Source organism: Drosophila kikkawai, chromosome 2R (genome assembly GCF_030179895.1).
Source record: "Drosophila kikkawai strain 14028-0561.14 chromosome 2R, DkikHiC1v2, whole genome shotgun sequence".
Lineage (NCBI taxonomy): Eukaryota > Metazoa > Arthropoda > Insecta > Diptera > Drosophilidae > Drosophila > Drosophila kikkawai.
The window spans coordinates 23,278,890-23,410,821 of record NC_091729.1 but is presented as its reverse complement, the minus strand read 5'-3'; the positions used below and the strand labels follow the sequence as shown (position 1 = coordinate 23,410,821).

The 131,932-nt window shown below is 43.0% G+C and overlaps 21 protein-coding genes across 34 annotated transcripts in view; 9 read left to right on the top strand and 12 right to left on the bottom strand.

Moving 5' to 3' along the window:
• The window catches only part of LOC108076505 (uncharacterized), a 1,325-nt gene extending 953 nt beyond the window's left edge, over positions 1-372 (top strand). Inside the window, exon 3 of the mRNA XM_017169404.3 lies at positions 1-372. This exon is cut by the window's left edge and continues 267 nt beyond it. The gene's annotated coding sequence lies outside the window, so the exon portion shown is untranslated.
• The window catches only part of LOC108076504 (endoribonuclease rege-1), a 3,606-nt gene extending 1,328 nt beyond the window's left edge, over positions 1-2,278 (top strand). Inside the window, exons 2-6 of the mRNA XM_017169402.3 lie at positions 385-483; positions 538-729; positions 797-1,482; positions 1,556-1,777; positions 1,837-2,278. Of these exons, the coding sequence (XP_017024891.1) occupies positions 385-483; positions 538-729; positions 797-1,482; positions 1,556-1,777; positions 1,837-2,041 (1,404 nt within the window). The 3' untranslated portion in view covers positions 2,042-2,278. The remainder of the gene's footprint in view (positions 1-384; positions 484-537; positions 730-796; positions 1,483-1,555; positions 1,778-1,836) is intronic.
• A 1,179-nt stretch (positions 2,279-3,457) lies between these two features.
• On the top strand, positions 3,458-5,634 carry LOC108076155 (uncharacterized). 2 transcript variants are annotated; one of them, XM_041776830.2, is made up of 7 exons: positions 3,458-3,527; positions 3,580-3,723; positions 3,779-4,525; positions 4,584-4,830; positions 4,927-5,014; positions 5,076-5,297; positions 5,365-5,634. In XM_041776830.2, the coding sequence occupies exons 1-7, from the start codon at positions 3,492-3,494 to the stop codon at positions 5,417-5,419; spliced, it is 1,539 nt and encodes a 512-aa protein (XP_041632764.1). In that variant the 5' UTR covers positions 3,458-3,491; the 3' UTR covers positions 5,420-5,634. The 2 variants fall into 2 exon arrangements, with proteins under 2 accessions (XP_041632764.1, XP_070139972.1); XM_070283871.1 differs by having other exon boundaries at positions 4,584-5,014.
• Positions 5,625-9,873, bottom strand: LOC108076508 (uncharacterized). Of its 4 annotated transcripts, none has more exons than XM_017169411.3 (3): positions 9,551-9,873; positions 9,427-9,493; positions 5,625-6,156 (listed from the first exon to the last, which is right to left on the bottom strand). In XM_017169411.3, exons 1-3 carry the CDS (start codon positions 9,614-9,616, stop codon positions 5,825-5,827), a joined length of 465 nt encoding a protein of 154 aa, XP_017024900.1. In that variant the 5' UTR covers positions 9,617-9,873; the 3' UTR covers positions 5,625-5,824. The 4 variants fall into 4 exon arrangements, with proteins under 4 accessions (XP_017024900.1, XP_017024901.1, XP_017024897.1 ...); XM_017169412.3 differs by having other exon boundaries at positions 9,436-9,493; XM_017169408.3 differs by lacking the exons at positions 9,427-9,493; positions 9,551-9,873 and adding exons at positions 8,571-8,628; positions 8,701-9,041.
• Positions 6,325-8,566, top strand: Adck1 (aarF domain containing kinase 1). Its single transcript, XM_017169407.3, has 4 exons — positions 6,325-6,459; positions 6,818-7,930; positions 7,992-8,087; positions 8,151-8,566. Exons 2-4 carry the CDS (start codon positions 6,821-6,823, stop codon positions 8,496-8,498), a joined length of 1,554 nt encoding a protein of 517 aa, XP_017024896.1. The 5' UTR covers positions 6,325-6,459; positions 6,818-6,820; the 3' UTR covers positions 8,499-8,566.
• A 235-nt stretch (positions 9,874-10,108) lies between the features above and the next one.
• Positions 10,109-37,129, bottom strand: LOC108076450 (autotransporter adhesin BpaC). Of its 3 annotated transcripts, none has more exons than XM_017169325.3 (8): positions 37,019-37,129; positions 35,087-35,280; positions 21,164-21,517; positions 20,582-20,664; positions 19,755-20,446; positions 17,027-17,339; positions 16,308-16,685; positions 10,109-10,861 (listed from the first exon to the last, which is right to left on the bottom strand). In XM_017169325.3, the coding sequence occupies exons 3-7, from the start codon at positions 21,165-21,167 to the stop codon at positions 16,314-16,316; spliced, it is 1,464 nt and encodes a 487-aa protein (XP_017024814.1). In that variant the 5' UTR covers positions 21,168-21,517; positions 35,087-35,280; positions 37,019-37,129; the 3' UTR covers positions 10,109-10,861; positions 16,308-16,313. The 3 variants fall into 3 exon arrangements, with proteins under 3 accessions (XP_017024814.1, XP_017024816.1, XP_041632895.1); XM_041776961.2 differs by lacking the exon at positions 10,109-10,861 and adding an exon at positions 15,908-16,078; XM_017169327.3 differs by lacking the exons at positions 35,087-35,280; positions 37,019-37,129 and having other exon boundaries at positions 21,164-21,639.
• Cyp9c1 (Cytochrome P450 9c1) lies at positions 28,150-30,061 on the top strand. The gene is made up of 3 exons (XM_017169324.2): positions 28,150-28,454; positions 28,518-29,052; positions 29,115-30,061. Exons 1-3 carry the CDS (start codon positions 28,276-28,278, stop codon positions 29,976-29,978), a joined length of 1,578 nt encoding a protein of 525 aa, XP_017024813.1. The 5' UTR covers positions 28,150-28,275; the 3' UTR covers positions 29,979-30,061.
• A 1,100-nt stretch (positions 37,130-38,229) lies between the features above and the next one.
• On the top strand, positions 38,230-39,393 carry LOC108076528 (antigen 5 like allergen Cul n 1). Its single transcript, XM_017169440.2, has 3 exons — positions 38,230-38,395; positions 38,525-38,910; positions 38,986-39,393. The coding sequence occupies exons 1-3, from the start codon at positions 38,261-38,263 to the stop codon at positions 39,314-39,316; spliced, it is 852 nt and encodes a 283-aa protein (XP_017024929.1). The 5' UTR covers positions 38,230-38,260; the 3' UTR covers positions 39,317-39,393.
• LOC108076527 (TLR4 interactor with leucine rich repeats) lies at positions 39,379-41,065 on the bottom strand. The gene has a single exon (XM_017169439.3). It carries the CDS (start codon positions 40,964-40,966, stop codon positions 39,473-39,475), a length of 1,494 nt encoding a protein of 497 aa, XP_017024928.2. The 5' UTR covers positions 40,967-41,065; the 3' UTR covers positions 39,379-39,472.
• Positions 41,066-57,137: 16,072 nt separating this feature from the next.
• On the top strand, positions 57,138-58,299 carry LOC108076224 (isochorismatase domain-containing protein 1). The gene is made up of 3 exons (XM_017168967.3): positions 57,138-57,341; positions 57,404-57,613; positions 57,926-58,299. The coding sequence occupies exons 1-3, from the start codon at positions 57,219-57,221 to the stop codon at positions 58,217-58,219; spliced, it is 627 nt and encodes a 208-aa protein (XP_017024456.1). The 5' UTR covers positions 57,138-57,218; the 3' UTR covers positions 58,220-58,299.
• A 296-nt stretch (positions 58,300-58,595) lies between these two features.
• LOC108076154 (larval cuticle protein 4-like) lies at positions 58,596-59,378 on the bottom strand. The gene is made up of 2 exons (XM_017168879.3): positions 59,220-59,378; positions 58,596-59,168 (listed from the first exon to the last, which is right to left on the bottom strand). Exons 1-2 carry the CDS (start codon positions 59,376-59,378, stop codon positions 58,698-58,700), a joined length of 630 nt encoding a protein of 209 aa, XP_017024368.1. The 3' UTR covers positions 58,596-58,697.
• A 75-nt stretch (positions 59,379-59,453) lies between these two features.
• Cpr60D (Cuticular protein 60D) lies at positions 59,454-60,040 on the bottom strand. The gene is made up of 2 exons (XM_017169005.3): positions 59,844-60,040; positions 59,454-59,784 (listed from the first exon to the last, which is right to left on the bottom strand). Exons 1-2 carry the CDS (start codon positions 59,853-59,855, stop codon positions 59,515-59,517), a joined length of 282 nt encoding a protein of 93 aa, XP_017024494.1. The 5' UTR covers positions 59,856-60,040; the 3' UTR covers positions 59,454-59,514.
• Positions 60,041-60,071: 31 nt separating this feature from the next.
• Positions 60,072-60,847, bottom strand: LOC108076312 (uncharacterized). The gene has a single exon (XM_017169091.3). The coding sequence runs from the start codon at positions 60,845-60,847 to the stop codon at positions 60,122-60,124; it is 726 nt and encodes a 241-aa protein (XP_017024580.1). The 3' UTR covers positions 60,072-60,121.
• A 37-nt stretch (positions 60,848-60,884) lies between these two features.
• On the top strand, positions 60,885-61,987 carry ND-19 (NADH dehydrogenase [ubiquinone] 1 alpha subcomplex subunit 8). The gene is made up of 5 exons (XM_017169092.2): positions 60,885-60,991; positions 61,053-61,217; positions 61,394-61,569; positions 61,634-61,724; positions 61,781-61,987. Exons 2-5 carry the CDS (start codon positions 61,089-61,091, stop codon positions 61,910-61,912), a joined length of 528 nt encoding a protein of 175 aa, XP_017024581.1. The 5' UTR covers positions 60,885-60,991; positions 61,053-61,088; the 3' UTR covers positions 61,913-61,987.
• A 16-nt stretch (positions 61,988-62,003) lies between these two features.
• Positions 62,004-62,544, bottom strand: LOC108076314 (uncharacterized). The gene is made up of 2 exons (XM_017169093.3): positions 62,455-62,544; positions 62,004-62,391 (listed from the first exon to the last, which is right to left on the bottom strand). The coding sequence occupies exons 1-2, from the start codon at positions 62,511-62,513 to the stop codon at positions 62,004-62,006; spliced, it is 447 nt and encodes a 148-aa protein (XP_017024582.1). The 5' UTR covers positions 62,514-62,544.
• A 157-nt stretch (positions 62,545-62,701) lies between these two features.
• LOC108076309 (RNA-binding protein 28) lies at positions 62,702-64,895 on the bottom strand. The gene is made up of 3 exons (XM_017169085.3): positions 63,742-64,895; positions 63,434-63,689; positions 62,702-63,372 (listed from the first exon to the last, which is right to left on the bottom strand). Exons 1-3 carry the CDS (start codon positions 64,854-64,856, stop codon positions 62,761-62,763), a joined length of 1,983 nt encoding a protein of 660 aa, XP_017024574.1. The 5' UTR covers positions 64,857-64,895; the 3' UTR covers positions 62,702-62,760.
• Positions 64,896-64,974: 79 nt separating this feature from the next.
• Positions 64,975-65,885, bottom strand: LOC108076311 (uncharacterized). The gene is made up of 3 exons (XM_017169090.3): positions 65,701-65,885; positions 65,290-65,649; positions 64,975-65,232 (listed from the first exon to the last, which is right to left on the bottom strand). The coding sequence occupies exons 1-3, from the start codon at positions 65,883-65,885 to the stop codon at positions 65,034-65,036; spliced, it is 744 nt and encodes a 247-aa protein (XP_017024579.2). The 3' UTR covers positions 64,975-65,033.
• A 167-nt stretch (positions 65,886-66,052) lies between these two features.
• On the top strand, positions 66,053-67,854 carry Pof (Painting of fourth). 3 transcript variants are annotated; one of them, XM_017169087.3, is made up of 4 exons: positions 66,053-66,323; positions 66,377-67,264; positions 67,324-67,554; positions 67,614-67,854. In XM_017169087.3, exons 1-4 carry the CDS (start codon positions 66,053-66,055, stop codon positions 67,769-67,771), a joined length of 1,548 nt encoding a protein of 515 aa, XP_017024576.1. In that variant the 3' UTR covers positions 67,772-67,854. The 3 variants fall into 3 exon arrangements, with proteins under 3 accessions (XP_017024576.1, XP_017024577.1, XP_017024575.1); XM_017169088.3 differs by having other exon boundaries at positions 66,374-67,264; positions 67,644-67,854; XM_017169086.3 differs by having other exon boundaries at positions 66,374-67,264.
• Positions 67,839-86,767, bottom strand: Mmp1 (Matrix metalloproteinase 1). Of its 6 annotated transcripts, XR_005991138.2 has the most exons (7): positions 85,801-86,246; positions 80,332-80,548; positions 73,070-73,473; positions 72,088-73,006; positions 71,946-72,024; positions 69,111-69,457; positions 68,741-68,881 (listed from the first exon to the last, which is right to left on the bottom strand). XR_005991138.2 is itself a non-coding variant. In XM_017169082.3 (6 exons), exons 2-6 carry the CDS (start codon positions 80,506-80,508, stop codon positions 68,718-68,720), a joined length of 1,830 nt encoding a protein of 609 aa, XP_017024571.1. In that variant the 5' UTR covers positions 80,509-80,548; positions 86,548-86,767; the 3' UTR covers positions 67,839-68,717. The 6 variants fall into 6 exon arrangements, 5 of the variants coding, with proteins under 5 accessions (XP_017024571.1, XP_017024567.1, XP_017024572.1 ...); XM_017169082.3 differs by lacking the exons at positions 69,111-69,457; positions 85,801-86,246 and adding an exon at positions 86,548-86,767 and having other exon boundaries at positions 67,839-68,881; positions 71,859-72,024; XM_017169078.3 differs by lacking the exon at positions 69,111-69,457 and having other exon boundaries at positions 67,839-68,881; positions 71,859-72,024.
• Positions 86,768-91,333: 4,566 nt separating this feature from the next.
• On the bottom strand, positions 91,334-94,576 carry SiaT (beta-galactoside-a-2,6-sialyltransferase). The gene is made up of 7 exons (XM_017168936.3): positions 94,430-94,576; positions 93,242-93,418; positions 92,622-93,173; positions 92,162-92,259; positions 91,821-92,100; positions 91,658-91,755; positions 91,334-91,596 (listed from the first exon to the last, which is right to left on the bottom strand). The coding sequence occupies exons 2-7, from the start codon at positions 93,399-93,401 to the stop codon at positions 91,426-91,428; spliced, it is 1,359 nt and encodes a 452-aa protein (XP_017024425.1). The 5' UTR covers positions 93,402-93,418; positions 94,430-94,576; the 3' UTR covers positions 91,334-91,425.
• Positions 94,577-95,663: 1,087 nt separating this feature from the next.
• Mid1 lies at positions 95,664-131,602 on the bottom strand. Its single transcript, XM_017169350.3, has 5 exons — positions 129,893-131,602; positions 117,301-118,080; positions 101,734-102,350; positions 101,420-101,577; positions 95,664-101,353 (listed from the first exon to the last, which is right to left on the bottom strand). Exons 1-5 carry the CDS (start codon positions 131,144-131,146, stop codon positions 100,347-100,349), a joined length of 3,816 nt encoding a protein of 1,271 aa, XP_017024839.1. The 5' UTR covers positions 131,147-131,602; the 3' UTR covers positions 95,664-100,346.
• Positions 131,603-131,932: the final 330 nt, after the last annotated feature.

Sequence of the window (131,932 nt, the reverse complement as noted above, 5' to 3'; positions counted from 1 at the left end):
CTTTGTTTACTGCAATTGAGTTGTGTACTTACGGGCCGTTTTACCTCGTTTGGCTGCATGGCTGCATGACCTGTCTTCTCTGGGCCATGCATCTATTTAGTTTAACTCTTAAGTTAGGTCAGAATCAAAAACGATTTCCTAGTTAGTGTGTACGCTTAGACATATATACGTAAGCCCTGTAGAGACTCTCCAGCTCACAATAAAGTTGATGTAAATGAATGTAACAAAAAAGAACCCTGTAGTTTTATTCAAACCGCACTATATAGCACTATAAAAACCCCAAAACTAGATGAAACTCTAGGCCGCAGTAAGTAGAAAAGGAAAATGCCTTTCACTGCCGACTGACTAACCGAAAATTCCATCTTATTTTCCCAAAACATGTAGGCAGGGGCACAACAAAATACGAAAACCTCAAAAAATAGCGATGAAGCAGCTGGACCATCCAAAACTGAGTTCAAGAAGTTCAAAGACCACCTACCGAAGGTATGTAATTGCAACTCAAGGATCAATCTAATCCTGCGTTTCCTGACCACTTAGAACTTACCAAAGAGATTGCAGAACACCAACAAGAAACTCAATCGCAAGAGCATGACAAAGCTTATGAGTTCAATTAAAAAGAAGTACAAAGTTCAAAAGAATCCTCAGGTTCAGCGTAAGTTGGAATTTCTTAGGAATTCCCCCACCAAGAACCTTAAGCTGCCTAGATCCAAAATCTTCAAACCGCGAAAGGTGAACCAGCCAGAAAATATAAAATATTGTTATTAATTAATAATAAATTCAAAAATTTTAAATTTAGAAAATTACAAGGAACATTGAGGATATTGAAGAGGGCGAAATAATCGAAACCAGTGACGACGATGACTGCGTGCTGCTGGAGCCTCCGAACGTCCCTATAAGCATTGATGGGGACGAAAGCAATACAGATACTGAACCATTTTCCAGTGAGAAATTCTTTGAGGCCTGCCAGCGCCGTGCCGAAATAATGACCAAGCCGAAGATAGTCACAGATTCCCGCCGCGAGGTGGCACTGCTTGTAACACCAAAGTCGGATAATAAGTTGTTGTACTCCCCCCTAACCAAGACGACTTCACCGGCGGACATCTCCTGCATCGACTTGCTTGGAAGTCCCGAATCAATGCCAGCTGCCGTAATGCCAATGCCCATCGAAAACCACGATGATTCGGTGATCCTATTGGAGGACTCTATTGGGGGAGAGGATTACATTCCCTTGCTGAATCCGTTGCCGAAAAACGTAACGAAAAAGCAGCAGAAAACCCCCAAAAAGTCGGCAAAGCCTAAGAAAAAGCAAAGTGGACGTATGAACATTAGCCAGTTTACCTCGGCAGAAAAGAAAAAAGTTGGAGACTACAACAGCAACACGTTCAATCCTACTGAGGAGACGGACGAGCCCGGGCAGGCAGGCGACAAGCCCAAGTCCACTAAGCGTTCCATTATCATCGACGGCAGCAATGTTGCCTTTGCGTAAGTGTCTTTTATTATTCCTCCAACTTGATTTTTAATTAAAACTAAAATTAATTAATGAAATATTCCGCAGTCATGGCAATTCAAACGTGTTCTCCTCGGAGGGCATCAAGTACTGCCTGCAGTATTTCGACAAAATGGGACACAATGCCAAGGCTGTGATGCCATCGTTTCGTCGCAACGCCTTCAAGTCCTCGAATCCCGAGCTCCTCGATCAGCTGCAAAAGGAGGGAAAGATAGTTTTTACTCCTTGCAAAAACATTCCCGGCCAGAAATCCATCAGCTATGATGATCGGTGAGATATTTTAGGTTTTATTCATTCGGAAAAGTACTCATGATGCATTCCTTTTCCAGGTTCATTTTGCAGCTTGCCTACGAGTGGAATGCTGCCGTCGTGTCCAACGACAACTACCGAGACCTGATTGACGAGAGTCCTGCCTTCAAGAAGATTGTGGAGACTCGAGTCCTGGGCTACACATGGTGCGACAACATATTCATTCTGCCCAAGGATCCCTACGGTCGCTGGGGACCCACTCTGGATGAAATTCTGCGATGCTAGCTCACTTAGCAGTAACTTTCTTATTTATGTAAAAATGTCTTAGTGTTGCCATGAAGTAGGGCAAATTTAAGCACACAGCTCATAAGTTGATTTCTGGTCATCACATATTTACTTAAGCACCACAAAGTGTACATAGCGAGTTTTCATGGAAAAATATACTTAAGATTCGTACAAACTTTGGTTAAATAGTCTTAATGTTAAATATGTTAGTAAATAAAAAAAAAACCTAATGCATAAACACTTTGTTTGAATTTTTCGTGTTTTATTTAGATCTCTGAAATTATACGTTTTATTTTAAAAATATGCTTTTTATCATTAATAATTATTAAAAATGCGTAATATTATAAAACATCAAATATAATTATTATTTTTAGATTAAAAAATTATTAAAATCATCACATAGTCATTATATTTGTATACCCTTGCAGGTAGCAATTAAAATATATCATAACTAAGCCAAAAATGCATTAATTTCGATTCGGAAAGCAGTTTTGTGTTAGTTTTTATTAATTTAAAAAAACTGCATACCAAATTTAAAATTTTAAGAAATCAAAATTTTTGGGCATTTCTGCAAATTTTAATGATGTAACCCCTTATCAAATTTCGCAAAAATGGCCAAAAAATAGATTTCTTCCTGACATATCTAGAAAGATTCCCGTTGATGCTGATCAAGAATATATATGGTTTATGGGGTCGGAAATGATTCCTTCACTTAGAAAAATATTATTTTGTATTATAAAATCTGATTTTTTATATTGAAAAACTTCTTGATTTTTTCTAAAATTAAAAATATCATAACTCGGCCAAAAGAGCATTAAATTTAAATCGGTAAACTGTTCTGTGCAAGATTTTCTACAGTTAATAATTTTGCATACTTCATTTAAAAATTTTGAAAATTCAATTTTTTATCAAAATCAAAAATTTTAATGATGTAACCCCTTATTCAATTTCTCAAAAATGGCCAAAAAATCGATTTCTTCCGGACATGTCTAGAAAGATTCCCCTGTTGGTGCTGATCAAGAATATATATTATTTATGGGGTCGGAAACGTCTCCTTCACTGCGTTGCAAACTTCTGACTGAAATTATAATACCCTGCAAGGGTATAAAAATCTGAAATAATGATTATTTTTTAGTTCTATTTTTCACTCAAAATAACACTCATCTCTTAATTAAAAGAGCTTCATGCTCTTTTTTGCCAAGTTTTATTATTACTGATGAATATCATAAAATTTCGATTTATAAAAATCATGCCGGATAGATTATCCAACAAGGATTCCCAGGCTATTAGTTTATTCTAAGTAGTTGATTATTTTATATACAAATTATTAAAAAAATTATTTAAAAGCCATAATACAGAGTCAGAGCAGTTTTTTCCCTATTTAGTAGGTAAAATACTTTAGTTAAATGTGTATTTTCAGAACGCCCCGAACTCAAAGCACAACAGGACAATGGCCGGACCTTCATTGATCCAGCGTAAACCGAAGGTAAGGACACCAACGTTTAAATATATAATTTTTTACACAAGTTTTTCCTTAGAAATTACGCAAAAGACTGGGCAAGCCACTGCGTAATTTTAAACTGGATCTTGATGGTTTGATAAACATGCTCAACACTCTTAAGAATAAGTTAAAATGCCAGAAAAATCTCAGATTGTGTTTTGGGGATGACTCGCCCGTAAAGGTAATACTATTCTCGAGGTTCGTTTATATTTTATTCATTTGTATTTCTACTTTAGAAAACCAAACAAGTCGATGATGCGATACTCTTTGAGAAATTCCATCGCATGGCAGATGAACTCGTCAGCGATGACGAAGATCTTCTGGAGAATTGCCATCGCCTTGCCGAGAAATTTGCAAGGCTGAAAGTCAAGAAGTCTGACGATGTTGCGGGACTTTGTGAGAAAGAACTCGTGAGGGTTACCGAAACATTTGAAACGCCGAAACTGAACAAGGGTTCCCAGCCGGATTCCAAGACTGAGGAAGATGTCAACCTTATGGATATCTCGTTCGTCTCCCTAAACCTGGGTGGGGATGAAAATGAGGAATTTTTTAAGGCTTGCCAGCGAAGTGCCAAGAAAATTGAAGTGACAAACGGATTCAAGGAATCCCAGGAGGATTCGGAAAATAAGGAAAATGAGAACAAAATAGATAAACTAGAGTTACCTTTTAAGCCAATGGAAAAAAACCAGATAGTGAAGAAAACCCCTCAAAAAATTGAGGGAAAAACTGAAAAACTCCAAACCACAGAAAAGATTGAGATAGTTCCAAAGCCACTACAGATTGATATAGTTCCAAAGCAACTGGAGATAAATACAGAGGATGCCGAAATAGTTCCAAAGCCACTGGAAAACCAAGAACTGAAACAGTACAAAGTTCAAAAGAATCCTCAGGTTCAGCGTAAGTTGGAATTCCTTAGGAATTCCCCCACCAAGAACCTTGAGCTGCCGCCCAAAATCTTCACACCGCAAACCGCAACCAACCAGGTGAACCATCCAATTATTATTTATTAATTATTTATAACATAATACACTTTAAATTTAGGAAATGACAGGGAACAATGAGGATATTGAAGAGGGGGAAATAATCAACGATGACTGCGTGCTGCTAGAGCCTCCGAACGTCCCTATAAACAATGATGGGGACAAAAGCCAGCCAGATACTAAACCAATTTCAACAGAGAAAGGCTTTGAGGCTTCGCTAACCATCGAAAACAACTGTGATTCGGTGATTCCTCTGAAGGACTCTATTGGGGGAGAGATAGTTACCATGCAAAAAGACAAAGGAAATCGTAAGACCGACACAGCGGGAATGAAAGACTTCCGTTTCTCCACGGCGGAAAAGAAACAAGTGAGGAAATACAACAGCAACATATTCAATCCCACAGGAAAATCGGACAAACCTGTGGAGACAATCGGCCATCCAAACTGGAACAAGCGTAATATTATAATTGATGGCAGCAATGTGGCCTTTGCGTAAGTGTTCTCGATTGTCTAAAGATTTTTGTAAATTAAACTAAAAATCTTCCCCCTGCAGTCATGGCAGAAGCACTTGTTTCTCCTCGGAGGGCCTCCAGTATTGTCTGCAATATTTTAGCAGAATGGGACACGATGTCAGGGCAGTGGTGCCATTGTTTCGTCGCAACGCCTTCCAATCGAGCAATCCCCAGCTCCTTGACCAGCTGTACAAGGGGGGAAAGATATGGTTTACGCCATGCAAGAACTTTTATGGTCATAAATCAGTCAGCTATGATGATCGGTGAGTAATGATTACTATAACTAAAGCACACTGCTAAATAATCCCCGATTTCACTTTTATTTTGCAGCTTGCCTACGAGAGAAATGCGGCCGTGGTCTCCAATGACAACTACCGAGACCTGATTAACGAGAGTCCTGCCTTCAGGATGATCGTGGAGACTCGTGTAATTGGATACACTTGGTGCGATGATGTATTCATGCTGCCCAAAGATCCCTATGGACGCAGGGGACCATCTCTCGATCAAATCCTCCACTTCTGAGTCGATTTTCATTATCACAATGCTTATAATATCTACTTAATCATAGTCCTTTTGTATACGAAAAATCGTTATCGTTGCTTCCAGAACCTCAGAATGGTTCGGTTAACCTTTTATTTAATGTTTTGAAGAAGTTTTTATGTTGGTCCTGAGCTCCTCAATCGGTTCTCTTAAGCGCAAAGTTTAAATACATACATAAACTGAACTGTACACTTTTTCTTAATGAATAAACTAATTATTTTTGTTGTATTCCTCGACTCGCTATACTGAGTTACATCACCGGTGGATGGCCATTGACCAAGAACGTGGTGGTGGTGGTGGTCGTGGTTGTGCTAGTGGCCATGTTTGCCTCATAGACTGGCGGCGGCTCGTTGATCCCGACCGCCAGATTTGGGTTGCTGGCCTCCAAGGTGGTGGCTATGGTCAGGGTGCTGCCCTGCTTTTGTTCGCTGAAAGCTGCCTCATCGTAGCTGGGTGGAAGATCCAAGGTCTTGGGCAGCACACTGATCTCGTCCTGGGTATTTAGGCACACGTTGCTGACTCCGCCGGAGGAGCCACCACCGGTGCAGTTGCTTGTCACATTGATCTCCATTTGGCGACGAGCTGTGGGAAAGGATTTTCAGTTGTAATTTAGAAAAGAAATATAGGGAATTTTTGATTGGAGAGAGTTTTGAATAGCGATAATAATAATAACAAGCCCGCGAACTTTGCTCTGTTGAGCGATAACATTGTTATCGTTAATCGCCAACATCGCTTTTAAGGCCAGCTGACGGGGTCTCTGTGACGTCAGCCGAACAGCTGTCTGCAGAAAGCTAAAGTGCGCTTGAATTTAATCACAGACTTTGTTTATTACCGCACCTTCGCGCCGTCCAACACGCGGCGCCAACGTTCAGCGCACGGAATCGAGTAAGTGAAACTATGGGCAGGTACTGCAGGTGAGCCAGCGCCTCACCTTCATTCAGTGTTTACATAATGGCGGCGCGGGCCCAAAGTCGAGGTGAAAGTTGAGCTGCATGAGGCGCTTGTCGATGGGGAAAATCTGAATGAAAACGATTGGGAATGTGCAACACGTTTAGTTGCTTCGATTTGGCTAAAAACAAAGCCAACTCAGTTGCCAAGGCAAAGTTCAAAGATCAAAAGTTAGGGGGAACTTTGGCGCAATAATCAAAAGTGAAAGCTTCAAAAGGTTAATTGACATTGACACCTGTTGATTTTGCCCGCTTGAATGAGTGACTAATCGGTGGAACGCTCTGTGTTTTTCCAGGAGATGCTGCGACGCCTGCTGGGCTACGGCGTCTTGGGCGCCGGTGTCGCCTCCGCTGGCTGGAGCCTCCACACAAATGACTATGATCCCAACTCCCTGGGCATTGTGCGGCTCTCGCGGTCCGCCGCTGCCGTCGTGGACGTGGCACTCACCTACAAGCGGGAACTCTACTACAGAGAATGGGACAAGACAACGCCGGAGTACAAGGCGGAGAAGAGTCGGGTTCACAAGATCGCGGCGGAAAAGCTGCTCGAGCTGATCTGCACCAACAAGGGTGTCTACATCAAGGTGGGCCAGCACATCGGTGCCTTGGAGTACCTGCTCCCCAAGGAGTTTGTGCAGACAATGAAGATCCTGCACTCTGATGCGCCGCAGAACCCCATCGAGGACCTTTACAAGGTGATACGTCAGGATTTGCGCTGCAACCCCGAGGACATCTTTGAAAGCTTTGAGCGGGAGCCCCTGGGCACCGCCTCACTAGCCCAGGTGCACAAGGCGCGGCTCAAGAGCGGCGAGGTGGTGGCCGTCAAAGTCCAACATCCCTACGTCAAGGGCAACTCTCGGGTGGACATGAAGACCATGGAACTGGCTGTCAATGTGCTGGCGCGGATATTTCCCGACTTCAAGATCCACTGGCTGGTGGAGGAGTCCAAGAAGAACCTGCCCATCGAACTGGACTTTCTCAACGAGGGACGCAACGCGGAGAAGGTGGCCAAGCAGTTCGAGAAGTACACGTGGCTGCGGGTGCCCAAGATCTATTGGAAATTCAGCTCCTCACGTGTTCTAGTCATGGAGTATCTGGAGGGTGGTCATGTCACGGACCTGGACTACATCCGGGCGAACAAAATCGACACCTTTGCGGTGGCCAATCGCATTGGTCAGCTGTACTCCGAGATGATCTTCCGCACCGGCTTTGTGCACAGCGATCCGCATCCGGGCAACATTCTGGTGCGACGCACGCCGAAGGACAGCTTGGAGATTGTCCTACTGGATCACGGACTCTATGCCAATCTGACGGACAAGTTCCGTTACGATTACTCCAATCTCTGGCTGAGTATCCTGAACGTGGATCGTAAGGCCATGCGGCTGCACAGCGAGCAGCTGGGCATTAAGGTATGTTTAGGAATATATAAACTTAAAAAAAATATTTTACAAGTTCTTTTGATATTTCCAGGGTGACCTTTATGGCCTGTTTGCATGCATGGTGACGGGTCGGCCGTGGGAGACGGTGATGCAGGGCCTCACCAAAGTCAAATATTCCAAAGAAGAGGTGCGTCACATACTTTTTCCTTTTGAGCAAAGCTTTTCTCAATTATAAACTTCAATTTTGCAGAAAAACACACTGCAGAACAACACTTCACTGGTGCTGCCGCACATTTCGGATGTCCTCGAGCAGGTGGACCGCCAAATGCTGCTCATTCTGAAGACAAACGACTTGATTCGCGGCATTGAGTCAACGTTGCGGACCCAAAACCGGATGACGGCCTTCTGGGTCATGTCCAAGTGCTGTGTGCAATCCTCTTACGCCGAGCAGCGAGTCCAACAGGCCGCCACCGGTTCTTCTCGAATCCTGTGGCTGCGGTTGCGCGAGCGCTGGGAACTGTTCAAGCTCAACTGCTACTACCTCTACTTGGGACTGATTAACTTCGGTTTCCTCGAAGCCCTCAAGCAGGTTATTTAGTCTAGATGCGGTCTGGTCCCTCAATTAAAAGTACAAAACTCTTGACGAGTCTTAGCAAAAAGGGGAAATTACCTCGTTGTCTCTGCAGGGCGAGACTCCTGGCAGCTGCCTCCCGCTTGCGTTTGGCGGCCTTTGTGGTTGAGAACGAATGGTGAAATCATTAGCGAACGAAGGACGTTTCCGGTTTCCGGTATGGGCTTACCATGACAGCAGCCAATGGCAGGGCAACGATAAACATGAGGATCAACAGAACATAGAGAACATAGCCCGAGTACCAGGACCAATAGTAGACTCCCCCTTCATCTGGAAGGAAGACGGGGTAGGGAGTGGTGGTCGTGAAATTCCATGCTGCATAAGTCGTGTTATTCCATGGAGCAGTGGTCGTTGTATTCCAAGCCTCACTGCCCGTCGTTGCGTTTGTGGCAGGTGCCATGTTAAGGGACTTTAGTTAGGGGATTTTTCCACTCTAAATTATGATTCAGAGTTTCGGTCTGAAGAAAAACAAAAAGGTGAAACTTGCTTCGACTTTGGCGAACCGTCGAACCCAACTAACCCGAGCTACTGGCCACCGCATTGATGGCCCTCATCGGGGCGTGGGTCAGACACCAATAACGACACATATTTGCTTTGTAATCATTAGCTGATAAGGTGACAAAACCAGTGCCGAGCCAGGGCTTTGCTTTTTTGTTAGCGTTCGCATTCGCAATTTATCTAATGAGGCGGCGGCGATATGATAAATGTTCGCAAATAGATATATATCAGAGCACATACACATAAATACATATTAATGTCGTCCATGATTTATGGCGACCAAAGAACGGCTCTCGTTCTCTTTTGCGTCCCAAGAACGAGTTCAGTGGCCCAACTAGGGCAAATATTTATGTTTGCTCTCATCGGGATGAGAGGCCCTCCCGCTACCCTCGCTCACCTGACTCACCTGGCTCCTCCTTGAGGCGCTGCGACGTCGCGTAGGAGCGGCAGGTAATCAGCAGCACCTGTAAGGCAAGGCCTGATAGTTGGGTTTGGAGCAAGCTGGGTCTGGGAACACTCACTCGCAGCAGGAAGAGCAGGAAGCTGAGGACGCAGAGAACCAGGAGTACGGTCCCGAGATTATCCATTCCTTGGGTGGATGCGTTGTTTTCTCCAAAATCGGGCACTGTGATTCACTCTAAAGCCTCGGGCACATGTCAATCCGATAAGATACGAGGTCTGTGGCCCAAACTTTGATTACATTTTAAGCTGGCAATGTGCTGATGGCCTTTTCGTTGGCGCCTTTGTCTCTCCGGCCGTAGCGATATCCCTTGCAATTCGTAATTTTTCGGTGGCGACGCAATGCGAACTGGGCCAACTGGGAGCCACTTACCAAATGGGCCAAATTACAGATTGTGCAGACCCAGTTATCTCGCCGAGATTGCACTTTATATCTGTAGCGTCGGCGGGTAGGCTGGCTGTTATCTCCGGATTCTGGCCGTCACTCAGTTGTTAGCTGCTAATTGAAGCTAATGGCCCCGTTGGCTTGTGTGGCTTGCACACACACACGACCCGTCAAAACGGCGACCCCTGACCCAGAAAGACATTGCCCCCGAGTTGATTTTCCAACACAAATCCATATATGTATATATTTCCAATGTTTCTTTTTGATTTGAAATCAATCGAACGAATGAAAAGCATCACACGAAAATTCTTAAATACTTAAGCGCTACCAACACCGAACCTTTACATAGAGATAAATATTTTATGGAATTTGCAAATAGTTTTCGGCTCCATTTTGTTTTATTTTGTTTCGTTTGTCAGATTACGGGCTAAATAATCCCCCTTTGCTTTTCGTTTTCCCTTTTTTGTTATTTGGTTTGCAATTCATTCCAATATGAATATGAAATTGGCACAATTGTTTTACATTGTTTCTGCATGTGTGTGGCATCATATTTACTGATAATAATCACTGAAAATGTTTCAGATTTTCCAGCCAGCAATTGAATTTCCGCCGCCTCGATTGGAAAATTACAATTCGCAATTAATTTATTTATTTCGTCACGTGCCCCACTTGAGTTTGCATAACGTCCAAGGGAGTGTCTGTGTGTTCAGAGGAGTGTAGATTGCATATTTGTATATAGGATATATGGCAGCGAAAGCATGTCCTTCGATTTATACTATTTGTATCGGAACTTAATTGAAATCAAATCAGAAAGATAAATGAAAAGCAAATACACCCCGGGGCGAGAGCGGTGTGGCAGCCGCTGTCCGAAGGTGTCACTTGCAATTAATGGGCTTCGCCGGAATGTTAAACTTTAATTAGCCGCAGTGTCCGATGGCTGATTGGGCCTCCTGTTCCTCCTCCTCCTTTCGTTGCCTTCTCTCGTTATCTGTTTAAATAGAAAATAAGACAGGAAAAAAAGTAAATACAAGATGGAAATATGCATATTTATGCTAGGTTTCGCATACAAAATCCGGCACAGCATTTATTTTAATTTTTATGTCTTCCCTCCTGGGCTCATAAAAAATTCATAGATCCCGCCCTTCGCTTTGGACTTAAATTATGCCTGCTTGGCGCCTTTAAGACATCCCTCGTCCTTTGGGAAAATGAAACTTTTGTCAACTTGTGCGAAAGATAAATTCACGTTGACATTTTAATTAATTTATCCCCGACGATGTCTCGTTAATAGTTCTGTGTTGGCTCCGAGTTTACAATGTAAACTCCAAATGCCAGCCGTACAGGACCTTAATCAAATAAATACATATGACTAGCAAGGACACAGCGCCCACACGCACAAGGTGGCGGCGGCGGGAATTGGAGATTGTAGCAGAAACACACGACACAAATCAATTTGCATAGGGATAGAAGTTTTCAACTTTCCCAGCATCGAGAGAAAACTTTGCTTTGCAACATACTGTGTAATTAAAGTGGGAAAGGAGGGTATGCTCGGTCTGTACAGCTGCTGAGAGTTATTATTACAAATATTGAGAAAGTAAACTTTAAGCTTTAAACTAGATTTGAAAGGATTAGTTTCCTCATAGAGAATTTAACTGCAGAGACTCTTGGTGTGCTTTGGACTTTGTTCCATTTGAAAGCCTCTTGACTTGTCTTTAAATTAATAATATTTTCTCACAATTAGACACTTTGTACTAGCATCAAAAGTTCTTAAATAAATCTTGAATCTCACCTAACCATACCCTTAGCTATTTTGATATAATTTTCTTAAGATATATATCTTTCCTTCGAACCTATTCCCACACTCAGTTTTCATTTACCTTGATTGTCAGCAACAGGCTGCCTGAGATATCATTCCAGCTGTCAGGCTGTCAGGCGGAATATCTGGGATTCATGGAACCTGAAGGTATACCCCCAAAACCACATTTGTTTTTTAAATTCTAATTTAAGGTATCTGGGAGTCGTATCTGAGGCCATTTTCCGCCTCAGATCCATGCGTGTGTGTATTAAATTTGAAATTCAAATTTATGAAACTGCAGTAGGAGAGGGGCCCGTGTCTGATTTTCATCGGGGAAAGCGAGGAGCAGAAGCACAGCTCATTCAAATTTGTGGCATTTGCTTGATGCTTTAACAATTAGATAGCATACATTTTGGGGCATCACACACACACACACACTCGAAACTGAACTTTTTTTGCCATGCAAAACAAGGCGAGAAGGAGACTTTTATGTGGTGTAGACCATTTTTGAGGGCGACTCCCGCTCGTCGTCGAGTGGGGAAAGTTGCTCAGCTGGAATCAAGTTGTTAGCACAATTAGTGGGGGGCGTGCCAGAGGGACCCCTTAGGAGGGGGCGTGGCCGTTTGCGGCTTTCATTATCGAAACGTGCCTCCGTTTGTCCATGAATGTTGAGCGAAATTAATTGCCGGCGGGGCGGGAAAGTGAGACCCAAGCCCGAACCCCAAAGCCAGTCCCAGCGATTGCACAAAAGTTTTGTTTGAATAATTTCATTAAGATTAATTTTCGGCAACAAAGGATCTGGAAAATTATAATTTATAATTAGCAAGCAGAGCGAATGGGGTTCTGTTTGCTCACGGAGATTTTATTGAAAATTTTAATTATGATTTTGGCGGCGTTCCGTTCGTTCGCGCTGGTTCGTTTGTTTTTGTTTTATTTTTATTTCGTATATTTTACATTTTTTTTTTTTGCAAAAAGTTTTGTGTGTACATGGGCCATAAATGAGGTTTTCCTGCCGCCAAAAAACAAATTAAACTGAAGTCGAACTCAAAGCGAGGTCAGCGAAAGAGAGCGAGTGGAAAACGTTGGACAATAAAGTTTAATGAATTACATTTTACGCGGCTTGGGACGAAGGACGAAGGGCGAGCCGAAGGAGCGGAAGGAGTGCCAATGCCAGCTGCTGGTAATCCTTGGACAAACAGCCAGCGAAGCCTGCCCAGCAAAAAGTCGAAAGGAAATGAAAATATGTCGACGGAAATGAGCATTGACGCCGTCCGATTGCCCAGACAGAGTCAGAGAGTGAGTGTCCTTCTGGTCACTTTTCTCTTAGCCCTGATTTCCCCGACTGGGCGGGTCTTCCTCCGGATCCCTTAGCCATCCTCCATCTGGTGACCAAGTTGCCATTTCATCATTGTCAACGGCCGCAGAACATCGAACAAACAATAAATATTGTAAACAATTTGTTTGGCCAGGCTGGGGAAATAGAAAGCCATGGCAAATATTTGCCCACGCCCGGGGGGCCAGCCCGAAAACGGAAATCGTTTCCTCCAAGGAGCTTCCCCCCACATACATATATGGAGGGAGAGGAGTCAGAGGAACGGAGCGGAGCGGGACCTGGTAAGCCCTTCGGGGCAATAAATTATCATCATCAGCAAATGGCAATGTGGTTCATCCTGCCACTCCGACTCCTCCTTCGCGGCAGCCGTTCACAATATCCAATTGCCATCCGGCCATTGCGATTTCCAATCCCAGTCCCAGTCACCAAGGGTACCCGGGAGGAGGCCCCAAAGGGGACTTGGCCACGTAAGGTAATGCCGCATTAATTAAATCAAGCATCATTAAGCGGGGGCGTGGCTGTGGGCGTGGTGCGGTGCGGTTAGGGGCGCCCTAATGGCAATTGCATTCGGATTCGGATCCGCAATTGCACCGTGGTTGGGAGCACTTAAGCAGCGAAAACTGTCAATAGCAGACCACATCGAACTTGAAAGTTTTGGTACTGATGGAGGGTCCATTAATTTAGTAGGTTACTTAGGCGGCTACACAGGAAAAAATACTGTTAAGATTAATGTCAGCAAATATATATAAAGTTTATGTTCAGAAACAGTTCTGCGTTTCAACTTATGATAAGGCTTTTTTGGAGAACTGAAAAAAGAAATTTAACTTACAATTCTCAAGTACGAATTCGGCGACTCTTGTAACTTATAAGACATTCTATTATCAATTTCTTTCAAAATAATTAATATTGAATTGATATTTTTTTAAACAATTTTATTTAGTCTCTAAATCTCATATATCTTTTTTTCCCTGTGCAGTCATTGAGCCATGTTCTCAGTAACTTTTTCTAGTTCCTTTTTTTCTGCCACGAAATTGAGACCACTGTCCAACTGGTAAATTGAAAATAAAAACCCTCGCAAAACACACAAAATGTTTCCACTTCTGTGGCCGTTGCGTAAAATTTAATTTGCTGAAGCTCGGTTTTATGGCTGGCGCTTCTGTCTAACTGCGGGTATCCCCTGCATGTGTGTGTGTGTGTGTGTGTGGAGTGTGTGCACCCAATTGGCCATGTCGGGAAATCTAAGGTAAAATGATTTTTCAATAAAGCACTCACCATACTTGCCGTGGGCAGAAATTGCATAAGTAGCTGTCAGGCGGAAAGGAATGGGTTCGGGATGGGTGGGCTTTGTGAGACCATGTTTTTTTGGGGAGAACACACGAGCTCCCATACAATTTAGTGCATTGTCTTTTGGCCAAGCGGAATCCGCTGGGCGCCTGGCAAATGGCCAACAGCTGGCTGCCTGGCGGTGCTTGGGTGTTGCTCCTTCATCTGGGAGAAGGTTAAACAAGAGTAAATGCAGTTGGCCAACACCCACATGGTTCGAGCACAAAACACACACTTACTAAGAGGGAAACCACGCAGCTTTTTTAGACACAGAGAGAAATATTTAGAGGGGTTTGGGAATTAATTACATATTTTTTTAAGTATCAGAATATTTGTCTTTTTTTTTAGATATCATGATTGAAATTTGACTTTAAAAGAGATTAAAATTAATAATTAATAAAGAAAATCGATAAATTTAACAGTAAAAATTAATATTAAAATCTTTTTAATAAAAATATTCAGTTTAAGGTTATATATTTTCTTTCTCTGCATCATTGTAGACATTAAGCCTCGGGGGCTTAGACGGTAGGCTTTGGATGCCAGCAATGGAAGCAGTAGAGCATGGCTATTGTGGCAGGAAAAAGGGGCACGGAACAGGAACCAGAGCAGCGGATGGAGGATGTCGGCTGGCGAACGAGGAGCATCCTATTTATTGCCACCGCTTGTAGCAGTCATTACTCACTTGGCTAGCAGGATCTTTAAATTTCATTTGGCAAATGTAATTCGATTTAAGTTCTTTGCTTCCCATTCGCCACTTTTGCCGTTTGCCATTTTGATGGCACTGAATTTTTCATAGTTTTCGCCTTTTTCGGCTTTTGTGCTCTTTGTGCCGCCGCGGCGTGCATTTCAATTGAATAAGAGAGCAAAAAAATAAATAAATAATACAGCTAAAAAAAGAGAGAGCTGCCCTGAAAAAGTTTAATTCCACAAAAAAAAAAAAAAGTGAGGGGGAAAAACAAACGGAAATGCATGTTTTGCATATTGCTTTGAGCCCTCACCAAATATGGAAAAATTTCCCCACTTTTCCTGTTTCTGTGTGTGTGTAGAGGAAAATCAAATTTGCCAGCGTTGAGCTTCTGTTTCCGCCCTCGAAATTTCATTTGTTGGCAACAATCGTCCATGCAAACAACGAAAACTTGACTAAATGCAATAAACTGACCAAGTGCCAGGCCATTTGGCCACTGTTGCGGTTCCAAAACCACCAAAGCAACGCCAATCCGCCAACCAAAACCCTCGCTGGCTAAGCTTTTTGCCAACTCAGCGTTATTTTTATACCTGGTATTTGAAGGGTATAATAAAATAAGGAACAAATAATATTATTCAGAGTTTAAAATAAAAATACAAAAAGTACTCAGTTAGGTTTTCGCCCCCTGACTCACTGGTCCTATTGGAACTCAGGATCTATAAGAGCTAAAGCCCTAGAATTTGGGATACAGCCTCCTATTAACCCTAAGCTTATAAATTTCTTAAAAAATAAGTATACTATTGTTTTCAATCCTCGAAATCTTTATATAAAACTTTTATTTATTCTTTAAAATCCTATGGTACTCTCATAAAGTTCATTAGACATTTCTTTTATAACTAAATTTCGCACAAAAAAGTTAAATCTAGTTTCCCACCCGGTAACTTATAGTCCACTGCAGCTCTCCATCGTTCCTCTTTTTAGTTCTTTCTGGCTCTGCATCCTTTCGCATAGAATAAAATGCAATTTGCTCATTTTTGCATAAACCCCAATTTGAGTTTCACTCTCTCGCTGGCTGGAAACGAATGAGAAACTGTTATTGCATTCGAGTCCGCACTGGATTTCGGACAGGATCTATATGGTTTAAGGGGGGGTAGCTCTCCGCAGCGCTTTGACCGGCGACAGGTGAAAGCAAATCCCCCTGCCAAAAGGATATGCTTGTCATGCATGCAGCAGCAACACCCCAACAAAATTCCCGAAATTCCCCAAAAACGGACTACACATGCATACCACCGGACACCTACCTGGATTTACGTGTACGGACGCTCGGCTCCGGCGGCGGCGGCGGCATCTAGCAGACTCAATTCATTGAATGTTTCACAGTTTTGCAGAACTTGGCTGCAAGTGGCGTTAATTAAATCAAAATCGATGGCCAACCGATGTCCGACAGATTCCGGCTGCGTGTGTGACGTGTCCGGGTCCGGGGAAGCCCCATTGTGGCGCAAATGGGAACCGGGTCTGGCCCCCAGGGGCTGACAGCAAGGCTCCAGCTCCCTATCTCGGCCTGTTAGCACCGCTTGCAGCTCCTCGGCGGTGCAGTCAAACTCGAACTCGTACTCATCGTCCATCAGCGAGTGCTCCGAGTAGCTCTCATCATCGTCGTCGCAGTCAAAGTAACCGCTCTGTGGATGAGCCAGAAAATGGATGGTTGTGTGAGCTCCAGGATTGAACAGCACTTGATTGGCTACAGGTTATTCCCTGTTGGGATGCAAACCGAACAGAAACCAAGGGAAATCCCCTAAAAGTACACGGAAAACCTCACAGAAAGTGGCTTTGCGTTTACTTTGACTTGCTGTTTGCATAAAATTAATTTAATTTAAATCTTTAAGTCTTATACAGGAAATCTTTTAAGTAATTACTTGGTAATGTCTCTGAGAAAATCTTCTACTAAATAAGACAAATATTAAGACGTTTCCTTGGCTTGCTTCCCAATTCTATTTATTTATCTTTTCTTCACACTCACCTGGCAGTCCAGGCATCGGCAATTATCACAGAGGCTGCAACTCAGGCCCAATATGTCGGCTGCCTCCTGGTAGAGCTCGAAGCTGGATTTCGCCTGCTGCTGGTGCTGCTGCTGGCTGGTCAGCAGTGCTGCCGGTGCTGTGCTGGTGCTGTTGTCCTCATTATGCATGCTCCAGTTGCTCAATTTATTCAGCTGGCGCTGCTCGCTGCCACTGCCACTCCCATATCCACTTCCACCTCGATACGCAGCCTCCCGACTGTTGCTCTGATTTTTCAAGTTGCCGCCGTTGTTGTTGGGTGGCTCCGCCTCATTGCTGTCGAGCATGTTAAATGAAAGTTTATTTAGCTTTTGGTTGACTAAACTAAACGCGTATCAAATGGCTGCAAGTGGTGCGTAAGGACGTCGGGCCGAAGGACGATGCAAATTGATATAAAGTGTGTTCAGGAGGCGGTAACCCAGGGCAACCCTGACACGAAAATGGCTAGTCATGTGTATAGTACACGGAAATTAACGCTCTAATTACCCCAGAGACCTATCAAGGCCATAATAGGTGCTAAAAACACGCCATCCATTTGTTTTTGTCACCTAATAAAAGCTAAAAGTTTTTATAGACTCTACATGCCGAGTTCTATGATTTTTCAGAATTAAATGCTTTTCTTCTGGTTTAGATTTAATTTAGGGCCCTAAACCTTTTTATATTTCCATAAAAAATAGAAAGCAGAACATAATAAAAATGGAATAATAATCATGAATAAAAGAAACCCCCAAAGGAATACAAAAACTCAACGAAAAATATAATTTTCAAGACAATTTAAATATTTTGCAAAAGTAATTCAATTTTTTTATCGAAAGTTCCCACAAGCCAAAGCGATAACAATGAGCTTATCGATCGATGAAACCGATAAATCATCCTGCATGCAGCCTTGGGAACTTTTCGCAATCAACGAGCTTGCAAAAAAATGCAGAATTAAAACAAAAAAGACCAATTTAATTTTGCGGCGGCAATCAGGCATTGTGGCAAGCAGCCTTTCCAGCTAGTGGCCACGATAAATTAAGCCACCTTGGTGGCCTTAAATGCGAACTGTGTGACATTCCTGACGTCGCTGGTGGCCAACGAGGACCATTTAAATCGCATCAGCGAAGGCCAGACGGTGTGGCGCCATTAAAAGGGCTAACAACAAGAAATAAAAATGGGAAAAAAGTGAGCAAGAAATGTGCGAAAAACTGCAAGAGTGAGTAACTTTGCACAACAAATTTCCGTAGTTATTCTGCAACACACAAGTTTACGAAGTCATTCTTGTCAGTTGCGCTGGTGTCGCCATCCAGAAAGTTGATGAATGTGCGCCAAAGAATTTCCACGGTGCCGCCGGAAAATGAAAATGCCTAAGAAGGTGCCGAAGGGAAGCAGGAGCACAGGAGTCCTTTTGCATTTTTACCCCTGCTGACGTTTACTAATTAAATGCGCACCGGGTACTAATAAATCAAAGCAAAAATGTCCTCCCCTTTCTGCCCTTTCTCATTTTTTTTTTTCCTCTGATGCAATTAATGAAATTTTCCCAGCCGCCTTTGCTGGCGAAAATTTTCAGTGAACGAACTTTTGACATCATTATTGCAAAAGGGATTGGGGTATAAGGGGATAACTTTGCGTATGAGTGATGTCTGGGGTGCTGTAAGTTGCAACTTTTGCATTAAGTTCTCCTTTCAGGGGCCGCGAAATATGATTATTGCACTTCAATATGTACATTTATGGCCATCATGCATTTTAATCAACTTTCCGCTAAGCCCCCTTTAAGCTCCACTGCCTACCATCGCACTTTATGTTTATGTCGACGAGCGCGTTAATTTTTCAATTTCGCAAATGACTGGAAAGAGCGGAAAATGCGGAAAAGCGACCGGGTTGGGCAGGGTGAACTTTGCTAAGCGCTGATGATGATCAAAACTTATGACTTCATGAACAATGCAGCAAAGTTTCGCAGTTGCAACAAAGTGTCCGCCCGTCAGATAATTGAATGCGCTTAAAAGCCGCAACAAAAATGAACTGAAAATACCATTTTCCCCAGCGCAAGATGACCATAAAGAAGCCATAAAATAAGGAAGACTTTTTTTTGTTGAAAAATGATCCATGACGGTGAGAGGGCAAATCGATAAGGTACTGATAAGTTTCCATGATTTACTCGGAAAATAAGCGGTAACTAACTACGATTGCTGCTGCACTTCAATAATTAATTAAGCAATAATCGAAAGGAATTTGCCAGGTCCTTCGTCAACTTATTGAGAAACCACTTCGGCGGGTGAACTATACATATAGAACACAGGAGCAAGGCGCCATGGTTGTCCCGTCCTGTCGTGTGCCCCAAGATTGCCATCATAAAAAGTTGCCACAGTTTGCAGCGCGCTGCAAGATGCCTTATAACATTTATGGGAATTTATAAGTTTTTGCGGCGGCGAGAAGATTGCTCCGCTGACACAAGCCCATACATACTCCACCAGAATATACACTGGAATTCTAAGGGATTTCAGTGGATTTGATAACTTTAAATAATATCTAAGTAACTTAAAATGTCATTAAAGAGCTCTGTTTTATTTTAAAAAGAAACCTCCCTTACTATTAAAAAGACTCTTAAAAATGCTTTCCAAAAATGTTTTCTCATGTAAAAAACCCTCTTAATATTCTGGAATATTTTTAATTTCAGTAGCTAATTTCTTCGAGTGCCTCAGTCTTACATACCTGATGGCGCCCGCATCTTCCGCTGCTGCTACTGCGTTGCTGCGCCATTTTTCTTCTTCGAGATATTTCAGAAACTTTGTCTTCTTGGCAATAAGCGCTGATTTGACATTGGTGCATTTCTTCTTCGGCATCAGTGGGAGGCCACCGGCGGCGCCTGCTCCTACTCCAGCTCCTGCTGTCGTCACACCCGCTGGGCCATCCAGGGACTCGCCGCCACTTCGGCTCCGATTCCGGCCGTTTTGGGTTACTCCGCCTGCCGCTGACAGGCAGCTATTGTTGTGGCTGCTGGCAGGGGCATTGTTATTGCTGCTGCTGATGCTGTGGTGGCTGGTGATGTGGCTGTGGTCCTGGATTTGGCCCAGGGTTTGGGGATGGGTTTGGGTGACATTGTGGCAGGCGCCGCCAACGCTGCAATTGAACAATTTTTGCAGGGCCGCTGTTGCCGGTGAACACATTGCGGTTGACATTGATGTAGCGACAGGATTTACGTAGTTTGATGCGCTTCCCGCTGCCACATCTACTCCTCCTTCCGCTGCTGTTGTTGTTGCTGTTGCTGTTGTGGCAGTGCCAAAAGTTTTGAATTTATGCTGCAGGACGACTCCCCCACTGGAGCAAGTTGCCTCAATTGGATTTGCCGCTCTGCTCTGGCTGCCATTTATTTCACGCTTTGTTGCCGCATATGTGCCATAGTCCTGCCAAGATTCCAGATAGTTTGGAGTTGAAGTTGCAGTTGAAGTGAGACAGACAGAGGAGAACAATAAAAAGAAAATAACCAAACAAGCTCAGATAGTTGGGCCAGTCTCGAGTGGAACACTCAAAGGACTCACCCCATATGCACCATAGCTGGCATTAAGCACATAAATCGAATTTTGATTGTTGCATTGAAAGACCATGTCGTCCATCGTTTGGGCTGTACACGGAAAAGAAGCGATGGAGATAAGAGATATTATTATAGCAATAAATTAAATAAATTCAATAATGATTAATTCTAACCTAAAATGTTAGATCAGAAACAAATTCATCACGCTTCTCAATTTAAAATGTATATAGTAAAATCTTTAACACACAACTAAAACTTAAATCGATGGATTTCTAGAAAAAGTTCTTTTCGCAGTGTGAGTGGCTTGGGTTACTGGCTTTTCGGGCCGAGTCGGAAAATGTTGCTTAACAAAATTATGCAAATTTAACATCGAAATCAAACAGCAGACGGCGTCTCTGTTTCAACTTTTCGCCTTCGGAAGGGGCAAATCCGAGGCAGAGCACACAAGGGGCGTATACAAAAAAAGGCGAAAATTTAATTTAAATTCTTATTGCTGCCTGCTGATTGTGATTGTTTCGGTTTCTGGTTCTGTTTCTGTTTCGGTATCGGTGCTGGAATGGAATAGAATGAATTGGGGTCTGTTGCTTACCCATTGAACTTTCAATGAATTTGGTTTCGTCACAGCTCTGGCCCAGCTGGCGTCTCTGTCGCTGGGACCAGGATAGGGACGACGCGGCAGGGATCCTGTCCAGCTCCTGTTGCTCCCGCTGCTGCTGCTGCTTTTGGTGGCAATCAAAGCTGCAATTACCACCGCCGCACACGTCCAATTGAAGCGGAAATTTATGCGGCTGCTGGAGCGTGTAAACGTTGACGGAGCGCTTCTCTTGGCCAGCGATTCCGGTTCCGATTCCGATTCCTACTCCGCCGCCTGCAAGGCTCTTCGTACGCTTGGTCCTCCCGCTTCCAGAGCTGAGCCAGCTCGTTAGCCACAGGGATTGGATGTCTTCAATGGCAAAAGAAAAAGGAGAAAGGCACAAACATAAGCAAATTTCGTAGCAGATTTGCTTCGGTTTATTGTTGTTTCGGCTGTGGATCGGGGGAAATGCTGGGAAATGGGTAACTCGGCCTGGCCAAGCATGATAAAATTTCGTTTGAAAAGCAAGTTCATTGAAATGAACAGCTTTCCACCTCCATTTCGCCCATCCACTTTCACTGGCAAACACGCAAAATAATCAAAATAATCCTTTTTTTGTTAGCCCCGACTACGGCTACGGCTCCGGGCTTAGTTACGCAGTCCGGGAGCCTGTCCTGCCTGTCCGCAAGACCCTTCTATTGTTGGATTAGAGAGATTGCTCGGCTCCGGCCGGCAACAATTCCGACAATTACGCATCGCAGACGCAATATAATCGCCGTTGCCAGGACAATTGACACAAGTGGTACTGAGTCATGTGAATCGTGGAGATCCTAAGCCCCGGAAGATGAGTGTGAACAAAGACTGCAAGGGAAATATGATTTCCGTGAGATTTAGAGTCCATTTATTGTTGAATAAACTGACCCGGAAGCTTTGAATAGCTGCACAGGAATTACTATTGTTTATTATCCTATTAAGTTTGTTTTTATTTATTTGTTCTAGCATAAAATGAAATGAATTTAAACATTTTCTTTCAAAAATATATCTTTAGTGATTGATTTTACTACCACAAACAAGACAAAGCTTTGCATTCCATCAATTTGTATTTAAATACTCGAAAGCCAGCAACAATTAACCCACATTTTGGTGTCATCATTCGGGATTTAATCATTATTAATTCGGATCAACATATACATTGAAAATGCATACCAAACAGGGGAAATTGTGCTGGAAATGAAGCATATTTAAAGCCAAATATGGTCCTTACCACAGAAATCAATTTAAAATGTGTCTGAAAGTATGAAGTGGTTTATTTAATATTAAATTGAATATCTTGAGGTTAAAGCTTTAATACAATAAGTCATTTTTAACATAGACCGATTTTTAAAGTTTATCATATATAAAAACTGAGACCCTTGACTTATCAATATACTATTGTTTTTGACGAAAATAAGAAATATAAAAGGAGTATAATCCAAATCAATGACCAATTCCGCTGGCTTTGTTTCCATGTGTGCATGTGAGCAGATGAACTTGAATCGCCGGAGCGTTTAACATTTGTATCCCAGTGTCGCACTCTCGTAAATCCCGGCAGCCACAACTTGGTGACCCCATTCATCAAAGTGTCGGAGCAGCTGGCGAGCAGGAATCTTTTGTCATTTGCTTTCAAATCGCCGGGACTGAGGATATGGGATAAACTAAGCAGAGTGGAGGCGGAGCTCCTCCTGGGTGACTGAGGAAAAACTAATACGTGCTGGAAGTCAACAGAGCAACATGTAAAACATCGGCCAGGGACGATAATGGTGGGTGGCGGTGGAGTGGCGGAAGGGTTCAGTCGAGCATCCCTAATGAGCGGCAATAAAGCAAATGTGGCAGGTGACACTGGCTCACACACACACACACACACACACACAAAGACTCACGTATCAAGCAATTTGCACATTATAATTGTTGACACACCCCCCGCATGCGTGGAGCTTATATATAAATATAGATTTTTGTATATATGTATATCCTTGCGTGCGTGTCATTAGTGGGCCTTTGAATGGAACCTGAAATTTCGCTTTTATTTTGTCCCCCAAACTCCTGCGAGCTAATAATAAAACTTTTATTTATTTTGGGATTTTCGTCAACTGACCGAAAGCAAACAAAATGCTGGCAAACAAAACAGGACCACAGAAATAATAATAAGCCGGCATGGAAACAAGCAGGCGGAGGAGGAGGAGTAGCATCAGGGCTGGGGAGGATGTCCTGCAGGCTGGGTGGCAGCTACATGCCAGTCCAGTGGAGCGTGGCATATTTGTCATAATCAGCGTTTAGGCATAAGCATAAATTTGAATGAGTGCGCACAGAGGCGAAGTCGGGGGTCAAGGCCCATATTGTATAGACATCCTTATCATATATTAGGCAGGGCCACTCTCTACCCACTCCATACCTCCTACTAGAGATGAGCAGGAGAGGATTCACTGTGACAGTAAAACGAAAAATACCTCTGGTTAACTTTAAGTTGGTTTAATTAAAGGCTTTAAGATCTTAATTTATCATTAAAATCACTGCTTACTTCAAGACATCATTTAAATAATATTAAAAAATATATACAGCCTACTTAGAGGCACCTTTCTGATGTAAAAACCACTAGAGATTTCTGCGGCACCTCGTAAATTCCGCTCCATTAACTTTATGGACCTCTGTTAAATTCAGCTTTTAAAATCCTGAATTGGGCATGGACTGGAGCCTCTAATCCTCTCAATGAACAGGGGATGCGTAGTACTCCTTCGGAAGGGTATTACTAGTATGCGAGAACAAAGCAGAGCTCATCTATGCGATGACATGACTGACCCGCACCCCGGGAGCTGGAATTTGCGATTGACAGGAGTCGCGTACCCGACAGAACCCGGCGGGGCTGGGCAAATATTTGACTGGGAAATTCCGGGGACCGCAGGAGGTCGCGGAACTTGAAATTGGGTATTGGAACGAGGCTATCTGGCCATGTCCATATTTTCGGGGAAGGCCATAAATTTGATGCGTGCATAAAAAATGCTTTTCGATTTCCTTCGACACACATAAATTCTTGGCCTCGGTCACGTACGAGCAGGTGTTGGCCACCGCCAGTTCGTCGGGCCTTGTCTTTTGGCCATTTGCCCAAGATCCTGTCGACAGCGAGACCGAGTCCGATTCGTAGGGAATCAATGAGATGGCTAGAGCTTTGTTCACTGCGCTCTACTCTAGCTCGGTTTTATTTTTCAAATATTTATTGCATTTTGTTGATTTTGCAGAGCGACCAAAAAAGCCGAAAAATCTACCCAAAACGTTTTCCGTTTGTCATAAATTTATGTGGGCCACACACACAACACGGCCATAGAAATACATTTCAACTGAAATTTCGGCCGATTGGTATGGCTCCGCTCACTGGTATTTTTCCGGGGTTTGTTTTGCCAGCGATTGCATAATAACATCGTTTGTGGAATGGCCCACAATGGCAATAAATTAACATTTTATATGGAATTCTGTTTTGGCGTGTGTGAGTGTGTATATTTCCACACTATGCAGTTGGCTAAGCCTTTTATAGCGCGATTATCGTGCAGAAACATTTTTGGCATTCCAATAAGCAGTTATTCAAAGCGGATTTGACCGGGCTCCAAGTCAAGAATAGTCGGAATAGGATTCCGGATTCCGAATGATGTGCTTTACGGTCCTTTTCTCGAAGGACTCCTTCTCGGAGATGCCTCAATTTGAGTTGCACACTTTCCGGAAGCATTCAATCCAACAGTCGAACCGAAACGAGCAAATATTTATGAGGTTTTGCATTCAATGCTTCTCCTCTTATTTATTTATTTTAATTATAAACTCGTACAGAGCAAAGAGAGCTGGCTAAATTGAAATTCTGCATGGCAGGATAACAAGGATATGGTATAAAACCGAGCTGAAAAGCAAACAGCAACAGTGGACAAGTGTTTGGCTTGAGGCGTTCTGAGAGCATTTCGTGCATATTTTGTATACTCTTACGGAGGATATTCAGACTTTGGACAGGGATTCAGAAAAGAAGTAGGGTAAAAAATTAAAAAAAAATTTACTTTTAAAATAATTCTTACTAAAGAAAGTATTCTGAAAATAGTAATAACCAAGCTATCCTTTCTAGTCAAGAGGCCACGAGATTTAGTTTACTCTTTTATCTTAAGTATCTGAAATATCAATATTATTAATCCTCTTATGGTTTAAATTCACTTTCTTCCGAAGGATAATTCTTCATTCTTCAAGGGCATTTCCAGTTTCGATCCTTGAAGCTCGACTGCTCTTCTGCCTTCCATCTTCATCATATTCCTTTTTCTTTTGCGGCCAGCTCTGCCCACTTGAGTGGGAGAGAAAGGCGGAGGCGGAGAGTGTGTGTAGAAAAGTTTTGTGGAATGCAAGAAATATGCCAAGTGCGAGCTGTCTCCCTCTTGCTCGCACCCACACAACACACACATGGACACCGCTCTGGGCACTCTAAATCACACACACTTACGTCTTGGGTAAATGTTTGCGCCTGTGTGCACGGCCGCGAGAGCTTGCTTCCGTTATTATCCGTTTGATTAGAGAAAACACAACATTTTGGCCTAATTAGAGTCAGAATGTCAAAACATTGACTTTGCCTATTTGGCCGGACATCAAAGCACACGAGAAGGAGACAGGAAGGCGGAGGAGGCGGAAGCCTGAGGAGCTAAGTTAGCGGCACTTGAAATGTAATGGCAATGGCAGAGCAAAGAATGGAAATGGAAGCGAAAACAGACTCGAGAACAGCGAAAGCAAAAGCAACAAAGCCAAGGACGCGGACGCGGATGCGGATGCGGATGAAAACGAGGACATCCAATTCAAATGGCCCCAAACCCATGAGTTGCCAATGAAGTGCACAAAAAACGACTTCAAGTACTTGGCCATTTTGGTTTTTTCCACTCCTCCCACCCACTGTCTCTTCGTTTCGTTCGCCCTTGGGCAATGTAAACACATTTGATATCCAGCAAAAAAACAAAAAAGAAAGCTCAGAAAAGTGTCGTCCAAGGGTGCCATTTTAAGGGGGTGGTGATTAATATAAAGATTATTTTAGGAGTTAGTGAAATTGCTTAGGATCTAAGTCCACTTGAAAATGTTTCTAGAGGGATTATTACTAAATTAAATAAGTTAACTTAAGTTCCTTTAAAAGCTTCTTTCTTTTGAAGAAGTACTAGTCATTTAAGGTCTAAACATAATTGTATTTCATCAGAAACACTTTAATTGGAAGTTAATCCCCCTTTTCAGCATCCTGTTGACGCCACTGGAACAGGCCAGAAGTCAAAAGGAAAGCAAGATTTACTTCCGAGCATCAACAAAGCGGGTGAACCACTCGAGCTGAAGAGAGCGAGTGAGAGATTGATTTTGCTCTCTTCCTTGATATTATTCCATGCTGGTCGCTGAATCAAACGGGATTTTGGCCTGCTGGCCGATTTGTTAGCTTTTCCCTTTCCCTCCCTTTCCTTTCCTTGTCTGGATATCTTCCTCTTGGCATCTCCCTATCCCGCTAGCAGTGCAATAATTTCTCGTTAGCCGCTCACTAAATGCAAGCAAATTTTGTCATTTGGCCGGGACGTGAGCTGGTTGCCCAAGGAGTTCGGGCCAGGGACTGGCTTCGTCCTCTCACATTAGTGCGGCACACTAAACTTTTCCAACCTGCAAACTCCCAGCAATTTCATTATGCTTACACCATCACTCCAACGCACACAATTATATAAGTGTGCACACACCCAAGACGGTTTCCAGGACACTTGGGAAAAAACCTTAAAGACCTTTTTGGAATACATTTAAATTAGGAAAATATTCAGTTGATGTTTCTACACACTTGAAGGTAAGGTTAAAATATTGTCAGATCAAACTTAAAATCGATCATAACTAAGCTCAAAATTTTAATTAGGAAGGCTTTTTTGTGATGTCTTTTATGGGGTTAACAAATCAGCACACGGACTTTAAAATATATAAATATATTTGTTTAATTGTTGATGTAACCCTTTGTAAAATTTTGAAAAAATTAGTAATGATTTGGCTTTTGATGCTGATCATGTATATATTATAATATACAAGCTGTCTAGCTTCTTTAGTTTAAATTTAAATCTCTATAAATCCACTCTATTTTTTCCCTGTGTAAGATGCAGTAAGTGACAGAAGTTTCATTTCTATTTCAGTTTGAGTTTGAGTTTGAGGTCGCCGATGGTGTAAGGTCCCAGGCACGTAGCTATCTCCTTCGTCCTCGCTCCTCCATACTCCTCCAAGGAAACTCTCGCTCTCTCTATACCACGCTGTCGTCGCTAAGTCCTTTATAATAAATAGTTGAGTCACTTAAGGGGATTAATGCTGAAATTAGTTTATGCCGATGAGATTAGGCATGACATGCCGAATGCCAAATCGCAGACGAGCATTGAATCTACTCGCAGATGTCCGTTCGGAAGCACTCACTGAATAATGGATTTGGCGGGTTAATCCACCGCAAACAAACAAAGTAATTTGAATAGCTCTATTTCCCCACCTTATTAACCAGTTGCCATAGATTTTTGGTTATCTATTTGGGTTTAATCGGGTTTCAGAGTGCAAAGGTATCACATAATGTGAATGTACTATCTGATGTGTATATGTTCAAATATTTCGTTCCGATTGCTATCTATAAATAGTATCTGATGTCATTTACTGTATACATTTCATAAAAATGTGAAACTCCTTATATATGCAAAGCTGATTTTTTGTTTGTTTTGGAAAATATAAGATAGTTTAATATATTTCTTTAATACTCAGAATACATAAGCATGTGACTGCCAACGCTAATTGATAAGTAAACACGCTCTCTTAACTTTTAGATTCTTTCTCTCTTTTGTAGCTCACACACACACAATTCTATACAATTTGCCGGTTCTTGTTCTTCCTGTTATTTACCTCTCTCAGCTAGAATTGCGTATACGTATATAAGCAAAGAGAGCATATTGTTTATTTCAGTGGCGCTTCAGCGTTCGACTGAAAAAGACGCTCTCTCTAAACTTTTTCGAAGCACCCCCACGCTGCGCAGTTCGATTAGAACCTCTCCGCCCCAACTCTCTTCCCCAAAACCCCGTCAAATCCCCCGGATTTCCGAAATGGTATTTGTGGAGTTGTTGTTATGTGTGGCCGTGGTCGGTTTGTTGCTATACAAATGGTCCGTCCATACTTTTGGCTACTTTTCGAAACGGGGCGTGGTCCATGAGGCGCCCATTCCGCTCTTTGGTAATATTCCTTGGTCGGTGATGATGGGCAAGGATTCGTATATAAAGCACAGGTGAGTTATGCACTTTTTGTTGAAAAAACTACGTTGCTTAACCCTTCTTTAAATCTCCCCCAGCATTGATATTCACATGCGCCTTAAGAACCACAAGGTTTATGGAGTTTTCAACCTTCGCGATGCCCTATTCTACCTCTCTGATCCGGAACTTATCCGCCAGGTGGGCATCAAGAGCTTTGATAACTTTTCCAACCACCGCAAGGGTATTACTGATGGACCCGATGACTTAAGCTTGGTAGGCAAGAGCTTGCTCAGTCTGCGGGATCGGCGCTGGAAGCAAATGCGCAACACCCTGACGCCTACGTTCACCAGCTTGAAGATCCGCCAAATGTACGAGCTGATCTATGCCTGCAATGAGGAGGCGGTGGGCTATGTGCGACGTCAGTTGGAGGCGGGTAACTCGGAACTGGAGCTTAAGGACTTTTTTACGCGTTATACGAACGATGTAATAGCAACGGCTGCCTTTGGTATTCAGGTGAACTCCTTCAAGGATCCCAACAACGAGTTCTTCTCCATCGGGCAGCGTATCTCAGAGTTCAGTTTCTGGGGCGGACTTAAAGTGTTTCTCTATATTATAATGCCCAAGTTGATGAAGGTAAGAAGCAATATTACCTGAATATTAAGATGCTTTCCTTAAATACCCTTCTTAATCTACAGGCCCTTAAAGTTCCCGTTATGGACATGAACAATGTGGACTACTTCAAGAAGCTGGTCTATGGCACCATGAAGTATCGAAAGGAGCAAAGTATCGTCCGACCCGATATGATCCACCTGCTGATGGAGGCTCAACGACAGTTCCAAAAGGATCAGGAAGCTGCCAAGGGTGACGCTACTGGATTGAAGGAACAGCATGCCTCGTTCAACGATGAAGATCTGCTGGCCCAGTGCCTGCTATTCTTCGCGGCCGGCTTTGAAACGGTGGCCACCTGCCTGAGCTTCACCTGCCATGAGCTGCTTGCTAATCCCGAGGCTCAGCAGAAGCTGTACGAAGAGATCGTGGCCGTGGAGGAGGAACTGGGCGGCAAGCAACTCGACTATGACACCTTAATGTCCATGAAATACTTGGATTGTGTGGTCTCCGAATCGTTGAGAATGTGGCCGCCGGCATTTGTCCTGGATCGAATGTGCGCCGCAGACTTCGAGCTCAAGGATGAAGAGGGTGAGGTAGTGGTGAAACTAAAAAAGGATGAACTCGTGCATATACCCGTGGCGGCCATACAGCGTGATCCTGACAACTTTCCAGAGCCGGAGGTTTTCCGACCAGAGCGTTTTGACGAGGAGCACAAGGATGAAATCAAGCAGTTTACTTATCTGCCCTTCGGCGTGGGTCCACGCAGCTGCATTGGCAACCGAATGGCCCTCATGGAGGTGAAGTCTCTGCTCTATCAATTGCTTCGGCAGTACAGGCTTAAGCCCACGGATCGCACCTCGAAGGACATGATGAGCAGCATCTCAGGCTTCCGGATGGTGCCACGGGAACTGTTCTGGTGCAAGTTTGAGTTGCGTGAAGAAGCCAAGTGAAGAACTAAAATACTTACTATATTTATAAACATATAACCGATATATACCATAAACCTCAATAAATAAAATAATTACGTATATTATTAAGTTGTTTTTCTGCTAAATCGTCACATAACGCAACTCAAAAAATAATTAATAACAAGCTTGCAGCATAAATAAATAATAATGAAAATTGCTCAAGAAAAAAGAGAAAAAGCGGAGAGACGTGGCCGTTTATTTATTTGTTGTGGACACCCTTGCCTTGACAAAGTTGACAAATTTGTCGCGGCAATGTTTCACTTTTATGCTGCGCTCCTTCGTTTGCTTTTTTGCCCGGGGTTTTCCCAGGATTTTTCCGGTTTTACAGTCGAATGTCACGGGCAGGGATTCCAAGTTAGGAGCAGGCGACATGCCACGTCATAAGGCTGTCAGGACATGATGGCCGCCGCATCCTAGGTGGTTGTATGTTGTACGTTCTGCTGCGGTTACACCGCATAAAACAACAAGGACAAACAGTGATGCCAGGGCCACGCCCCAGCCTCTTGTTTATGATGGGCCAACATAAGCCAAAACATACGCCCACTCACACACGCTGGGGAATCCACCCACTCTGTACACACACACACGCACACCCAAAGGACATTAAGGATTATTTATTGGGAGTTATTTTTCAGGCGGCATTAAAATTTTTTCGGTACAATATGAATTATATTACACTCGTGTCATAAACTCTGTGCCGCAGAGAGGAGGGAAAACGAGTGCGGGAGTGGGACAGGTGGAAAACTGTCGTCCTTCCCCACCCACCCCGCCGATTGACAGCCCGAAGTGAGCGACGGTGTGAAGGCAGATAATTAACATCAATCTGTGTCTCAATGGTTGCAACGAATCGAATCGAAACTGATGGACAAACAGGACAAACTGGGCTGAAAAAAGCTGTAAAATGAATGAAAATATGGCCAGGGGAATGGTTGAATCTGTGGAGTATCTTCTGTTTTGATTGTTCAATTCTGCTTTATGTTTTCTTTCTCTAGAAAAGTTTCCAGGGAGCTTGGAACAAAGGTAAAAAAGAGATAATAAAGGATTCATGTTTGTGGGACAACAATTTTAACAAGGAAATGCTTGAAGCAAGGAATGGATTCCTATAGATTCCTATCCAATAGCATGTGGATAGAACATCTATAATTTTTTATATGTGGCTTAGAAGTCTTTTAAGTTCCAGCTAATTTCCTAGAGGTTTTTTATTAAGTATATTCCCACCTCCCATCCTTGACATACAGAAAGTACTTAAAATCAAATGCAGCCAACTTTTAGGACCAAATTCCCCTTTTAATATCTTGCCACAAAGATACAACAAATTTGATGATACTTTTAGGCGCCCAGCTTAGCTCTATCTCTGGTTGGGCCCACAATTTGCATAGTTTTAATTCCTAACTCGGCTGTTAACTTACAAAACATGCCAAATCACATGCCACATAAACCAGAATTGTTTGAAGAACTTGGGCCCTAACTTTCTGCATCATTTGATGGCCACTCTGGCTGACAGGGCGGTCAAGTTCGGAGCACGCCTATGGCCATTAAGCTGGCACCCGAAGTAATAAAAAAATAGCAAAGGCAATTACCAGATATGGCCACCACGCAGCACATTATTCACACAAAGTAACGCACGTAATTAGTTGCATATAACTTGGGGGGGGGGGCCTCGAGCTGCTCCGTAAAACTTTCAACGCGGCTTCAAATTAGTTGAATGTTGAATGCTTTTTTATTGGCAGCCATAGCTGCAGCAATGGCTGGCCCATGCAAACGAGTGAGTCACATGTGGAGGAGCAAAACAGCCCGAAGGCGGCAGGGCCACATGGTTGGGTGTGTGCAAGTCTGCCACAATATTTGCTTAAAAATGAGGCAATGGCAAAGGCACTGCCAAAGTGGAATTAAAGCGAAAAGTTTGCGAGATGCTGGCGGGGATAACTAAGCAAACGCTTTGCGGTTCCCGCCCGTCCCTGTTCGCTCTCTCTCTCTGTTTTATGGCCGAAGTTTTCGAGTTTGCCGCCGGCTTCTTCAAGTTTTTGGGGTTTTGCAGCTTGGCTGGCTGGGCTTTCCTGTCTTCTGTCTTGTCAACGCTGCGTATGCGTAATGCCTGGCATGCCAACGCTACGTATGCGTAATCTAGCAAACGTCATAAAGCGGAGAAACACCAGCACACCATTTCTATTCCTATTTCTATTTCTATTTTTGTGTCTTCTCAACTCTTGTTTTGTTTCGTTCATAGCAGCAGCCTTATCAATCAATTCACCCACACAAATACACCCTTGCGTGTTTGTTTGTGTGGTGTGGATATCCTTTACATATATGTATATAGAGTATAGTATCTGGAGCTTAGGGCAGAGGTCATAAAGAAACTTTGGCGCCGCGACCGCCAGACGCCACCAGAAGCATTAAATTTTCTCTCTCGGCAGACGCAAAGAGCTACGAAAAAAAAAAAAAACAGAAAGAAAATAACAACGAAAAAGCGAATAAAATAAAAATGTAGGATGTGCGGGATGTTTGGGGATTTTTTGGGGTCTTGGGTCTTAAGGGGGAAAAGTAGGCGAATAGGAGAATAACAGCGATGACGACGATACAATGATAATGCGAAGAACAATAAGACGAAAGGAGCAGGCAAGCAGACATCAGCCAACCGCCGAGAGAATGCTGAGCATTAACAATTTGGCACAATGGCAAACTGTCGCACACGAGTTTTCCTTCATGTCTTTCCCCTTCTGTGTTTTCCCGCCTGCGAGATGCGTTTTGCGATAAGCACGAAGCGATAACATTTGGAGCCTGACTGTGTGTGTGTTTGGGGGGTGACAAGTGTTTTCCCTGGTGGGATGTGCTGTGTTTCTAGTGAAAATGTGGAAATTCCAAGCCTCGGCGTTCAATCATCAGTCCTACATGAGGCCGTGTGACAAATGAATAACTGTGAACTTGGCTTAGGTTACAATTTTCCAAATAATGATTTATTTGAATTCTTCAGAGATTAGGTGAAGTCTAAAAATATCTTTTTTAATCTTGATTTAAGATTGTTAGGTAATTTTGGAATACTTAAAACCTTTTTTTAACCATACAATTTACAAAAACTAAGCTTTCTTTTTAATCATGAAGTAGAAACCATTTTTTAAATGTTTATACAAATATTAACTCAGTTTACAATTAAAAACATTGCGGCTTGGTAGATAACCTACCTCTTTTCAATTTTATATATGAATACGAATGTCTTTTTAGTTATTTCAAAAAATAAACTATTTATATAGAGAGGCCAAAATGAAAGCTTCCCTTAAACCATAAACAAATGGGGCTGGTGCATTTCAATTAGTTTTTAAAGGACTCTATGCTTCAGATTTAGATAAATCATATTAATTTGTGTGTGTTTTTGCCCTCCCATGAGGATGTTCAAGTTGCAAGATGCTTTTTGAGGGACATTCAAGCCGCCCATTTGGGCGCAGACAATAGACAAGGACAATAACGATGCTAAAAATGCTCATATTCTGAAACTATGTAATTGAATCGGCCAACATTGTTTGCCTTGGTCCTTGTAGTCAAATATCTTTGTCCCATCTGACTCTGTTCTCTTTTGCTTATCGTTGCCTGTATATAAATAAGAACAACCAGTTTTTCCTACAGCTTTTCCCCTCCCCCTCCGCCACCGCCGCCGCCGCTTGTCTTGAAAAAGCGTTGTTAACGTCTCTTGAATTCGGTGTAAGCAAGTTTGCCCCATAAGGAAAACAAGAAGGAAAAGCATAATTTGGAGAGTGCTTCAAGGGAAAGTTTCTTGTGTCGTTGGCAAGTTTTTGAAGACCTCCTCTCCAGAAGCCACACACACACATACACACGTACCCGCTGAAATGGGTTGGTGGGGGGAAAATAAACATAATTTTATTTTCGGTTTTTATTTAATGCTCCTCCGCATTACAGCAATTGCTGCAACATTTTCCTCCATGAGCTTGGGAAATTATGCGATGGCAAATCGAGTTCCAGTCCGTGATCGTCCTTGGTGGGTCTTTTGGTTGCTCGTGCAGCATTTCTGCAGCCGGATATCATTGTCTAATGCACACTGGGCCTGGCCAAGCGTGAATTTGCATTGCTGGCGTTGTCATAAATCGCTTTGGTCCATGCAGCAGCAGCAGCAGCAGCTGCTGGCACACACATTTGTGTGACATTTTTCGGTTTTGGTACCCATCCTGCGAAAGGGATGTGGCGGCGGCATGCGGCATGTGGCATGTGGCAGTTGGCAGGAAGCCGTAGGTAAAAACTTTTAATATTTCTTTGCCGCCAGCTGTTGCCATTCCGCCTGCCGCCTGCCTGCCAGTTGCATCCGGATGCCGGGATTCCCGGGCTCCGCATCCGCCCGCAGATGCAACACACCGAACAACACAAACAAATAAGGGGAAGCCCCGAGTAGGCCACCAGCCAGGAATCAAAAAGGAATCGCCTGCTCTTATTTATGCCCACGCTGTGAAATTTAATTAGACCCCGCACGACAATTGTAAATATCTAGTGCAGGGCAACGGCTTGGAATGCGGGAGAGCCGAGAGCTCGGAGCTCGGAAAGGAATGCCAAGTCCTTTTCCGGGGGAGGAACTGCTGACTTCGGTGCTACATCCGCCGTTGAGTTGAAACAATGCCAACTGGCCGAAAAAGGACGCGCCGTCCTTGACTTCCTTCTCGCCTTTGCCACTTATTTTGCAGGCAGAAAAATATATATGGCTCTGCCTTCAAAATAAACTCCAATCTATGGGCTAAGAATATGATACTTTTCGGGCCTACACCGAGCTAATAATGTATTATTTTTTGAAATTTAAATAGTTAAAATTAAGAATTAATTAATAATCTATTTTAATCAATAAATTATAAATTCTGGTTTATTCTTTCGTATTTTTTGTTTATCAATTTCCTTGTAAACCCTTTTTCCTTTCAGAAGATATTATTTTTATTTTCGGTGCACCGCCTTTGTTCCCTTTCCGCTGGCTTTAATGAGCATCACCAGCAGGTGAAGGAATGCCGTAAGCGGACGCAGGAGTGGAGGCCGACGCCTTGGGGGATATGACAGGTGATGGTGGGGGGTTTTGGGGGAGGGATGGCAGGGGCTTAACTTACTTTTTAGCAAATCCGCCAGTGTCGTGAAGTCGTTTATTTCAACTGCGTTTCAAACGTAAATGAAGTTGGCTTTTCGGACCGCCCGCTGGCGGTGTCTGTTACTCGCTCTTCAACTTTGGCTTAATTCTTAGGTCCTGATTCGTCGCCTTGCTCACCTGTCGCTACTGGTGTTGTTGCTGGTGTTGTTGCTGTTGCTGCAGCCGAAGGATACGCATTAAAATTAAAAAAGGGAAACGAAAGACAGAGGAATCTGGCCAAGGCAAGGCGGGAGAATTTGCTTTGGAATTCTTTTGTTGTTTTTCCGTTTTTTTTTTTGGGAGAATTCACAGTGGAAGGGGTAATGGTCTAAAGATAGGACATTCAAGATAACATAATGCGGATTTTCGAGTAAATTCGTGGGACATTTCTGTCGGTTTGCCCCCGAGGGACAGTCAAATCTCAATTTCGTTAGCTAATTCGCCCTCAAGTTCGCCGCACATTTCCACCTTTTACCTCGCTGCTTGCAGGTGTGATAATAAGTACCTAAAAGCCATTTTACATTCAGCTGACAACAGCTGAGTGTGAGTGCTTTTAGCGCTTTAATTTCTCGGCCTAGAAAGTGCAGGCGGGACTGAAAATGCAAATGGGAGATAATGTGGCTAACTGACATGGCCGTATCAAATCTAATATCCGCTGGGCCGTTGCCCGCTGCCATGATAGCACACTGCCAGATAACAGTAAATAAGGAGTCGTCCTTGGCAGCACGGGGAGCACTTAATAGTTGCCTGGCGTATCCATTAAGTAAACATGACTCGCTAAGCCCGACGGCCGGATGGGTGGTAAATGGCTCTGCTCCCGGAGCCTCGGCCACCGCACTGTCAATGTACATTAGGATTGTTTTCCTTCCCAGCTTGAGATACTCCTTCCAAAAAAAAAAGAAAGGAGAAAACAGAAAATATAAGAAATGAGGGAGTTCTCTGAGCCAAAAAGGAAAAGAAAGGGGGAAAACAAGAGCAACGACTCTCTGTGTTGTTGCGTATAAACGCTGAATATTTAATAAATGCAAACGGGGATACAATACATGCACACACTGAGAAAGATAGTCTTGATTTTAGTTTTGATTTATATATTAAACATATCATTTTATAATAGATAACAAATTTAGAAAGGAAATCTTGGCTTGTAAATGAATTTAAGGTGATTATTATAAACTAAATATGAGTTTTGGCATATTTTTAGAAATAAATACAAAGTGATTTTAATATTTTTGATATATTAAATACTTTCTCCGGTATTAATGGTAATATTCATTTTCTATTTAAATGGTCTTAAAAGAAGCTGTTAAATTTAAACTAATTAAATTCATTAAAAACAACCAAAAACCCTGTCAGATTATAACCAAAAAAAAAAACCCTGTCAGATTATAAACAAAATAAAATATATTTTAAAATACTCAGAAAGACACATCTTTTCCAGACAATTGCTAGAGATTATTGTGGCATATACATATATATCTTGTTCACCGTGCACCAGAGAGTGTGTTTTACACACACTAACACCCCACACCCGATCTCCTTAAAAAAAAAATACAGAAACAGTGAAATGCTTTGTTGGAAATCAACTTAAGCATCGCCACACCAGAGAATTGCCTTTGCTCATTCGCTGATGATAACGCGAACTGAGAGACCTGCAGCTTTGAGGGCCCAAAATGCTTTTGATATTTTATTCATGCCGCCGCTCCCAGGGCTGTCAATTGGTATTAGGACATTATAATTTATTGATGAACGACACAGAGAGCGGCAGCAGCAAGACAACAGGAGCAACAACAACAACAGTAGCCGCCGGCCTTTGTAAGCGGTTTATAATTCGCACTCGTGCAGTGAAAGCCAGAACGTCAAGCGCACAATTAACGGGCGTCTCTCGAGTTAGCCACAAGCAGCTGAAGCAACTTACACACACACACACACGCACACTCTGACTCCTGCACGCACGAACTTTTGAGCCGCTCACACGACGTATACGCAATATTCGCATCAATCATCCGCCAGCGCGTCCACTCGCCTCGACGCACCAATTTCAACTGGCACAACTAGCGATTCTGGATGCTGTCTAAGCCTCGGTTTCGGATTCGGTTGCTCGGTTTCGGAATAGGTTTCGGAGTGGCATGCAACTCGTGGCACTGGGCCACTGGCACACGCCACCAGGACGCAGGCGCCGAGAGAGAATCGCATCCTGATGGCACGGCTTGGAAAAAGGCCCAGAATTAATATGCATAAGCGGTGCCGATGACGGACCAGCCGTTCATTGATGGATTGTCGTAATGAAATGCAAATTACTTGTCAATAATTGCCGGACAACTAGCTTGCAAGGCGGCGATAGAGAGTTAAAGTTTATTGCGATTAATTAAACTTGAAAGGTTTCTCCTGATAACAATAAATTCTTGAAAATAAATAAATTGGAAAATCGGAAAATCAGACTCTTACGTTACATAGAGTTCTAGTTTTCATGATCTTAATATTAGTAGGTCTGCCACCACTTTTCATTGTTCAGAGAGATTTCTTTTTTGAAGTTCCCTGAAATATTCAGTTATTTTTTAATTAATTCATAAGGTGCAAATATATATAGTATTTCTGCTCTCGTCAGTTGGTCTGCAATTATTGCCAGTCAGATATCGGAATTAATAATTTGAACCTTGCTGGTTGCTGTCCAAGCGGCGCGGAAACGCAATAAAGAAAAATATTTATTTATGCGAATTCCATTCGGAGGGCTCGTAAATCTCTTGACACCATCGCCAGCGAAACTGTATAACCGAGAATTTATGACTCCGACTATTACATACTTTATTATTGTTAATATTGAGTGGAGTTGGTTTGTTAGCAATATAAATTCGACTTGCTTTCTATATAAAGTGTTTCGGATGAAGGCTTTTCAAGAGACCTTAATTATGGAGAGAAAAATTAAAGAATCCCTAAACTTTCCCCACTTTAAGGATATATTTTTTTGTATTTAATTAAATATATTGCTTTTTAAAATATATTTACCAAAATAGGTTACCCAAAAATCGGGCTTTTTTTTCTAGTTTGTAAATTTGTTCTGGGTCTTCTTATTTCTCCATGAAAATTGTAATTTTTCGGGCTCGTCATGACCGCTTAACATGTGGGGATTGCAGCACTTGTAGCCTGTCATATTGTCAACATGTTCCTGTTCCGTGTGTGGTACATCTGTGTCGTGGTTTTTGCTCTGCTTGGAATTCCCGCCAGAGCCTGGGATTACTGCCAGGAGAACTGGTGTCCTCGTCCCAACGACCATGTGGCTTGTAACAACAATGGGGTAAGAAGAGAGCTCTAAAAATATATTTTCTTTGAAATGATTTGCCCAGAAAAACATTGTTCTTCTTGGAGAACAGGATATTTATACACATTTTGTCTAAAAAAATGAATAAACTTTATGTCCTTGCAGACCCTTGGTACTAAATGCTTTCCGGAGGCCAGGCTGTTACCCCTCAGTGATAGTTTGCGTTACTTTATTCTCCACAAAATTAATTTCTATCGGAATGAAGTGGCTTCTGGAAAATTCCCTGGCTTCGGAGCGGCCCTTCGCATGGCTAGCGTCTCCTGGGATCCTGAACTGGCCACCCTGGCCGAACTGACCGTCAAGCAATGCTCCTTATCCACCGATTCCTGTCGCAACACTAGGCGCTTTAAGCATGTGGGTCAGCTTATTGGCCATGTGATCTTCAGTGCCCGCAAGCATAGCAACCTCCAGCTCTTGGATCACAAAATCGACAACTGGTTTAATGAGTACAAAAGGAGCACTAACAAGTTAGGCAATGAGAAGCCAAACAGGTGAGTAATTGGTAGAAGCATTCAAATATATATTTATTTATAAATATAAAATATATATCTATATATTTTAATCAGCTTCCGCCAACTGATCCAAGAGCGGGCCACCCACATGGGCTGCGGCGTGCTCCGCCAGCGACGCCACCAAAAGTGGCACCAGCAGTTTATCGTCTGCAACTTTGCCCGCGAGGACATGGCCCAGGAGCCAGCCTACGAGGAGGGTCTTCAACCAGCCTCAGGCTGCCGATCTGGACCGAATCCCAGCTATCCGTATCTATGCGCCCTAGAAGAGCACTACGACGTGAATGCTCTCGATCGTTATTACACCACAAAGTCCTCGCTAAGGATCAAGATACTGTACAGCGAACCTAAGCGTGTTCCGGTGAAAGCTAGGGAAGAGTATCTTTAAGTTTATGGGGCTTTTCCTTTGACTTTATCTCAACTTTCTTACTTATCAATATATATATTTTATATAGTCTTCACTTTACACTTAAATAAGGATTCTTTTATTGTTCACATACACATACAACAACTTAGGAGGTAGTTTAGCGGGTTCCGAGGTGACCTAATGCGGATTCTCCTGGCGATTTGGCTCGATGGTGACGCGGGCATAGGGACTGCCGGCGCCCACCTTCCGGCGCATGGTGACGCCTCGGTGCGGACGCAAACCCATCACGATTAGGTAAATGCCAGCGGCGCTCAGGGCAATCAGCGTAAGCACCACCAGGCTATAGGCCCAGCGCGGCCAGGAATCACAGCTGAAGGCATCGGCGCGGGCGGAGGTCACTAGCATGCCGCGGATGCGGGCCGGCTTGTAGCAACGCCCGTTGGTCTGCACCGGCAGCTGCTTTAGCCAGAGCAGCTCGCAGTCACACTGCAGCGGCAGACCGTTGAGATCCAGTTCGGCAAGTTGTCCAAAAAGCGGCGCCAGCGTGGAATTAAAGGTGCGCAGCATAGTGCCACGAAAGCTCAGCGACCGCAGTGCCCATTTCTTCCCAGCAGCTGTCCTGGGGACATGGCCAAAAGCCTCAGCATCAAGATGAGTTAGCCGGCGGCTATTCTGGAAGCTCAGCGTCTCGAGGAGCTCTAGAGGAGCCAGGGAATTGGCTGCTATGCTTTGCAGCAGCGACATATCCTCCATGTAAAGTTGACGAACTTGGGTTAGGTTGGAAGTATCTTCATGAAGGAGATGTTCCAGCAGATTGTCGCTGATGTCCAGGCGCACGAGCGTCTGGGGCAGCTGCTTGGGCATTTGCTGCAGCAGGTTCCGGCGCAGTGAGAGCTCCTTCAGGGGAACATCCTGGGGTAAATGAACCTCGGTCAGGCTGCAGGCATCTAGTCGGAGAACATTCAGTTTCAAGTTAATTCCCAGCCCCGAGTAAAGATCCAGACTTGTCTCATTGAAGCGACGGTTCCAGGACACGTCCAGCGTTCCTAGCACCAGCATAGGAGCGAATAGCTTGCCCGGCAGGGAGTGCAGGTTGTTGTGGGCCAGGTCGAGCACCTGCAGATGGGGCAATCCCTCGAAGGTTGTGGCCTCCAGCTGGCCAATGCTGTTCCAGCCCAGGTAAAGCTCTCTCAGGCTGGTTAGCTGCTTGAAGTTGCCGGCCACCAAGCGCGAGATGTTGTTGTGCATCAGGTTCAGGTGATGCAGGCTGTCGCTGGTGAAGATCGGCGCCTCATCCAGGGCGTTCCAGGACAGATCCAGCGTGTCAATGTAGAGGGGCAGCAGCTGGGAGAGCTCACTAGCCCGATAATCCTTGTAGCTGCAATCGATGCGCAGGGCACGCATGCCCCAGGGCGAAGCACTGACGTTGCTGCATTCGCAGGAGCGGCGCGAGTTTCGAGCGGATTCCGGGTAACAAAAGCGGTCTATTTCTTCCACAGCGTCGATATTCTCCGTCCGACTGAATCCAGTTAGCTGCAGCAGCAGCAGCAGCTGCAGGGCAAAGGTCGCTCTTCGTCTCGTCATTTCTAAACTCGCCATGGTGAAGCTTCTCGGTGCACTGAATAACTTGACGAGGATGAGTGGCTCTTGGTTTGTGGCTTCCACTTCCATATCTTATCGCATGGCGGAAAAGCTCGCGGGCACTGTGACTCGATTTTTCCAATAAATTTATCAGCAGAATACTTTGGTCTTGCCCTGATAGGGTTAGTCATTGGAGAACATTTGGTTACGGCCGTGGTAAACAGAGACTGGCGTTGGGCAAAAGCCCGAGGCATTTGGAATTCCATATCTTATCGGGCGATGAAGCTTTGCCCCTTATCTCGCTCTCCCTATAAATAAGAGTATCTCCTGCTCCCAAGGTAAAGCTTTTCTGCTATCTGCCGATATCTATTTCATTAATCATTTCCCACACTCCCCGAGGCGGCGGGTTAAGTCGGTGACATGGATTCACAATATTGATGGATCTATAAAGCCTCCAATTTCACACTCCGAAAAATGGAGGCGGCCGCGTTCTCCAAATCACATTCGTTTCAAAAGTCACGACTAATCCCGCCTGGGATGGGGGATTTATCTAGCTCATTGCATCGCAAAGTCAAGCCTGGGGTTCAAATTGTAATTACGCTTAATGCGTTTGACTGGGGATTTTCTTTTGAATCCAGGATATGTTTTGGAGGCAACACACTCCGGCTCCAAGGTTTCCTCTTCTGGTTCTTATGCCGCTTAATTGCTGGAGCCTTTAAAGGTGTTTTGGGTTAGAAATGGAGAGGGGGAAAGACGATCAGAAATATCTAACCTTTTCAGGGTGGGAACTGCGTTGCAAAATTCTGAATAAAATCTTAGACATTAGGTCTTAAGGTATATAAATTGTAATACCCTGCAAGGGTTCTTATACCCTCTTTTTTCGATATATTCGATTACAATGCTTTTATTGAGGTGCCGATATTAATGCAAGTTCCACTATTTTTTTTACAAGAGCTTTTTATCTTAGTTTCCTATGAAATCCAGCTAGTAAAGATATGAAAAACCCTATAGACATATGTATGTGGAGCTGCCAGTCTCTAATAAGTATCCTCTAGTCGAATATTTTATCTTTCTGTTGCGCTACAGCGAACTTTATGGTGGTCTCTTTACGTTTGCAATTGCTTTTACTACTCGCACAATTCTCAGTGCCTTCGGGGCGATAGAACTCTTCTTTGTGTCAATGGAAAATTGATGAGGCTTACATAAGTGCACAGCGCCACCCCCCGTCACTGCCGAACCAACACATACATACATACATGTGCCCGTTCTGGCATAGGCATTTGCATAAATTAAGGACTTTCAAAAAGTCGGAGGCCCCCCCACGAGTTTTCCTTCTTGACTTTTCCACAATCGAGTGGGAAAAGCCAACACATGTAAAGCATTTAATGAGCTGTGTGTGTGTGTGCAAGTGAGTATATGTGTGTGTGCTTAAATTTATTGAAAATGCCAGGCACATGCTGGTGTTTGTTGTATGTTCAGAGCTCGGTTTCCGCCCCTCAAGTCATTATTACAAGCAAAAATGTATTTTTAACTAAAAACTCATTAATTACACTGAAAATTAGGTGTGTGTGTGTGTGTGTGTGTGTGTGTGTGTGTGTGTGTGTGTGGAATAATTATAGGCATTACAAGCAATTTAATTAAAGCCCAATTTTCGCACATCTGCAAAAATGGAATTGTTAATTAATAGGCCGAATCAAAAGCGGCCAAAGCCATCAATTGAGCCAGACAGCCGTCGAGTGGGGATATTCCAAAGGGTTTATACCATATATGTATATGAATCATGTTACACAGGCCTCCTCCTGTTTTGGTCAGGAATTGAAAAATAAAATCCTCTCTAAACGTGCCAAACATGGCGAGCGCCAGGCCCTGCAGCATTCGCCCAGGCAGAATATTTATGAAAGTTTTAATATTAAATGGTTTTCAGATGCCATTCGCGGAACCCACAGGCTTCCAGAGAGACAGAGAGAGAGAGAGAAAGAGACGGGCTTAAACGAGACGAAAGAGACAGCTAGCAAGTGCTGGCAATCAATGGCAGAAATGCAATTTCCCGCACAGGATATGCAATCATTAAAAGCGCTTGATTATCCGCAGGCCAGCGAACGAGCGGCATTGTCCTGCGCCCTCTCGCATGACATAATGATGCCCCAACTGTCACAGTTTGTTCTAGTTGTATATATAGGTCCCAGTGCGACAGTTTATGGCGTCCTAATTGAATCGCTTGTCATGCATTTGTCTAATAATGGCGCATTAATTTGCAGTAATGTGGGGCCAGCTTCCGTTTCCCGGAAATCATCAGCATCAGTGCAGCGCGTCCTGCACGTGACTGGTGTGAAGGCCAGAGGACTCCTGTCCCGTCCTGTCCTCCTGCCGTATGCTAAATATCTCTGTCATGCCCTTTTAACTCGTCGTCCAAACACATACTCACAGCACTTTCACATTTCTAATTGCCTTTGAAAGCGCTTCTGTCACGCAATTTAAAACTCGTAATTCCGCCAGACGGGGGCCTAAATTCATTAGGCGGGCTTTAAGAGCTCACATTAACCCAAAATTACACACACACACACACACACGCACACATTGCTCACTTGCGGTTGCCATTGGGATATCATTCTCTTTCGCTGCGCTCAATTTAATCGACAAATTTAAAGAAAATTATTGTCTCTAATGGGCAGACGTGCCCACAGAATGCGACCTTTAACCGCAGGCTATATAGAGCAGGAGGGAGACGGCGGGGGCTATTGGCTTTCCCTTTTTTGGCTTAGATCCCAGCAGCTGATAACAGTTGAATAATGAACAAATAATGGCTGGCACAACCTTCTTGTCTGCTCAAATATTAAGTATACGCCGGGGAGTCCGTCGAGCGAACGAGCCGAGAAATGTGTTGTAAGAACCCCATTGGAATAATAGATGAAGAATGGTTGTAATGCTAAAATGTACAAGCCCAATAATCCGTAACATAACTCAAAACGGCAGCGTCTCCCTTAGCTGGTCACAGAAGATAATGTTAATTAGGGCAAAAATGTGCAGAATTTGGGATTTGCTTGACTGCATTGGCTTAATATCATTTTCTGCTGGTTAATGCTATTAATTAGCAAATGATATGGCAGATTTGCAGACTCAAAATCAACATACATGAGAGAGAATTTGTGTATTAAATAATCAAGTTTCTGTTTAATAAAGGTAATTGGTTGAAGAGTTTACTAGGATTTGTGGTTACAGCATGAAGTTTGTTTGCTTTTGTATCAAATTAATTAATTGAAGATGTTAATGGAGTTGGAATAATTATTTTCTGCCCATTATTGTTAATAATTTATACATTTCCCACATTCTACAGTGGTTTTCTTGGCTCAGGCATATGCTTTAGAATAATCACAGAATAAATCCCTAAATTCACCCTCCTGCCTTCCCTTCCTTAGAAAATTGAAATTTCTGTTTTGAATAATCATTTTGCACTTGTTATCCTTTGGTCTGTGGTTCCTGCCATCATAATTCCGCCTTACGAAAACCCTTTTAAGAGAATGTACAGCTTTAAAGCCAAACTGCAATTTGGTTCCTCAGAAAAAAAGGCAATTTGCAGGCAGCACAACATTTGTTGCTCCAATGCCAACATGCGAAGGCTGGAGTTTCATTTTTGAGAGTGTTGCGGCTGCTGCTGGTCGGCCTTTGTTGGCCCTCGGGAGGCATGGGCAGGATCCTCTGTCAACAGTAGTGCTGCTGCTGCTGCTACTGCTGCTCTGCTCCTCGTTGTAATTTGATTTGTTTTGCCCGATTGCTACTGCGGCTACATTGTTTCACAGCCGGATGATACTTTTGGGCTGCACTAATTAATTTTGACTCGCCAAACAAAAGGAGCAGGCGATGCCCGGGATGCCCCGAACTGCATTGTCTTCGGCCTGGCCATAAATGTCAGCTGGGGGCTGCATTTCCCAATTCAATCCAGCTGTCAATTTGAGTTACTCCTCGGCAGATACTATATAGAAACTCGTTCGGGGAAAGCCAAAACCGAAGCCGAAGATTTATTGCCTGTTGCCAAAAGCCCACAAAATTAATGTACTTCACAGTTGAGTTTAGCAGCTGCCCGGGGTTCTTCTCGGGGTCCTGTGAGTCCTGTATGTGTGTGTGTGTGTATGTTTGTGCTTAGGCATGTGTGCCTGTGTCTGTGCGGCCTCTCTGTGTGTGCTTTGGCCCTAATGAAGTTGTTAATGCGAGTGCTGTCCTGCCAATTCCTACGTCGCGATGCTACTTGCCCCCTGCACTTGTATGTCCTGTGTCCTGAGTACACACGAAAATCTAATAAGACGCTTACGTCTGTTGCTGTTTGGGTTTTCGGTTGTGTGCTTGGCTTGGCCAGGAGGCTTTCACACCCTTTCGAGGTCAAGTGGGGTCCCTGGCCCCCTCAGGCTCTTACATAAGCCATTAGCCAGCGCAAAATGGCAGCCCGTGACAGTCATCTTGGCCTGTCCGTTCCTCTGTTCTTTCAAATTTTATTGCTTTGCTTTTTACGGTCAGCGTCTCCAATTTATATATGACTCGAGTCGAACTCCCGGCGCTAGTTCTTCATCTTTTGCTTGGCCAGCATTTATTTTTATGCCCCTTGTCCTTGATTGGATCGTAAACTTAAGTTTCAGTGTGCCAAGAGTCCTTGGCAATAATCAGCCGGGGGTAAAAGAGTTGCGCCATCAGCGTTTCAGGGAAGTCCACTAAGAAAATCTCATAAAATAATATATTTAATTTTGATTTAAGAGCTGTCAACATGCTTAAGAGATAATGAAAATAAAAAGGGGTTTATTGTAATATAAATATTTCTTATTCTTAGGGAAAATTTGAAGATTGAAAGGGAGGACCCCATGCTTAAGACCCTTATACCTTAATTTTTTTTTAATATCCATTTAATAGCTTATTTTGTTCTCTGCATTTTCAGTTTCTTCTCTTAACTCTCGCTTTTTTCGTGTTTGCCCAGAAGGACACAAACTGAAAGCCAGACAAACTGCAGCGAACTGCAGTTCGGGGCAAATAAATTAATCTTTCATTTGAAGCAGAGTCTGGGGACCGGGGACTGCGACTACGCATTGAGCGCTCGCTTAATTAGATGAAGTGAAAGTGGGCGATGCCAGGCGAGACAATTGCAACTGTCAGCCCGGGAGAGAACTGGGTCAATTGCCCACTGGCTGGCTGAATCCGATGCTAGTGGATAATGGCCCCGTGCCTTGGCATATTTTAAGGCGAGACAATGCACGGAGGAGAAGAGGGAAATCTGGCAGCTGACTATAAGTGCAGGCTAATTTAATTACGGGCTCAAAGTCTAAAGTCCTCGAGATAACAAAAGAGATGCAGCCCAAAGTTGGGGGCAATCAAGTACCTGAACCTGTCCCAGGACACCACCTCCGCACACACGCACTCGTGAGCCGAAGGATGTGTGTAATTGACAGCGCCAAAGCACACTTGACAGGCTCTCCTCTCGCACGCACACACACACACACCCAGACACCGAGACACCTATAAAGCGCGCACACATGGCCCCGGGAAGTAGGCAACACTCTTGTTTGAAGCCGGGGCCAAATGAATATTAAGCGGGGCTCGTATGAAATGATTTTCGTAATTTAATTGAAACGTCAACATTCAGTGCACTCCTCCGGCCTTAATTATATTATGAGTGGCGCTACGCCACGTTGGCCCGGGTTATCCCCAAGGCAATTTTCGATAATTGAAATTTTATGGCCCCCCGTCCCAGAGATTTTTGCTTTTCGCTTTGTCATGGCACGCCAGGGTACATATGAAATTGCGCAGAAACCAACGAAAAACTGTCAATAAAAGTGACATCAAGGACTAAGAGCATTCGCCTGATAATTTATGTGTGGCGCCCACAGATTTCGCCTGTGTCTCTCTCTCGGTATAATGCCCCCTCGAATAATGTTTAATGCACAAGCAGCCGAGATAGAGAGTCACTTAAGAAACACGCACCCAGGAGAGAGTGTGTCTTGTATCTTGTACCTGTACACCCCACATCGCACACAGGCACACATATCACATACATCAAGTTCAAGAGCCAAGGACACGCCACGCCTCATTGAATGACTGGCGGATTTGGGGGGCAGGGGATATGGCCAGGTAAATTTATGCAGCACTTGTTATTGCCTTTGTTGCTCTCCTCCGCCTGATATTGAAACTCCGGCGTCATAAATATTTTTATGTTCTCCCGTAGCCGCCACAGCCCCAGTCGCTGCTTTTACTGCATTTGACAGATCTCCTCCACCTGTCGCCTCTAGATTTGTCATAAACAGACAGAAGCCTCCTGCTGCTGTTGCAGGAACAAAAAATAAAATAAAACACATAAATCGCCACATACGTCACCAGCAAGTTTTCAAATTGACCAAAAAGCTAAAAAAAAAAGAAAAGTTCGTGTTTTTCCCTCTCTCCCTCTCTTCGTTTTTTATGATGCATTTAAAACTTTTGATTATGCCGCAAAGAGCGGTAGATGTCGGCGTATGTAACTTATTTAATTTCCTCCCTCAGCCCGCTCCTGGGAGCCGAAAAGTTCATTTAAAGTTTTGTTGCAACCATAAATTCCTAGGCCGAAACCTAAAATATAAACAGCCCAGCCAAGTGGAGCGAGTGTATATGTGCGAGTGTATCCGGCAGAAAAAAGTTAGATGCGGTCGTAAATCTGGCATTTGTCAGTTTCTGGATGCTGTGCCGCCTACCAAAAGATACTGAGAGAAAAGGGAGGATGATGGAGACGGTGTATTTCGAGTGCAGTGTAAGAAAATGGTAACTAAATTTGATGAAAGACAACTATTCTTAAAGAATTTTATATAAAAGAAGTGTCAAAGTGGGAAAAGCCTTGATACAACCCCTTTGATTGCTACGTTTATCATAAAAAGATTTTGAGATATCTCCTTTAAAACTAAGCTCCCTTAAACCCCCTGATGTTTTCAGAATAAACCCCGCTTTTAATCCCCAAATTTCCCTTCGATATTTTCCGAATAAGCCCCGCTCTTAATTTCTTTCTCCGCTAGTATGGAAAACCCCCACACGTTTCCAATTTTCCCACAGTGCCTGGCGGAAAACGTGCAACTCAGTCGTCCTCTAATTGGCCTTTTTATGCACACAGGCACACTCGACATCATTTCCATTTCCAGGGCCATTTCCGTGCCAAAGCAGTTTAGCACTCTAACTATGCACATTCAGTGGATCCTCCTGCTGCCCTCCATCTCCTGCCACCTACCCCTTGCTCCCCTACCCATGTGCTGCAGCATTTCGATTCAATATTACTCATACGTACTGGATGCCGGCTGCCTACTGGGCACAGCGATTGCCGTCGGGCTAACGAAGGCCCTTGAAAAGGGGTGGCGGCGGCGCGACTAGAACGCAAACAAACTGCAGGCGTCGGGTGACGGGCGTCCAGCTTTCCCAGCTTTTGCCAACTGCAACAAAGTGCTAATCTGGAGGGCAGGGGATCCAGAGCAGGAGCTGCTGCTCCTTCGCCGCTTAATCGCCATGTGCGACAGGCTTAACTTGTCGGCTTTGAGTGTCAGCGCTGAGCCTCGTTTAGCCTTTGAGTGCCAGGAGGAGAGGAGTGGGTTTCGGGGTTAGGCAGTGCATGGGTTAGGAAATCGCACTGGGGTTGGTTATGGCGGGATGGAGATGTGCCCTGGTGCGTAACTCGGTTGACATGTTATTAGTTTCATCAGCGAAAAAGCCGCCGGGAAGGAGGGGATAGAGGCTCGCCGAAACTTGTTCCACGTTTCCATTCCATTAATTGAGTCCTCGGGCAGTCGTGGCACTCGGAGGAAGCGACGCGATTCCAGAGATAATCAAGTCTTGTTCCGCCTTGGGCTGCTGATTTATTTAACCGATTATTTTCGAATTTCCTTTAGTTGCTGATTAAGGAAATATTTCATTTAATTGCAGGCATTGATTCATGTTATTGTAAAGGAATTGCTTTGTCTTTATTTTGCCATTATTAAATAAATGTTTTATCTTGCAAATTAAGATTTATTTGGCATTGTTTAATTAATATTTTATCTTGCAAAATATGATTTATTTATCTCACAATGAATTCCATTGATTAATGTATTAAAACAGGACAATAAATCTATCTTGGCTGCCAAATACGTTGAAGGATTTGATTTATTAATTTCATTAATTAATTTTTTGGCCTGACTGTTATTCAATACATATATTTTATTGTCTATAAACAATATGTCTTTTGTTGACTTTAGTGGCTTGAATGGAGTCCCCGTTCGGAGCTTGATTTAATTCGCTTCTTCGATTTATCCATAAACCTTTTATAGAGCAACTCTCTCAATTTCAGTGCCGTATTTATTGGAAATTCCTTGGCCAGCAGCTCGCCCAGCTCAGCCAGCCGTTCCAAGCACAATTGAACAATAATGCGACAGCCTCATTAAATGCTCTTACCAATGGCGGCGGCAAACAAAGACAGGACGAGGCAAACACAGGACATGGCGGCAGGAGATGGGGAGAGTAAGGTCGAACTTTGCTTTGCTTTGGTTGTTTAGAGCTGCTTTCGCCTTCATTGTTCGACAATAAAAAGCTGTTGTTCATTTTTATGGAGTAACGCCTTGTGCCCGCCACTGCCTTATCCCTTCCTCTCCTGGCCCTCACTACCAGTTGCCAGATCCTTTTCTGGCCCTGCCAGGATGGAGCCAAGTCGGCAGACGTCGTCATTGTCCCGGCGTTGTCGCCTTGCCATTATTATTGTGAGCGACGACACAAAAACAAGAGGGAAACAAGGCACTTGGGCTGAGGCACAGGAAAAAAAGTTTAATTTAAATTAAATTAACCTAAACTTGATGATAAGACTTAATATTATTATTTAAAAATAATATGTATATATATTTTAAGCATTTAAAAGATCCTAATTCTTTTTCCAATATATCTAAAGTGTTTGTTTATTTTTTTCTCGGTGAATATTTAATTATAATTAACATAAATTCTCTTTTAAACATTATATTATAGGTTATTCACTAAAAAATTAACTTAAAATAATTCTTTCAGCCTTATATATCTTTTTAATCCCTCTTTTATATCCTTATTTTCCCTGAGTGTGTCTTAAGCCGCCATTGGAGTGCCTGTATGTGTGGGTGTTGTTTTTGTTGTTGTTGTGCTTGTGTGTGTGTGTGTGTGGTATGGATGACGCACATAATGAGTCTGCGTGGCAAGTACAAAAGTTTATAAATATGATGGAATAATTAAAACTTGGCGCCAATTTGAAGGCCCTTCGCCATGCCGAAGGTGGCCGAAAAGGCTGTCAACAACAAAGGCGGCAAAAGGCACAGGAAAAAACAAGGGGAAAACCCAAGGAAATTCCCCCGCGGCCACGCCCCCTTTTGGCATTGTTTTTGGCCTTTGGCACCGCTTGCCCTTTGGGACTTCTATATGTGTGTGTGTTTCCTTTGAGCCCAGCCACAATTTCTTTTCTTTTTTTTTCGTGTTCTTCGGCAAGGATGTGAGAATTTGTATGCTTTATGTTTTGCAGATGCTTAGAAAAGTTGTTGTTTTCGTTTTCGTTTTGTTTTGTTTTTCTTTGGTGTGCTTTAACTTTGTTTAGCAGCAGCTACCTTTTCCATTTCCACTGCCATTTCCCTCCCCCCCACAGCCAAGTGTTAATTATGCAACATTAATTAAGAGCCAATGCGGATGGATATGGGGCTTTAAGCAGGCCTCACAATGGGACTTTAAAGATGGCACTAACATCGCAAACGCCTCTTTCGAGTGTTGTTGCATTCAAAGGCAGCCACCATAATTATGTGCACATATAAAGTATATGAAAAGCCTCGACGGAGACTCCAAGCAGGCCACTCAGCCGGGGTTTATTTGCAGAGTCACACAAGACACACACGGAGACACATCCGGAAATGCGCTCCGACTCGGCAATTGGTTCAATGAACCTCAATGACAGCCAGCTCAGGCTCTCCAAGGCAGCCGCTCCAGCAACTCTAGATGCTCCATCCGCTCCAGCAGCTCCAACAGATTCCCTGCAATCTGCTAAACTTTAAGTCCAACTTGACGCTGGGGGCAATAAAAACGTAAAACGTAGAAAAGTTCGCCACGGCGAAAGAGTTACGGGCTTTTCGGGACGACGTGAAACATATTTTGCACTCGTCGGACGCCGTAACACATGTTCAGCTCAGCTCGTTTAATGGGCACCAAGGTGAGCTGAGCTCTTCAATTTGTTTGAATTTGTTTTTGGTCTGGGGAAAAGTTTACAAAAATAATCCCAATCCGGGCACAAAAAACACGGAGTAAGCTGCCAAGAACTTGTCCTGTCTTCTCACTGAGCTGAGTGTGTGTGTGTGTGTGTGGTGTGTGTTGTATCTATGCTGTAAATCCTTTTTCTTCGAAATTGTTGCTGTCCGGAATATATATATCTATGTATATACATGTTATATGTTGTGTGACACGGCCAGGCGTGCCATGATGAATGAGGGAGGCTCGCTTTCGGAATTTGCCCCGTTTTGCCCTTTTGAGAAATGCAACCCTCTGTTAGACATGTCAATTTCCAGCCTGATGCATCGCACAAAAAGGCTGAAGCAGGAGCAGGAGCAGCCGTAGGGACAGGTGGCAGGTGGGGTCGAGGGTAGAAGCGGAATTGCGTGGCTGAAAAGCCAAAGATTTTCATCCAATTTGCAAAAGTGGAATACGCATACGCCCCGTGGTCTTCAAAAAGTTCGATGCGACACGTGAGCGTACACTCAAAATCGAAGTAAATTGCACAGAAAGAAATTGGTGTACTATTGAGATTTTTGGTTTGAGTATTATTTTATATTTTAAAATACAAAATAATATTTTTCTAAGTCAAGGAGTCATTTCCGACCCCATAAACCATATATATTCTTGATCAGCATTAGCATGCGAATCTTTCTAGACATGTCCGGAAGAAATCGATTTTTGGGCCATTTTTGCGAAATTTGATAAGGGGTTACATCATTAAAATTTTGGATTTTGATAAAAAATTGAATTTTCAAAATTTTTAAATATGCAGATTTATTAACTGTAGAAAATCTTGCACAGAACAGTTATCCGATTTAAAATTAATGCTCTTTTGGCCGAGTTATGATATTTTCAATTTTAAAAAAATCAAGAAGTTTTTTAATATAAAAAATCAGATTTTATAAAACAAAATAATATTTTTCTAAGTCAAGGAATCATTTCCGACCCCATAAACCATATATATTCTTGATCAGCATCAACAGGGGAATCTTTCTGGACATGTCCGGAAGAAATCGATTTTTGGCCATTTTTGGGAAATTTTATAAGGGGTTACATCATTAAAATTAGCAGAATGGCCAAAAATTTTGATTTCTTAAAATTTTAAATTTTGTATGCAGTTTTTTTAAATTAATAAAAACTAACACAAAACTGCTTTCCGAATCGAAATTAATGCATTTTTGGCTTAGTTATTTAATTGTTACCTGCAAGGGTATACAAACTTTGGCTGGCCAAAGTTAGCTTTCTTTCTTGTTTGATTAGTTTACATACTGAGTGCATCTTATCCTACAGAATCTATCCTTTCGCTCAGTGTTTCTCACACAAAATGGTGCGGGGACATGTGTTGGCAACGTGCCTGCCGGCAAGTCAAACATTACGACATTACGCGCTTTCCAATTCACCTGTGAAAATCATTTTCTTCGTTTCCAGGCAAAAAAAAAACAAGAAAAAAAGCGAACGAGCGACAAGAATAAAAACAAAAAGTCGGCTTGAAGTCAGAGGCGGAATTTTTGGCGAATTTGCCTTGTCAAATGTTGAAGGAGACGTGACAAGCATTAGCTACAGCTACAACCTACGGAGAACAACCTACAACCTGTGCTCGCTCCATAATGTCGATGTCGCTGCATGTCTTCATGCAGGAAGAGGAATGGAGGCCCGAGGATTTTGTCCCGGGGAGAATTCCGCCGTGTATGTAGTTTGGCATATCATTTCGTCGCCAATTTGAAAATCGTTGATATGCATACGAGGCAGACGACATCCAGAGTGAGGTGTAAACACAGAGGACGTGCGTGTGGGGGTTAAGGGGTTGCCAATCAAATCACCTGCCACGATGTCGTCCTCTACACATCACAGGTATACAGGGAGTAACCAAAAAGTTGTGGTTCCCAAGTGCAAAGTGCTTTCTCCTGTTTTTTGACAGCCACAAAGACCTCAACTCAAAAACGCAGCTAACTGACTAAACCCATAAAAGTCTTTAAAATCAAATATTTGCCGGCAAAGGGCTGCAATATGCAAATGCAAATGGAAATGAAAATCGAATATTCGGAATTAAATGCGTGAGCGTTTGCTCGCCCAAAAAGTCGAGTAGTTTGTTGAATCAGGAATTACGGCAAATAAAACTACAATTGGTTCGCATTTACATTTCATTGAGTAAATTGCACAATTGCAAATGGCATTGCAGAGGGGGCGGAGGCGGGAAGTGAGAGGCCAAAGGACTTGATATACTCTAAATAAATGGCATAACATTTTCCCCCATTTCCCCTCTCGAACTCGCATGAGAGCACTTGCCTTTACCCCAGATGGAAGATGGCCTGAGAAATCACATAAAAATACAGTCTGTCAGACAGACACTGGGGAAACTCTCTCTGGGCGCTGCTCAAGTTCCTGGATTTTTATTGCCATATATCCGAACTTATGGCTGGCAATGCTCGAATAACAAAACGAAAGCGATAACGAAAACGAAAACATTTCGACTTCACTTGATGCTCACAAATTGTTTCTCAAATGAACAATTTTAAATTTTCACATTCAATAAATTGCTGCTGCCTTTTGGATGCCAACAAATTGCCGACTGGGGGGAGATGTATTTTCTTTGTTTTTCCTTATTGTTGTGTGTTTGGGTAAATGAAAAAACTTTTTTGTCAATTGTGTCGACTTATTATTAGCATTATCACTTTTTGTCTAGGTTTCAAATACACTTATCCAGGAGTAAATGAGAATTATGACAGATTATGGGGAAAATATATTTATAAACAAGAAGGGAAGCTAACTTCGGCACGCCGAAGTTTGTATACCCTTGCAGATTGGTTTCGATGCATATAAATGCAATTTAAATATGTAAATGTAATTGATGGAACACACAAATATGAATCAATAAAAGATGGTGAAATCAATGTGCAATTTTTTTGTGAAGGCAGCATTGATTTCGGACCGTTTGGGGAAAAATCTAATTATTTTGAAAGCTAAATCTAAATTTTAAAATTTTTTTTCCGCATTTAAAAATTTTTTTTTTAATTTTTTAAAATTTTAAAATATTTTAACTGCCAAATTTGAAGTTGAATTTAACTGTCAAATTTGAATTTGAATTTAACGACGATCAGTTTCAGTGTGCCCAGGTGCATTTAAGCAACATTTTAGCCAAAAAATTTACAATATGGTCACATCTGGTTTGAGTCTTGGCTTACTCCAAGATCAAAGGTTCGAAACTTGGACTTTTTATAACAGTTTATACCAGTTTTCAGCTGCTTGCTGCTGATTTCTGTTCGCCTGTTACCCCAATTTGGGAAACGGGCAATTTGCATGGAAATGTTCGGAAAATTGAATGGGCTGCTGTAGGGATGTTGTTGTAAAAAGGTTGTTGTTGCCATAAGCTAGCTGTTGTTGTCGGCAACAAATAGGTATAAATATAAAAGGTTTGAGTCTTCGCTAACTTGCGCCGGCTCCTAAATGGTTTGGAACTTGGACATTTTATAACAGTTTATACCAGTTTTCAGTTGCTTGCTGCTGGTTTCTGTTCGCCTGTTACCCCAATTTGGGAAACGGGCAATTTGCATGGAAATGTTCGGAAATTTGAATGGGCTGCTGTAGGGATGTTGTTGTAAAAAGGTTGTTGTTGCCATAAGCTGTTGTTGTCGGCAACAAATAGGTATAAATATAAAAGGTTTGAGTCTTCGCTAACTTGCGCCGGCTCCTAAATGGTTTGGAACTTGGACATTTTATAACAGTTTATACCAGTTTTCAGTTGCTTGCTGCTGGTTTCTGTTCGCCTGTTACCCCAGTTTGGAAAGCGGCCAATTTGAATGAAAAGTTTTGCTAACTTGCATCAGTGATGCTCATCTGCATCAGTGATGCTCACTTCCATCAGTGATGCTCACTTCCATCAGTGATGCTCACTTCCATCAGTGATGCTCACTTCCATCAGTGATGCTCACTTCCATCAGTGATGCTCACTTCCATCAGTGATGCTCACTTCCATCAGTGATGCTCACTTCCATCAGTGATGCTCACTTCCATCATTGATGCTCATCTGCATCAGTGATGCTCACTTCCATCAGTGATGCTCACTTCCATCAGTGATGCTCATCTGCATCAGTGATGCTCTATTAGGACAAAATGCATCTCTCTAACTGCCAGTGATGCTCATCCAGCTATTTTGTCCCAATAATGCAAAATAGCTAGTTGAGCATCACTGATGCAGATGAGCAAGCACTGAAACTGATCGTCGTTAAATTCAAATTCAAATTTGGCAGTTAAATTCAAATTCAAATTTGGCTGTTAAAATATTAAAAAAAATTTGTTTAATTCTAAAAAATTCTGAAATAAAAATAAAAAATCTGAAAAAAATGTTAAAAATTCAGAAAAAATTTTAAAAATTCAGAAAAATTTTACAAATTTAGTCAAAAATTTTAAAAATGTAGTAAAATTATAAAACATTCGAAAAAAAATGTTAAAATTCAGAAAAAAAAATTATTTAATTTAGATTTAGCTTAATATATATATTTGGAATATTTCAAGTCAAAGGTGCCACATTATTCGCTGTTAATTTTGCATTTTCAGACTTAAGTTATTCTATAAATGTAACACAGTCCACTAGATAACAAAATGTACATTAAATTTGGAAATTTTAAATATTATATTGCATTTGTTTGGGCACTATTTTTAAAATCAAAAGCAATTCGGTGATATTTATCAAAATAAATGCATTCTATGTACCATATTTAAAAGCAAAGAAATTCCTTAAATCTGTTAAATAATAGTAATTTATCAGTAGTAGTAGTATATCAATTTTAAAAGAAAGATGCTAAACCTTTACATTAATTTAAATCGAAATAATTATTCTTTAATAAAACTATATTCCCATAAAAATCTCTATTCCATTCTAGATTCAACTTTCTCTTCTCTGTCTCCCCAATAAAAACCCATTAAATTTGTCACAATCTCGCTGCCCTAAAGTACAAATACTCCTTGAAGTGAAAGTGTAGCTGAAGAAGAAAAATGCAAATGACTCTCGATTCCGGTGAAGCGCAAATGGCGTCGAAATTGAAAATCAAGATGACTTCTTCTAGGAGAATAGGGCGGCGAGAGCGGCGTCATGAATACAGATATCGGGGGTACCCCTCGCACACAGGTACACCTCCAGGTGTGCGTCGTACGCATGTGTTTGTCTCAGACATTTCGATTACTTTTTGAGTGGTTCCACTAAGGTTTCCCCTTCTTTAGCCCGGGAATTGCTGCATCCGCAAACTTTGGGGTCTCATAAAATATGTAGACCAGTAATACCTGGCAGGGGGAGGGGGGAGAGGGGGAGAGGACGGGATGGGGCACACAAAAGGCAGCGCAAATTACTGAAATATGCATGCGACTCGCCATGGCCATTATCGGGGGCTTCCTTTTTGGCCCCGCAGAAGAAGTACGAGTATCGAGGTCCATCGAGGCTACGTGCCGGGAATACCCAATGGATGGCCATTACCGGACTGGCCTGGACTTGGAACACTCATTTCGGCCATGTCAATGGCATTCGGTTCGCAGGATGGAGGCATTTGTGGTTTTTGAAACTGCACGCATTTGATTGCGTTATTGAAATTGACTGGGCCGTGGCGGTGGCTTCATTACTATAATGTCGTGGGCGGGAGCTGGCCTAGGCCTGGGCCTGGGCCTGGGCCCGGGCAAGGAATTCAATTATAAATGCCTGCAGATTTCCAGGTATGCCTTGGCTTATGAATATAAATCTGCTCGGTGTGCGGCGGCGGCGGCGGCAGCTTCGACTTAATTGCTATTGGCCTAGGCCCAGGTGAGACGAGATGAGGCGGCGGCGGCAGGTAAGTAATTATTTACTTGATGATGTCGCCTCGGGCAAAGTTAAATTAAATGAGGATTATGTGAGCTTTTTAATTAACTTGGAGCCCAGCAGGAGCTTCTGTCTAGCTCAGCGTAAATTTAAATGTGGCGCCCCAGATCGATAGCAGTCTATCGATGATAACGGTTTCGCTGTTATCACTTATCACTTGTGGGAGCCCTGGCAGCCCCCAGCTGTTGCCATAAATCGATTCAATTAGCAGGTGAAAATTGCGTATACGCTCGGCAGAGTTTTTATAAATATTTACTGGACAAAATGGCCCTGCGACGCTGTCATCTGAACCCCAAGAAAACCCTCTTCCTGCTGTGCGACATCCAGGAGAAGTTCCGGCCGGCAATGCCCCTGTTCGACAACATGGTCAAGAACGTCGACAAGCTGGTGGGTTGAACTTTGATTGATCTCTATCTGAACACTCAGATTAACCCCGTAATCTCTTGCAGACCAAGGCTGGAAAGGCTCTCGATGTGCCGCTGATTGTCACGGAACATTATCCAGAGAAACTGGGCAAGACCGTGGCCCAACTGGATGTGAGCCATGCCAAGTTGGTGTCCGGCAAGACGCTCTTCAGCATGTTTACGCCCGAAGTGAAGGCTGTGATCAAGGATATATTCAACGATAAGCCGGAGGATGTGGTGTTGTATGGTCTGGAGGTGGGTTGAGATCGTATAAGTGATATTTTCGTTTGAAAAATAAGGTTTTTGATTGAAATCATCTTCAAAATGCCCAAAATGAGGCGAAGAAATTTCTTTTCTATATGTAACGTTGCAAAGCAAACTTCTAGGCGCTATTGTAATTGATTTAAAATATAAACCAGTTTACGTTCAAGATTTAAAGCCTGTTTAGTTCTTAATTAAACAAGGAAATCAATTTTAAAAGCCTCTTTAACATTACCCTTGTAATTTTTGTTTTAGTTTTTAAATAATTATACATTTTTACTAATTAAAACTCCCTTTTCCTTACAGTCCCACATTTGTGTGGAGCAAACCGCCATCGATCTTCTTGAGCAGAACATCAACGTCTACATTGTGGCCGACTGCTGCTCCTCTAGGCTTAATCAGGATCGGGATCTGGCTTTGGATCGTCTGCGCCAAGCTGGCTGTGTGATCACCACCAGCGAGAGTGTCATCTTTGATTTGGTTCGTGACAAAAACAACGTCAAGTTCGATGCTATTCGGAAACTGGTGAACCAGCCCTCGGTGGACATGGAACTCACGCGCAGCGGCAACGGACAGCCTGTGGGCAGTGCCAAGCTGTGAGACAACCCCACGTCCGACTCTTTGTTTTTTTTTTTGTCCCTGTGTATGTGATGATGCCAATTGCATTTATATAACCATCATGCAGCAAAGTGTTTTTTCCAAGGATAACCGGATGGAGGGGGAAAATGGGCAAAATGGGAACAGCACCCATTTAAGTTGTCATTTCCGTAACATATTCCAATGGTCGCGCACAATGGGCGAGTCCATATTTGAATTTAACACTTAACAATGGCCTCGAATGGCCTCCCTTCCGGCGAGGAAGTCTCTCCGCCGCCTTGGGCCCACTTCCGCCCGGGGTTCTTATTATGCGAATGACAATGCGTATTTTATGTACAGCCATTGCCACACCCACTCCTCCTGCACCCATTTTCCATTGATTACAAGGCTGAGAGTTGCGTCGTAACCTTTTATTTGTACAATAGGGAATGGCAGAAGGAAATCAGCGACGCATTTGCGGCAACTTAAAACCTAAGGATACTCAGTGGAGGCGATGGTGGCCATGGGGACTGACCGTTGGATGCACTGTATGCGATGGGTGATGCCCTTGATGGGAGCGAGGCGGCTGGGGATGCACTGGATGCGAATGTGGAGCCTGGTGATGAACAGGACGCTGCTCTTCCCTCTTGGGATGGGCGTCGATGTAGGCCAGAGCCCGTAGAATCGCCTCCGGTGTGGGTGGTGGTGTGGGCAGCAGATCACCGTGCGGATGATAGCCGTGCTGATCGGCCGTGTAGGATACCTTTACGGGCACACCCTCCTTCGAAATGAAGTGGTACTCGCCGTTCACCTGGTGCTCATCCCCAGCCTCGCCGGCTCCAATGCCATTGGTTATGTCAAAGCCATACGAGAACTTGCCATGTCCGTCCTCCTGCTTGTACTGCTTTGCCACATGGGCGTGGGCATCGTCATCGGTGGCCACACAACCACCAATCAGCAGGACAAAGGCCAACTGCAGGAGGATGAAAGTGAGCTCAAGGATAACTCTGGATTATCAACTTACGTATTGGAACATTCCGTAACTGTAGGAACGTATCAACTGTTGTCCCCCAAAACCGGGCCAAGGGCTTAAATACCCAGAGACGGGCATGTAAGTCGTCGGCTCCCAAAATTCCTGTGTAACCTGTTGCTCCCGATCTTCTCGGCCATAAATTATGTGCATCACAAAGCTGTTAACGTTTAATTGTGAGCAAATAACAAAACTCTCTCCCTCGCATTATGACAAACAGCAACGTCGTAAATATGTACTAAGATTATTTATATATTAAACACGTATTCATTTGGTCAAGGTCACGCGATCACTCTTCCACTTTGGGATGAAAGCCGGTGGCATCTGCTGTGTACGTCACCCGGATCTGTTTGCCATCTTCGCCGGGCAGAAAGTATTCGCCCTGAACGCCGTTCACGTTGCCCTGGGCCTTCACCTGGATGCCATTGCTAACGCTAGTCTCGTGATTAAATTGTCCAGCTCCATCCAGATTCTGGTGGTTCTCCGCCTTGAGGAGCACGGCATTGAAGTCCTCCTCATTGCAGCTGGCCAGAGTCACCAGCAGAGCAAAGACAAAAGCCTGGAGGCGGATGTAGTTATGATTATTTGGAATCAAACCCAGTTTCAGTCTAGACTCACGAATTTCAGCATTATATTAGAGCAGCAAATAGATTGAAACAATGGCCGAATGGCCAGCGCGCTTTTATACTAACTTCGGCGCAGTGGCTCGCCCACTAAACGGGTTTCCGTCTCATCTGCTAATGACTGCGATTAACCAGACAGCCATGAATATCAAATTGGCGGCGGCTCAATCGCGTTTGCTTCTGGCACAAGCCAGAGCCAGCCTCCCCCAACTTAATTAAACCATTTCACAACTAAGTTAAATTTTAATGATAAAGATTTCCCAGTGGCTCGTTCTAGAAATATTTTCCTTGATTTTCCTGCTTCGAGACCATTTTCTTTCTCCGCATCAGCGGACTTTTCCAAACATTGGGCCAGTCACTGGGATTGTCAAAGGGCAGAGACGGCTGAAGTAGAAGTTCCTGAGCCTGGGGTTCCTTAAAGTGAAGATCCTGAGCCGAGGGTTTCTTCAGCAGATTAACCTGAGCCCGTGGTTTCTTTAAAATAGTTTCCTCATCTTGGTCCGCCTGTTCGACTGGGGCCTTGTAACCTTTAACATACTTCTTGGCACTCTCCTGGGCGGAGTATTTCAAGGCATTCATGTCCCAGTCAACGTTCAGCTTGGCCTTGAGATCCTCCGACACAGATGATTTCTTTGAGCTGAACAAATCACGAAACATATCCTTCAGATTCATATCTTTTGGCTCATCGGAAAGTCGAACATTTCGTGAATCACATTTCTTTTTTTTGCCCAAATTCCGCTTGGAATCCTTTTCAAGAGGCAGCTCCTGGTCTGAATTCTCCTGCAGCTGCTGTTGGAAGTCCTGTAACTCAGGTGCAGACGGCAGATCCTCGGCCAGGTAGCCGCGACTTTTCAGGTAGGCAAACGGCGGCTCCCAGTTCTCGATAAGATCATTGACGATGCCTTTAACAGGGGTGTGGTAGTTACCGGCTTTTGAATTGCTTGCAGCTGCCGCGATTGTAAGAAATATAATAATAAAGTGAAAAATTAAATAAATCATTTTCAGAGCTTATTTTTGGAAAATTCAAATTGAGAGCCGACTTTCGATTGCTTGTGTGGTTCTCGACCTATCGATAGACAGAGTGACAGTTAAGTTAGCGCAGCCCTGGATCACCAAAAATCAGCTGTTGTGTTGTAGGCAAACGTAAATTTGGGCACAAAAATTAACGATTTACAGTTTTTCTATAATTACGAACCATTTACAGGGCATTGACTAGAACGCATACAAAAGCAAAGCCAACATGGTCATCACCAACAACACAACACTGCCCGAGGAGGCGGAGCTGGACACCCAGGAGCTGAATCTTTCGTCGGCGGCTCTGCGGGCGGGCGCCTTTCATTTGGGCAAGCAATGCGAGCAAGCCAATAATGTTAGTATCTAACGCATCCTAGACACTGCCAATGGTAGTGACCAAGTCATAACCAGCTCCAAGTGAAGCTGGAGCCGGCGGAAACCACTAAATCCTACCGCTTAAGTTATATAACCTAACCTCAAAACGCACCTTCCTCGGTTTGTTTACGTTTTGTTTTCCATGTAAAATTGCAGGAATTCATGCTCTGCAGACAGGAGCTGGACGATCCGCGCGCCTGTTTGGCAGAGGGCAAGGCGGTGACCGGCTGTGCTCTGGACTTTTTCCGCAAGGTAAAGAAGACCTGCCATGAGGAGTTCATGCAGTACGCCACTTGCCTGGACAAGAGCAGCGGTACCATGGCTTTTGCACAGTAAGTGTTTGAAGGATTAAATGGCTTGGAGGTGTATAAGACAAGTCCTGCTCTATTTGTGCAGCTGCCGCAAGACGCAGGGTGTGTTCGACAAGTGCGTCAAGGATAACTTTGACTGGGAACGTCCTTCCTACGGCTACTTCGCCAGGGCCAAGGTGAGTTTTGACTAAAGAGTATCCCAAGCCTCGATTAAACGCTCTTTATTCAACAGGTCATCAAGTCCGCCCGCGATCCTCCCAAGAAGGAAGAGAAGATTTCCTATCCCGATGCCACTCCTGGTCTGCCCGAGGACTACCCCAAGCCGCCGGCCAAGTACGGCTCCCGCTTCCACTGGCTGGAATAGAAGCACAGCTGCTAGCAAATAGTGAAATACGAAAGAAAGCGTTCATCTTAACATAAACTCTTGTTTCCATTAGTATTTGAATCTCTTTATTCTATCGAATCTTCTTCCGCGACAAAGTTTGCTTGATCTTGGCCAAAATCTGCAGATATTGGTTGTTGAGGCAGCAGCCGCAGTAGCTGACGGGGAAGCAGGCGCTGCCCTCGATACGCCGCTCCATTGCATTGTTCGTGTAGAACACCCAGGAAATGTTCTCCTCGCCCAGCACCAGCATGATTTTGTCGTAGCGATAGCTCTCCACACTGAACAGATTCGCATCGCCGGTGATGATGCGCCACTCGGCATAGCGTAGATTGACATTTGGCGGCAGCTTGGAGCGCTCCCGCATCATGACATGCTCAAACCAATCGCGCACCTGGATGACCGAGCCCGTGGGCGGATGTTTACGGATCTGGTAGCTGATGTGCGGGTACAAAGGATGACTGTGGAAGGGAGCTCTAATAAGTTTCTGCAAGATTCTCCTTTAAACTCTCTTCAGTACTTACATGTGCGGCGCAAAGGCCAGGCGGACTAGCACGAACTCAACTTTCTCACGAGGAGCCATTTTCTTGGTGAAGTGAAGTTATTTATTCAATTTAGAGCGTTCGAAACGCTTCAGAGGCACTGCTAGGCAATACTGATGAGCTTGCTGCAGCCTGCAGACTATATATACCCCATCTTCTACAGGTAGAATCATACCCACAGCAGATGTTTAGCCCATAATCCCTGGAAACTACCTGATCTATACCTGGATTGGTTTTTCATTTACAGTTTTATTGCTAAAACGAATCCTTAGCCTAGACAGGGGAACTTTACTCGGTGTACCACTTCGTGCGCTTGGGCTTCTTAATTTTACCTCCCGTAACGCCCTTGACACCGCCGCCATCCTGATTGCCACTGATCATGTTCTTGTACTTATTAATTAGGGGTCGCAGCTCATCCTTCTCCTTCTTGCGTCCCTGCTTGGGTCGATTGTTGGCCTTGCGCTCGGCCAGGTGGGATTCCCGTATCTTCTTGTTCTTTTGCTTGCGCTTTTCGGTCTTCACCCGCTTCATGTGCTCCTGGGCCTGCTCCATGATCTTCTTTTTGGAGCGCATCTTCAGCGAGGTGCCCGGCTTGGCTGCCGCTCCTACGAAATCGCTTTGCACATCGCTGGCCTGCTGCTTTTGTTCCCTGGCCTTGCCCTCCACTTTGGCTGCCCGCGTTGCCTCCAGTTTCTTGATGTGCTTCTGCAGCTTGGCCTTGTTGTCGGTCTGTGGTCCAGATGGCTTGGCCTTTTTGCCATCCCGCTGTTGTTGGCGACGCTCCTTGCGCTGCTGCTGTTTGGCCTGGTATGTGGGATTGTTGAGCTTGGAGCGCTCCGTGCGCTTCTCCTTCACCTTGTGCACCGCTCGATCCTCTATACTGAAGGCCACAATGGGACGCTAATCGGAGGGATTTAATGGTTATTATTTGGAGAAGATTTATTACCAAGGAGAAACTTACATGCTGGTTTCCAAATATGCTGGGATTGTTGTTCAATTTTCGCAGAGCCGTCAAGGCCCTTTGATGTGTGTCAAAGGAGAGAAAACCGAAGCCCTTGGACTTGCCCTGCGGATGCTCGGGGGTTACCTTTTGCTCCCGCATCACTCGACACTCGTGCGGCCGGAAGCCAGTGTATGTCTGAGCCATTTGCTTCAGCTTCTCGTTGTCGTAGTTCTGGGGAAGATTGTGGATGGACAAACGGTTGCGGGAAACAAATCTAAAATAGAAATAATTAGATATTTATCAACTGATATAAGTAGCAGACTTACCGATTCAAGTTCTTCAGAACTTGGGTCTTAACCTGCTCCAGTTCATGGCGCTTGGTCATGTCGGAAGCGGAAACCCCGTCTGCTGCCTTGGAACCAGACATGATAAGACCTTCTCTGGCCAGATACAGGTTCCTAGAGTCCTTGCCCAAGTCGTCTTTGCTATTTTCCTTCGACTGCTTCGTCTTCATCTCCTCGCGACTGAGTGCGGGATGGGGATCCAGCACTTCGTCCATCAGCTTGAACTCGGTGCCAGCCTGCAGGCATAGATCCGCCGATTCCTTTGCCTTGAACTTTACAAAGGCAGTGCCTTTGGAGTGGCCAGAGACTGCCTGGCGGTTGATGATGGCATAGTTGACCAGTCCAAACTTGCGGCACACCTTTCGCAGATCCGCATCCTCGGCGTCGAAGGGCACATTCTTGATGAAAACTGTGCAGCCTTGTTGGACGTCGTTGGAAATTACCTTTTCCTTTTTGACATTTTTAATATCCAGCTTTGATTTCAATTCGTCTTTGTCCTCTTTTTGGTCCTCATCCTCCTCATCGCTCTCCTCGTCATCGTCCTTAGCATCATCTTCAGCAGATTCCCCCTCAGAATCCTCCTCAGAGTTTTCCTCTTCGTCTCCATCGTCTTCTTCGTCGCTTTCCTCTTTGATTTCCACTTCCCCGTCTTCCTCCTTCACCTCCACCTTGGGTTTCTTTTCCTCCGGCTCCTCTTTGGGATTTTTGGCCACATATTCATCCTTGCCCAAGGCCCAGTCCACGAATATCTTGCGCCCCAGCAGCTCCTTGCCATTGGAATGCAAAATAGCCTTGGTGGCCTGGTTGATGGTCTCGTACTGGACAAAGGCGCAGCCCACCATCTTGCCGTCGCCCCGTTTCAGGATGTGGACATCCTCCAGCGTGCCCCACTGCGAAAAGTGCTCCCGCATCGATTCCTCAGTGGATTTGTAGCTGATGTTTCGGACGATGAGGCGCGCCCGCTTCTTCTGGCGCCGCTCCTTCTCCTCCTTGAGGCGCTGAGTGTTGAAAGGATTGCGGCGCTTCCTAGCCGGCTCCCCATTGGTCCCCGTATCCACCGAATCATCCTCCAGAGGCTTCATTTTTTTGAGTTCCATAGTTCTATCGCTGCACGTGGAACTCAGTGTGACCGTACTCTAGCCGTTAAAATATACCAACCATGCGGGGGACCCTTCCGCAATCTGGCAACGCCGCGACTTTGTTTACATCGCGAAATGGTTTTAAAAATGTTTATTTTATCAACAATTTACAACATGACGTCATGACAACGTCTGTTATTTAGCCGCGAACAGCTGGTGGAACTCCGAGGGCGTCTTGAAGTAGTCAACCAGCAGCATGGAGGAGCGATTGCCCAGTTTGTACATAATATGGCTCCAAGGATTCAGGAAGTTTTTGTATTCAGAGATTTGTCCCTTTTCAAAGTAGTGCTTTACTGTGCCCACGGGCAGTTGGGAGCCGTATACAGCCACGTACCTGAAAGGGAAACCAAGTAAGGGGATAACCATCCAAGTACCCATATTGCAGACTTACTTCTCGGGACTCTTGTAAATCCTCAGCGGGTACTTGGCCACAAATGCGCGTATGGCCAGGTTGATGAGCACAAAGCCCCCCAGGAAGTAGTACAAATCCGATTCCTGGGACACCAGTATGGCTATGTCCATCTTCTGAACCACGTTGACCACCTGCCAGGTGGTTGCCCAATGATAGGCGGCCACCAGACCCAAAATCGAGGTTGTGGCCGTGGATATATTCTTGGTCCAGGTCACATAGCTCTCAATGGGGGCCCGGTAGATCAGTTTGTAGTTATCCGCCAGTCTGTCGCCGTATAAAAGCTTCCGCTCTACATCGCCGGAGGGCACATTTCGCCAATTGCAGAGCGCGGAGCTTGTGCTGAATGGAAAGGGTGGTTAAATCTGTGGAGATAGTTAACTGATTACTTACTGCAGGCTTTGGAGGCGGGCTATAGGCGCTAGGGACCTTAAATTTAGCAGTTTCGAACTCCGAAGAATAGCCGCACACATTTTGTTTTGATGTAACGACTGGGAAATCAGCTGTTTTGTGGGATGGGCTGGCCACACTACCTGGGGATACCAAACACGGATCAGCTGTTCGGATGAGCAGGCCATGGAGCAGGACTGGATGTAGTGTCAGTTGTTTCCGGCTCCCGTAGTCATTATTTTACTTACATTCAGCAGACAAACACTTCTAGTGAATTGTATTTTTCTAATCACAATTTAGCTAGGAACACGTATATGTAGGTTGGTGAATTTTGTTTTTATTTTTGTAACCCATAATGGATTCGAAACGCGCGGCTCCTGAAACTGGCGATGGTCCAGACCCGAAGCGTGTGGACACCACCGAAGATCAAGACAAGTTAGAGGAGCATGGCAGTCCAGTCTCCTTGGAGGCCACACATTTCGCCCCCTACACAGGCAACGGATTCACTGCATCCCTGGAGTCCTTAATGTTCCAGCCGACGCTGGCCGGCAGTCAGCTCATATCGTGGTGTCGCAACTTTGAGAACGACCTCGAACTGGAGAAGAGCGCCATTGGCGAAAAGAAACGTAAGTAATCTGCCGTCTAGTTGACATTCCCGTTAAATCTGTATCCCCAGCAGAGTCTTCCCCGGGAAAGACTTCGCGCCGCGAGCAGGCCAAGTCTCGCCGCGAAGACACCATGAAGGCTCTGGCCGTGGAGCGCGAGCTGACCATCAAACCGGGCCAGAATACCGCCTCCGTGGTGCTCATTGTCCGCTTCCCTGACCCAGAGATCACCGTTTCCATGCTGACCGACGTGTCCAAAGAGATTCGAGATGTTGTCATGCCGTACAGCGTGGCTCCGCGCTACTGCCTGGTGTACCTCAAAAGCGGCGCCAATGTCGAGGCAACCATTGCCGACATAAACAAGGTACGTTTCGGTACCGGGTTCCTACAGGCGGAGCACAAACACTTTTCGGACGAGGAGCAGGCCGACTTTATTGATCCGTGCTCGCTGTATGTGAGCAACATACCGTTCAACATGACCACATCGGCCATCAAGGCCTGCTTCGTCCACGCTCTCAGGGTGGACATCGGAGTGCTGAAGCGCGAGAAGCGCGCCCGCTACGCCTTTGTGCGTTACGCTTCTCCCGAGGCTGCCATAACTGCTTTCAGGGATCTGGTTAGCTGTCCCCTGAATGGCCGTACTCTCACAGTCCGCTTCCGGCGGCTCCGGAAGCGCTCTGGCATGCCCATCGTCCAGTGCACCAGCTCCATCGTCACAATGACCCAGCCAAGTAGTGGTGCCGGCGGCGATGATGATAATGTCGACTGTAAAGTTATCTCTCCTCCACCCGTGGAGTCCATTACCATAAGCGACAGCGACAATTGCTCCGATTCCAGTAACGACGACAAGGAACACAAGAGCAAGACTAGCGAACAGGAGGAGATACAGAAGCTCAAGCGCCAAATGGCCCACTACGGGGCCATCCTGAAGAGCTTTCAGAACAGACAGAACTTTTTGGGAGGTACGTATGATGATGATATGTGTGCTGTAGTGCCATACATAATCCCTTAATCCTTCCAGATACTTTATCATCAGCTCTCGTGCCCAAGCCGGAGCCGTGCCCGATTCCATCAGCCTATATACCTGTGCTAGGATCACACGCCGTACACGTAATGCGGGATATTAAAACCGAGCGTGAATATTTGGGCATCCCCGACGAGGCCGGTCCCGAGCCCAATCCGGCTGTCAAGCCGACCACGCAAACCCCCCCAGAAAACATCACAGAAAAAGAGGATCAGCAGAAAATTAAAAGTATATTCGTTACCTAGAAATAATCTTCAAACTAAACCCCTTCCTCGTATCTTACTCAGAACCGCATTGTTTTGGCTGGCTGTTTTCAGGTTTCACCAGACGAGGCCAGAGTGCCAAGGAGACGGCTGACAAGACAAAGGCTTCAAAGGCTTCGCCAAACAAGGACGACCGACTTGAGGAGCTGTATGCTCAGCTGGAAGCCGATTCTGATCCATAAGTTGCATGCGAACGCCTAGCAAATTAATCGTTTGTAGACGACTCCAAAAATAAAAATTTAGTTTCGGTCATTATTAAGATTTACGATTTGTTTATTTTTTGTTATTTTCGTTTCTTGTTTTGTTCAGTTTCTCTCGTTTCAGCGTACATATATGGTATACAAAATAAAATTACACATAATAATACGTAAGTTAAATAATATTTCGGTTTTAAATATTAAACCCGAACAAATATCGCTTAAGGGACTGGCTTAAATATCACTTATATAATAATCATATGTACTCGATGATGATTTTTATATTAGTTTATGGTCAAGTCGAGTCACGCATCGTTTTGTAAAACTAAAACATTTACAGTGCCTGCCGAATCGGTACACACGGCACTCGTGCACACATTAACAATTAGACCTAAACTAAAGTACGTTCTCTCAGTAGGTTTAATCGCTCAGTAATTGATTTTAGCTTGTTTGGTCTCCTCCTTCGATTCATTGCATATGGCTCGTTAAATTTAATATCGCAATTTGTCATTACCAAAAACAGTTGACTACATAAAGAATTTCTGCTATGACACGACTCCTGATGCCGACTGGCTGTCGTTTTGTCGCTAGAATGCGGAATGTTATAAACTATTTTATTATAGTTAGGGCTGATTTTTGTATTTACACAACAACAAAAAGTATTTGATAAGGCACCTGATTCACATGCTGATAGCTCAATTTACAATTGATATTCTGTTTGATTTCTTTCCCGTTTCAATTTGGATTTCCTCTCATCGTATTCGATATTATGTATGACGTTACGCATTTGAATTTCAAGCTATTTCTCGGTGCCCAACATGCGGTAAAATTTTAGAAACTTTACTCGAGTTGTTTTTATTTTGTTTTTTGTTCCTACTGCTGACAAAATGCACTGCCTACGGGGATGGTCGCTAGGATCTGTGTGGCTCTTTTAGCTAACGATGAACTTGGACACGAGGCACATCAGGATGGTGGTGATCACAGTGCTAACGGCGGAGTTGCTCGTCAGTTGGTTCAGCGACATGGCTCCATTTCCGGTTCGTTCGGCCGTTTCCGGCTCGAAGGGTTCGTCATTGGATTGATGATCGCCAACGGCTATTTGGGGATAGAGTGATGTCAAAATTTCAAGTTAGTTTTACGCTTAGTTATGTAAGTTTTAGGGGATATCTGTGCAGAATAGTCGTACATCTAAGCTATATAAGATATTTATCAACTGGAATAAGTGTTTTTTTGTGGGAGAATTGAAAGTTTTAAAGTAAATAATCAAAAATTAACTTAAATAACTTAAGGGGGGAGAATCAAATAAAAATAATTGTTAACATACTCTTCACTCTGTGAGTTCGTTCGTTCATTTCTTTCTATTTGGCTTGGTTTGGCGTTTCGGCAGGCGGCGCAGTTCGTGGGCGTGGCATGTTTATATAGTATGTTTCGATTGGTTTGTTTGATGATGGCTTTATATATTCAGACAGAGATCACTCAAGCGGGCGATGGATATACACACAACTGGGCATAGCTTAAAGCTGGCAATTTAACAACTGGACACACAGGCTACACAACACACGAGCACAGGGACGATCGAGATCCTCTCCCGATTCTAAAAGAATCTGTTCGTTAGGCCCCACATCCAGCCGGGCAGGATACCCTGATTATTGGGATTGGGCACTTGCGGAGCTGTATACCGAGTGTGTGTGTGTGTGCGCACAAATAAGAGTATATTTTTTGTTGTTTCAAAGAAAAACAAAAGTAAAGAATGACGTAAATAAAACGGTACAGAGTCAATATTGCTGATTGGAAAGGAGTAGGAAGAGGGATAATGTGCGCAAACAATTACTAAGATGTGGCAGCCAGGCGATCAGCTGGATGATAATACAGTTACACAGCGTGGGCGCAGGAAGAATGCAAAGCAGCATGGCGGCGACTACAACTACACACACACAAAGAGTACAAAGTACAACAGGAAAGAGGGAGAGGAAGAAAGGAGAAAATGGCGCAGACGGAGAGAATTCAGATGGCGGCAGATTCGCTTTGTATTTTTTCAGCTTGTATGTTTGTGTGTGCGTGTTGTTATGGAGTTTGTGTTCGTTATGCGGTCGTTTGTGGTTCTTGCTGTTGTTGTTTCTGGATGTGTGCTCTGATTAATTGTTCTTGTTTTTATATCCGCGTCTCTTAAAGCCTGCAAGAAATATACATACATATGTACATACATACGTACAGACAGACACAGATGACAATGACGAATACATTTCGAATTGTTCTTTTCGGCTTTTTGCTTTTTTTTTCTTGAATGCAAATTTAACGGTTATGAGCCAGGCACGTGCATGCGATTGTTAAGCGAGTGTCGTACAAATCACCGATTGTGGGTCATAACGGTATGTGATGTACGTAAATATTACTGCGTTTATGCGGTGTTCAGTTCATGTAATCCTCTGTTATTTTCATTGAGTGTATTTATGAATTCATGAACTATGTACATCGCATAAACTTGGTAATAACTTGTCCGCTTTTTTTGCTTCCCCCATGCAGGTGTAAATCTTTTGTTTGCTCTAGATTAGTTCATGCAATTAACGTGGGGATTTCAGAAGTGTAAGTGTCACTTTTACGTGGTAGGTGTGAGTGGGTGTGGGGGTGAGGTGTGGGTGTTTTTTGTTTTCATTTTTTTTTGGGTGGCTCATCCAGCCATTTAGCCATGGGGAATTTTGTGCCGAGGCGGTGCCAAAACAAGGAAAGAACGGTTACGAATGGTGACTTTCCAGCACTCTAGCGAGTTTTGGAAAATGCCACCAACTACATACAGGGTAAAGAGTTTAGTTCAGGGGTACGGAGGCGTAGTGGAAAACCAAATATTAATAATACCATAACTAGATAAATACTTAGTGCTGTAGAACTACATTTAAATTTAGACCATAAAGGGAGTGGAGGGTGGTGTTCTTAAATTCGGGACTTGTGGTGTTTAACAAATAGTATTGTAAAAGTGTTTTTGTTTCAGATTAGCGGGTTAGTGACGACTCGTTGCAGATGCTATATAGAGTCTTGGCTGAATCTACGGATTAGTCGGTTAGATTTGGTGCACATGCTAGGATTGTGACTTAAGGGCTAAGAAAATGGTATTTGGTGGCGTTGATCTGGGAACCACAGTTAGTGAGACCGACTGACCAGTAGTTTTCATTGCTGTTGTTGTAGTTGCTGCAGAGATAATTTATGTCTTATTTTGGGCTATTAAACTGTAAGCAAGGTATTAAATTATATTTGTTTGTTGTTTCTTAGGCTTATATCTTTTTTCATTTTTTTTTTACATGGTATGCTAAATTGAGTAGGTTAGTTTGCTAGAGTTTATACCGTATAGCCTTAGGCATAAGATATAGACAGTGTTAGTTGGGTTAATAGGAAAAAATACACATATATTAGTAAGTGGAAATTTGGCAATAATATGTTAGCTGTTAGTTTTAAGAGTTTTATAAAATTAATAATACAGTTAGTTAGTTTTAAGCTGTTAATATATAAAATAAATTAGAATATATATAAAGTAAATTGTTAGAGTGTTGTTGTTTGTATATTGTAGTTCTCAGCTTGAGAACACTGAAACAAAACTAGAGTAAAACACCACAAAATCAAAAGTACAGAGAAAATAATAAATGTACAAAATATATATGTATATGTAAATACAAAATATAGATTTCTATATAGACTGAGCAAAAGACAATTGGACATACACAGTAATTAGTTTTGTTCAATAAGAATCATAAATGTATTTCTTCCATAGGCAACAAAGACAAACACATTCGACTTGAGTAATAGAATTTCACTACATAGACATTAACTTAATTAAACATACCATATAGATAGGATTCTATAAACGTAATCGTCGTACTTTAATCACTTTACGACTTTTAACTTCTTTTCTCGCTAAGTAACAACTCATACAAGACTTTTATGAGATCTTTTTGACTTTACAGAGTTTGGGATTTTCAATTCGATTTCCTCGATTTCGATCTCTAACGCGAGATATCGATCTCGATTCCAGCAGATCGATTCGGGTTTCAGACAAAACTACCGTCGCGTCGGTCCCACTCACCTGCGTCAAAGTCACCATTACCATCGTCGGCGTGCGGGATTTGGGAGTGCTGTTCGAACTCGGAGTCCGAACCCTCGACGATATTACCTGTGGACGAGGGCGTGTTCTTGCAGCCGAACCACCAGTGGGCGGTGGGTCTGGGGAAGGGGGGCGTGGCCGTGTCCACCTGGGGGAAAATTAAATTATTCATAGGATCTAATTGAAATGATATTCAAGCGTCGCTACTTACCGAAAATCGGGCATCGTGGAAGCGATAGTACTTGTCGCCCTTGAAGAAGTACGTGTAACCATTGGTATACTTGAGCGCAGCATCCAGGTTGTTGGGCACACCCTCCCAGTTGGAGATGGGCTTGGGATAGCTGGCCTTAACTGGCGGCCTCTTGGCCGGGTCGAAGCGCCAGAACTTGCTGCCCTTGAAGAAGTAGATCTTGCCATTGCCCCCCCAAACCATAGCCGCATCCAGGTGATCGGGAATGCCGGTGAATCCCTCGCTGATCTCCTTCGGATAGACACCGTCCATCTGGCGACCCTGATAGCGCCAGTACTGGGTTCCCTTGAAGAAGTACGTCTTGCCGTTCTTGTACGTAAACGCAGCATCGATATTGCTGGGCAATCCTGGCCAGCCCTTGGAGATGAGCTGCGGATAACCTTCCTCCACCGAATCCGTGGTCAGCTTGTAGTACTTGTCGCCCTTGAAGGCGTACGTTTCGCCCTGCGCCGAGTTGAAGAGCGTATCCACCTTGGAGTCCTTGCAGATAGAGTCATCCAGAGGCACCTTCGGGGGCGAGAAAGATGGTCGCTGTGTGGTGGGCGGGTAGAAGTTGGTGGGCCTCAGCTGGTTCGTCTTCCTGCCATACAGCGACTGGATTGCCGCCTTGTCGTCTTCGTCCAATTTAAAGACGGGCTCAAAGCCGCGATAGAAGGGAGCCATCAACGCCGAGCTTTGATCTGAGTGGGAGAGTCCCAGGGAGTGACCGAATTCGTGGGCGGCCACCTGGAAGAGATTAGTGCCTCGGGGCGAGCCAATTGTCCACAGTTCAGCGTCATCAAAGTGAGCATCTCCGCCAAAGACCGGGAAGAAGGCGTGGGCAAGAGTGCCACCCTGGCCATCGAAAGCATCGCCATCACCATGCTCGCTCTCCACGAACCTGGGAATACAAAGACAAACCATAAGCTTCCATCATTGAAAATTGTACTAGCAAGCAACTCACTTGATCTCGATGTGCACGGGTCCTGAGGTCTTCCTGGTGAAGGTCAGATCGGTATCCTCGGACCACACGGCAAAGGCGCGTCCAATCTCAGCGTCCACATCCACGCGCTTCAGCCGCTTTGGGTACTTGGAGATCTTGTAGGTGAGGTTCTTCACGCGCCACCGACTGCCCTGGAGGGCATACCTCTTGGACCGACCTTCGCCGGCGCCTACGCGATCCCTCACACCGCAGCGGGGCAGGGACATCAGCTTCATGGTCTCGGCGTCCAGCTCGCCGGTGATGTTCAGACCCGCAAAGTTCTGGAACTCCTCGATGGCGCTCACCCAGGTCTGCTGGTCATGCAGCCCGCTGCTGGCCGGATTGCGGGCTGAGGCGGGCAGATAGCCGAACTGGGACAGGTAGATCTGGGGACGAAAGGAAGGAAAGCCGAGATTGAGTGACTGCAGGAAGGAAAGGGTACTGGGACTGCGACCCAGGCAAAGATCAATGGGCTGCGCTTGTCCGGCCACCCGTTGTTGTTTTGCCAACTTGATTTATGACCATCAGATTAGATGGCAGCGGCATGTCCTGGCTCCTCACGCTGTCGCATTTCTATCTGACTTGCATAATTTATGACTGCTGCCACACTGGCTTATAATTTATATAGAGAAGCATACAACAGAGGCACCATGGCGTATACTTGATATGTATATGCTTGTATGGAAAGAGCAACGTGACTTGTTGGGAGGTGTGAAAACTCTTAATCGATCTCCGGCGAGCATCGAACGCATTAAGGAAGCGTTTCGATTGCTAATTGTAAATTGTAACATTGAGAAACCGAATGAAAATATACAGTTTGCCCATCAGGGAAGTGCACTCCGGCGGAGAACAATGCGAGGTTATCGTAACAGTTATACTCTAAGCGCACTAACTATTTAGAATTTAATTCGAATTAGAATCTGTTGTCTGGCCAATTACAACGGCAAATCGTCTTACAGCCTATACTTTATGCGCTTAAACTGGCAACAGAGAGTGGAGAGAACACTCAGTTTATTTTCGATTTGGCATGTGGATCAGGTTTGCATGCCGTTTATGTGTCGCACATTCTTAATGACGCCGCCTCACATACACTTACTATATACATATATACTATATAACGCGTTGTATAATGATTTGCCGAATCTTGCATAATGCCAGCTGACTGTTAATTTTATGGGGTTCTTTCCGCCTCCGAGGAAGTAAACATTTCGCTGTCCCGCTCAATTTGTATTCATGCGAGATGTCTACCCGCCAGTGGCTCTGTGATCTTTTTTTCTGGGTGGTGGGAAAGGGGCTGTTGTTAGCGATCAGCTGGTACAAGGAACTTGGTAACATGGCCCATCGAAAGGTAAACGAACTGCAGACAAAGCGGTGCTCGAGTGGCAAGCATCTGTCGCTCATATCTCGAGATTTCCACTTGAGTGTAAGCTTCTGATTCGGAATTTTGACTGGCACTCGAGTTGACTCATCCATCGGAGGCGACCTTAGGAATGCCTTTTGGTGCAATTAACATAATTACGAGTGCATTGCAGCAAACACCTCTCCCTGCGGCGGGCACGCTCGTCTTGATTGCCCAGAGAAAAATCGCTGCAAAAGGCGGTGTGTTGTTGTTACGCCAATTCTGGGGAATTGTGCTGTAATGCAGCGCCTTTGTCATAGAGCAAACAAGCTGGGTACCGACTGAATAACCGAGGGCAATCGAATGCATTGTTCGAGGCCTCAAACACGGGCTCTTTCGGTTATCTCCAGCCCGATATCGATAAGATACCTGCTGCCTTCGGCAGCAAACAAAAGACTACTCAACGCGGCCATAATTGAGTCATTTCTCCGCACCTGACGCATTTGTTCGGCGGCTTTCAATTTGGAATTTAATGCGTCACAAAAAGCAAACGGAAGTCGGTGCTAAAACGGAAATGTTTGGCCATTAGATTAAGGTGTCTCTCATTTTGTTTTTTGTTGTTTTTTTTTTTTTTGGGAGTCATCAAGTTGCTTGGTCAGGTGAATGCATCCGCATGCATCGATTGAGATAAACATTTGCATGTCATTACAGATTCTCGATTCTCGAGGGGATGCTCCATGGTCGGGCAAATCATTTGAAATTACCCGGACTCCTCCTCGCTACCAAAAGGGGGTGAGGTGAGGGCCAGTGCATTCATTGGGTCACGTTTCAGAGGGCGTTGAAATTGCACTTCAATTTATTATTGGACATTGACACAAATTTGTTAGTGCGGTTCGGACAACAAAAAGCAGAATGTCAACAGAGAATGTACAGGTGCAGTCGTTAGTTTACTGTATTACCATAAATACACTGAACAACATTTTTTACAATTATTTGTCATCTGAATTTTATCAATTTATGATTAAACTAAGGTTATTTCTTCAACAAAACAGATTGTTAAAAGATCTTAAAGACCCTCTACTAATATTATCCTTTTAAGAAACCCTTCTCAAACATAAATATCTCTCCGTGTACCTTACTATCTACCAGTTTGTGTGGGAAAATATCTAGTCCGTTAGCGCTTGGCTGACCTGCTTGCCTGGTTTACTTGTCCAAAGGAGTTGAACTTGCAGGAAATGGTCCGCAGGGCTTTTCCAACCCAAAGGGTGGGCTTGTGCAGGTGTGTTTGTGAGCTCTGAAAAGTGTGCTACACATTCGCAGGTTGCAACCTTCAAATATTTAACACAATTTGCACAGGTGCACAGGTGAAAAGTTTGCCAGTTGCCCAGCTTGATTTGATTTCGAGAGGGGAAATGGCGGTGCAAATATTAAGGGAAATTGCTGCTCCTTCTGCTCTCCGAAAGTCATTGAACTTTCCTTAACCCAACCAATGTTTTCTCTCCATTTAAATTGAAGGCGTACTCCGCCTCGTTTATTTCCGGTCGAGAAACAAGAACAGGACATGCATAAATTATAAACAAGTATCGTTTTGTGTACACTTTTCGTATATACAGACATTCGCCGACAAACGTGCCCGGTTGAAATTGATGGGAAAATTATTGCCCAGCGGAAAACTCTTGGCTTCCACGTCCGTGCTTCGTTCGGCGTTTTCCTTATTCCGTATTGCTTATTCCGTATTTCGGGGGTGCGTGGTTAGTTTACGCTCGGAATGTGGGTCAGCCAGGTCGTTGACTTTCCACCGCCGCCGCGGGCGAGGGCTTTCCCTGCATTTCCCCCCGTGCGCTTTTCCCCCCCTCGATTTTTGTGCAAACAAACCTAGACCTAGTTGCACAAATATTTGCGTGGCACGTGCATAAAGGAAAGTGTCGGCGACAATTAAAGGCAAATAGCGTAGGAGGCTTTTCATTCTGCCCCGCTGGCGATTTTCCCATCAAAATTGCGCCTGCATTTCGAGTTTTCCAATCCCGCTGGCCATTAAGCAAACAGGCTTAACTTGTTTAAATGTTTTTATAACCCGGCGATTACATCATTATCGAAGCGCAGGCACCTCATTTGGCGGCACTTCTTATAAACTGGGTTTCTATACCATTCGGGATTGAGATTGAGATTGGGATGAAAAATAAAAAGGAAAACAGACAACTCAAAACCAAAACCAAAGCCGAAATGCAGCAGACAGAGACTGAAACTGGGCCAACTGCTGTGTCTTAAATGCAGCTTAAAAGTTGTATAACGATTTCAATTCAATTCAGGACCCCAGTGAGCGAGAGAAAGAAATGCTTTTAATTGCACAGAATTTCGGTTGGGTATCTGCATCCCGAAATTGGGTTATAAAGCGAGTTTATTTTGCTTTTAAAAGCTTCTGCACAGAGTGCAGCTTACTAATTAAAATGGCTTCTAAAAAAGACTTTAAACTTTAAAGAAACTTCTATTCATTCTATTCTTCTGCCAGTAAATTCCTTGACATTTACTTCGAAGGGTCTGCTTAGCATAGGAAACTCCCACAAAATATTTGACATTTTCCACCCCAGAGAGGTGTGTCTGTCCCTGTCTCTTTGCCACTTTTTTGTTTTAGTTTCCAACAAGTGCAAGTGGCTAATTCACATGGCGATAAATAAGCGTCAAGATGCTAAGATAACCGGACAATAAAAAGCGCTATTCATGCAAAGACTCTAGCACAAAAAAAAGGATTTTATTGCTGCTGCCATTCCAATGCCTTTTTTGGGCCAGTTGTTTATGGCGAGACGCGTTAAATGCTAAGCCATTCCATATACATAGATGACCTTAGGGAGTCCTAAAAAAGGAAAAGGAAAGCTATCAATTGTTTGCCAAAGTGGCAAGGCTGCCGTTGCAGCCGCGTTTGGTTATCCTTTTGTTTGTGCATTTTGTTGGCACCTCCCGAAGGTCGCACGCAACTAATTCATAGGCGAATCCATCAAAAAACTGGCAAAAAGCAAACAAATTCCGACGGCTATTGATTAGTTAAGTTGGCCAAGGAAGAGGGTAAGCTTTTCTCTCGAGTTTTTCCACAATACTAGGGCTATAATTAACCCGGAGAAACTATTCTTTGGAGTTTTTCCTCCAGCTTTCTGGGCTTTTTTTTTGCGTGCTCGATGACGAATGCCCGAATGCCTCTGAGCTCATTTCAATTTCATTCATGGGTGCGAGTAATTAACCTCTTGACAGCGCCATTATGTGCGGGTAGAGCTACTTTTAGATGACTCACTCTCAGACACAGTAGTCTCGTCTACTGGTTCCTGCTTAGTTTTGTTAAATCCAGATCGAATCGGTGGGGATTATTAAACGATTGCAATTTGATCGGGGAGAGATTTACCAGAGATTTATAGAGAGATTTAGCGCATCACGACTTCCTCGAATCATCGGCGGTGGTCTGCACGATTTGCATTCTCTCGTTGGGAGATTTATGGGGAAAGAGTTCTGAATCCGGGGAGAACAAAGAGCCTGGCATTGGAGGCAAACACGTCGCCGGTCGTCTGTCGCCGCTGCCGCCGCCTTAGCTGCTTTTGGCCAGCGACAACGAGCCAAGTTATTGGCGACGCGACCAACATACCAATTAGCCGGGCAGTCGAGCTATTACGTAAAACATAAATAAATAAAACCTAAATAAAAGCCAAAGCAATGTTAAGCACGCGCTTATGCGTGCGGAGTCCCAGAATTGACTTCGAATCGAGTGGATATATCACCTGCTACATATCGCCCGATCGGGAGAGGTGATCGCAAATGGCCAATCAGGAAGTTCTAGGTTCTCTGTAAATTGTAAATGGCTTTGCTTTGGCCGTAAAGTGACTTCCCCGATTAATTTATGCAAGTTTGTGGCTAAACAAAAACGTGATTAGCTTCAGGTAGAATACACCTCTAGGCGCAAACGTGCTGCAGCTCCCTCAATTGTTGTATAAAATTTGTAAATGGTAATTGCATTGGGCTAAACAGCGATCATGACAAGCAATTAACGAGAGATTAATATTTATAAATTGTGAGAGTGGAAAACAAGTTACTCAGAGGGAGCAGAGTTAATTTATGTGGCTATTATTATCACAATATTTTTTGGTGGCTCTATAAATTTTATTTGTTAAAGAATACTTAATGCATTTGCTAGATAAAGTTAAGGTGTCTCCTGCTGGGCTTTTCCATTATATTGAGCATTTTAAAGTCAGGTGATGGATGGTTTTAACTGGGCTTAAATAAATTATAAGGCTGTTGTTGAACTTTCACAGGTTTTGCCAACTTTTACTGCGCTTTATGCTTCGCTAAACCTTATTTTATATGAGAGGAAACTTAATAAACTCTACTAGGTGTTGGTTTAATAATAAAAAGATTTAATGACTTTCAAATTTGTTTAATGGCAAAGCTTATCAGTGTTTAATGAAGTTATAAAGCCTGAAGATAAGAGTCTAAAAAGTCATCTAAGAACTTTGATATTTCCACAAAGCTGTGGATTTCTGAATCATACGTCAAGAAAATTGAATTTCTACTTATATAATTATTACTAATTAAAAAAATATATATAGTTAATTTACAAAGCTTATCAGTGATTTTATTTAAATGGCTTTTCCCCCCTCCGTTTCGAAATATAGTGAGTGCATTCGAATCGATTCGTTGGCATGTCAATGGCGTGCGAGTTTTCCTTGTGGAAAGCCACGTTTTCCGCTGACCAATGTCACGAGCGATAGCGATAACGATAACTGGATAGTCAGACGATAGACTGCAATTAGCCGGCATGCACTTTTCGGAGCCATCCGACTAAGGCTAAGGCCAAAGCCTCTGAGCCGGGCCAAAACCTAATGGGTGTGCCAGTGTGTGTGGAATACAAAAAATTTCCGTTGACATGCAATGCGCGTGAGCCTGTTGCATACAAAATATCCACCGATATACACTGCTCAGTTTAGTTTTAAATTAAATATAATTTGCGAATGCAACCAACTCGGTGAGCTGAGCGCCTGGCACGTTTGTCATGCAAATCGGAAGTAAAACTGCAGACTGGCTACTATATGGAATATATACTATATATATAGAGAGAGAGAGAGATAGAAAGAGGGAGAGGCAGAGACAAAGCGGCTATCTCATGCCGTTAACTGTCACCTCAAGTGCAACAAACCCGCCCCTCCCCCCGCTTATCAATCATTCGGACTCCGATTATGATTCATCTCCATTCCGATTTCTTTCCTGGTCACTGTTATTGTGCTAAGGCACTTGGAGAAAAATTCCAGAGAATTTGTATACAATTTTTATAGAAAAGTTGTATTATTAAAACTTCTTAAGTCATTCAAAGATTTATCTGAACTTATTGCAAGTTATTTTTAAAGAGATTGTCATTACTAATTTGTTTTTTATATGAGTCTAAGCTTGCAACTCTATTCTATTTATTTCTATTTGTTGATTGCCAGCTTTAATTTCTGTGAAATGCATGGTAAAAAGTCATTAAAACTTTTTATTTCAAATATAAAATGCAAAAAGCAATGTCATGGCAATATTAATTATAGATAAATCGAAGAGAATGTACATTAAAGTAATTAAATAACTCTTTTTGTAATATATAATTCTTGTTTGTTATATTTGTATTATATAAATAAGAAGAGTTGCTTGAAATAACTTTACACTCCAGAATTTTCCTCTGTTTACGATTTGCAATTCTTATTATTATTAATTTTTCATTATTTTCCGATTGCATGCTTTACATTTTTGTGTTGTGCCTGGGAACGAGAGGCATTACAAGCTTTTATATAAATTATAGATGAATCGAAAACGTTGCTTTAATTTTACAATTTACTGGGAATCACTTAACTGTTTTTTTACTACCTTTAATTTAATAACTTAATTATGTACTCACCTCGGCCTGTGTGGTGGTGGAGACGGGGGCCGCTTGTGCCGCTGCCAGAATGGAGAGCAGGGTGCCTACGACTATGAACACTGAACTTTGGCAGTTTGTCATTTTGTTGCTGTTGTTGCTTTTGCTGTTGCTGTGATTGCTTCTGTTGTGGATGGTAGTTCCCTTAGTAATTGTCATGTAGTTCCACTTGCTCTGTGGCACTTTGAACTTTATATCACTGCAAAGGCAAAGGTGGAAAGAAGGTCAATTAATATTTCATAAAGCCGGGGCGGAGTAATAAAGCAGCCAGCAGGAACAGGCCACTGTCCAGAATAGAACGTAGCACCGAGAACGGACCAGGCCAAGTACAAGTGCAAAAGGGCGAACGGAAATCGTGCCCAACTTCCACTCTTGCCGCTCTTTCCCGACCAACAGGTTGAATGTGGCACACATTTTCTGTGGCAGGTGGAACGGCAAACGGAAGTGGCCAAGATTCGCGGCCTGTGGTGGGGTCAGGGGATATCGGTTGTAATCCAAGTCGTAGTAAAAAATAGTACAACTCGAGTACGTCCACTTAGCAGGCCTCCTTACACCTCTTACACTCTTACGTACACTTGGAAAGAATGGAGAAACCCCCTTGAGGATACTCTCTAAATATGCGAGACCCCCCGCAAACGTGCTCTAAGAATATATACAGCCCCTGCCCTAAGGAGTCTAAGTATACCCTAATAACTTTAAATCTAATATACAACCAACTATATCAGACCGGGCAAAACAACACTCTTTTTATGGCTGAGAAAAGTACAACGAACTGGCTACAGGCTGCTTTCTCCTCGCATCTTGTGAAGCCATTAAGTCCTCGGCCTAAGAATATCTCCTTATCGGTGGACAAATATTTGCAGAGTTTGCTTCCATATCTTGCTAATCCCCGAGAGCATTTCAAATTCGCTGAGAGCTCTCCTCGCGGCAGCCCCAGCTGTCCTGCAGCTGATATTTTGATCGGCGTATCAAGTCATGTGGTCGTCTGTGGTCTGGCCAGCTCGGACGTCATAAACGGCTTTAGTGCTTTAGCTTTAGACTCCAATTAGAATTTAATTTTAGACTGTGCGCCGGTAAATACCAAGTCAGCAATAACCGTAAAGGATTTGTCCGGGGCCTCTGTGTGTATATTCTGATATTTGATTTACTAAAAATAGCCAGCAGTTAGTTTTCCTTAGTTGATGTTGTTGTTGATTTGTCTGTGGCATGGGTGTTGACCTAGGGCACAAGACAACTGTCAGAATAGTCTTAGTAAACTTTCAGGTTTATGAAGATGTTTATCCCGACTATATCTTGCACCTATGCTGATAGATCTGTTATCCCCAGGGCCCAAATGTGACATCAGCAGAAAAAACGAGTGCGATAAGTCATATCAAGTATACGCCAAGTGGCAGGCACTCGCTTCTGCAAATATATAATATATATATATGCATGGTATAGGCCGACCGTGTGGTTGTTACTGACTAATCGCCGGGGGATTTCGGGGCCGCTTTATGTCCGGCAATTAGCTGCTAGAATCCAGACAAATGAACATGCAAATATGTATATAATGAATATACGCACAGGCCATCACCATCACCATCACCATCGCCCGGGCGTTATCTGATTACAATAATTTCTGCTAAGCAAATACCATAAACAATTTCCATTTTCTCTTTTTTCGTTGTTGTTGTACTGTTTTGGGCAAATGGTTGGGTTCGTCTGGGTTGAAGGTCGGCGGGCTGACAGTTTAAGGTTAGCGCCGTGTGGTTAACACCACGTTGACGGGTTGAGGGTTCCAGTGGGGCCGCTGGCTGCTCTGTCCTGGAATCCGAACTGTGGGTTGTCATAACAATGGACGCATTTCGCTGTCCTGTGTTAGATCAATAAAAGCGAGTTTCGCCAGCCTTTTCTGAGTGGAGTGCTTGGGTCGATGGCGAAATTGCATTCAACGCGAAAGTTTTCTTTGGCTTTGCCCTAATACTTTAATCGGAGCGGTTACGTATACGACATGTAGAACACGTCTCTGGGTGTGTGGTCGATTGACCCGATTTAGGTCATAAATGAGGGCTCCTACTGAGGCTGATAAGCTCTCTGTCTTTTGGCCAACTTCCAACCGGTTTAAGTTCTCTGAAATCTTAATTTTCGGGGAATGTGAATCGAATTTCTGCGAAGAGCTGAAAGTGAGTCACACAAGACTAAAGAGATGCTAATTATAATAAATTTGGATTCCAACCAGTTTGGCCATATAGAAAAATACCCCCAAAGTTGCTTAACAACACAGAAATTCCAATTGCTATAGCCTTTTGGCATTGTTCACCTTATCAGTTGACTTTCCCACAACGCAAGTGTTTTATGCCCCGTGAGCGATAAGATATGGTAGGAATCGGGAGACTTATGCTTTGGAAATAAATACTACAAGTATATATGAAAATCCCAATAAATATTTTGGGGTATGAGTCTCTGCACTAAAACCCATTATAGGCACAGAGTCCAAGTGTTTGTCTAGAACTTGACCTTAGTGATATGACCAACTTTTCGAAATTAGGCGCATTTCGAAATGTATTTCCAACCGATTTCGATTCAAGTTCATTTCCAAAGTGGAGTGCATTTCGGGTAGGGGGACCAAATGCTTGGAATTAGGCCTGATTAATGGGTTCGGTTGCCCTGCTTGACCTTCCAATTGAGTGAGCGAGTGGGATGTCCGCCGACTTAGCTGCAGTTTCGGATCAATGAACTATGCGTGCCCCTCCTGCCTTTGTTGCAACACTTACAAATTAATTAATTAGCCGTTGCTGTCGTCGTCGTCGTCGTCGTTGTTGTTTATATTCCGCTGTGGATGTGTCGTCGCTTATTATTTATTGGGCTATCCTTTTGTCTCTCAGTGTCTTTATGTCTGGACGAGAAACTGCACTAATTGCTCGCTGGCACTTCCATCTTAACGCGCGCTTCCGCGTTTTTTAAAAACAAAAACTCAAAACTGAACGCGGTTCACTTTTTGATTTGATTTGATCTTCTCCCTCTTCGATTATTTCTTATATATATTATTTATAATTTAATCGTTGTCGGTTTATTTGGGGGGTTTATTATTGGTAAATAATATATTTTGGCTTTTGGCTGACTCGAACTTCGTTTCTGTTTCTCGCCGCTAGACACATCCGCCCTGGACAACGCGCAAATTTCAACTGATCTTCGGCGATCGCTGGAAAGCCGACGACGACTTCTCTGCCATCGGCAGCAGCGATGCCAGCGGCGGCAGCGAAGCCAGCTGAGGCAGCGATCACTGAAGCTTTTCGCCAAATGGAAGAAGAAAGGGGAAAAGCTCTCGGGCGGCCTTAACAGCCGCCAGCGTTGATGCCGATGCCGGGGAGGCGGCCGAAACCTGTTGCCAATAATCGAAGTTGTCCCTTCCCCGGGCCTCGCTTCCTCTCCTTTCACCTCTTTGCTCTTTGGCGGGCGCGGGGGGCGTATGAGTAATGCGGTTTCTTGGAATCATCCAAATGTGTCATGAGTCGCGCGCGGGTCCAGCCAGCAGAGGCAGAGCCGCGGCAGAGCAGCAGCTACAGATACAAATTCGGTGGCTATTGACAGTTTATCTTGAAGTTTAGCATATTCCTCCCGCTTTTTAACAGCTTTTGTCTCTCGAATTTCCGCCTCACACAAAATATATCGCTGTTTATATATATATTTATGAATGAATCTTGCGGTATGGGTTTCCCGCGGCCAATCGGTTTCTCAATGAACGTATGAGTAATGCGTAAACAAATAAGCCAATAAATGAGGGCCTTTTATACCTTGTGTAAAAACTAAGGGGCACACCTCCTAAGGAGATCGTTTCGTGTCAAGTAATTTTATTAGTCTTCGTTTTTTGCTTAATAGTTTTTGGAATTATGCAAATGAAGTGCGAAAAATGGAAAGTCATAATTTAAAATGATTAAAAAGGGGAATAGAATTTGGGAATTGATTTTTATTAACCGTTTAAGAGTTAACTTGAAAAGTTATTATTATTGCTCTTTTGTAATATGTTTTGTTCAAGTCTAAGTGATCCCCTAATCATTATTATTTCATATATTTTCTTCTTAGGGCTTATCTTTTCTCTATTCCAGAGCACGTACTGGCTCTTAAATATTTCTATAAATAATTTATAATTATATATATTTCTCTATTTCGTAGTCTGTAATGTTGTAACAGCTTGAAGGCAATATATATTAATAAAATGACACCCTTGAATTTTTATGTTGAAAATTATTAAAGAAATTTGTTTAATCATTAATTAATTTCTAAAATAGTTTAAAAACAATATAGTAAATATTAAAAAACCCCATTTATGAAATGGGAATTTCATTTTACGATTTCTCCCACACATAACCCATAAAAATCAATGGCAATACCCAGATCTCAACCAGATTTCAAGCGGGAATCTGTGCTAATAAGCTATTCATCTTTGACTCTATCTCCTTCTGGGAATCAATGATATATCTTAATGTGCGGCTGTTCCATTCCATTAACGTCAATTGAGTGCAATTTGGAGCTGAGTCAGCCTGCAGTGGCTGTGCTTGTGGCCACGTGAAGTAAATTGCCACCTCGCCGAGCAAACAGATCTAGTAATCGCCTGCAAAAACAATTGTTTACAAACACGGGTTGAAGATTCAGCTAAAATGCGAATAGCTAAATCCAAAGTGTCCAGATAATGGCAACAAGAGAGACGTTTTCCCTTAACGACAACAATTTCTGAGACTCTGACAGAACAAAGCGGAGGCTGTGGTATAAAAGTCAAAGCCATTTATTCATGGACCAAGTGCAGCTGGTCCCCTCTCCTGGATATATATACTTACATATGTATGTATATATATATAGTCTTCTTCTGTTATGGCAATGGAAGACAAGTCGACTTGTCGTCGTGGTCGCCCCGCTGTGATCTGCGATGCAGTTGGAACAATGAAATATTTATGAGCTTCTTCTGCCTTTAATGACAACTATTTATGGTATTTTTAGACCATTTTTCGCCCGCTGAAACCATCACCAAGTAAGTGGAAAGTTTGTTGGCTTTTGCCGACCGAAGGGGAGTGAACCCAAAACTCAAAAACAAGCAATTTTGCATTGACTTTTGCCTTTGAACTGCGGCGATCCAAGCAGAACCTATATATATATATGTAATTGACATACAGATGGGGCACTAGATAATGCTAATTGTATATGAATATAGTATGGCCGGCAGCCAGTATATCATTTGTACTGGCTGACTTTGAGTGCGAAAAACTGAATAACTATTTTTCAAAAACTCAATCACGTCACGGTCGGGCTTTGATAGTCGTTTGGCAAAGCCAATATATATATGAAGTATCTGTCTAGTGGGATCTATAATTATATGTATTCATGTTCTACAAAGCGGCTCTACGTGATGATTGTTTAGGCAATGTCAGAGTCCCCACAAAAGATGTTTTAAACGGTCCCCAAAGATGACTCACTTACCATCCAGATAATGTAAAATTTCGTAATGGAATTTGCATGAACCAATTTGTGTTATAATAATAATCAGGGCAGTTGGGTTACCCGTGTGTATTCCTCCAGCAAATATTGCACAAAATCGTCTCTGTTTTATTTAAGTTCTTTGCCGTTTTGCTTTCAAACTTTATCAGGCATTATCTTTCGGCCGATTGCAGCGATTAGATCTTAGTTCTTAGATAAGAGCCCTGCGAACCCAGACACTATCACTCATAGGGGCTTCTCACTCACGGTCACTTGATTCACTCGATTCACTTGATTCACTAGATTTCTCATTCTCTGAGTATAACCGAAAGATTCTTTGAGGGAATATCCATGTTTAGATTATTGGCATTTCTACTACAATTCAGTTAAGAATAATGAATAATGCCGCAGAGAGCTGCGATAGCGACCGATTCCCAGCAGGTTCCGAATACGACTCGTCTCGGGCTTTTTGCTTTCTGGTTTTCTGTTTTTTCTGCCTTTCGCGTCGTCGTCTTTGTGCCACCCACCTCCCTGCCCACCTACCTAGCTGTAAGTGTGTGTGTGGGTCTAATGGTAGCTGCTTTACGAGTCACGCGAACATCCATAAAAACACATGCTCAAACACACACACACCCACTGTGATAGTCCTCGTTTTTGGTGGTTGAAAGTATAAAGCCACCCCTCCGCCTCCTCCCTTACGTCCTTTGCATGTGATTACAAAGCAACAGGAGCTAAAGCTCGGGGACTCACCTCAGGCTAGCGCTGTTAGCCGGCTGTTGGTTAGCCCAGTTAGTGAGCTAGCAGTTAGTACGACGACTGTTAGATGATTCACCCGAGGGCGCAGCTTTCTCTCACTCTCAACGGAAAGCTCTAGGCGACTAATTTGCGGCTACCACTTATTCCGATTGCTTTTAATTTTTGTATTTTTTAAATTAGGATCTGCCTTGCTGCAGCAAGCTGCCGTAACTGCAAGTTCGTTGTGCGTTTTTTGCGCTAGACTGAGACTTCAAGCTCTCAACTTAGATTCTTTTATATGGCCGGGCCGCAAGGCGATCCCCCGTTTCGTTATGTTCCGATCGGATTCGCACTGCTCCGTTCCGATTGGAGGCGACAGTCATCACAGCAACGTCCTTCCCTGTCATCACCCCCCCTTTCGAGTGTTTGCGGTGCTGGGATCTTCCTCGTTTAGTTCGCATAACGGGAGACTTACGCATCGGAGATCGGGTTCATCGGTTCACAATGTGTTCTATAATAAATTGAGTCAGTTGAGGCTGGGAAAAGTGGTGTCGATATCTCCATTTAGACTTACATTTCCGAAAGAAGTTTATAAGATTTTTAAGGGGAGACTTAGGCATCGGGTATGAATGTTAACTTAATAAATAATTAAGTGAATCACTGGAGCTAATGATATATATATCTAAATTTTTCCCAAAGCTATACTTAAAAGGTCAATAAGTTTACAACGTGAACTTGAAGATAAAGAAAGTAATTCACATTAAATGTACTCAATGTAATATTTACGCATGGTGTTTCTGCAATCCGTACTGAACTCTTAATTTTATGAGTCACCCCAAGTGACAGTCCCTTCGATCGGGAAACCTATATCTCCAATTCAAGCCATATCTTTGACTGAAGTCCAAGAGTCCAGTTGAATCATTTGAAATGCATGCCGTCCTCTGGCGCGCGATTCATTCTGTTTTTGGTTTCGCTCGCTGCGATGCTAAACTTCGCTTTATATTGTTCTTATATTTTGATTTATACGCACTCGAACGTGCCGGAATGTCGTCCTCTCGCTCTCTTCCTCGAAAAAAAAAGAAAATAAAGGAAAAAAACTGAAGATCGGTTGTAATGTCTGCTTTTGTCTCTCAATTAAATACTTTGAAATGGCTGTCGCACAAAACAAATAAACTAAGGATTTTAGATATACAAAAGAATAATTCAATGCCAAGCAGGAAGTCTGATTGAGGAGGAGTGATTGTTTTGATTAAGACCGCTGATTGATGGGGCCGCTCCTTATTCGGGGTTGGGTAAAAAGAAATCCTTCAAGCTGTAATCTTTGTTCAAAGTTCGAACGATTGCATTAAGAGAGGGATTTATTAGAAGGAACATTTCTTGATTTCTTGGATAAAACACAAGTTAATTAGCTGCTTAATATCTTAATTTTCTATATATTAAAATATATAAACAATATTTTATATTATCTTATTTAATTTGTAATTTTATTAACCCTTTTAAATAATATTTTCTTTCAAAAAGAGACCTCTCAACGCTTTCTAGGTTACTATGTGATCCTGTTTAAGTCGTAAATAAAATATTGACTATTTAACGATCCTTTACTTAGCTTTAACAGTTCCTTTGTAGTCTTTACTATCAACTAGCAGGCTATATAATTGCAATTTACAGGAAAGCGGACAACTTATTAGCGAGAATCCAACGCACCTAGCAAATAAACTTACTTTTAAGTATACTTGTCCCGTTGCACCGCCACTCATATATTACTTTTGAGTTTAATGAATGATAAATAAAGTTGTCCGCCGACCTTGACTCCTCGCAGGCCATCTTTTGTCTGGATCTTGTCCGAAACAGACACAGTAGGGTACGTGTTGTGGTCGTAGGACACACCCTGATGATGCATCACCCATAGCACCCATATGGCATATGGGTTAACCCTTTGACAATGCACATGCGATGGTTCATATTTCGTCTGCCTGACTATCCCGGGTCTTCTTGGAAATCTCTTGAGTAACGCTATCACCCAAAAATACAATTTAATAAATACAAAAGCACCAGGCCAGACCACAGCCAGCTGAGGCTAAGCAAACGTGCAATGCAAATGAATAAACCGAATGAAGAAAACCGAAATAATATTATTTTCACTAAAGTGCCTCTGCCCGCTGAGTCATCATTAGTATCATCATCATCATCATCGCAGAGTCTGCTCTCTGTGGATCATCCCTGCCTAGCCCTGCAGACACTGGCATTTGATTTCAATTAGCACAAACATTGGACTGGAAGAAACTTCTGACGGAGGAGTGTCACGCCGACAAGCTATTCCGATTCCGATGCCGATTCTCAAAACAGATGTCCATGTCCATGTCACTGCTGACCCTCTCGGCCGGCCGGGGCTGTCTGTCATTCAGCAGTCGATAAAAATCCAATAAAAAGGCAACATTTCTAATTTGCATTCTACATATGTGTTGTACTATATAGAAGCTGCATTCCAACTAGGGCGACGCGAATGAGGGGTGTCGGGGGAGTGCTCTTCCCTGGACGGGAATATATACTATAAACCATTTAATTGAGAAATATAAATGCTTCTGGGAAGCTGCTGCTGTGAGCTCAAGGCTAGCGTAAGAAATGTTTCAATGTACTAAGAATTATTTTAGGTTTCCCAAGAATTTATTTTAATTATATATATTTTGAGGAAGTTTATTATACCCTTGCAGGTAACAATTTAAATATATCATAGCTAAGCCAAAAATGCATTAATTTCGATTCGGAAAGCAGTTTTGTGTTAGTTTTCATTAATTTAAAAAAACTGCATACCAAATTTAAAATTTTAAGAAATCAAAATTTTCGGTCATTTTTGACAATTTTAATGAGGTAACCCCTTATCAAATTTCGCAAAAATGGCCAAAAAATCGATTTCTTCCTAACATGTCTAGAAAGATTCGCATGTTAATGCTGATCAAGAATATATATGGTTTATGGGGTCGGAAATGATTCCTTGACTTAGAAAAATATTATTTTGTATTATAAAATCGGATTTTTTATATTAGAAAACTTCTTGATATTTTTTTAAAATTAAAAATATCATAACTCGGCCAAAAGAACATTAATATTAAATCGGAAAACTGCTCTGTGCAAGATTTTCTACAGTTAATAAATCTGCATACTTCATTTAAAAATTTTGAAAATTCAATTTTTTATCAAAATCAAAAATTTTAATGATGTAACCCCTTAAAAAATTTTGCAAAAATGGCCAAAAAATCGATTTCTTCCGGACATATCTAGAAAGATTCCCCTGTTGATGCTGATCAAGAATATATATACTTTATAGGGTCGGAAACGTCTCCTTCACTGCGTTGCAAACTTCTGACTGAAATTATAATACCCTGCAAGGGTATAAAAAAGAAGTCTTGATTCATATACCCTTTCTGTCTGTTGTAAGAACGAAATTTATTGTTAATGATAGCTAGGCCAAACGTTTGATAGTTAATAAATGGTTAATAAATCTGCATTGCAAATTTAACTTTAAAAATTACAAACAAACCCCTTATAAAATTAATAAATTATCTAAGCAAGCTTGTACTACCTTACTCACCTTGAAAGATCCACCCTAAATCGAAGGCCTATTACCATAGAGAAGACCTGCACACGCTCAGCAGTCACTTTATGACTTTTCGCTATAAAATTAATAATTTTGTTTTGTTGATTTATCAGCATGGCGAACACGTTCACACGAGGGCAACAACCGCGCCTGCGCAGAGAGCTTTAGCCGCAGAAATCCACAAAAATAAAAACGAACAAAAATACAGCGAAAAAAAAGTGCTTGTAAAATGTCAAAATATTGTTGACCAAAATGCCCAGGGTCCAGTGCAAGCCCAGGTGCTGTCCAATTACCAAAACAAAGAATTGCCCAACGGCAAACATAAACACGTGAATTGTCTGGCTATTTGCATTTGTCAAATAAAAATCTGAAATGTAAAAATTCAACAAAATATTCCAAATGCAGCAGCAGGAGCTCTTTTGTTTTTGTTGGTTTTTTTTAAACTTTTTTTTGAACCCGAGTTAGGTGAACTTTTTGGGCTTTGAAATGCAAAAGAGCAAACTCCCGACAAGTGGAATAATGAAGAGAGTTCAAGAAACTTGCTGGAATATATATTTTACTGGCACCTTGTTTATCCAAAAACTTTAAATTGCCTTTTGCTTTCCTTTGTGATGCTGGGCTGTGCCCTTGGGCCATAACTTTCATTTCGTTTCGCATCGATTCGTGTCCTTTTCCTGGTTCAATGGAATCTCGATATTTATTTTGGCTATATTTCATTTAATTGCGTATACGCAGCGTTTAAGCCAGCAAAAACAACGAAAAAATTGCCATCATAATTCCGACTCTCTTCACTTTGGAGTCGCTGCACGTCCGCTATGCCGCATCACGTATTAATGAGTACTTTCCTTCCTCACCTCGCCCACACGCCCACGCCCACACTGCCGCACACACCCACACCCACTCTGGCGGAATCCTTGGGACTGGAATAATAATAATAATACTTATTGCACTCAGGTCGCCCGTGTAGACAAACAGTTATGGCATTTAATGGCAAAGGAAAACATGAATCCGCGCAGCCAGTCATAATTTCTGTTCTGTTCTGTTCTGTTCGTCTTTGTTTTCTCGGCAGCCCAAGAAAAGCAATCATGAGGAGGCAACGAAGGCCACTTGGGAGACTGGGACTGCCTCCTCATCCGCAGAGTAGCCCCCGGGGCAAACACTTCAGTTTATATTCATTGCAAAGCTGAATTGTTTATTGCACTCGATGAAAACCGCTTGATTAAATGCACCTGGATTGTCACTTCCGTCCGCGAAGTACTTCCTCTGCGTTTGACTCCTCTGCCTTTGACTCCTCCACCTCAGTAGCCAAAGAAGTTGAAGCCGCAGAGCAGCTTGTCCGGCCGGCGAATCCTCAGAATGCCAAACTGAAACACTGACATGTCATCGTCCTCCGCCATATTCATGTCCAAAGCCATCAGCTTCTCGGCGGCCAGGGGATGCCAGGAGCCGAAGGTGCAGGCGGAGTTCATCTGGTTGAAAAATGGAATGTCAAGAGAAAGAGGAGGCAATGGTTTATGGATTACCGTTTACCTCTTTGCTGTAGTAGTGACAGCGTCCATTGAGCCGTGTGGACGGAACATACTCCACGAAGTCCACCTGCGGACAGTGGGGCAGTAGTAAAGCCAATCCTGCAACAGGAGTAAAAACGAAATATTTAAGACAAAATAAAGTATTAAGGCAACTCAGATCTCACCTATAAACCCGGAACTGGGAGGATTCCGGCTGATTGGTCGATTTCCGGCAAACATTTGCAAACTCTGCCAGAGTCGCCACACGGAATGCGGATCAATGAGAAAGGCCCGCGACTTGGGATAGCGACGCCTATATATCTCATAATTGGTAAACAGATCGTAGTCCGCACTGGTCAGCCAATCCTCCAGGGTGCCATTGTACTTGCCCGGATCCCAGGCGGCGATTGTTACATTCCGGAAGATGGGGGCATGGGTGAAATCGAACTCGGGCTTGGTGACCACCTAGAAAACTGCAGTGCTTAGCAAATGCAATCGAAAGTGCGGAACTGCGTGCAAAATCTACTTGGGAATTCACCACACGAATTGTGGTTTTGCTGCCAACATCCACCTCGTGTCCTTGCGTTGGCGCGTGATTGAATCTCATCACAATGTCGTGCGTGTCTGGGAGCAGGGCAGAGAGCGAAATAAAAGCAGAAAAATTATAAATAAACGGAATTAGAGTAGACGAGTAAATCAAATTGTTCATGAGCGCGTTCTCTTCCGACTAATTGTGCATGCAGGCTGCAGTTTTTGCAGTCTTGCTGCCTCGATTGCAGTTCGTAATGTACAAATAAATAAAACAAAATGGGTTTCAGGGATGTCCTTAATAAAAATGGGTACTTGGAGGGGTTTAAGAAAGAGCTTAATAAGTAGTGTAAAGACATAAAACTAAGGAATAATATTGTCAATTTACTAAAAAAAAAGAATTAAGCATTGTGACTTTCCACATTATATAAAGTATCTCTATTAAGTTATTCCCCTACCTATAAATCGACCCAGTTTAGAACCTGCCAGGGATCCTGCACTGGACACAATAGCACAGGTCTTGATATCCTTGATATTGCGAAAGAGTTTCTGTCGTGGAAAAAGTCTCCCAAAGGGCAGCTTATTAAAAGGAGGATCCTTTCGGCGCAGGACCCTCACGCCCGCCTCCATTACCAGACATGTAGAGGGATAGTACTGCTCTTCGAAGCTGTCCCCAAACACCGGCTTGTAGTCCACATTATAGTGATTCGCCTGCGACTCGTTGACCGACTCAATCATGGCCTTCTCGAAGGTCTGCACAATGCGCTGCCGGAACTGCTGGGTCTTGTTGTGGCACAGCTCCGAGTTCTTGTCATGGCAGAGGTACAGCTTTGGGCTCAGCGTGAGCTTGGTGTTCTTGGAGACCTTCAGCCGTGGATGCGGGGCCAACTTGGAGGAGTTTATGGCTGGATTCTCGCGGCTCTCCACAATGAACTTCTCGTTGGGATTCCAGCGAACATGGAAGACGCTGCGTGGCTTGCGATTGCTGTAAATAGTTTCATTTCCGCTTCCTGTGAAGAAGTCATTTGCGCCGACGCTCTTGTACAATCTGAAAAGGGGTTTCTAAGATAATACGCACCGTTATCCCCCTCGTGAAAATTCACCTCGGGTTCGTGTCCCCGCTGAGCTTTCGCCTCGCCGAGCTGCTCGCTTTGAATTATTAATGCGGCGCCGAGGAGGAGGCTGATGATGAGTGCCGCCTGACACTGACCTGGCAATGCGCGTTTCACTTGTCTCATTTTCCACACATAATACGCTATTTGAACGGGGTTGGGGGAGGTCCTCAATAAATATTTAAATGAGGCAAAGATTCAAGTCTGACAGAAGTCATTTGTATGAAACATTCACTCAGAATCGCAAACTTATCACTTTGTTGGGTTATTTTGGAATTTCTTGGAATATATTTTACATCTTAGTAAATATTGCTTGGGTTTTTATTAAGAAATATGATTGATTTAACTAAAATAATATATTTTTTTAGGTTATTTAGTAATATATGCATTAAACACTGATATTAAATTACTTATAAATAGTAGGGTTTTTAATACCTTTAAAAATGAGTCTAAAAGTATGCAATTACAAATTGTTGGTGTAAATCAATTCTTTCTACAATTGCATACTTTTGGACACCTTATTAAGGGTTTTAAGAAGATCCATGATTTATTATTTCCAGTTATTATAGTTTAAACATAAATAAAATAGCACAAATAATTATATCTACTTGTTTGTAACAGTATAAATATCCCACAAATTTTGAGCTCATTCCTGATCAATTCTACACCATATTAAAATACCCTTTAACCTTAACCATCCATATTAAGTAACAAAATAATCGGGCCACCTGTCAACTATAATTTAAAAAGTTCGCCAAGCATTCGGCCACCCAAAATCCAGCTCCCAGCAATTACGTTCCAAACTATTCCATATAATTGAGTTTCAAACTATTTATTTTGTTTTTGGGGGAAATTTCCAACTCATTTGCCATGCCAGTCTCAATTAGCATTGACCTTTTTCCCTTATTCACGGACCTGAGTACGAATCCGTGTCGCTGTCAATTCGCATAAAGTTATAAACTTTTCATGCCGTATAAAACGATTTGGAAGCATTTGCAATTAAAGTTTCCATTGTGATGGCGCCAAAATTTATGCAAAAATAGCCGCAAAAAGCGCCTGAATAAATAGCCCAAAACGTACGAACACACAATTTGACCGTTGTCGCACAACTCGTTAACGCTGGGCAAATATTTAGCCACCACACACACACACACCAAAATGGACTCGGAAAACAAAAACAGTTACCCCGACCGCCAAAAAGTGCGTCTGCTAAAGAAACGCACGCGAGAAAATCACCGGAATACTACGACGACGGCTTGTGAATATTTTCCGGGGCCCGCATCCGCAGCTCGAACTTTCCCTTTCGCCAGCCGAAACGTATCTGAAGCCCAAAAACCTGGCTAAAGCCGACCGATGTAGGAGCCAGCAGCGGCAGCAGAAGCAGCAGCTTCGGCAATGGCGGCATCCCGATTGCCTTGCTGCCATTCAGCCGTTCGTCCTTTCGTCCTTTGCGCCTCGTTTTCCTTTTGGCTGCGCGTAATTAGAGTGTGTGTGCCGTTGTTGTGGTGGCTGCGGATGTTGGCGCTGTTACTGCCGCTAAGCACCTGCTCGAAAAGTGAAAGTTATATAATACAATGTCGTCGGATCCAACCCAAGCCAAGCCAGGCCAGGAAGGCACTTTAAACGCAAGTGCGTGCGAGGTTTCCACACATGCCAGGAGGGCTTTGCTAGTAGTTTCCCTCGGTTTTGATTGCAGGCACTTTGCCGGCTCCCGCATCTGGGAAATCAAGATTTTCCGCGAGAACTCCCCTGGCGTGCATAATTATATTGGCTGTAGCTTTGGCGATATTATTTAATTGAATTCAGCCAGGCAGTTCCCTTCTAGCTTGAGCTTTGTGCAAACAAAAGGGGAGGCCTTAAAGACCTAAAGTCGGGTATAAATAATTTATGACAAAATCTAGACTAACGAAAGCCAAAGAATTGATTTAGTTTTAGAAAAAAATGGTTTAAATTTCTTACAAAATTTTAAATAATAACAAAAAAGCAGCTAGAAGAATTCTCCGAGTGTATTTCTGTTTTAAAAATATTAAAGCTTACTTTTAGGCTTTCCCTGAAATGATTTCAAATCTCTTGACAGCAAAAAGTGCTAGTATAATGGCTTCTAGAGGGAAAATAATTTTTTTTAGTTGGAAAAATCTACCCTAAAATTCAACTAGCTAAGCCAGACAACAACCTAATGAATTTATGGGTAAATATATTGTTATTTTTATCCCGTTCTGTTCCTGCTTTTCCCCTGGGAGTTCCTAATTATTTTGTTTGCTGGATGTTTTTCCCCCTTGTTTCCCTCGTTTTTTATTCCCATTTTTCTCCAGCATCCATAAAGCAGCTTTGTTGGAGGACCAAACCCATGGGACTTGACACGTGTCATCGGCGGGCGGTGGTGTCCGGGATTATCCGCCATCCCAGTCAGAGGAAGTCAAAGGCATTTTCTCGTATATATATATATTTGTTTTGTTTGTTTTTTGTTTTTTTTTTTGTTTGCTTTTTCGGTTTGAACAATAATTATTATTTTTGTAATCATTTATTATTCATCGTCATAATCATAATAATTTTTCTATACAAATACATTCAATAACAACAATTTATTTTTTATTATTTTCGATTTTTTTTCCGTTTTTGGTATTACGTTTACGTCATTGTTTAATTATTTTACAATTACCATAATTATGCCAGTTGCCATTATTATTACATAGTATTACTATTTTCCATCTTCGTTCTCGTCTTTGAAAATCTTTTTTTCATTACTTTAGATAGTTTTGGCTGGGGGAATTTACTTTCTTTTCGTTTTTGTTTCTCATTTTTTTTTTTTTTAGATTTTAGCTTAAGGACTATGAAATTTCGTTTTTTCCGTGTTCTATTTTTGGATTTTTTATCGTTTTTTTTTATAATTTGTTGATTTTCTAGGTTTTCTTTTGTTTTTTCTCTTAAGTTTGTATTTTTTGTTTGGTTTTAAATAACAAGTACAGAAGATTTCAGTTTAGTTTTGTTTTTCGGTTTTAAAGTTTTTAGCTGTCTCATGTGGGATTTTAGATTTTACGTTTTTGTTTATTTGTTTTTATATCAGTTTCCACTAAATTACTGTTATCTGGAAGAGGGGGGGCTTGTGTCACTGTAAATTTCGAGTTTTTCACTAGGCAAACACTTCTATGGTTTTCACTGGGTTTTCAATTTTACGGAGACATTTTTGTTTCGGTTGTTTGTTTTGCTTGTTGTGACTTTCCTTTAAATTAATCTATGTTTTCGTTTAATTAAATTAAATTTGACTTGACGCTATGAATTTCATTTATATTATTACTTTACTTTTCGCCATTGTTTCTGGTTTCTGTGCTCGCTTGCATGATATCAAATACAACACATTTTAACGTTTCATTTTTGGTTTTTATTTTTTTTATTATTTTTATACTTTTGGTTTTTGTCCTGGCACACAATTATGTAATTTCATTTTTGGCCTAAAAAGAATTTTGTGTCTCCAATTTCGGTTTTTGCTTTTTAAAAATCTCTTTCATTGTTTTTTTTTTTACATATTTTGAATAGTTTTTTGGTTTTTGTAAAAAATAATTGTGTAGCGCACGCTGCAGCGGAGCTATTCGTTTCGTCGACTGATCTTTTGTTTATGTTTTTTGGTTGTGTGGCAGCGGCTAATCAATTACAAAAATTATTGTATAATTCGTGCTAATTGGTTATTGATTCGGATTTGGAATTTGAGTGTGTGTGTGTGTGTATGCGTGTGGATCGCATGAGATGGCTTCAATGCAGTAATGTCGTCTTTGTCTACTGTAAAGTAATGCCCAATCGATGGATCAGATCTGGTGCTATGATTTTTACCCACATTACGTACACAATTCAACTAGTTTTTCTCTAAGCGCACTGGGGGGGGACCAGGGGACCAGGAGATGATCCTGCCTCGCCTTCCGTTGTGCGTCGTCCAACGCCTAAAATTTATTTCGTACATACGCTAAATGCCCCCGGGGTATACGGAGTTCTCGGGGGCCGGACTTGGGGGATCGTACCGGGAATGCCCTATTGCCCGCCCACCGCCTTCGTCTCCGCCTCCGTCGCCGGCCTCTACTCCAGTTCCATCTCTATTTATTGTTTACATTTAAATAAATTAACATTTAATTTATTATTATTTAGGCATCTATTCATGTTAACTATATTATATATATCAAAAAGTTTTACAAAAGTACACAATAATTCATAACAATTTGCATTCTATATGCGCGCAATTTGTGCCAGCGGCTCTCTGTCTGTCTGTCTCATTCTGTTCCTTTACTGTTACTTGCTCTCCATTTCCCCGTTTCCGTTTCCGTTTCCGTTCCGCTTCCGTTTCGTACTGCCATTGAAATGTTTTGATAACGGTTTCGTAGCCACCCCCGCCCTCCTACCGCTCGTGCTTGCTTTTGTTTTTCTTTTTTTTTTTTGTTTGGTTTTTGCTTAGAAAATGTCTTGCATTCGCCTCAAAATGTACATACAGTTACCACCCCGTCGACGAGCCGAGATAAATGAAAAGTTGTTCGGCCACGTAAACCCCATACATATACTTTGCATATACATATATGTACTTTATATGGAAAGAGTACCGTAATTAGCGGAAACTTTGGGGCGAATGAATCATAAAGTTGCAAAAGAAGTCTAGGAAGAAATAATCGTAGAATATGGATCTTTTTGGTAATCATGAAAATGATATATAGTCGAGTTGAATTGTTCATACGTTATCTGTATTTACAATGATTTATTGATATGGGGGGGGGGGCTAATAAAACACAGAGAGAGAAAGAAAGATATAGAAAGAGATTTTTAGAGAGATAGTGATAGATGTGGAGGGTTGTTCGCTGTGAAGGCTCCTGCTGCTGCTGCTGCTGCTCTGGTTCGCTATATCTTTTACGTTTCTACTACAACATCTAACAAAATCCATACCATCGTATCGGCATCGTATTCCTATATCTCCTCCTAAAGTAATTTCGTCAGTTTCTAATGCAAAAATTCTCCCAGAAGTTCATTTCGGAAAAGCATTCCCCTAATAGACTTAAAAACTTGGTAACTCTGACACTGCCTGCAGTGGGTTAAACCGTTCGATAAATGGGTCTCAGAGAAGAAGAAATCGAACCAAACATATTTCCCGGAAACATAGGAAAGTACCAAAGAAGTGTGAGGATGTGACAGGTGGACAGGTGGACAGGTGGACAGGTGGTGTGATTCGGTGAAGAACTTAGAATCGTTAGGAGTGCTCAAAGAATGCGTCTCTATATCTGAGTGAGAGTGTGTGTGGGCGAGTGTGCTCTATCAGAGATTCTCTCAAATTGTTTAGTACTTACGTTAATAGTTAATTAGTTAATACCAAATACGACTAATTATTTGAATATTTCTTAATAATATACGCTTTTGGTTTTCCTCTTTTTCGGTTGTTTTTCTCTTATGCATTTCCTCTCTGTTTTGGGGGTTTTCATTTGGGGTTTTTTCTGTTTGTTTCTCATAGGTTTCTCGTTTTTGCTGCAAGTTATGTACGATAAGTTGTTAAGACAATATATATTATATAAATATATATATTTCATATATATAATTAATATATATATATATGCTACATAGGGTTCACTTTATTACAAAAAGTATTATTATTCATTGTTAGTATTTATATAGTAGGCATATTGTTGTTGTTGTTGTTGTTCTCCTCCCACCGATCGCTACCTTATTTGCTGTTTACGTTGCACATTGTTGTTGACTATATCTATCGTACATACATATATCCGTACATACATATGTAGGCTGTAATGTGGTAATGCTTCCGTTTGTTACCCGAATCCGAATTTCTCTATGGAGTCCCCTTTTCTCGCAATGGCGGTCGATGAATCTTAAAGATACGTTTTTTACTGTGCGCTTTATATACTCTTCTTCTCGTTTTGTTTTTCCATTTTGGCTCTTTTTTTCTTTACTTGGATTATACAAATTGTTATGTTTTCATTTCCGTATTCCCTTCCCTTGTTCTGTTTTTATTTTGTAACTAAATAAAGACATTTTTAGACACTTTAGCGGTTCTCCATTGCCGTTAATTGTTTTAATTGTTAATTAAATCGCTCCCTCATTCTCGACTATGCTAATTCCCAATACATAATCGCCTATGTGTCGGTTTTAAGTTTAAACTAATTTAAGTAAAGTTCACGTTTCGCATTTTACTTGTTTTGTTTTTGTTTTTTTTTTTTTTTGAAAGGTGGTTGATACGCGGCCTCTGACAAATTGTTTATGTTTTTTCCCCCCTTTTCCCTGCAGCACTTGAGCCTGCCTTGGGGGTTTTCCCTTCCTTCATTTCCGCAGTTTTCAAAATTTTCCTTTAGTCTAGTAAATTTGGATTCTTAATTTTCCTTCAGTTATTTGTTTTTTTTTTTTTTTAGCTAACCTAAACTTTTCGTATTTTTGCTCGCCAGTAATTAAATTAATAACTATTTATATTTTCCTTCGGTTTCCCCAGCTTTGTTTTTTTTTTTGTTATACTTTAGTTGTATGCGTTTTGTTAAATCTTTTTGGTTTTATGTTTTCTTTTTTTGTTTCCTTTTTTGGTATTTCCGTTATCGTTTATCTAAAAAACCTATTCTTGTGGCAGTTGCTTTTTGTTTAATTAAATATTCATATTCTTTGTTCTAGTTGTAATAAAATATGCTATTTTGGTTTTGTTTCAATAGAGATTTATAATTAATTCATGCTTGTTTTTATTTCATTGGAAAGAGGACCATAAATATTTAATTGGTTTCTGTTTTGCGTGTCATTTAATTCGCATTTCCATGGATTTATGTGTTACTGTGTCTGTCTGTTTCGTATTTTCCATATCCTTTTCCTTCCTGCCATCATACATATATGCCACATCTATTATGCATTCTGATTTAGCTATTATATAAGTATTTGGTTTTTGGCTTATGGTTTTCTTTTTCTGTTTTGGTTTTTGTTAATGTTTTTTGTTTTTGTTTCGGTTTTGGTTTCGGTTCGCTAAAGAGAGAGAGAGAGAGAGAGAGAGGGTGAGTACGAGTACGTCGTCATTGTTCCGTCCACCGGGTGTAGGTGGCCGCATACCGCTCGCAGGCACTATAAGGCGCCGCTGCTCAGGCAGCGCCACCATCTCCGCCACCAATCGTTTATGTTGTAGTTGAAGTAGTAGAAGTAGCGATAGTTCCTAGTCCTAATGCACCCGCCCTCCTCCACCCTCACTCGCACCCTCACTCGCACCGCACTCGGCCGGGCGTCCCCCTCCCCGCCGTAGTTGGTCAGGCCTTTGAACTTGCTCCTGCTGCTGAAGTATCGCACTTTCCTGCACGTCATCTTATACGTATACGACCAGGACCAGCTGCGGGCGGCTGCCACGGAGAGTCCCGGGGCGCACTTCAGCGGCTTGGCCTTGGGCTTGACCGGCTGCTGGTGGCTCCTGATCCCACTCCTGACCAGCTCCTGCTCGTGACAGTTGGCCTCACAGGCCACCGCCTGGCGACCGCGACCCGTGCCCGTCGCCACCCTGCTGCCGTGTCCACCGACCATCGCGCTCCACTGACAGCTCCAGCGCTGCCGCGCCGCTCCACAGCTGCTGAGCAGGCCGAGCAGGGCGCTCAGCCAGACCAGCAGCTGAGTGGGCGGGGCCGCCACAGCCTCCGTGCCGGAGGCATAGTACGGTATCGTACAGCGACTGGAAACGGAGGGCACGGCGGCACAGTCGCCGGAAAGCGGCGCCTGCGGCATGTCACCCTCCTCGTCATAGTAAAAGACTCCGTCGTGGCGTGCATAGTACGGCAGGCGATCGAGCAGGGTCTGCATGGCATCCGGATCCCCGCCGGTTCGACTCACGTTCCTTAAGGCCAGAGCCACGCTCTTGGCCCGGGCATGCTCGCCGGGATGCGAGCTCAGCGAGAGCGTGATGTTGTGTACGCGGCGGGTGGAGTTGGTAGCAGTGGAAGCATCCTCCTCCGACATCGTTGGAGCGGTGAACTCATGGCACACAGTGCAGATACCGGACAAGGGACCATTGCAGTAGCTGTAGCAGCAATCGTTGGGGCCGTAGCTCGACTTTTCCAGCTGCGCCCCTGTCTCGGGTATGTTTTGATCTAACGGAGGGAATAAAGATATGGTTTAGGTATAGGTAAAGATATGTATTTCGAAGGGACACTCACCTAGGCAGAGAAATGTCGGCTCGCCGGCATATTGGGTGGGCAGCGCGGGAGCGCGATCGGCGGGCAGCAGGTAGGGGCACTTTTGTTCCACGGTTTGGCAGACGCTCAGGCAGGGCCGGATACGGCGGCGCTTACGGAACTCCTCCTTGCGTGTTGATCTGAAGGTAGAGAGGGATAATGTTTTGAATATATACTTTAATTTTAATTCAATTTAATTTAAAAACAATATTTAAAGCCCACATGAAATACTTCATCTTAGAAGTCTCCAATTTAATTTAAATGTAATTCCCAAATTAAAACTCAAATACACCCACCTCTTGTGTAGTTTTGATATCACTGGATCCGTGGCTCTGGGATCCGAATTATTGGCAGTCGATATGAAATTATTGGATTGTTGTTCGGCCTCAGCCTCCTCGGACTCCGCCTGCGCCTCCGCCTCCGTCTCTGGTTCTGGTTCATTGCCGTCATCCATGGCCACTCCCAGGATCTCCTCCTCTCCCTGGTGGCGAGAGTTAGACAGGCCAACAACATCGTAGAATGTCTGGGCCAGGTCCCTGCCAATCGCATCCTCCACACTGTTACTGCTGCTCCTGCTACTGCTGCTGCTGCGGCGGTCATTGTCCTGGCCCGCGTTTGCCTTTGCTCTCGCGTTCGAGCTCTTGTCATGCTTCTGATTAATCTGACGCTCGTTCATGTTATTGCCGTTATTTGATTTATTGTTATTGCTGATTAATTTCAGAGATTTATGCTTGATTCCATTCGCCTCCGTCGCCGTTGACGCCACCTCGCCCCTCGCTGCACTTCTCGCCGAGCGTTTGCTCTTGCCCGCGGAGGATGCTGCTCCCGCTCCTGCACCCGTTGCTGGCGCAACGTCCTTTGGCTCGGCAAAGTATGGCACTAGTGTACTGCAGACCCAGCGACGATATGCTTCCTGCAAAACAAGCAATTGAAAATGGTCATCAATAATGAAAGTCCCTGGGCCACATTTAAATTATTTCGATCTGAAATGGGTTCTCTTTGTGTGCTGTGAGAATTTAATTGAAATTATTGAATTACGGCCCAATTAGGCATTCAAGAGCGGCATGTATTATGTATGCAGGGATATCTCTTTATATATTATTGAGTAGTCTCTTGATACAAGTCCCCATTCGGCAGGCCTCTTAAATATATTATAATTTGGTTTCAACAATAAACTGTTATGGTAGGAATTCTCTTGCCCAAAAATAGCAATGGGAAAGTACAAATAGAATGTAAGAAGGGAAACTAAGTTTGAAGCTACTGAACTTTAAAATCTCTTTAAAAGATGCCTAAGAATATGCAAACTATTTTCACAGCAAACACTGCATACTTTTAGAGAGTTTTTCAAATGCTTTTTAATCTCCAAATACCTGCAATATCAATGCATAGTTTTTTTTTATACCCAGAATGCATTCCCTTTTGCTGACTTATTAACTTTTTGGAAAGACCCACACACACACATGACACGAAATTGCCAATGAAAAGAGTTTTATGTTATTTTTTTTTAGGAAATCTGCTGAATCAATTGCAGCTGCCTGCAATTTATATATATATAAACTTTGCGTTTGTATAAACACCCCTGGAAATTCCCATAGAATGCACACACTCTTCATATTAATTTCGAATCCACCTATCTATCAGTTCATCCATATTTTCCTACCCCCCGCCCTTGTGTCCAAAAGCTTTTCCATTTGCCAGCAAATTTGTTGCCAGGTAGGGAAAATATTTTTGCTTATTCTTTGCCACTGTTGGTTTTTACTGTTTGCTGTTTGTTGCCTGCCACTGTGCCGCCACCACCCTTGTTGTGATTTTCTATTCTGTCAGAACTATTGCCAGTAGTTTTTTGGAATTTCCTGCCCATCCTGGTCCCCTCTGGGCCATAACTGTTGGTCAAAGGCAAATACCAAACAACCAAACTCCACGCTGGCCTGTTGAGAATTTTTGGTTCAGGTGAAATTTTTGCTATTTGCCAACATTTCTGTGGCTATCAATGTGTCTGCACAGCCATTACATTTGCCAGCCAGAACGGAAAAGGGAATTTCAGTTTCAGTTTTCATTGGGGGAATGCGGCAAAAACAAAAATTCAGACAAAAGTCATTGGATTTTTGTTTTATATGTATATTTTATATATGCATTGGAATGTACATTTGTATGGACATTTTTCGGAGACAGTGGCAGGCAAAGGAGCAGAAAATCGGCTCAATATTTATTCAGACCCTTGATTGCCTCAAGTTAAAGTGCATTGATTGTTTAAATCAATTATCAAATTTGGAGCACCACATACACTTGCATTTACATACTATTTAGTAAAACAAAGCACAAAGCTGTTGGTTAGGGTCGAGTGCAAACACAACACTAATTGAATTAACCTCTCCTCGACTCTTGCTCTCCTGGTTTTCAAGCTCCTAATCACGCCCTGGCCTAATAACCGCAAAATCGTGAACCGCATTCATAAATCACGCATACGCACCGTTGCCCTGCGGCCAACTGCATCTGGCAAGGCTAATTGTTTGTGTTGGCCACCGCTGATGATGGTGGTGGTGCTGCTGCTGGTGCTGCTGTCACTGCTGGTGACGGTGTTTGCGGCTGGAAAAACCCAACATTCTGCCACGGTGACAACATGTGGCTTCCATCTGAGGTGGCGCAACGCGCACTCACCATTTGTGAGTTGGCTAAATCGCAGCAAAGCAAATTTAATAATCCGTAGAGAGCCAAGTGAAATTGCTAAAACATTTGTGAGTAGTTCATCAAGAACTATACTCATTTTGTTTTGGCCATGAAAGACAACGACCCCATAAACTCGTCGAGTGTCTGACATTAAACCGCAGATACATACACGAATATATACACGAATGGGTACACTGAGAAAAGTAAAATAAATTTAATCAAACCTGCTTAATTAAACTGTTTTTATAGAGTCTTTAAATATTTATAAATATTTAAACTGTTAATTATATATTTCATTTAAAGATGAAACTCTTTAATTCTTAATCTTAACATACAAAATAATATAAATCTGTTTTTCCTTGTGCATATATATACCATATATCTTGAAACATACCCGCTATGGCTGTTGCCTTGGTTACTTTGAGAGTGGCTGCCCCGCGTGGGCGGGTACGTCATCGCATCTTCACCTTCTCTATACCCCAGCTCGCTAAATTATTATTTAATTACAAAAAAAAAAGATAGAGAGAGAGAGTATTCCCCATTAATAGGACACCGTCCGTGTGTAGTGTTCTTCGCCGAGAAGCCAGCCATGCAGGCAGTGCCACGTGGGGGATAACTCGAGACCCCGGCTGTCACACCTGCTCCGCCTCCAAGGCACTGCACTCTGCACTCGGAGCACTAAATGAGTTCCGACGCCAAAATAAAAAGTCGCACAAGGCAAGAACTCAATTAGGGGCCACAGGTGCAAACTTAATTGGAGCCAGGCGGCAAGGATACGGGCGCCAGGCTAAATACAGGCGAATATCAATCCGAGCTGAAGAAGTGGATTTAAACTCATCCCCGGGCAGACCCCAAAGGGAAGCCATTTAAGCTTGCCTTCATTTAAATGCGGGACGCAAAAGTCATTCCGCACGCAAAATCCCGATTTTCGTCCTTTTCGACCATTACGCCGACATGACACCATCGCCATCATCAGTGTCGTTGGGCACATGAGCATGCAGCCTGCAGCCAAAGGATGACAGCAAGGGTGGTTGGGGGGTGCCTGCGGCAGGATGCTGATCCTGGGGTGCGACACACACACACACACACATGCGGGCAGTAAATAAGCCGGAGTTATGCCCTGCCCATCGATGTGTGACCTTCACGCCGCGCTTCCTGTCGAACTGTCGCCCAGATTGGCCGGATGGAAATGGGCATATAGTAGGATGTGAAATCGAATTTGCGGCTTTAAACTCTGGAAACTGCAAACTGGAAACTCAATATGCGATAATGAGTCGTCGCCGTTGTGTGTGTGCCAGGCTTAATTGTAAATTCGGATTAGGGAATGAAATTCTAATTTCATTTATTCTCCCACCGTCAACAGCAGTTTTTAGCCAGTTTTACAGCCTGGCCATATCAATAGGAATAACGTTTATGGTTGCCCTGTCACCAACCCCACAAATATTGTAACTTTCTTGACTGTCTCGTAAACATTAATGGCCAACCCCAAGGGTTAAGGGTGACGGCAGGACAACAAAGAAAGGAGCAACCTTTGCCACTGACCATCAGTCAGTCAATGACCGTTTCATATGGCAAATAATTGAATTTTTTTGTGTTTGTTGCTGTGTTTCTTTCTTTTTTTACAGAAGAAAGCTGAGCAAATTCTTTTTATATTTGCCAAACGGAGCAGACATTGCGTGTGGGTTGATTTACGAGTTTTCAAATGGCTGTCGTTGCCATTGCCATTGCCATTGCCGTAGTCGGTCGGGTTTTACTATCATAATTTCATAAGCCGTTGAACCAAAAGAAATAACGCAAACATTGCCCAGGCGCATGAGTAATAAAAAAGAAAAGAAAAATAATAAAAATATATAAATAAGCCACAGGGCTGAGTACAAACAACAGGGTTATATTATACCATCTAGAATTATTTGCTTAACCCTTTCTCATTTTCAGTTTAAATTCATGTTTTTTATACTTTTATTTTCTTTAGCCAGTTAAATGCAAAACGCTTTCTTTAGTTTACAAACAATTGTCATTAAAAAGAGTTAATTTATTCAATAAACTTTGGTTAAACAGATACAGAAAAAAGTCTTTTGTTTTTGCTTAATTTGTTAATAACAACAAGCTTTTGGTTTTTCCCTTAAAATCACAAATAATTCCATTAACAAGGGACACTTTTTATGATTGGTTTTACTGATTAAGTAATACCACTTAATATTTTCTTTTAATTGAAAATCAAATACTTTTTAAGGACAGCTTAATTTTCAAGTGCAAAAAGTAACATGAAACCCTTTTGTTTTAACCTTTGTTATTTGCACTAGTTAATAAAGCCAAATTATACACAAAAAGTAAAACGAAAAAAACAAAAAAAACATTACCCGAAAGGACCTCTTTACGATGACCAGCTAAAATGGGAACAACTTTGTTTGCCCTTGCATATTGTTTGCGTTATCGATTCCATTCGCCACCAACAAACCACTCTCTCCACGGCACCAAGTCAATCCGCAGCTCGATTGGCCCGGTTGAGTGTATCAAAGTTTATGCTTCTGCATTGGCCTTCAAATTCATTCGCAAACTGGCTGAGACATAAATATTTTATGGCTTTCTAAGCGCCCTCGTTCTAGTGTGTGTGTGAGTGAGCGCAGAAAAAACCCCAACTTCAGCATGAATTTAATACACTTTCATTGGGGGTCCTGTTGTGGTCCTGGTCAGTGTGTTATGGAAACGTGACTGAATTTGGCAAAGATTTGCGCAGCACACAAAATGCCATGCCCTGGACTATGTAATGTAATTGATATGGGGCACAAGTGCAGAGAAAAAATTTGGGTAGGGAAAAGTTTGATAAATAGTACAAAGAAATCTTGTATAAAATAGGAGAATGTTTATATATTTTATTGGTTTAAAAATATTTCGATATGTCTTGCTTACTATTACTATAAATATTTAATAAAGAACTTACAGAACTTGAAAATTAATAGTCCCGATAAAATTCCTTTCTCAGTTCCAGAATATATCTTATTATTTCTATATATATTTTATTAAAACCCAAAAATTATAAAACCCTATCGAACTTCCTTTTCAGTTCTTTAAAATTTAAAAACTATAGTTTCCCCTTCCTATTTCTCTCAGTGCCCACACACAGTCACAGTTCTGCAGATTGAGGACCTTCGCACATACAGCAGCTAGGCTCGTATGTATGCAAATAAGTTATGATTTGATTTGTACCATTGCAGTAAATTTATGAGTAGTAAGAGCCGGGCATTACAGCTGGCTCGACTTGCTCCCCTCTTCCAGTTGGGTCCTGTCCTCATTTCCCCCGATTTCCATACCGATTCCTGGGGCCTCGTGTTGTTGCCAATTTGCATAATGGCTCACGAAACGATGCGTGTGCGCGAGTGTGTGTGTTACATATATACATATATATTTATATATGTGTATATATTTGTATGTGTTTGTGTGAATTGTGGCCCATATAAGCGGGCTACAGATTTTTATATGTGCAAAATTTAAAACACATTTATTAAAATTCACTCCATAAATAACAATCAACGATGATTTTTACAACCATTAAATGCAAATTTGAAATTTTTCTGCTTATTGTTTCACCAGAGTAAATACTTCAATTATGTCAATCTACTATAATAAAGATTCGAACACAAATTATGTTGCTGGGAAAGGCTGTTTGGTTCAAGAAAAATATGCCAGCTGTTCGAAATAATCATATGAACTATTTGTATCCATTTAATTTCTTAATTAATTGGCAACGATTCGTGTATGGGGGAAAATATATTAATAAATGTTGAGGCATTTGTGTTATCGATTTTAATGGATAAATGGATATTATCGATAAATGCACTTTGGTTTGCAGGATTTAAAAAAGCAATAAATTAAGTCAAAGCTCGATATTAAACTTAGTATAAAGAAGTCCTTAATACTTGGGTGGGAATATAGTAATACATTTTGTTATTATTCAAGAAACGATAATTTCGATTTAGATGTGTTTTATCGATAAGTAAACTTTGGTTTTCAAAAGTAGATTTCACTTTTGAATAAAGTAAGTAATGAAAAATTGTATAAAATATGTTATTTCATTTAACCTTCATAATTGATTCAGAAACCATGAAATAATACATTTTGCAAATGCCTAAATTATCGATATTTTCGATTTAGGTTCATATATATCGACAAATTTACTTTTCTTTCCAAGATTTAAGAGTTCATTTAGCAAAGAATTCTTAAAGCTGGTTTCAGAAAACCTCATTCCCAGCCATTCCTCTTTAATCGTAAGAATTTACCCAGAAATCTAGGTATAAACTACCCGAGAAACTTGCTGTGGTGTAAAAAGGAAGCTTGGCCAGATAACTTGTTCGGTTTCGACTGGAATGGCTGCAATGAAAACCCCCGCCGAACCGAGTGTGCGTGTGTGTGTGCTCGCTTATTTTGTTAACCAGCTCAAAGTGCCTTGGCCATAGTAGCAGTCGCTACTGCCAACGCCAACGCACTTGACCAACTGTGGCACGTGTTGTCGCATTGGCTATGGCAATAAGAAGCAGCCACCCGCAGGACCCTCCCCCTGCTCTTAAGTAATGCTTCTGCTGCTGCTGGTGGCCCAAGGATAAACTTTTATTTTCCATCCATTCTGCGAGTGTGTCTATGCGGGGCCAAAGGGGTTTCCCCTTCACCACAGTTTTCTTCTTTTTTTTATTTGCAGCTCGGTTGCAACCGAGTGCCATTATGTAGCAGCCACCTCCTCATCCTTCTCCTCGTCCTCCTCCGTTGGCACTTTCTTTCTGCGCTTCTGCTTCTGTGTTGCAGCTCCTTGTGTTTCCCTTTCGTTGGCTGGTTCATTGCTTCGTTTGTTTTGTTTGCCACACGGTCACGTGTTACCTCCAGAGTGCAGGACATAAAGCTCTGATACAGCGATCCGCCAGCTGCCATTTCCCTTCGCTCCCAGGCCAGGCGCTACGTGCTGCATCCGACAAATACAAAATTTAAAAACCACAAAATCCCATAACAAAATGCCAGAGCTCGCTTCAATGGGGGTTAAGAGCGGACCAGGGTACATGGCCCTGCTGTCCACGGTCCACGGGGCGGATGAGTGTTTAAAAGGGTGTCTGGACAAATTATCATGAACATTTTTGGCACATTTGTTTAGCTGCTGTCCGCATTCGTTTGGCGCCTTTTCATAATTGTCTGTTGTCAACCCAAAAGTGGCAAAAAACGTGCCACTCCTGCTGCTGCTCCTCCTCCTCATGCTTTGCTTATAAATCGCTGGCAGACTCGGCTAATTGGGCAACAAAATGCTGTCCTAGTCGAAATTTAATTGCCTGTCATAACTGGCCAACAACGTTTCCTCCTCTATTGTAAATATACATGCTGGCTTGTATATTTTTATATATATATATCTGTTATAGCCATGAATGTGGGCTAAATTTTTCAATTAACGTGTTTGCTCTTCCTCTCCCTTGCTCCCTTTTTTTGTCAAACGCGAAACAGTTGAAATGTCAGCCCTAAGCCCTCTATTCCCCCAAACCTTCCGGAAAAGAAATTTGCATATTTAAGTGAAATTTACGTTGTGGCTGATGTGAAATGTTTATGACGGATATGTTGGCTGACAAGTGTTGGAATTTATGTACACAGCGCCCCTGCATACACATGCATAAACATTAAAACACAAACACTCAGAGTGGCATAAACACATAATGTACACATTTAAAAGGGGCATATCACTGGGATTTCCATTTCACAGCGCTTTCTAATTAGCATTCGGAGATCCCTTTAACGAGTGAGTAGAGTTGTCCACTATGTCCTATGGACAAACACATTAGTTAGTACTTAATTAGATGGGATATGTCCCCAGAAGATGGATTCTTTTTGGGGGCAGAACGCGTTAAGCTAATTACCCAAGCCTGGAATCGTTCTCACAGATTTATTTTATTCCAACAGAGGAGGCGTGTTGCGTCCTGAGGGGATTAAATCATACGGAGGTGCATTAAAGAAGCCTTTGGCAGGTGCAATTCAAAGAGATTCCTCAACAGTTTTTCACAGAAAATTTAATCAAGATAACTGAGAACCTTAAAAACACAAAATTCCTCAAAAACTATGTCACTTTTAAAGGTTCTTATAGTTATTTTTGATACATTTTGTTTCGCTTTCCCTGCCAAGTGTTAAATATTTCAAAGATCTCCGCCAAAACTAGTAACATTTTGTTCCACGCAACTGCCTTGGCCATTCAGAGAAGCTGTTCCTCTGCTCCTCGGCTGCCTCGTTTATTTTTCTGTAAACGCAATGCTTAGTTTATTTTGCAACTTCCGTCCGGTCGACTCAGTCAGGCGTTGAGGACGCTGATACAGAGACCCGGGAGGTTGCTCCGCCTGTTTGTCTATGCACTTCCCATAGCCGGCCATTGTGCCACCGTCTGTGGCCTCCGGTTTTTCCCTCCGATTGCTCTCGCCCTTCTATACCCTGAAGCTGTCACTGATTTGACAATTCAAATACAATGGATGCCAGTGGCACACACAAGTAAATAATGCACAAGCCGAGAACTCAATGTGTTGGGGAAGTCGATTTCCCTGAATGAACGGGGGGAAGGGAGTGGAGTGGAGGATGCATGGGGAATGGGTGCCGCGTCTGCAACTTTTCCCCGGAAAAGAATGCAGTTCTGCTGGCAATGGGCTAAAAAGACATTCAGTCATGCCGAGTATGTTCCACATTTCAGTTATGCACCATGCGCAATTCCCTGAAAGCCGCTTAACTGATGGCAAATATGAATTGAAAGTTTAATTAAAAATAAGACGCGGAAATACCCATCGACAATAAATCGCGCATATGTAAATGCAACGGATATATATATATAATAATGTGTGGGACATATTAAGAGCAAGTGAATTCACACATCAGTCAGGGCATATTCCAAGTGAGCATTGGTTTCCAGGAATTAAGAATGCATTAAGAGAAGTTGCATTTTATATTTAAAATGATTCGAAAATATATCAATAAATTTGTTTTTCTGTAGAATCGATAAATTCGATTTTTGTGTGTTTTATCGAGAAGTGAACGTTTGTTTTCAAAACATGATTTCACTTGAAGGAAGTATTTAAAACGAATTTGTAAACTATTTAAAACTCGTGGGATATAAATAAGAAATTCTTAAAATATATAAATAATCGATATTCTCCATTTAAATGAATATATATCGATAAGTTTCCAAAATACTGTTAGTTCAGCTAGCTATCTATTCTAGTATAATAAAATATTTTTGCATAATTAGGTTTTTATCCAGAGAGAATATCTTATATTCAAAAAACAATATTAGTTTTATTTACCTATGAGAAATGGCCTTTTGATACATATCCTTCGGCCAAGACAGCCACTAAAACGATATCCTGGTGGGCAATCCATATCCATTTCGGCTAGATAGATTCGGACACAAAACAATTCTGACCTGACTAATTTGCTCATTAAGCCTCGACGGAGGCTGAGTCATTGGCAGCTCATTACAGGCAGTTAAACACTCTCGCCAAGGACACACACACACACACACTCACATTCGAGGGTGTGGCATATTTTTCGAAAGGCGATGGCGGCAGCACACACGCTGAGCGTCTGAGAAGAAGAAACTGGCTGGACCCGAAAGTATGAATGACGGTAATGCCTGCCACCAGTTACATAGGGTGGGGGTGTAGAGGGTATACTGGCTAGAGTGGAGTGTATTGCAGGGTAGCTTAACTTGTCGTAGACGCGTATCTATGACGTCAGCGTGCAGCGACAACCGCAAATAATTCATTGGCCTTTTGTGGCCATTGGTTTAGTCTCGTTTTAAGGGTTCAGTGTTTCGAAGATTCAGTGTTTTTAGGGTTCAATTTTCACTTTTGTTAGTTACACAGTTAAAAATTATAAAGAGGAACTAAGAGAAAGTTGTGGAAAAGATAATGCAGAGACTAGTTTAAACAGATAATGCCCGTATGAGCTTTTCATACTTTTTTATAGAATACTTTAAAGTTTTTTTTCTAAGAGATTTTAAGATATTCTAATATATTTATAATGTTAAACCTATTTATATTTATTTAAGTAAATTTATATAATTATTTATATTTATTTATTTATGTAAAAATCGAAATATCGAGGGTTATCTTATCGCTGCACACTTTTAAGCGGGCGTTTTATCGATTTCAAATGTAACAAACTCCCAGTTTCTTGATTTTTTCTGCTTTTCATTATCTCAAATTTCTGTGGCATCGCCAAATCCCATCATAAGTTCACTTTGTGTCCCTGATGAGGTCACGTTTTATTTTCCAGTGCATCCGCCGCCGATGACAGAGAAAGAGAAAGGGCCAGAGAGGTGACAGACAGACGGTGCGAGCGACAGAGGAGTACCGAAAGCGAGCGTAAATTTAAATAAATGCTTTGAAGCACACTAAAAGCGATTTATCTTTGTCGATTGTGGATTACGAACATGCCCTCCGCTCAACCTCTCCGATCCCCGAGGAGAACGGAGTGCGGGGGAGCAAAAGGAAAAAAGCATTTTTCATATTGTGTCAGCGACGAGCTGGTCTCTGTCTGTGTGTATTTGCGAGTGTCGTCCTTATTTGCGAGTGTGTGTTTGTGTGTGGGATTGTGCGTCTGTTTGCACAAAGACTTGTCAGTCAACGTGGGAGCAGCTCACCAGGATACGACACAAACACACACACACAGATACAGAGATTCGAGAGCAAGAGGTGGTGTACTGGGGACCCCAAGGAGTGGTGGAGCACAAGGAGCAGCTGCCGCTGCGACCCTTTTGTCTGTCCTTCGGCCCGCCTGTCTGTGTCCTGCTCATCAGGCTTCGTTTTATTGATTAATCGTTTGCTGCTGCTTAATGCCTTCTCCATCTCCGCTTCTTCTTCTTCTTTTGGCCACATTAGCACCGCTGCCTGGTCTCCCTCTTCATTTGCTTCGAATTGGCCAATTTTGCGCTGCATTTGGCCGAAAAAAAAGAAAAACTTTTCTCCGAACTGGCAGGCCTACCCTGCGTATACGCAATATAGATGCCTGGAGTAACAATTCGATTTTCTGGAAACAATACATTTGGCAATCGATAGTGGCCATTTTCCAGGAAACTCATGAGTTTTTGGGAAATTTCAGTGTTTGAAAATGACACACAGAGCTTCTTGGTAAAGCAGAAAAAAAAGTCAATTAAATAGCATTATATTCTAAGAACTTGCCATATGAAATATTAAAGAAAAACCTTTAATGAAGAACTAAAACTATTTGAAATCATTTATTTCAACCAAGAATAATTAATTACATTTCTCACAAGTTTTTATTTAATTCCTTATCAAAAAGTTAAAAAGAATGTTACAGATACTTTTTCTATTTACATAAATTTAGACTTTATCTCCTTGAAATATTTATAGAATCGCTTTCCACCCACGGAGATGGGAACCCATCTTGTTGTGGAATCTCGGCTAAATCAACTTTCGCCTTAATCCACCTTGTACCGCAAAGTGAAATCTATCAATCTGGAGTCCTGGGCCAGCTGCTTCCCACTGCTGCTGGCTGGATTATAATCTGGAAGATGCGGCGCCCACGCAGGACTCGATAAATTGCTAGATTGCACAAAGTGGCAAGCTGCGAAAGAGGCAATGCCAGGACGAAGGAGGAAAGCTTAGCCAAGCCAAGCCAAATGCCAATGCAAAAAAGGTAGAAACAAATGCTGAGAGAGTGGCGGTGGCGGTGGCGAAAGGAAAACAGATTATTGGAACACAGAAACTTTTTCCCTGGCTGTCGTTGCCGCACACATGTGTCCAGCCGCAAAGAGCGGTGAAGGGATCCGCATGGAGGCCACAAGGACGAAAAGGACGGGGAGTAGTAAGAGGAACAGCTGGATAAAGAAGTGCAAAGCGGACCTAACAAAACGCGGCTATACTGTAATACAGCTCACTGTTGTCAGCTGTCGCCAGTCGACATACAGCAACAAATCGTTTATGGCCCCAAAACACCTAAGCAAATATGGGAGAGGAGTGTGTGTGTGTGAGTGTGTTAGTATCCTGTGTATGTGTGCTTTGTGTGCGTGTGTGTGTGTATGTTTTCCTGGGGGCGGCTGTATGTGATTGGCGTACATAAGTGAGAATGCGTGTAAAGTGTTTGTAATCAATCATTTATGAAATTACGCTACTTCCGCTTTTGACAATTTTCTTTCAACGACAAAAGCAGCCGCCCCTAGCTGCTTCCTTCGTCCTTTTGACGCTCCTTCGATGACGTAAGGTTATGTGATATGTGTCTATATGTTAAATGCAAATTCATACGTTGCTCAGCAGTGGCAGAAGTCAAGCCAAAAGTATTTCTTACTAAATGATAACTTTGATGGAAGTAAATTATGACCAGCTAAAGCTTAAGTTTCTTTCTTTTAATTGTAATTTCTTTAAATTTTAAGTAGTTCTATAGGTGTTTTAATCAGTTTATGCTGCTTTATTGATTCAAACTAATTTCCAAATCGACAGCTTAAGTTCAGGCCAAAGTTTCCCATAAATGACCAAGTTTGCACATCTATTTCCCTAGACAAGTTATGTTAATTTGTGATTTATTTGATTTTGAATTGATTGCCTTGAAAGCTAAGTATTTGTTTGTATTTCGTTAAGCTTTCATGATGATTTCTAAGCTTGTACTTATATGTGTTTTGGCCTTTTGAACCATCAGCATTATCATAAATGTTGGTCTTAATGCTGCCTTCGAAAGTGATTATAATTGACTCTCGCATAATAATCGAATCACCACAGTTATGGGGTCATTCTTGGTCCTTAACAAGGCCAAAAGATGGTCGGGGGGCAAACTGTTTTCGAAAACCGCAAACTGGGGACACACAAAAGGACGCCTTGAAAGCTGCTACTGCTGCTACTGCTGCTGGGCTTCACTTTGCGGTTGGCCGCAATGTCAAGCCTTTTGCGACTAATTAGACGAACTTGCGGCCGGAATAAGGTGAGCAATCATAAATAAATATGTAAATAGGCACACAAGCAAACCTTTGCTTGCATGACTTTAATTTCTCTTTAGTTTTTTTTAGTTTCTAATTGGCTTTGATTCGATTTAATTCGCTCAAATGGCCGTCGATGGAGGGGCATGTGATACCGATACCAAGTCCAAACTTTGGTCCATTGGGCCATGTGCAAAAACGTGTTTTTTGTGTGTGCTGGAATCCTGCTGGCTAGGACTTGGGAAAGCCAAGGAAAACCGAAAGCCTCCCGCTGAATCCGAGAGAGGGAGAGAGACACAGAATGCGAGAAAATTAGAGAGCGAAGCGCGCGCAGTTGAAAATTCAAATGTTTCTGTTGGAAATTCGCCTTCACTGGCTTAACTTTGGCCAGAACTTTGGCCCGAATTCGGGAAATAAAACTGAATTATACCCTAAAAAATGATGAAGAGTTACATAAAATCATTTGAGGGCTAAATGCAGTTGGAAATTTATAAATTATGTTTATGTTTGGTAAAGTTTTAACAAAACATTTGCCTGTTGAAACTTATATAAACTGCGAAAAAGTTTGCAGAATCCCCAAAGCCAGGGAAACCAAGAAGCGGAGAGAGCTCTCTCCGAGAGAGAGAGAGAGAGTAAAGACCTGGAAACTCGCTCTCTCCAGCTGCCTCTGCTAACTGATTTCCAGCGACAAAGAGATTTATTTTTCGAACTAGAATCATGTTAAGGCTGCTGCTGGCGATTCTCTGCTCTGATTCTCCTCTCCCTCCCCCTTTCGCCAGTCTCCGTCTCCTGCCACCATTCTCCTCCTCTATCCCTATCCTTCGGTTAGTTTAAAGCCCTTGCTGGTGTTGTTGTTGCTGCTGCTCCTGTGGCTGCACAGCGCATTAAATGTGTGCCACCAGGCGTATGCGTAATTTAAATTTAAATTTGTGTGTGTACATATGTCTGCCCCCTAGCACCTGCGCCCCCTTAACCCCCCCAAGCCCATCTTGTGTATTTTTGGCCCCAGTCGTTGTTGTTGTTGTTTTGTTGCTGTCTGCTTAGCATTTGCCTCAAGTTTTGTTAATCAGCGCAATTCACATTTTTGCTGCTGCTTTTTTTATTCCCTGCCCCCCCCCCCCACCTCTTGCTCTTCGCTCTTTCTCTCTCTCGCTCTCTCTCTCTCTCTCTCTCTCTTGGAGATTTTGCAGTATTCAAAAGGAGGTTTTTCCTTTACGTACAGAGACCCTCATTAGCGTAGTCATTGTTTTAGCCTCAGCCTTTCGTCCTTTAGCCCTTTCTCGCCCCATCTCCTCTTCTCTCCAACGGCCATTTCAGGTTTTCAGGTTAAGGAATGGCGGATGGGTGGAATCTCTGTCCGGCACTCGACAAATAATTACCAATTATATGGAACAGACATCAAATATGCAGCCAAAATCTGGTGTTGTTATGTAGCCAGCAACTGCAGTCGAGCTTAAGTGCCACAAATTAACCGCAACGTGGTCTCCAGCCCCGCCTCATGGCTGCCTCATAATTACGCGACTGAAATATGAATCCTTGGACAAGAGTCCTGGCTCTGGTTATGACCCAGCAGCGGAATGAGCTCTGCACTGAGAGAATTACAAAAGCAGAAAGGACGGGGGCTACCACTTTTGGGAAATTTTAAATGCAAACAGGACCTTGTTCGGGATTAAGACCTTTAGTTTTGAACATTTGTATTGCTCTAGCAGGGGGTTCACTGAGAGAAAATAGATTATTGAGACAGAAAAACTAAATACATTTTTGCAGAAGGAAACTATCGAAAAAAAACTGTTAACTTGTTTATTATAAAATTTCCTCACTAACCAAGTAATTGTAAATCTTAAAAATCATCTCTGAAGCCTAAGCTAAGGAGAAACTTCGATCAATAACATTTTATATTATAAAATTAGCTTTTCATTATAGACGTCTTCTTTCAGTGCATTACTCCCACTTTAGGTTCTTTGGTTTTGTTTCGAGTCGAGTTTTTCCCTTTTTTCGCAGCTCAACTTTAATAATTAATGAGCAGCTAAAAATGTCACGCGGTGCGGAAGAGTTTCGGCCCGGCGCAAAGTGGAAAGCGAACGAGGTTGGGGGCTTAATTGGGTTAGAAGGAGGAAGTCGTCGGATGCCAGGGGTTTTTATGGCGTGGGATGGGATTGGTTAAGACAGGGGATTAGATGGGTTCCTGCCTGAACCCAGGACCAAAGAAGTTCGAGGGTTAAAGGTTGACTAAGACTTAAGAACAACTCTTTGGTGGACTCACCTTGCAATCGTCGCATTGGTTGATCAGCGAGTAAACCTGCCGGCAGTCGAAGCGGAACAGAATCTCGGCCAGCTCGCAGGTGATGCGATTGGCCAGGCCGTCCACGTCCAGCAGGTCGCTGAGGATGCGGGTGCACTCCCGCCGATCCGAGAGGCTGGCATTGAGGGCCAGCGTGTGCAGGGCACTGAACACGCTCCGCTCGCAGCAGTTGCGCAGGCGCAGCGCCCGAAGTCGCTCCAGCAGCTGGCCAGGTGACCGAAGGTCGCACAGGTGCTGCGGACTCGACTCGGCGGAATCGCCCAGATATTCAAGGCACTGTTGTTGCTCCTGCTCGTCCTCCCCCCGGTCCTGGTCCAGCTGGAGCTGCTCCTGGGCATGCAGATGGCTGTAGGACAACGTTGGCTCCGGTTCCGGCACTCCTCCTCCTACCGTCTCCTCGGTAACACTGGCCGCACTGGATGTTGAACTGCTATACCCATCGATGTCCACATCCATGTCCAGGCCCAGGTCGGTGGTGGTCGGCCGCTCACTGGCCGGCATTGGGGAATTGCTCTCGGTGGCGTCCATCGCGTAGTCCCTCTCGCGTCGCAAACGCATCTGGGCCGCCTTATAGTTTACGAAATACTTGACTTTATTGTTACTGGAGGCGCTCCTCGGAGGCCTCGCCTTGGAGGCCGCTGGCTTCTGGTGCTGCTGCTCGGCGCAGGATCGCGGGCAGATTGGGGGCCCGGGTCCCTCATCGACCCAGGCCATGGGCAGTGTACCAGCCGAGCACTGACCCTGGAAGAGATTAAGAGAGAGAGTTTTGGGATTTAATATTATTTTTTGTTATTAATTATAAAGATTTAAGAAGATTCTTGAAACGATTTTTAAGCTTCAAACTTCATTTCATTCCAACAATTTAATATTCTTATAGTTAAATTTAACTTTGAATGTAATTAAAACCCAGCTTATGGTTTTTTTTATTAATTTTTAGTATCTCATATTAAAAAAACTAAACCAAACATTATTCCTTTTTTCAAAATGTCTATAAATCAAGACTTTTATCCTTCTATAAAGGATTTAACTACTAAAGTATTAAAGTTTTGATAGCTTCCAAAGCTGAAAACCATTTTAAAAACCCATAAACAATACGACATTTTGCAAAGAAATTTTCTTCAATTTGATAAATCTTAAAGATACAAAGATTCAAAGATATAGAACTAAGCTCGATGATTGTAAACATTCAGCCCTGACCCAGAAATGCTAGAAACAACGCTATTCCTAGGGCAATTTCATTCATATATCTATTGGAATCCCCAATGCCGCAGGACTCGGCAGTAAGAGGACCACTCCTGCTGCCACTTCTCCCTCCATCAATTAACTGTCTTGTGTGATTTAAAAATTAAACCAACCAACTGTGATAGCCACACAAGCATACACACACTTCCACAGATACACACACACTCACGCTGGGGAAATCCAAGCCAAAGAGGGGTGCACAGGAAAAACAAAAAGCACACTGGTATATTGGAAAAGTTTTGCGCTGGCTAACAACAACAGCGAAAGTCATAAAATGCAACAACAAAAGCGGCGAAATAACAACAAGAAAAAATAAAATAAAAACAAGTAAATAGAAGCCAAAGCAGAGCAGAACAGCGAAAAAAGGAACAACATTGAGTGCATAAAGAGCTGATGTTTTTTGTTATTAAAATGACCGCACTTCGTTGGAATTTTCCACATGCTTGCATAAAACTCAAGGCAGCTGAAGGCAGGGAAAACAGTGGGTGGTTGGGGGGGTGGAGAAACCCAACGCGTGGCTGCGGCAAAAATTTCCGTAGAACACTTTACGGCATTTACCATCAATATTGGAGAACACCCAACAAACAGGCGGAGCTGCAGGAGGAGCTCAACGAAGTTGGAGCTGCAACAGGAGCTTAAAACATTTTGCGATTTAATCGTTTTCCGGTTATAGCATGAATATTTATGAGAATGCCGGTGGAAAAATAATTTTATCCCGACGGCTGGCTGCCAGTGCAACCGCCAAAGGATCGAGTTTAACTGGCTTAATGTAATAAGGAATAAGAAAACCTTAAAGGATGATTGAAAAGGGGGATATTTTAAGGTAAGCAGTGTCTTCCTAATGAGATTAAAATAGTTAATTTACTATAAGTTTTTATTTATATGACAAAAGGAATTTCTAATATCAGCAACCAGGCCTTTAAATACCTTTTAAATATTTATGAAAAATACAAAACATATTTAATTTCAAGTATTATGTTTGTGTCATGGGTCTCTGGGTATTAGTTTTAAGCCGATTATTGATACTACTACAAATGCAGTTACTATTCTCCAGCGGAAATCATTATTTTTTATAGTTGTTGAATAGAAACTCTCGGCTTCAGAATCCGAATCCTGAATCAACTCGCCCGCTGCGATGACCCTTTGAACTTTCGGCCTGTGAGTAATATGCAACAATCAACAACTCTCAATTGCTGCGTGTCCTGTGCGCCAAAGCTCTGTGTTCCGTACGTCCTGTGTGCCCTTTTTTCTACCCGCCACCACCACCTCCTCTTCCCTGCTCTCGGCCTTGTCCCCCTCCACCCAATCGTTTTCCATGTTCCCGGGGCAATAACAATAAGCCGCAGAGAATTTCACTTGCAATACGCACAAATATGCCCAGGCTTTGGGGGGCTCGAAGGGGGCCTCGTCGTCGTTGGTCTTAACTCAAATGAAAAATCATACAAAGGGGAAACTAATACAGCCAGGCACACCCACCCACCCACACATACACACACACACACACCCGTTGAGAAGGACGAGCACGTGTACGGACAGCCATTGTTGATTTAATGGCAGACCAGCTGCGGCCCAATGCACAACAATGCGGCAGGGAAGGTAGAGCCAGAGGGAGGGAAAAGGGACACAGACACGAACAAGGATACACCAGCACACAGACATACCGAAGCAGGGTAAAAAATAAAGATAAATTCTTCAATTCGCAGCAGGCAAAATAAGGAATTACACTTCCTGCGGCGGCCCCGGAGGCGGCGTGCGGAAGGAGTACATTTTCCGAGAGCGAATCCTTTTCCACCCCATCCCCCAACTACTCTCAGTTGGCCAACTTTGTGAAACTTTCCAATTTCTGCTCGATTGCCAACATCATCATAATGAGCCGCCATTTCCAGTTGAAGCGCCACTAAGACCGATTAATAATTTATGTATGCAAAAAGGGGCGACTTTGCATTAAACACTTATGATCTCGCATTTATTTGGCATTTCGCAGGGAACTCATGAATTTTGCATGGCCATTCATCCGAACAGAGGTGCCCTAATATTTCCTGACTGCTGACTCCCTGGTGTTAAAATCCATTGACCATAATTGTCTTACCATTTTCTCGGTGGCAAACGAAGCATACTCAATGCACTTGTGCATTGACCATGGAGTGGGTCTGCTTCCTCCCATGAAATATTCATATATATTAGAGAGGAAGGAGCAGGGAATCGCAAAGGGAATGCTGGAACATTCATGTATGTGTGTATATGTGCTGGAGTCCTGCAACAGTCTGTTTTGCAGGGCAAAGGGTTCTTATGCAAGTTGTCATTAACTTTGGCCTGGACCTGAAACTGAAACTGAAACTGAATGACGGCCAGATGGCATTGGACATTGGGCTTACAGCAGCAACAACAAGTTGCACAGAAAGGAGACACTGTCACAAAAATAATTAAATTAGGGATTTGATAATAAAAGAGCTAGAACTTGTACATAATTCCGTACTACTAAAGGACCTGTTTTTATAAGTTAAATAGAAAATACTCTTCATTTACTTGAAATTTAGAATAAATCACTTATTTTCTTTTGCATTTTCCTGCCATAACATAACACTTTCTTAATCTTTTACACAATTTTCTTCAATCATTTAATTTTTAATTACTAAAAGCTTAAGAATACTATCAATTTTCGTGCTGTGCTCCCACTTTTCCACCAGGACATTGCACACACCGGCCCCCTCAGAAAAGCCAAGGCGGGGGCACAAAAAACTCAAACAAAGCCGGCATAATGGAGTATGCATTATGGCTAATGGCACACGCCCACAACTACACATTTATGTGCTGTATAGATAGCTGGGGATGTCCTTTGTGACTGTGATCCTTTGTGCAGGTTGCGAGGCGGGGCCACAATGTCTAATAAGCCACGATGGGAGGCCGAGCTCCTAAATGCTTAGACAATGGGCAAGGGACCCGGACCCACAATGATGTCAGCTGCAGGCGAGGCAAGGCAAGGCAAGGAGGAGGGACTGCTGGTCCTGGCCGCTGGAGGAGCTCTCTCTGGCCACTTGACCCATGACAGGCTTAGGCTCGGCGACAATCTCTGATGGATGTGTGACACAAGCAAAGCTGCTCGGTGTCTGTATGTGTGTTTGCCTCAAAAGGATGGCTAACCCGTAAATGCCCTAAGAAATTAATGCCTTGATTAGCCGACACGAAGGTAGTAGCAGTCAGCCAGCCAGCCAGCCAGGCTTTGAGGTGCCCTGGTCCTGGCGCAATATTATTCAAAACTTTTGCCGAGTGCCGGCGGGCAATTGAAATCTGTCAGAGCATTCTTGGCAGCAGGAATGTCAACTTCTGAGGCCAGAAAGGGAAAAGCCCAAAGTGCACTTGAGCTAAACACCAGCAGCTGCTGCTGCGACGGCGACTGCAACGGCAAACTACAATGGCAAACGGCAAGCGGAACCGACAACACTTTAAATGTTACAGCTTAACCTCGACGGGCAATTCAAACAATGCGCCAACACAAACACACACACACATACATGTCCTGATAGGGACACGCTGCATATGGGACTGGTGGGTGGTCCATGTGTGTGTGTGTCAAATTTTAACGCCTGTCAACAATGCAGGCAGAGGAAAAAAAAATGCAGCGGCAATGGAAACGACAACAACAGCCCAAGAACATGTCGCAAGCAGCACTCAAATTTTCAAATGCATGCATACAAATGGCTGACTGAGTGATACCCTGTCAAGGAGCAGGACTATGGTAGAGTGTTTAGATAGAAGGAGTTATTGAATCACATGAAAAACTGGCTAAAAGAAGGCTTTCTTTAGGTAGGGATAAGAAAAGCATTACTATATAAGCAAACTATATACAAAATATACAAATTGTATATTCAGTTAAACCCTGACTGCTCCTTCAGCTAATTCTTTGCTAATAGTTTGTGTAATAGAAAATATTAAAAGGTTTAGCCTTTAAATCTGTACATTTTTTAGACGTTTTAAGAGGTCTTTAAGGGGGTCTTCTCATTGGGCAACTTTTTTTTTTCGATTTTTTTTTTTGCATTTATTTATAGCTTGGGATGGTGTGTATATGTCCCCAAAAGGATTTTTAGAAATTCGAAATACTTTAGAAGATACAGCCTTTTTTGTGAAGCAAGTTCTTCGCAAAATGAGCTTTTTTCAAACTTCAAACGCGTTTATCTCGAAACCACGTTTTTCGAACTGGCGGCCATGATATCTCCAGTTCAACTGAACCGATTTTCATGAAACAAAGTGGAGTCGACGCAGAATTGTCACCATTCTCGGGTGACGGAACAGATTTTTTTTTAAATTTTTTTTTCTATTTTTTTTTTTACACTAAACTACAAAAAAAAAGCCCGAAATCGAAATTTTTTTTTGAATGGGCGCCATTTTGTTTCAAAATATTTAAAAAAAAATCTGTTCCGTCACCCGAAAATGACATCAATTCTGATTATAACCCCGTTTTTATTTTTCATTTCGGACGCTCTGGAGACCCTGAATCGTGGCCGCCAGGACGACACCTTTTTTTTCGACCACCAAGTTTGAAGTCTCATTACTCTTTGAACAACCCTCGTATCGAGGCAAGAACAACTTTTTTAGTTACTTTGAACATTTTTGAATACAATAAATAAAAAAAGTTTTCAATTATTCTTTGCGTTTTCAAATAAGAATTTTTTTAAAAAGGGTCCAAAAAACGGCTTTTGAATGAGAAGACCCCCTTAATGATCATTGAAAGTAAAAAAAATCATAAAAAACCTTCCCCTTTTAGGTTGTAATCAATCTCTTAAAATCAAACTATATATTTTTGATATTTATTGAAGTTGTAGAGAAAAACTATATATTTGATATTTAGAAAAACCCCAAATACTATTTTATTACAGTCATTCCCTTGTTTGATAGTTTGTGGTTTCATGTCAATCTCTATTCTCTATATTCTTTCGTAAAAACCTCTTCAAATTTTATATTCAAACTTTATTGGTTTTGCAATGCACAAATTGTAATGGCCACATCCTTTTATTTGACTATTTTTTGAAAACCCCACCTGGGCGCTGCTTTATTTTGCAGATCTACTTTTATGGATAGTGGCCAGTGTCACGTTTCCTCTGCCATTGTAGCCCCCACTGAGGAGGAGGTATCAGATATTCGTTGGCTGCCGCATTTCTGCTTAGATATTTATGCAGTTCGTCAGGATGTGGGTGTGGATGTGTTTTGCAGAAGCGTAAAAAGTGACAGGCGACACAGAGTAGGGGGTGGAGGGGGTGGGAGACTCGCCTCGTACGTACATAAACTGGCACAGACACATGGCCGCGTTGACGTGGCTGAAAGCCGCAAGGGACACGACGACGACGAGGAGGGACATGGTGGGGAGTGGGCGTGTCAGTGGTGGGGGCGTAGGCAAATTGTTTGTCACATGGCCATGCCAGCTCCTCCTGATACCCCCATATGCCCAGTTCACCTTGATGCCGAGGGTAGAATTCGCTGGGCGTTTTGTTGTTGTCAAAATCATAAACATGAACCCGTGCCACGCCCCCCCCTCAGCAGCCATTTCGCATTGTTTTGCACATTGTCGAACTGCACGCATTTTGCCAGCTGCATTGCTTTGCATAACAAGTGTAATCCTGCACCACCACCACTACTACTGCCATCAAGGAGGTGGCAATCCTTGATCCTGCGCAATTATGCAACAACAATTCTCGATGTGCAATTGGCAGGCGTCGTTGCCAAAATATTCTCGGCACATAAACGCCACTTATCACATTAAAGAAAGCCAAAAACAAAACAGCGGCAAGAAAAATCAGAGAGCCTTCTCCCCAAAGCCGGGAGGGCCGTCAGGACATTCAGGACAATTACAGTTCGTGCATTATTCAGTGAATGCTCCCCGAGGTCTACTCCAATGAGACAAATGGTTTCAACACGCAACTAAAGTGGCCCAAAACACAAGGAACTTGGGGGAGAAGTCGCTTTTTATAGAGTGCTTTTGCAGGGAATTTGCGGCATTTATATTTGATTTGTCAGCAATTAAATATGATTTCTTTGTCCGCACATTTCCACACACACACACTACATTCATCAAATATTTGTTAGTTTCTAACGCAAACAAGCAATGCAATTATTTTTCATCGTTCGCAAATTGCATTCCTTTAAGGCTGACGAAAATGAAATAATCAAATAAATTTGTTAGTTTTTCACACAAATTGACTATAAATAAATTATATATCTTTAAGCTTTTTGAAAGAAAGGAATTAAGTTTTCTTTTGAAATAAATTCAGGTCATAGACAACATTTTATAAGGATTATTTCATGAATATTTTGACTACTTTTCCTCAAGTAAACAATGTAAAATGTATCCCCTTCCTTAAAAGCTGTCAGGATATTTTTGTTATATATATATTTCAGCTTATAAAAACTCGACCACACCGATTATGCTTTGAGCCTAATGCAATAATGCTGGAATTATGTTTTACGCCCATTATCAGAGGCAATCCATCAAGTTGAAGAGCTCGACGTGGCAGCTTTCGGGGCTGTACATATCATTTTAATCATATTTAAACAGCGCCCGTATTTATCACTCATTATTTATGCATATATCAATCTATATGGCCACGAGACCCCATTAACGGGCAAACAAATGCCCCGAAAACAAAATTCGGGTAAAACCGCACCCAAAAAAAAAGGAAAGAAAAACCACACACATACACATATCGAGTCGAGGGAAGGACACTTGGCAGAAGGAGAACGCTGTTAGCCAAGGTAAAAAAGGCGACGCACCTGTCTGTCTGTCACATCACATATTTGTTTGCCCAACACACACACACACACACACTCGCGAAGCGCAGGAACAGGCGCCTGTCGTTATGCCACACAATTTTATCAACATTAATTTGTCAAACATTTACCGGCATTTCATGTGTGTGTACACACACATATCCTTGCCGAGTTCTCCCTTTTCTAATGAGAACAATAAGTTGAATGAATTTAATGAAATGAGATGTAAACATGTGGACAGCTGTGGACAGGCAGCAACAGCAGCAGCAGCAGGAAAATGGGAACAAAAAGGGAGCAAAAAGGACCCTGGCCATTGTTCCCTTTTGCTCTCGCTCTGGCCATATCCTTAGCTCCTCGCTGCTCCCTGCAGCATTTGCTTGTTTTCGAACTCGTAATGAAATTCTTGAGTAGAAATTCATTTTGCAACTTTTGCTGAAACAATGCTCATTGAATAATTTACGCCCTGCGCCAGCACAAATGAAAAACCAAAACGGAATGAATGAGAATGGGGGTAAGGGAGGAGGCAAAATAAAGTCCACCCGGGATGTGGAAAACTGCAGCAGTGCTCCACTTAGTGCCCTACTCTATACCCCCGTCCCCTGGCAATTTACGTGCTGCGGGGCCAGAGATCCCGGGATCCCGGAGTCCAGGCGCTGGGCATAATTGCATTAGCCGGATGCGCTGGATGTGGCCCCCATTGCCACACTGCTCCGCCTGTTATACACCCTGCTAATGTAATTGTTTTGTGTATTTAGCCTGGACATTGCATTCGAGTATCTAACAAAGCATCGACCCTAGCCACCTCGTCCCCTAATGAGCCAATCAAAGCCCGCGATTCTGGGCCCACTTGCAGAGCCTGAAAATGCAAATTGTTGGCAATTAACGTTCTCAGCGATTCCAACACGAAGGTAAACCGACATCTTAGCCTGGCTAATCTGCAGCCAACTAATTAAACTTTGTCTGAGCCTTGAGCCCCTAATGTGCCGTCATTTGAGGCCCAGACACTTGGAGAAAGGACATCATAGGAGGGGGTTATCTTTAATTATTTAGATATGTGATAGATATGTGAGAGATGTGACTTTAAGAAGCTTTGATTTAATAAGGATAGATTTTATATTACACTTAAATAAATAGATTTATAAAATGTATTAATCAATCACTTATACTTTAAATAATTTGTCCGATTAAATATTACTCAAATTCCGATCCTGGCGCAATTAACTTTAAGGCATTTTCAATTTCCTCACGCTTTTCGTCACATTTTCTTTTTCATTTAACAACATGAAACGATATCATTTGCATATGACATTTCCTGTAATCAATGGCAATATTTTGATTCAATTGAAATGGCGAAATCAACAGAATTAAACTGCAGCAATGGGGAAATGACCACAATTGATGCATATAGTACAAGCATCTGAGGGCATTGAGGCAGAGGATATTCCACAGGACGACTGCCATCATTTGCCCGAGGGCGGAAAATTTATGACAGTTTTCGGTTGTTTGTGTCTCGATGGGTTCCGCACTGTGGCACTGTGGCAGTGTGGCAGGAATGATGTAATCAGGAGGAGGAGGAGCAAACCAGAAACCTGCTGCTGCAACCAACCTGCAACCTACTGCAGCAGCAACAGCAGCAACTGCTTACAAAATAATTGATTTTGTACACATCCTTGACACAAATAAACATTCGCTCTCGGCTCTGCTAGAGTTGAACCCACCATGAGCCTGGCCGTGCCGGGGGTCGGTCGTAAAGCTCTGTAAAAATTGTGGATTAAATCCCCACAAAGCTAAAGGATTTTTAATTGAATTCGAGGGGTTTTTGCAACTGCAAATGCAATTTGCAGCAGCCGTAGTTACAGCTAAAAGTTGAATGAATCCATTGAAATATTGTACAAACATTTGGAGTGTTTGTGTGTATTTGTTTGCCCAGCCTGAACCAAAAAACAAGAAAGAACATAAAACTGAAAACAAAACAGACGGGAAATGCAAACATGGGATTTCCCAGGTAACTGTGCAACTGATTAAATCACCTGAAAACGAGCAATGGATCTCGGTTCCTTGATTCTTCGACTCCATCCATGTTCAGTTTCGATGGGCACTCGTAATCCAAGTGGCACAACACCACCCAATCTCCAGTACACACAACGCAACGCACACAACAACGTTGCAACGCAAGGACCCCGAGCCATGCCACCCCTAAAGTCCTCGATATTCCTAACCCTGCAGCCGACACAGTGACAAGGATGCTGCCTGGCTGCCTGCTGCTGGATGCCTTTGCATGCGAATCCACTGGGGCATCAACACATCAACAGGCCGCCAAATGCTGCGAATTTTGCCATCATAAATTCAGTCCTCGCGTTCGCAAAAACGGCCAGCTAAAGGGAATGGCAGAAGAGCCAGGAAAAGCGTGGAAACCCCAGGCAGCGGAGAGGGAGGGGGCCGGAAGAGAGATTGAGGAACAGAGCTGTTGGCTAATTTGCAACTTGAATGCAGGCAAGTCGACCTTTTTTTTTTGGGACACAGCTTAATTGAAAGCTCGGACAGGTCTTTGTGCTGCAGTTTGATCGCGAATTTTTGGCCTCTGCAGCTTTAAAAAATACTTCAAAGGCTAGAGGGGGAAAAACAAGGGAAATTTAAATCCTAATTCCATCTAAACAAAAAAACTAACGATATCACAAATCAAATAATTACTTTTTCCCCCCAATCTGTAGTTTATTTGCACCGATGTTGGGATAAGAAAGTGTAAAGGTGACAAGATTCGATAGATTAGCCGTAACAGCACCATTATCTGTCTTATCCAATGCCAAGCCAATGTCCTTGAAACAAATTGATTGATTTAATTGCTTAATTGCCGACAGGCTGGCAGGTTTGAGTGGCAGACAATCGAAATGAAATACATTTGGTAATAGGTATTTTTGCTTCTACACCTGAAATTAATTAGAAAATCAATAGTTTGGCATCGACTTAAGCCATTGCCATTTTAAATTAGATTCCGGCTTATTGTCTGACGGTCGGGATATATGTATAGATTCACCGATTTAAGCCACATTGTGGTCGCCTGTCTTCACCCGAAAAAGGCGTGAGAATCCCAGATTCGAATCAATTAAATTTCCATTAGTGCTCGAATGCATTAATAAATATTAAAATCTGAATTACACTTGGCAAAGCCAATCCAGGGGAGGAGAGGAAGCTGGAATATTCTATAGGTGAGTGGTTAGCTGGGATTTTTTGGCAGACAACCAAAAGCGAACAAGCCGAAAAAGAAATCAATTTGAAAGTGTTTGCCTGTCCCTTCGTTGGTTTTCTCTTCTTCTTTTTTCCCCCACTTTCTGGCACAATTACCAAGGCATTTTCGTTGATTTGCAGCACGTTTTTCCAGTTGCCAGCACTAACGCTGATGATTCCGCCACCGACAACGACGACGACCACGATGATGATTTCAATAATGATGCTGGCGGCCATGATGAAGCTGTCGTGGCACTTGAAATGGCCGAAGATGTGGCACACAATTGTCACAGCGAATACTATATAGCATAGTATATATATATATATATAGTGGCGAAAAAAAAGAATCACTTTTCCTTTGGCAGCTTGAGTGGCAAGCCAACAAACCCAAAGTAGCTTGCTCGATGGCGACAAAAACTGGCAATAATAATGTGCAAAAGGCCTTGCCTTGTTGGCTGACTTTCCCAGGACGAAAACTTAAGGTTTGCCCAACTTTAATTGACTTGAAAAGTAATAAATACCATCTATGTGGTTTGTAGAAACCCCGCAGCTTAATCTCTTCCTTCCGTGGCCCTCAAAAGTAGGCAGCACTTTTTGCAGCTTCAGCTGAACTCTCGTCGTCGTCATCGACATGGCCAACCATTGACGGCAGCTCTCAATATTGCTGAGTCGCAATGACCAGGGAGCACATTGCCGGTCGTTTGGCAATAACAAGAATCCCTTGAAATGCACACAATTTGTATATGCATTCAAGTGGGTCCTTTGTGCGTGTTTCTCCTATATGCATTTGTGTGCACTTAAGCCCTGCTTTGTCGTCGACGATTGCTTGACAGTTTTTAAGCAGTGAAAAAATATGGATCAAGGAATAAACCGTCTTTGAAATTGAGGCCCTTAAAGTTAGGATGATTTCCAGAAAAATCGTAGATTTTGGTATCAGATTTTTAGAGGTACAAGAAAGGTTTATTCTCAGTGTCTAAGGGATTCTTTCAAATCTTGAAATTCTGTATCCTTACTTAATTGTTTTGACGTAAAATCCAATCTCATCTTAATCCTTTATCTAGCTCCAATTTTAAATCTAATATAAGGTTATACGATCTATTAAATTATAGAAAAATACATAAATCATCACCCATCCTTATCTTTAACCCTTTTTAAGGACATTTTTCGCTCAGTGTCTATGAAAAGTACTTGGTTGAGTGGAGACTTAGAACAAAGAAATGCCAGATGTTGATGGCAAGCAATCCCGCCCCAGGATACTGTTTATACAAACGCTCTGGCCAGGACATCATCCAATCATCCTGGCCAGATGACTGGCTTGGAAACTCACCTGCAAGTCTGTTGCTGTGCCCGGCTGTGCCAGATCACAGGCTGATATCCAAGGATTAAGGCGTGTTAACGAGCTCGCTGTGCCGAGTATGGACTTCTTTAGGTCCACGGGTGCTGGCAAGGTTGTGGTGGTGCTGCTACTGCTGCTGCTGGCGCCTGCTGACTCGGTGGTGGCCACGGCGGACAAGCTGTTATCCTTGTGTCCGATCAGCTGGGCCGTCTGGGCATCAAGGATGCGGCCACTGGCCTCTCGTTTGTTATTGTTATTATCGTAGCTGTTAGCGGACTCCGGCGAGTGGCTGTGACTGTTATCGCTATGTTGCAGGACTCCCTCATCAATTAGGCGGCTCTCGTCCTGTTGCTGCTGCTCCGTTTCGGTTTCAGTATCCGCTTCCGCTTCTCTCTCCGTTTCCGTTTCCGTCTCTGTTTCCGTCTCGTTCTCTCGCTCTGGCTCTGTCTCTGTGTCTATTTCCGTTTCCGCTTCCTCCGCGGGTTGCGGCTGTTGCTTGTAATCCTCCTCGTCGGCGTCTTCGTTGAGCTTGATCAGGCGATCAAAGGACTCCTCGGACAGCAGATCGTCCTCGGCCACCAGGGCGAAGATATCCTCGTCTTCGTCAAAGGCCTGCGACGAGGGAAACTGAACGGGAAGACCCGGATCGCGATCCTCCTCCTGCTCCTCCTCGCTGGACTCCGCTGTGCCCGCTGTGACTGCCGCTGTTCCCGATCCCTTACTGGATACTATCCCTGTCACTGTTCCTGTTCCTGTTACTGTCTCTGTTCCGCCCGCCCGACCTGCTATATCCCTGCTGCTGCTGCTACTGTCTCGTCGCCGCCGCCGCTGTCTCCTGTCCGCAATCCTCGACGAAATCCAGGACTCGGTGTGGGCGTGGTCGTGCTGGTGCTGGTGCTGCTGCTGCTGCTGGTGGTGGTAATCGCCGGGCGGCAAACGTGGCCCAAACTGGAGCGCCAAGTCGAGATGGTGGGGCAGGAAGATGGGCAGCAGGTACGAGCCAGAGCTGCGAACGAATGACGAGGACTCGCCAGTGGACGGTAACGTGGTTGATCCTTCACCTCTTGCGCTGCCGCCTCCTCGGTCGTTGCCCCTGCCCTCTGCCCCTCTGCTCCCGCCGTCGCCTGCCGCTGTGGATGTCGGTGTCGGTGTCGCTGTCGCTGAGCTGATGCCGCTGCTGCTGCCTCGCCGAGCCCCCGAAATAAACGCAAGCGCCATCACGACCAGCCCGGGTCCTGGCCGCATATTGACCTCGGGTTCGGCGGTGCTAGCATGGTGCAGGCCCGCTTGAGACGCGCTTGCGACTCCAATTCAATGCGAGTAATGACGGGCTCATGGCCCCATCATCATCGGTAGTGTTGGCGGCGGACTTGTTGGGCGGACTTCTTGGAGCGTCGCTCTCTCCGGTCCGGTCCGATCCGTCAGCTGCCTGGCCCAGTTCCTGTTTCTTAACCGGTACGGGTTCGGGGGGTTCCTGTTCCAGTCCCAGTTCCCGTTGCTCTGTACCCGCCTGAGCCGCTCCAGCTTCAGCTTCAGTGGCTGCCCTGCATCCAGCGGCATGAATCCCGGCCTGAATCCCCGTTCCCTGCCAGCAACTCACTGGCCAGCTTGCAAGTATTGGTTCTCGTTCGAGCGTATCGCGGTTTCAGTTGCCGTTTTCATAGTATTAACATTTACTATGTATTTTTATATTTAATAACATGTGTTATTTATTAATTATTATTTATTTAATTATTTATTATTATTGTTGTTTTTGCACAATAACCTTGGAATTGGACATTTTTATGGAAATTCGTTTGCTTCGTTGAATTGGTTTTCTTGTTGTTGGGGTTGTTGATGTTGTTGCTTTGTTTTAGGGCTTTTCTTTGTTGGTTTGCTCACATAATTAATTAGTTAAGAAATCTGCACGAAAGGATAAAGAAGTTGTTTAACTTTAATGGCACTTTAAAGGATTTATTTCTTGTATTTTTTAAGTTGGCTTGCTTTTTGGTTATCCTTTGGGACTCTACAATTATTTCGACGGTATGCTTT

Coding starts and splice junctions, on each gene's coding strand:
- LOC108076528 (XM_017169440.2), top strand. CDS start 38,261: ATGTTCCTGTTCCGTGTGTGGTACATCTGTGTCGTGGTTTTTGCTCTG. Junction 38,396..38,524: donor TGGCTTGTAACAACAATGGG/GTAAGAAGAGAG, acceptor ATGTCCTTGCAG/ACCCTTGGTACTAAATGCTT. Junction 38,911..38,985: donor GGCAATGAGAAGCCAAACAG/GTGAGTAATTGG, acceptor TATTTTAATCAG/CTTCCGCCAACTGATCCAAG.
- Mmp1 (XM_017169078.3), bottom strand. CDS start 85,838: ATGCAAATTCCATTACGAAATTTTACATTATCTGGATG. Junction 80,549..85,800: donor AATTTTACATTATCTGGATG/GTAAGTGAGTCA, acceptor TTGCCTTTGCAG/TGATATAAAGTTCAAAGTGC. Junction 72,025..72,087: donor TCCACGATGCCCGATTTTCG/GTAAGTAGCGAC, acceptor ATTTTCCCCCAG/GTGGACACGGCCACGCCCCC.
- LOC108076527 (XM_017169439.3), bottom strand. CDS start 40,966: ATGGAAGTGGAAGCCACAAACCAAGAGCCACTCATCCTCGTCAAGTTA.
- LOC108076312 (XM_017169091.3), bottom strand. CDS start 60,847: ATGATTTATTTAATTTTTCACTTTATTATTATATTTCTTACAATCGCG.
- LOC108076450 (XM_017169325.3), bottom strand. Junction 20,447..20,581: donor CCAGCTATGGTGCATATGGG/GTGAGTCCTTTG, acceptor GAATCTTGGCAG/GACTATGGCACATATGCGGC. Junction 17,340..19,754: donor GAAGATGCGGGCGCCATCAG/GTATGTAAGACT, acceptor CATGCTCGACAG/CAATGAGGCGGAGCCACCCA.
- LOC108076508 (XM_017169408.3), bottom strand. CDS start 8,931: ATGGCACCTGCCACAAACGCAACGACGGGCAGTGAGGCTTGGAATACA. Junction 8,629..8,700: donor TGCCATTGGCTGCTGTCATG/GTAAGCCCATAC, acceptor TCAACCACAAAG/GCCGCCAAACGCAAGCGGGA. Junction 6,157..8,570: donor CGCCCTGCAGAGACAACGAG/GTAATTTCCCCT, acceptor CCTTTCCCACAG/CTCGTCGCCAAATGGAGATC.
- LOC108076155 (XM_070283871.1), top strand. CDS start 3,492: ATGGCCGGACCTTCATTGATCCAGCGTAAACCGAAG. Junction 5,015..5,075: donor GGCAGCAATGTGGCCTTTGC/GTAAGTGTTCTC, acceptor TTCCCCCTGCAG/TCATGGCAGAAGCACTTGTT. Junction 5,298..5,364: donor TCAGTCAGCTATGATGATCG/GTGAGTAATGAT, acceptor TTTATTTTGCAG/CTTGCCTACGAGAGAAATGC.
- LOC108076314 (XM_017169093.3), bottom strand. CDS start 62,513: ATGGCTCCTCGTGAGAAAGTTGAGTTCGTGCTAGTCCGCCTGGCCTTT. Junction 62,392..62,454: donor CTGGCCTTTGCGCCGCACAT/GTAAGTACTGAA, acceptor TCCCTTCCACAG/TCATCCTTTGTACCCGCACA.
- LOC108076224 (XM_017168967.3), top strand. CDS start 57,219: ATGGCCCTGCGACGCTGTCATCTGAACCCCAAGAAAACCCTCTTCCTG. Junction 57,342..57,403: donor TCAAGAACGTCGACAAGCTG/GTGGGTTGAACT, acceptor AATCTCTTGCAG/ACCAAGGCTGGAAAGGCTCT. Junction 57,614..57,925: donor TGGTGTTGTATGGTCTGGAG/GTGGGTTGAGAT, acceptor TTTTCCTTACAG/TCCCACATTTGTGTGGAGCA.
- SiaT (XM_017168936.3), bottom strand. CDS start 93,401: ATGAGACAAGTGAAACGCGCATTGCCAGGTCAGTGTCAGGCGGCACTC. Junction 93,174..93,241: donor TTTTCACGAGGGGGATAACG/GTGCGTATTATC, acceptor ACTTCTTCACAG/GAAGCGGAAATGAAACTATT. Junction 92,101..92,161: donor TTCGTGTGGTGAATTCCCAA/GTAGATTTTGCA, acceptor GCAGTTTTCTAG/GTGGTCACCAAGCCCGAGTT.
- Pof (XM_017169086.3), top strand. CDS start 66,053: ATGGATTCGAAACGCGCGGCTCCTGAAACTGGCGATGGTCCAGACCCG. Junction 66,324..66,373: donor CGCCATTGGCGAAAAGAAAC/GTAAGTAATCTG, acceptor CTGTATCCCCAG/CAGAGTCTTCCCCGGGAAAG. Junction 67,555..67,613: donor GGATCAGCAGAAAATTAAAA/GTATATTCGTTA, acceptor TATCTTACTCAG/AACCGCATTGTTTTGGCTGG.
- LOC108076154 (XM_017168879.3), bottom strand. CDS start 59,378: ATGCACATAATTTATGGCCGAGAAGATCGGGAGCAACAGGTTACACAG. Junction 59,169..59,219: donor GTTACGGAATGTTCCAATAC/GTAAGTTGATAA, acceptor ATCCTCCTGCAG/TTGGCCTTTGTCCTGCTGAT.
- Cyp9c1 (XM_017169324.2), top strand. CDS start 28,276: ATGGTATTTGTGGAGTTGTTGTTATGTGTGGCCGTGGTCGGTTTGTTG. Junction 28,455..28,517: donor GATTCGTATATAAAGCACAG/GTGAGTTATGCA, acceptor AATCTCCCCCAG/CATTGATATTCACATGCGCC. Junction 29,053..29,114: donor TAATGCCCAAGTTGATGAAG/GTAAGAAGCAAT, acceptor CTTAATCTACAG/GCCCTTAAAGTTCCCGTTAT.
- Adck1 (XM_017169407.3), top strand. CDS start 6,821: ATGCTGCGACGCCTGCTGGGCTACGGCGTCTTGGGCGCCGGTGTCGCC. Junction 7,931..7,991: donor GCGAGCAGCTGGGCATTAAG/GTATGTTTAGGA, acceptor TGATATTTCCAG/GGTGACCTTTATGGCCTGTT. Junction 8,088..8,150: donor TCAAATATTCCAAAGAAGAG/GTGCGTCACATA, acceptor TCAATTTTGCAG/AAAAACACACTGCAGAACAA.
- Mid1 (XM_017169350.3), bottom strand. CDS start 131,146: ATGCGGCCAGGACCCGGGCTGGTCGTGATGGCGCTTGCGTTTATTTCG. Junction 101,578..101,733: donor ATATCAAAACTACACAAGAG/GTGGGTGTATTT, acceptor CTCTACCTTCAG/ATCAACACGCAAGGAGGAGT. Junction 101,354..101,419: donor GCCGACATTTCTCTGCCTAG/GTGAGTGTCCCT, acceptor TCCCTCCGTTAG/ATCAAAACATACCCGAGACA.
- ND-19 (XM_017169092.2), top strand. CDS start 61,089: ATGGTCATCACCAACAACACAACACTGCCCGAGGAGGCGGAGCTGGAC. Junction 61,218..61,393: donor AATGCGAGCAAGCCAATAAT/GTTAGTATCTAA, acceptor GTAAAATTGCAG/GAATTCATGCTCTGCAGACA. Junction 61,570..61,633: donor GGTACCATGGCTTTTGCACA/GTAAGTGTTTGA, acceptor CTATTTGTGCAG/CTGCCGCAAGACGCAGGGTG.
- LOC108076309 (XM_017169085.3), bottom strand. CDS start 64,856: ATGGAACTCAAAAAAATGAAGCCTCTGGAGGATGATTCGGTGGATACG. Junction 63,690..63,741: donor GTTCTGAAGAACTTGAATCG/GTAAGTCTGCTA, acceptor TTTCTATTTTAG/ATTTGTTTCCCGCAACCGTT. Junction 63,373..63,433: donor GCATATTTGGAAACCAGCAT/GTAAGTTTCTCC, acceptor CCCTCCGATTAG/CGTCCCATTGTGGCCTTCAG.
- LOC108076311 (XM_017169090.3), bottom strand. CDS start 65,885: ATGGCCTGCTCATCCGAACAGCTGATCCGTGTTTGGTATCCCCAGGTA. Junction 65,650..65,700: donor GCCCGCCTCCAAAGCCTGCA/GTAAGTAATCAG, acceptor CTTTCCATTCAG/CACAAGCTCCGCGCTCTGCA. Junction 65,233..65,289: donor ATTTACAAGAGTCCCGAGAA/GTAAGTCTGCAA, acceptor TTTCCCTTTCAG/GTACGTGGCTGTATACGGCT.